The 140,623-nt window shown below is 43.0% G+C and overlaps 4 protein-coding genes across 5 annotated transcripts; 2 read left to right on the forward strand and 2 right to left on the reverse strand.

Moving 5' to 3' along the window:
• Positions 1-1,314: 1,314 nt before the first annotated feature.
• LOC311140833 (AT-rich interactive domain-containing protein 2-like) lies at positions 1,315-28,809 on the forward strand. The gene is made up of 21 exons (XM_084176086.1): positions 1,315-1,837; positions 1,950-2,043; positions 2,905-3,002; positions 12,144-12,277; positions 14,787-15,005; positions 15,424-15,491; positions 15,708-15,777; positions 16,010-16,266; positions 16,456-16,552; positions 16,757-16,966; positions 17,604-17,771; positions 18,594-18,672; positions 19,552-19,686; positions 19,948-20,138; positions 20,338-22,739; positions 25,908-26,068; positions 26,364-26,502; positions 26,585-26,676; positions 26,781-26,904; positions 27,113-27,204; positions 27,349-28,809. The coding sequence occupies exons 1-21, from the start codon at positions 1,746-1,748 to the stop codon at positions 27,458-27,460; spliced, it is 5,034 nt and encodes a 1,677-aa protein (XP_084032212.1). The 5' UTR covers positions 1,315-1,745; the 3' UTR covers positions 27,461-28,809.
• Positions 28,810-29,375: 566 nt separating this feature from the next.
• On the forward strand, positions 29,376-49,502 carry LOC311140834 (uncharacterized protein). 2 transcript variants are annotated; one of them, XM_084176087.1, is made up of 15 exons: positions 29,376-29,588; positions 33,125-33,188; positions 33,324-33,469; positions 33,651-33,734; positions 33,875-33,957; positions 39,339-39,418; positions 39,507-39,544; positions 40,300-40,370; positions 40,604-40,729; positions 40,956-41,056; positions 41,436-43,604; positions 43,814-44,106; positions 44,288-44,446; positions 48,168-48,287; positions 48,527-49,502. In XM_084176087.1, the coding sequence occupies exons 2-15, from the start codon at positions 33,167-33,169 to the stop codon at positions 48,620-48,622; spliced, it is 3,588 nt and encodes a 1,195-aa protein (XP_084032213.1). In that variant the 5' UTR covers positions 29,376-29,588; positions 33,125-33,166; the 3' UTR covers positions 48,623-49,502. The 2 variants fall into 2 exon arrangements, with proteins under 2 accessions (XP_084032213.1, XP_084032214.1); XM_084176088.1 differs by having other exon boundaries at positions 48,177-48,287.
• Positions 49,503-58,230: 8,728 nt separating this feature from the next.
• LOC311139417 (sodium-coupled neutral amino acid symporter 2-like) lies at positions 58,231-68,463 on the reverse strand. Its single transcript, XM_084174292.1, has 15 exons — positions 68,147-68,463; positions 66,810-66,935; positions 66,533-66,614; positions 66,325-66,440; positions 63,064-63,230; positions 62,602-62,677; positions 61,867-61,949; positions 61,450-61,508; positions 60,752-60,922; positions 60,500-60,579; positions 60,222-60,322; positions 59,440-59,564; positions 59,142-59,286; positions 58,935-59,032; positions 58,231-58,776 (listed from the first exon to the last, which is right to left on the reverse strand). The coding sequence occupies exons 2-15, from the start codon at positions 66,932-66,934 to the stop codon at positions 58,672-58,674; spliced, it is 1,533 nt and encodes a 510-aa protein (XP_084030418.1). The 5' UTR covers position 66,935; positions 68,147-68,463; the 3' UTR covers positions 58,231-58,671.
• A 30,794-nt stretch (positions 68,464-99,257) lies between these two features.
• Positions 99,258-118,982, reverse strand: LOC311139416 (sodium-coupled neutral amino acid transporter 4-like). Its single transcript, XM_084174291.1, has 16 exons — positions 118,893-118,982; positions 114,936-115,160; positions 114,400-114,496; positions 114,043-114,158; positions 112,641-112,714; positions 112,407-112,499; positions 112,196-112,277; positions 111,951-112,033; positions 111,674-111,732; positions 110,313-110,564; positions 109,975-110,054; positions 109,754-109,854; positions 109,376-109,500; positions 101,835-101,979; positions 101,478-101,575; positions 99,258-101,099 (listed from the first exon to the last, which is right to left on the reverse strand). Exons 2-16 carry the CDS (start codon positions 115,046-115,048, stop codon positions 100,995-100,997), a joined length of 1,623 nt encoding a protein of 540 aa, XP_084030417.1. The 5' UTR covers positions 115,049-115,160; positions 118,893-118,982; the 3' UTR covers positions 99,258-100,994.
• Positions 118,983-140,623: the final 21,641 nt, after the last annotated feature.

Genomic DNA, 140,623 nt, shown 5'->3' on the forward strand with positions numbered 1-140,623 from the left:
AATATTTGATTCATTCCGATCATAAACGCAAGTATACCAATTCGGTTAGCTCGTAGAGGCGGCTAAACTGTCCTGGATCGAAGACTAGCTAACGTTAGCTGCTGGCTAAATGTGGCTGACCAGCTAGCAGCCACCGTCAACTAGTAAATCCGAAATCGAATGCCTCGATGTTGACTAGCCGCTTATCTCAATGATTGTTGCTATTTATTTAGCTGAATCGTTGATATCGAGTGGGTAACGTTAGCTGCACCCATAGACTTTCTACTCCACAAAATGGGGTCTATTAACGTTTGTCTCCGCCATTTTGTGACAGAAATTTCTCTGAGCACAGGGGTACGTGTAATGGTTGAATGTAGTAACCTCGTCAAGAAGATATCCGCCTGGCAGTTACAGAAAAGGGATCATGAGCAATTTCCATTCATCTCAGGAGACACAAGTCATTTCTGAGTGCTAGGCTATTGGTTCCAACACCGGTGATAACCTGGTAGCCAGTTTCTCTCAGGCAAGGGCTGCAGATACTGGCATAAAGTAACATTACCAGCTATCTCCTATTAAGATATGACATAATATGGCATTATCACTTTGAAATTGTAGCTAGATTTGGTAGAAAGGAGAGTTGCGACTATTGAAACATCCAGGTGATGTCGTTATCACAATATAATCAAGAGAAAGTATTTGTGAACAAACAGTAATGATAGCTACATTATTATAACGTGTCTTCATTTCTACATTGACAGTTTAGAGTACCGCCCTGGGCCCAGCCAATTTCGTTATGAACTGTCACATTATTGATACAAGTGTAAAGCACTGTGGTGTAATGGGATACTGTTATTGGCATTGAGATAATGAATATCATGAACCACTCATTTTGTGGATGAAATTAGAAAACACGGAATTTACTGTGGTGACTTTATGAACTGTAATGATTAGTCTACTTATCTAAGAATATTCTGAGAAAGTCACTTCACCGAACTACAATTTAGATGAAACCATTACACTACTTGGAAATTAATTGCATGTCAGTTGCATCTAATATTGATCAACATATAGCCCATTTTGAGAATAAAATAGGGCTATCACAGCATAGGAAAATGTCTGTGAAAACTCTGAATATTCTATTTTGAATGGTTGTCAACTTGTCATATTAGAATTGTTATAACTTATCCAAAAGCTCCCCTCCCCCAAGAACAGTTGTAATTTTGTTCCGTTTGAAGGGGTCTCGTAAATTTCAGATGAGCCCTAAAAAAGACAACATTGTCTATTGTTCCTGTAAACCGCTTTGGACAGTGTAATACCGTTGTTTCTAGTAGAGGGCGCTGCGTGGCAGTACGAGCTCGAGGCCTCAGATCTTTTTGTCTGGAACTGGATCCCGCTGCCGCTCTACAGTGTGTGCGATTGTTTGGAGCCGCGTCCGTAACACACTGTCAAACCACTCCAAACGAACACATTTGCTACCAAAACTATTCATTTAGCATATTTTACAATGGCAGTTTTAGTTTGCCGTTGAAGTCGGTCGTTATTCTGGCTGAGTGTTTATTACAACTTACTGAATCGGCTTGTTTTCTGTGTGTAGCTGTGCATCAGTCTTTATTAGCGAGCTGGCGCTCTGCTTGCTATTAGCTATTTCTTTAACTTTTTTTTAAACACTCAGCTTCGCGAATGACTGAGCGCCGGCGGAGTATGGGATCCTTGGTGTCTTAGGAAGCGAGTGAGTGGCGTTTTAACCGTTTTTACATGCAAAAACAATGGCAAATTCGACGGGGAAAAATTTACTAGATCAGCGAAGGAAAGGACTGGCTTTCCTGGACGAGCTGCGGCAATTTCACCGAAGCAGAGGGTGAGAATGGGGCGTTTAAATACACCTTTAAAAATCATGTACATATGACTATGGATGCTTACAAACTATTAGTAATACTATTCTCCATGTATTTTATGATTTTTTCCATCAGATCGCCGTTCAAGAAGATTCCTATCGTGGGTGGGAAAGAGTTGGATCTTAATGCTCTCTATATCAGAGTCATTTCGTTAGGTGGATTTGCAAAGGTGAGTGGAACTAAAAGTGCATTTTCGCACTCTCGGTTTTCAGTGAAGTCTTCAGTGAACGGCTAGAGAACTCTCTTTCGGCATCCCGAAGAGCTATTTCATACTAAAACGGCTGTAGGAGAGATAGGATTGCGGTCGGCCTTGTGCTAGTTTGCCATCTATGCAATGTGGTGGCTTGTGTTGTGTATGGTTTGAATTGAAAGTCCGTACGGTAGCTGCACGGCTCGGAGTCTGAGTGCAGTTAGAGCAACTCAAAATTAGCGGGCACGTTTAACATCGATTATCCGCACAGAGCACTGGCTAGGAAGAACTATTCGCCGCCGGGGATAGGTAACATTTTGTGTAACTAGATTTTTTACGATAATTTGGGGGAAGGTAGTTATTCGCATTAGCCATCTTTGGCTCTATGGCTGAAGACAAATGTAGGCCGCACACAGGCCTATTTATTGAAAACTGTAAATGTGAAAAGAATTCCCCAAATAAAGAATGCTCGCCATCATTCCATCATTACTAGTAGCATTGTGTTGAAGCGGGTCATAGTTGTCTCGAGCTTTGGTAGCTACCACATTTAGCCTGCACGCTTGGCTTGCCAGAAAAGTAATGTTAGCCTGATTGCTAACACTAGCTAGTAAGTAAGCCATCCAGTTCAAGCTGTAGCTAGCTGTGAGTTGTTGCTTGCGGTGATAACTAGATGGCTAACAAACATGGAATTAAATACACAGTACTAGCTAGTGACAGTATCTAACATTAACATCTTATTATTAGATGATAATCAGGTTGTTTATCACTATCGAATCCATATTTTATGCATCCTGATATTGTTTAATAAAAAATATATAACATCCGTAATTTGCTTTACAGGTTTCTGACAAGAATCAGTGGTCTGAGTTGGGTGAAGATTTTAACTTTCCAAGGAGTTGTTCAAACGCAGCATTTGTTTTAAAACAGTACTACCTTCGGTAAGTGGCATGGTCTTGCATTAGCTACTACACTCAGACAGCATGTGGCAAATGTTTACAAATTGTGAGAGGCTGGAAGCAGGAATGGACCATGCAACAATCCAGCGTTACTGACGGTTTTAAAGATGTTGAACACGGAAAACAAAAACACTATACTGGACCTTACACTGGCTGCAATGCTTATGCCTCATAACAGTATGCTTTGACCTAACATTTAGTCAACTTTACTGGGTTAATGCAGATCACAATTTGTTTTATTGTATGCTATGTCTTACTACTGGGGATTCTGCCATACATCTTCGCTTTGTAGATTTAAACTATTAGTAAGGGACATGATCTGGGAATGCTTTTTAAATGGGCTAAGTTACTGAATGCTGGCTGGTCATCGATCTGTCATGGATTGTCATTGAATACGCTAGCCGTTGCCATAACTATGCAATCAGCAGCACGTTACCCTAAACACCTTTTGCCCTGGGTGGGCGGCAGGTAGCTTAGTGGGTAAGAGCGTTGTGCCAGTAACTGAAAGGTCGCTGGTTCTAATCCCCGAGTCGACTAGGTGAAAAATCTGTCGATGTGCCCTTAAGCAAGGCACTTAACCCTAATTGCTCCTGTAAGTCGCTCTGGATAAGAGCGTCTGCTAAATGACTAAAATGTAAAAATGTGTAGATGTTTCACCAGCAGCAAGCCCATGGACAGTGTGGAGCTGCTTCTCTGCTCAAGTCTCCTTTTCCCTCCAAAATATTGCCACGGGCACCTGCTTTTAAGAGGATGGATCACATTCACCAGTCTAACCTGGAGGTTGCTTATATGACCCTGCTTTGCGAGTTATTTGAAGCAGCATATCTTTAAAAGTCCTGTTGCCTTAATCACCTTTCTTCACATTTTGGGAATGGTTGAAGGAGCAGTAGGTCAACATAGTCTGCAAGTAACCAATCATGTAGGCATGTCATAAATTCTAAACAAGGTTCATACACTCTACCGAAGTATCATCATACCTGCCTAAAGATATGGCTTATGAATTTGAAAAACTCGTCATAGACCTAAAGATGTTATTGCCTTCCTCTCTTAAGTCATCATGGGATTTTATATAGGCCCTACATGCAGTCAACGATAGGCCAAGCACTGTAATGAAGTGTTTCCAAATGGTGCTGGTTATTCCAGTATTTTTAGCAAAGGATTTCATTCTTGCCATCAAATGAACAATAGTAAAGCTTGATACCCTACAAGTATATTTGAACATTGACTTTCCATGCAAAGAAAACTGCTGATTTGATATTGGGCAGGCAATTTCACCCTATGAGGTGTGGGTGCAGGCCGTTCTAGCCCAGCTGCAACAGCTGATTCTACCAACCAACAAGGCCTAAATGTTCTTCAACCAAGAAACAGGTGTGTTGCTGCTTGGCTGGAACAAAAGCCTGCACCCAGTGAGACTTTTCTCCTTTCAAATTGTCATTTGAAGAGTCATAGGCTAACTTAGGACATAGCCTAATGCAGGGCGCTACAACGCAACCATTTTACTCGCATATGCGCCTAAATATGTTGCTGTGCGACCTGGAATTTTTATTTAGCAGCACCAGTGTGCCTAGAAGAATGAAGGATTCTAGCATTATTACATCAAATATTTGTAGTTGCGCTCCTAAATATCTTTGTGCGCCTGCCTATATTTTCCAACTTAGGTCCACATGTGCTCCTTGTAAAAAAGGTCTGCGTAGAGCCCTGTAATGTAAAACAATATTTGACTGAAACACAGCAATATAAATAGCCTAACTGATAGCACATCAGCAGGTTTGAAGGAGTTGTTGGGAGCTGCCCAGATGCATGATTTAGTTTGCTTCATATTTTCAAACAAATGCACAGGCCTAACCCATTTCAAGCATGCCTTTAACCTGACTGCCTGAAACTTCTCCTGGATTTTACCCCATGACAGCCCACCATGGGATCACATGGTAGTTGTAGACCAATGGTGAAACTATTCCTTGGAAGATTTCTTCATAACTTTTATATAGGATGTTTATTTTACCATAGTCCTGCGTCTTTACCAAACAAATTGAATCGGCCAGGTTAAGACAGCCTTCTACTGTCGGCGCAGACTGGTGTAGCCCAATGCCAGGTCTCTCTTATAAGGGCAAGCAAGCCTGTAATGGTCAAACTTATTAGAACCAAAGAGCCCTCAGGTTTAACTGGGAGATGTAGCTCAATCCCATCTCGTTCTTAAGGGCAAACCCAGAATATTCAGAAATGTATTGGAAGTAGGGAGTCCTTTGTTCGCTTGAAAGTCTTCTTGTACCACTAAAATGAACGTTGCCAAGGGCAAGGCACTTGAAAATAGTAAGTAGTCCTACAACCTGGGAACCTGAGCAATAGACTCAATAGTTGACCTTCGATTATCATTAAAAACAACGGGAATAAAAAAATCTACCTATGAAAGACTTGTCCCAAACATGGAATAAATGAGTTGTTGTAGTGTGACTTGAATTGTGCCTCACAACATGATGGTTCAACAGTCTAGTGGTTGCTTCCCCTTGTATCCGTTTATCTGCATTGGTACATGGGGTAAGCAATAATGATGTTGTGCCTACTGCGCACAGTAAATTAGCTTTTGTCTGTCCATTTCCTTCACCTTAGTTCAGGTGCAGGAGAGGATGTCTCTTAAGACTGAGATGCAGCTTGTGAATAGGCTGTACCCAACATGATGTTGTTAGCACTGTGATGCCCATGACAAAATAAGAGCTGGATTAGAACTACCCCACTGTTTTCTTTTTCTTGCATAAGTGAAGTCCGAGGCAATCAAGTTGTCTCATTCACACAGCATTTGCTGGTGAGATTAGCCTTGGCACGTGAACAAAGGTGAAACGCGGCCACAGCGTTTAGAGATCTAGTGTTACCCGCTGTCCCCTGATAACTGTACGTCTCTCTCTGATGCTAAATAGAGGGTGCTAAAATGATGTAGCAAAACTGATGTATCAGCGAGCTACAGAAAACGCAGGCTGCAAGCGAGGCTGCTGAAACTTTGGAAATGCATGTTATTTCAACAAGATATTGCAGACAAGGTCAACAGTTCCCTGGTGTAACCTAAGCTGTGTATACCATAGTAATTTTTATGACAATTCAGTTTGCTTTCTAAACCAGTATCATATAAATTAGGGCTGTGACGAAACAAGTATTGTGATATTTTTTCCGTGGCAAAAATGAAAACACGAAGCAGACAACTCTTTGGTGTTTTAAAAACCTGCTTTATGTAAAGTATTGTGTGCTATAGCTTGGAAAATACACTGAACAAAAATATAAACGCAACATGTAAAGTGTTGGTCCTATGTTTCATGAGTTGAAATAAAGGATTCCAGAAATGTTCCATATGCACAAAAGCTTATTTATCTCAAATTGTGTGCACAAATTTGTTTACATCCCTGTTCGTGAGCATTTCTCCTTTGCCAAGATAATCCATCCACCTGACAGGTGTGGCATATTAAGAAGCTGATTAAACAGCATGATCATTACACAGGTGCACCTTGTGCTGGGGACAAAAGGCCACTAAAATGTGCAGTTTTGTCACAAAACAAAATGCCACAGATGTCTCAAGTTTTGAGGGAGTGTGCAATTGGCATGCTTACTGCAGGAATGTCCACCAGAGCTGTTGAAATAATTGAATGTTAATTTCTCTACCATAAGCCGCCTCCAACGTCGTTTTAGAGATTTGGCCAGTACGTCCAACCGGCCTCAACCACAGACCACGTGTATGGCGTCGTGTGTGTGTGTGCGAGCGGTTTGCTGATGTCAACTTGTGAACAGAGTGCCCCATGGTGGCGTTGGGGTTATAGTATGGGCAGGCATAAGTTACGGACAACGAACACAATTGCATTTTATCAATGGCAATTTGAATGCACAGAGATACCATGACAAGCTCCTGAGGCCCATTGTCGTGCCATTCATCCGCCGCCATCACCTCAAGTTTCAGCATGATAATGCACAGCCCCATGTCATGAGGATCTGTACACAATTCCTGGAAGCTGAAAATGTCCAAGTTCTTCCATGGCCTGCATACTCACCAGACATGTCACCACCCATTGAGCTTTTTTGGGATGCTCTGGATCGACGTGTATGACAGCGTGTTCCAGTTCCCGCCAATATCCAGCAACTTCGCACAGCCATTGAAGAGTGGGACCACATTCCACAGGGCACAATCAACAGCCTGATCAACTCTATGCGAAGGAGATGTCTCACTGCATGAGGCAAATGGTGGTCACACCGAATACTGACTGGTTTTCTGATCCACGCCCCTACTTACAAAAAAAAAAGGTATCTGTGACTAACAGATTCATAGATTAGGGCCTGATGAATTTATTTCAATTGACTGATTTCCTTATATGAACTGTAACAGTAAAATCTTTGAAGTTGTTGCATGTTTATATATTTGTTAAGTATTTAAAAAAATGTGACTCTGGATGACATGTTTGTTTCCAACTTTTGGTGTGTTTTCCTAAAGAAGTTAAATCCGCTTCGTGTTCTGTTTCCTTGCCACAATTCTAATGAGTATGGTGATACTGGTATCGTCCCGCCTAATATACATATCTGGATTAGCTGTTTTCTATCCTCAGATGTAGGCCTAAAGGTAACAATCCGCTAAAGTTGAATCACGCCATAGTTCCCCACTTAGGTCGAAAGGACAAACTGCTGCGAATGATGGGAAGCAGAAGTTGTTCACTATGAAGAAGGTGCACCCGGGAACCGCTGTCTAAGAACAGCAGCTCTCCCTACTCCAAATCCTATTTCTAATGCCATACTTCTTTCTGGCATACATTACAAGACTTGACAGGCAAGTAGGCCTAACTTTGTGTGTTGGACAAAGGAAACTATAGAAAGTCTTGAATGCAATTTGATTACAGGTGAAGCGCCATGATTATTTGTTTAGGTTTTGTTCTGGTTTTCCGCCACTGTGTGAGGCTACAGCTGGCTCTCCCTCAGCATTCCCCCTTATTTTGTCACTGGTTATCTGCTTGCCAAGCCTTTCTCTTGACTATTTTTGAAATTGTAAAGCCTTGTATCAGCAACAATAGCTAGGAGAGGTTTTGAATCACAGATAAAACAGTCCAGAGGTGGGGATTGGAGATGTTGGGACTAGTGAAAGCTATCCGAGGTAGGCAACCTACTACTACTACTGGCCTAGGATTGGGCATGCAGTCCCAATTTTCTTTGACCGTAGTAAGCTCTCTGCAGATCACACAAATGTTTCAAATTAAATGTTTCTGTTGGATAAAGGGAGAGACTTTATAACTCTGCATCAAGCAAACTACACCTGCGGAAAATGTATTTGGGGGGCTGACAAATTTAACTTACCTGCCATTGTCGTTACGTTAAGCATGATCTTGAGCCCAAAGTGTTTAATTTTTTGGCTAATCACATTATGTTCGCTTTGTTGTTATTTCCACATTTGATTGTAGGTGTTAGTTTTCTTCTCGGTATAGTTTTCCATTGTCTCCCCTAGTCCAGTTTCTTGTCCACAACTAGTACTTGGATTTCACCGCCCCCACTCTCAGTAGTGGTCTGTATATAGTGTTTTCATATATTATTTTATCAGCCATAAAACCAGCCTGTGGATTGACATAGCTTTGGGCTACATAATATGGATTTGTAATGTTGCTCATTGGTCCCTATTGTATGCCCTCATGTTTAAGAAGTTGTCTCTGTCTGCTCAAATGGATCTGTGCAAGCATTGAATTTAAAGCTACAATAATATATATTCACCTGTTATAGAACAGTAGGAATGCCAGTTAGTTTACTCAATCTGATTGTGTGTTTTATATGTGTGCTTGTCCAACAGGGGGCACCTAATTCTCTCTCTCACACACACGCTCACTGAGGCAGACATTATTGAGAGGTTTGCTCTTATGTCCTATCAGCTCTTGTATGATCCGGACGACTTTAAATGACATCACTTCACAAACAAACAGTCACCATTTGCAGTGGTAGATCTATGGCTTCAGTTCCCTACATTTCTGTGTGCCGTTCAGGTTAATTTTTCAAAGTTAATCTTGTTTTTTACATTTTTTGCTGGGGACAAAAATGACAGTTAAGAGCACTGTTCCACCTTAACTGCTTGTTTTTCCCATGCTGATGGTATGACACCTGCGACGACATGATTCTTAAATGTCACCTTGATTAGACACTGATAAAATGAGAAGGCCTCTTAGTTCCGTGATGCTTTTCTGTGCCAGTCTCTGGCTGTTGTCTTGTCAGAATAATGGGAGCGTTTTGCCTGCCATGTATGAAAAGGGAAGTGTAGACATTAGCAGCTGCAACAGACCCCCCCCCCCCCCCCCCCCCCATCCTCCTCTCTCACCACACATCCCGCCTCCCCTTCTGCCCGTGCCCAGACAAATGTGTGATGATGCTGTGCATGGCCGGGGCCTCTCCAAACGGAGAGTTGGTGTATTTATAGTCCAGTGTATCACGCGCCGTGGACGGGGGATTACCTTGGCCGCGGCGAACCAGCAGCAGCACTGGGACTCCGTTCAGAAGGGGCTCTCACTCAGTGACTCACGGCAGCACACACACTCCACGCTTAGCCAGGGCTTTCCATGCTACCACTGGTGAGGTATTTTCTGCTGCCACCACTGCAGCATGTGTGTAAACAAATGTTTAATGTGCATGTGTTGGTCCCTCCCTAGCTAAACATGTGAGGGAAGGCTGCAACACTTGTTAGACATTCTCAACCCAAGTAAGGTTTTGCAAAAAAAAAATATTTATTTTTTATTTTTTGATAGACTAGACTTTTCTGTCTGTGCTGGTGATAAGGTCATATCATCCCCACCTGTGTCACATCCAGTGGTGGAAAAATTACCCAATTGTCATACTTGAGTAAAAGTAAAGATACCTTAATATCTTTGCTAGGTCCTCTGTAGCTCAATTGGTAGAGCATGGCGCTTGTAACGCCAGGGTAGTGGGTTTTATCCCCGGGACCACCCATACGTAAAAATGTATGCACACATGACTGTAAGTCGCTTTGGATAAAAGCGTCTGCTAAATGGCTTGTTGTTGTTATTATTATATTATTATTAGAAAATGACTGAAGTAAAAGTGAAAAGTCACCCAGTAGAATACTACTTGAGTAAAAGGCTACAATTATTTGGTTTTAAATATACTTAAGTATCAAAAAGTATGAATAATTTAAAATTCCTTCTATTAAGCAAACCAGATGGTGAAATTTTCTTGTTTTTAACATTTACGGATAGCCAGGGGCACACTCCAACACTAAGACATCATTTACAAATGAAGCATTTGTGTTTCGTGAGTCCACCAGATCAGACGTAGTAGGTGTGTGAATATAAGTGTGTGTACTTTACACCACTGGTCATTTCCGTGTTGAATATTAAAATATTAATTAAGACTGGTAGTGACACTTGATAAACTAGTTTGCCCTAAGCAATAGGGCACAAAGGATTCATCACTTGTACTCTGCTTAAACACTTGCACTGTCATGCAGATGGTGTAACTCCTGTCTTTTGATTTTGATTTCTGAGTCAGCTAGGTGTAAACATAATTATTTCATCATAACCGATGGTCTCTATGAATAGGAACTTGGATAGGATTTTATCCCCCACTGGCAGTATTTTTCATGTCATGCTTTGTGGTGTAGTCATTCATATTCACTCTGTCGATAGAAGTAGGCGGGAGATATTGGTTGTGTTGTAAGTCCCGTTGTAGTTTGTTCCAGTCTGCAGCAGCCAAGTAGTCAAATTGCTTTGCGACTGGATTTTGAATAGGATGTGGGCACAGACAGCCTGAAAACAATAGTGTTGTCTGTAGGAGGACTTTGAAAATGTTAGGAGTTTGCAGAAGTAGGCTGGTGAGTCTTTATAGGCCAGAGTGTAGCCTACCAGTTTAACTGTTGGATTGCAAGCCTTAACCAAATTCCTCAGAGTGGCTGTCATAAAGAACTTCAGTGGCAAATGATATGGTGGGAATGACCCAGGGGGTCCAGTTTTGTTATCAGGGATTTGGAGGCACAACGGTTAATGGTGAAGCCACAGTCAAAGGATGCAGGATTTATCCTAGCTAGGGAGATTTGAGGATAGGGTGAAACAGGATTATCTGCTATAGAGAGGCCATTCTAGATGAGATTTTGTCTTTTGAGAACTGTTGTGGATGCTGGGATTCATCAAACCAATTGGCTCAATTGGAATGTTATTTGTGTTGAGGGTGCATCCAGTTCAGGTTGGGGCAGAGGTGTTGATAGTATCATCAGCATAAAGATGGATTGAGCTTTGGATACAGTATTGCCAAGATTACTGGACCAAGGGAGGAGCCTCCTTGAGGGACTCCTTTTTGTTTATAATCAAGGTTAAAGTGTGAGTTTTTCATTTTGGGAGTAATCGCTGAAGTAGCCTAGTTGGTCAGAGTCAGAGTTCGATCAACCATCAAATGCTTTAGAGAGGTCAATGAATAATACAGTGCAGGTATGTTTCTTGGCAAGGGAGGTGAAAATATAATGTATAACCTTTGCAGTAATGCAGCACGGATCGAAATTCAGAGAAGATGCTGTTGCTGCTCAGGTAGTTGGTATACTATTTCCTCAATGATCTTGGTGAGGCAGGGCAGACTCGATATAGGCCAGTAACAGTTAGTTATGATCAGTAATGCTACCGCTTTTGAACTGTGGGTGAACAAAGGCAGATATCCAGTCTTTGTGAATAGTAGCAGACCGGATAGGTTGAATAGATGGGTGGATGAGAGGACATGATGGGGGCAGCTAATTTCAGGAAGGACACCTTTCCATTTACATTTTAGTCATTTAGCAGACGCTCTTATCCAGAGCGACTTACAGTTAGTGAGTGCATACATTATTTTATTTTTCATACTGGTCCCCCGTGGGAATCAAACCCACAACCCTGGAGTTGCAAACGCCATGCTCTACCAACTGAGCTACATCCCTGCCGGCCATTCCCTCCCCTACCCTGGAGGACGCTGGGCCAATTGTGCGCCGCCTCCATCAGACTGAGTTTTTATCCCAAAACCTCACACACAGGGGAGGACTTCTTCCTTTAGACACAGGAGTGAAGGAGACTGTGCAGGTGGGAGTAGGAATAGGTGGGGTCATGGGTCAGTCACCCTCTGAGCATTAATTAAGTTGTCTTTTGTCTACAGATATTTAGAAAAGTATGAAAAAGTCCATCACTTCGGCGAAGATGATGACGAGGTGCAGCCTGGGAACCCAAAACCATCTCTTCCAATTGGTGCAATCCCCTGCTCCTACAACTACCAGCAACATACTGTATCAGGTAAGACTTTTCCTCTCTTTTACAAAGTGTCTTCAAACAACCACAAAGAAATACAGAAGTTCGCCCCAAATCTTGTTGGTTGGGCTAGGAGTTGAAATACAATACAGATTCTTGAAGGGATAGCCCCATATTTTGCTTTCGAGCAAGTTCTTAAAGGGACAGTGGTGAATTTCAGGACGGTGGCATATTCCAGGAAACGCAAGTATGTAGAAATGCAAGTATGATAAAAACTGAAAGTTTCTGATTGACACTTTGAGAAGAGGGATTTTATTGGACACGTATCTGTGAGGTAGCGCTGGGTAATTGCTCGTGATGTGGGAAAAAATAGATAGTTACATATTGGGGTATCGTTTTAACAATATCGCAGTGTTATTTTTGAGCTAGTTGGCTGTACCTGCCCCAAAACTCCAGTCTTTTTCCTTGATAGCTTGTTCTCATCTTTTCAGCAATTTTATTTCCTTGACTGATCAAAATGTGTTTTCTCATGGCTCTCTCTTGTCCTTCTGCAGCAGACATATGGTGACCAATATATTTGGAACATCAAATCGCAATAGAATCACAGTATCGGATCGCAATACATTTAGAATCGCAATAGATATTGAATCGGCACCTAAGAATTGTGATAATATTGTATCGTGAGGTCCCTGGCAATTCCCAGCCCTAGTAATTGCCAGGGACCTCACGATACGATATCACAATACTTAGGTGCCGATATGTATTGCAACTATATATGTATCACGATTCTATATGTATTGCAATTCGATATTTCAATTCTATGTTCCAAACATATGCATATACTGTATGTCTGCTGCAGCGGGACAAGAGAAAGCCATGAGAAAATGAGTTTGAGGTTAAAGTGCTCATGTTGTTGGCTCACCATTTAAAAAAAAAAAACATTTTAAAAGAAGATGGAGAAAAAGCTATAGGATGATAAATACCAGAGTTGTGGGGCAGGTACACCCGACTAGCGCTAGCTAACGTTAACAACCAAGCAAAAAATAAATACCTTTAACAATAGTCACAGTAACGATTTGTAAAACTGGCAAAAATAATATTGCGATACTCTACTGTATCACTACTGTGAGGTAAAGCAACCACCCTTTGGCGCGATCTGATCGATTTGATGTAATCTTGATGATAAACTGTGGATTTTTGGATGCTGTGAAAGAAAGAAATAAAAGTACTCTTAGGTCAGAGGACAACCTTGGTGCAAGTTTATCAAGGTGGATATTTCTTCAAGTACATTTCTTCAAGTATCGAGTGTTGGGGCTGTTGAAGAACACCGCTAACTCTGAATTTGAGTCAACTTTACGACTCCAATGGAAAAACATTATGGCTACCTTCAGCATTAAACTTCCTCTCAACAGTCTTGACTGGGAGTCCGAAGTGTCTCTCTCTTTACTCACAGCACACGTTTTTTTAGTCATCTGAGTTTGCATATACTGCAGACTTGTTTGCTTTGTCTTTTCAGACATAGTTTATTGCTCCTCAAAACGTAATCATAGATTAGATCAAGATAGAATTTGGCAGCACTTCTCCAAATGTTGCCATTTAGTTTGTCATAATGGTGCTGCTAGCCTGCTCCTACGGTAAAGCCTGCTCCTTATTTAAGAACTAATGGTAAGTGCTTTTAATACCGTTATACAGTTGCTTGAAGTGGCTATGGGCACAATGTGGGTGCTGCGCATTCATTCCTCTTTCATTTTTGGGTAATGAAAACTCAGAGGAGGATGTTAGCAGGCATTCAAGATCTTAAAATTGATGATGAAAGTAGCCTATATTCAAAGTTTAAAGGAGGAGTTCTAAGATTTGAGCTGTTGAAATGTGTTTCAGAACTGAGACACAATATACTTCATACTTTATTAGGGCTGCCACATTTATACTCTTTGTTTATGCGCGAACATATGGGCCTTTAAACCAGAGCTGTGCCACAAGACCCCCATCAGTAAGAGAGTATCTGAACTGAGGTTGTCGCGTTCCCAGGCATGCAGGCAATTTGCAACAGTGTGTTACCATGGTGCTGTGTGATGGTGCATTACCACCGTGCCCGCTGTGTGTGAAGTCGCTCTAGTTCAGGAGTGCTGTCAGCCACACACACACACACACGTGAAACAGATGCAGAGCTGGCGGCTGTGAGGAGATGGCTATTTATATCCCATTGATTGCACCTTAATCAATTTCTAATAACTGAAATATGCCATACAACCATTGCCATCCCAGCGAAGTTATGCCAAGAGACTGAGGTTTCAGGAAGTTGCACTTGTTAACCCCACCCCTGCATGTGACTTTAATCACTGTTTCCTATCTGTGAAGGCATATTCATTATCAGGCAGGTGTCCCAGTGCATGCAGTTGCAATAATTTTTCTGAGGTCTAAACTAATCAATCATAATTTCTCAAGGTCTTTATCGCAACATTGTAATGTTTTTGTATGTTTTCATCAGGCTTTCTTTACATTCACTTTGAAGTTGAAATTACAACTGGAATTGTGGTTGTTTTTTTGTCCCCAGACTATCTCCGCCAAAGCTATGGACTGTCCATGGAGTTCACGCCCCCATGCGACTACAACAAACTGGTGCTCTCTCTCCTGTCGGGCTTGCCCAATGAAGTGGACTTCGCAATCAACGTTTGCACTCTCCTCTCCAACGAGAGCAAGCATGCTATGCAGCTGGAGAAAGACCCCAAACTCATCACGCTGCTGCTGGCACATGCAGGCGTCTTCGATGACTGTACGTCTGCAACACCTCTAACATTCTTCATTAGTATCCAAATCTAGTTTTGCAGGACATTAATTAGAAATGTATGTGTGTTTTTGTAATTTATTGTCTACCATGGGAACTTGGTGGGGGAACTGTTGAGACAAAGTGGAAATAAGAAGAGAATTGTTGTTTATTCCCTTTCATTTGCCTGTATGAAGACTAGATGAGAGATTACCTTATTTAGAGTCTGAAGAAGGTTGTGTTCAATGAAAAAATCCAGGCTTTAACGCAACAATGTGAACACTGTGCATTCCTTTTCAAGGCACTGAATGTACATAGCCATGGCAGAAGCTTTTTTTTTAGTGAATCCTCAGGTGTGAAAGTACCTTCTGTCTCAGAATGTAAGGGTTGGAATGTTCTCTCTAACGGTACTCTTGTGAATTTGCAGCACTAGGCAGCTTCTCCTCTGTATTTGGGATGGACTGGAAGGAGCAAACCTCCCGGGACTTCATGAAGGTAGATTTGACTGAAAGACTCACTATGTATGTATACTATAGGTTTGCCATTAAAAAAGAAAACGGTTGCCCTCCAGCTGTTCAGGGATCTTCGTGAATACGGTGTGATGTCTGGCCTCGCTGGAGAATATCAGCCTTAACTGCTCTTGTATTTTATAGCAATGCATCTTTTCGGCAGTCAGTATTTCAACAATAATCTGCGAATATGATTCTGCAGTTCTGGAAGGATGTGGTAGAGGATTCTGAAGTCAGGGACCTCATCTGGGACAAGACCAGCCCGACACAAGGTAAGCAGGTTATGATTAAAGACCCATTGCACAATCAATTCTTTTTTTCACAACAATGGGAGAAATGGCACGTCAAATAAATATTACGACAACATTGTGTTGTGGACTTTTTGCGTAATAAAGTATTTGAAGATTTCTCATACAAAAAATAGACTCTTAAAAGGCCATTGCTCTGACATGAAGATGTCCTTGGTGGATCAGACAGTCACTGTTCTCTCTGCTCTTCTCCCAGTGACAGACGGTACGTCGGGGGACGAGCGCTGGGGGGCCATCTTCCACCCTCCACGCAACCTAGGCATCGGCGACATCGAGGGTCAGCGGGTCCTGCAGGTGGGAGTCATCCTCCGCAACCTGTCTTTCGAGGAGGCCAACGTTAAACTGCTGGCTGCTAACCGCACCTGTCTGCGGTTCCTCTTGCTGTGCGCCCACTGCCACTTCGTCTCCCTACGGCAGCTGGGATTGGATACACTCGGCAACGTGGCCGCAGAGGTGAGGTGTTTTTACTGTTATATTTATGTTCTGAATGTTATTATTTTGTGCAGTGTTGAGCTATTTCATTACATGAATTAGTACTATTTAGTATAAAATGGTATAATGTTAGACGAGGCTGTAGCTGTTCCAGAGCATTTGTGTTATTGATGATTACCATGAATGAATATCTGTTTTCTCTCCCAATAGCTTCAGTTAGATCCGGTTGACTTTCGAACAACCCACCTAATGTTTCACACCATCACCAAATGCTTGATGTCAAGGGACAGGTTCCTGAAGATGAGGGGTGCGTGTCAGCCCGTACTGTGTCTTTGTCAGTGTCTGGGTCTTTTGTTAATACAAATGCAATGTCGTGTTTATTTTTATATCACTGGCCTTTTAATGTGAAAGCAACTTCATGTCTTTATGTAACAATGGTAAGCATGAATTGTGATAAAGGTCAAAGTGTAGATTTTCCCAGAGCCTGACCATTTGTTCCTCCTCCCCTCAGCCATGGAGATCCTGGGTAATCTGAGCAAGGCGGAGGACAACGGCGTGCTGATCTGTGAGTACGTGGACCAGGAGTCGTACCGGGAGGTCATCGGCCTGCTGTCGCTGCCTGACCTCATGCTCCTCATGTCCTCCCTGGAGGTCCTCTACCTGCTGGCCCAGCTGGGGGAGATCCCCTGCAGCAAGATCGCCTCTGTGGACAGGAGCATAGGTGAGCTACCAACAACCTAGCCCTAACCAGGGGGAGGGTACCAGTAACCTAGCCCTAACCAGGGGGAGGGTACCAGTAACCTAGCCCTAACCAGGGGGAGGGTACCAGTAACCTAGCCCTAACCAGGGGGAGGGTACCAGTAACCTAGCCCTAACCAGGGGGAGGGTACCAGTAACCTAGCCCTAACCAGGGGGAGGGTACCAGTAACCTAGCCCTAACCAGGGGGAGGGTACCAGTAACCTAGCCCTAACCAGGGGGAGGGTACCAGTAACCTAGCCCTAACCAGGGGGAGGGTACCAGTAACCTAGCCACTAGTCAGGATCGAGGATACATGCAGTAGTATAAACAACCAAGCCAGAATGGAGGGGATGGAGAACCGTCTAACCAAGATAAAGTGTAGGTATAGCATTAACAACTTGGCTAATGGAGTGTTTGAGTACAGTTTGATTATAGTCTCTTAACACGGCACAGCAACCAAGCTGCATGAATTGACAAACAAACTGGTTGCACAAAATATATTAGTCTCTTGGAGGAATAGGAAATTCAATGATTTTCAGAATTGGGAAATCAAAAACAACCGTCATGCAACAATTTAGACATACATTATTAAACTGTGTATTTGTGTCTCCCTGGGCAGATCTGCTGGTGCGGCTGGTGTCAGTGGACCTGCACACGTTTGGTCCGGACGCGCTGACGGCCGTGAGGCTGATGGAGCACCAGGCTGCTGGGCAGAGCCAGGTGGCCGAGGTGCAGCCCCAGCTTGTAGAACAGCTGCCTGCTCCGCTGCAGGGCGCACCCATCCCAGGTGAGCATCTTAACACTTAAACCCTGTCCCCTGATCTTCAAATGCACATTGAAATGAAATTAAGCCAGGTTATATTCGTGTTGTACATTTAAATCAGATTTTAGAGCAAGCAGTGTGAGGGCAATAATTAGCCTTATGGTATACAGGAACATTTCCCTGAGACAATGGCCTGAGATTATAGGCTCAGCTCTGTTTAGCCTTGCTCCTTGTCCGATTGTCGTGTACGTTAGAGACTGATCGAAAGCTGACAGCTCATCAGTATACGCCTCCCATAAGCCTCTGCATCCACACTTGTCTGTAGAGACGTTCCATCCGTTGGTGCTTTAGAACCATGGATGATCAGGCAAAATGGTGTAACCCATGCTGTATGCAATCAATCAGCTAAAGTTGACGTTGGCATGAGGTGCTAGGAATAATTCAAGCTAGGGTAAACATAGCAGTCTGATTGTACAGTACTGTGACTGCGACCTAGTGGGCAAAATGAGGAACAACACACTAAACACACCATGTACGGGAGCACTCTGTCCTGCCGACAGTTCAGTCTCACATTTACATTTACATTTTAGTCATTTAGCAGACGCTCTTATCCAGAGCGACTTACAGTTAGCACATACATTATTTTATCGAACCCACAACCCTGGCGTTGCAAACGCCATGCTCTACCAACTGAGCTACATCCCCTGCCGGCCATTCCCTCCCCTACCCTGGACGACGCTGGGCCAACATCAGAACAAGTGTTTTCAGCATAGAGAATGGCTTTATTCAAAAACGTTTGTAAATTGATGAAATTAGACTCACTAATTCTCTCATCTCTCACTTCAGCAGCAAGAGTCCCTGTCCAGTCCCCCCCTCCTCCACCTGGTATTGTTGAGCTAGATGGGGAGAAGTTTACAGTGCAGTGGTGAGTCTCTCTCTCTCTCTCTCTCTCACTCTCTCACACACACACACCCCCTCTCATAGTCATGCTCTCTCTGTGACACCTCTTAGCTTCTCACAGTTTCTCTGTAAATTGAACGGTAGTTCTCGGTCAAGCAGTCAGCTTGCGGGTCACCATTTGACCCCTGACAGGGGTGGCAGCATCATGCTGTGGGGGTGCTTTGCTGCAGGAGGGACTGGTGCACTTCAAAAAATAGATGGCATCATGAGGAAGGAAAATTATGTGGATATATTGAAGCAACATCTCAAGACATCAGTCAGGAAGTTCAAGCTTGGTCGCAAATGGGTCTTCCAAATGGACAATGACCCCAAGCATACTTCCAAAGTTGTGGCAAAATGGTTAAGGACAACAAAGTCAAGGTATTGGAGTGGCCATCACAAAGCCCTGACCTCAATCTTATAGAAAATGTGTTGGCAGAACTGAAAAGGCGTGTGCGAGCAAGGAGGCCCACAAACCTGACTCAGTTACACCAGCTCTGTCAGGAGGAATGGGCCAAAATTAACCCAACTTATTGTGGAAGGCTACCCGAAACGTTTGACCCAAGTTAAACAATTTAAAGGCAATGCTACCAAATACTAATTGAGTGTATGTAAACTTCTGACCCACTGGGAATGTGATGAAAGAAATAAAAGCTGAAATAAATAATTCTCTCTACTATTATTCTGACATTATACATTCTTCAAATAAAGTGGTGATCCTAACTGACCTAAGACAGGGAATCTTTACTAGGATTAAATGTCAGGAATTGTGAAAAACTGAGTTTAAATGTATTTGGCTAAGGTGTATGTAAACTTCCGACTTCAACTGTATATATACATCCTGAGTTCCCTTTGTCTCCACCAGGCTGAACGCCCACTTCGAGGTGAGCGGCGAGAGCTCCGTGTCACGCTCAGATATGTACTCGGAGTACCTCGCCACCGGCAGCAAGATGGGACGCGCTGGGATCCTGGCCTCCCAAGGCTTCCTCAAATGTCTACGGTTGGTTGGCATAATCCCATGTTAAATCAATCAGTTTCATTGAAAACCTTGATCATTTGGAGAACACACGTAATTTTTAATGTTTTTTGGATTTCCCAATTGTGGTCCTGGAAGCCCACTGTGTATTCGTGTTCTGTTTTCAACCAAGAAATCACCCTATGGACAAGTTACAATATAGTAGTCCACATTCAATGACTTTGAGAAACATGATTGATAAGGTTTTAGAATAAACTGCGCTCACACGTCTCTCTCATTTTGTAGGACCATCTTCCCAAACCACACAGTAAAGCGGCTAGAGGACACCAAGCCCAATGCACAGGCCCACATACACGTGGTGGGGGTGAAACGGAGGACCATCCCACTGCCCATCCAGCTGTACTACCAGCAGCAGGCTAGCCCCACACCAGGGCCCAGGCACGACGTCCCTGTCCACCCACAGGCATCCCCCTCAGGTAAACTACATTTTCGTAGTTAGTGGCATTTAAAATTCAAGTTTCCACTTACCTTGATTGTTATCACAACAAACGTCAGAAGACATAGTTGCTATAAATGTTGTTTTGGAGTATGGTGAGACATTTTGCAGTTGTGCGATTTGGACCTCAGTCAATGATGCTAATGTGTTCTTTGTTGTCTCTCTCTCTCTGTGTTTAGGCTTTGTCCCTGGGCATCCTGGGTTTGCCCGGCCTCCAGTTCCCAGCCTTACTGCTAACCCGGCAGCGCCACAGGTGGCCTACACCATGCAGGATGGTGTACCCCACCCCCAAGCGGCTCAGACTGTTCCTCGGCTCCACCTTCACCCCCAGGCCACACCACAGCAGCACCCCCACCCAGCTCAGCAGGCCCAGCCAGGGGACATCCTCAAGACAGCCATGGTCCAGAGCTCCATCCCCACCTCTGGCCAGGTGGTCCAGAACCACAGCCCCAACATGACCCAACAGCTCCACCATCAACAAGTCATGCAGGCTGCCGGGACACCCGTCACACTGTTCCAACAGGTACAGCAGGGCCACATCTTCACGGCGCGGGTTCAGGGGGTGTCCATGGCCCAGCGGCCGCCCCTGCCGCACACTCCCCCCTCCTCAGTACCCCAGGCCCTCTCCCAGGGCCCCCAGCAGGAGACTGCTGTGTTCTCTGCCCCCCCGCACTACGCCGCCGTGTCGGCCCCCTGCTCCTCGCTGCAGAACTTCCAGGTGGGCGGGGGCCAGGTGTTCACCATCGCCGGCGTGTCCAACGCCCAGGGCTCCCGCGTCACTTTCCAGAACATCGCTCCCAAGCCTGCACCCTCACAGGCCAGCGGACCGCCCACAACCACTCATAACCAGCAGCAGCAGTCCAGCGTGGTCATCGTCAGCCCCAACCCCCAGCAGAACCAGGCTTACGCCCCGGCCATCCATCAGATCGTTCTGGCCAACCCCTCCACCATGCCTGGAGGCCAGGCCATCCAACTGGCAGGACAGCCTCCCGCTCCTTCCAACCCCCCACCCTGCCCTGCCACCACCGCTCCACTGCCCCAGGGCCTGCCCTCTCCTTCCAACACCCAGATCCAAATGCAGGGCTCTGCTTCAGTCAGTCAGATGCTGTCGGTCAAACGGCAACCACAACAATTGAACCCCCAGCAGCAGTTTCACCCCCAGCAGCAGTTTCAGATTCAGCCCCAACCCCTGCCTCAGCAGCAGCCGCCCCCCTTGCCTACCTCCACCGAGTCCAGCCTGATCAAACAGTTATTGCTTCCAAAGCGGCCCTCCACGCCGGGCGGCAAGCTCATCCTTCCCGCGCCCCAGGTGCCTCTCCCTAACAGCACGCAGCGTGCCCCCAGCCCACAAGTGCTCTACCAGGTGGCCTCACAGGGCCAGCCTCAGCCCCAGCAGCTCAATGTACAGCTGGTCCCCAGCCAGCTCCAGTCCCCAGGGGGGCCTCTCCAGACGGTGCAGCTCATCTCCACCAGCAGCCCCGCCACCATCATCCAGGGCCAGGCTCCTGGTGGCCAGGTCACCTTCACTGTGGTGCCCAACACAGGCTTTACCACTTCAGCCTCTGCAGCTGCCGCCCAGGTCAGCCAGGGAGCCGCTGCACCAGGCCTGCCAGTGGTCCAGACAGGCAACACCCTCCACGGCCCACCGCCACCCTTTAGGGGGGACAAGATCATCTGCCAGAAGGAGGAAGAGGCCAAGGACGCCACGGGTCTGCACATCCACGAACGCAAGATCGAGGTGATGGAGAATTCCTCTCTGGCCGATGGGGCTGGCACCAAAACCAGGAACGGGGATCTGGCAGGGGCCGATGCTCCTGGAACCAAGCTGCTTAACGGGAGAAAGTGCATGGACTCCAGTCTACCTCCATACCACTCAGGGAACAGCCAGGGGGCCTGCGTCAATGGACCGGCCAGCGAGAGCTGCCCCACCAATGGGAAGCAGACCTCTGGCCCGGCTAACCCACAGGAGGGCCACGTCGACCCCAAAAAGGCTCTCGTCAATGGAGTCTGTGACTTTGAGAGGGGGGACGCCTCCACTGGTGCCCACTTAAGCAAAAACATTCCAAATCACATCGCTTCCAAACACTTGGGGAACGGGGAGGTGGGTCCTCCTCAGAAACTGCATGGGGCTCCCCAGGAGCCCTCTGTCCCCCAGCAGGATACTGCCAAAGCTGAGCAGGCAGAGCGCCTTGCCAATGGGCCTCAGGCGACAGGCCCCTTCTCTAACGGACCTATGGGGCCGGGGCCTAACTACGCCCTGCCTGCTTTCAGGCAGCAGCTGTTTCCCACTGTTACTGTAAACTCCCAGGGCGCCACGGGGTCAGGGATCCTGCCGGCCAATGGTTTGAGCGACGAGAGCCGTGCGCTCAAGAGGCCGGCGGAGGAGGACAAGGGGGCGTCTGTGATTCCCAGTAAGGTGGGCGTGAGGATCATCACCATCAGCGACCCCAACAAGGCGGGCTGCAGTGCCACCATGGTGGCCGTGCCTGCTGGAGCCGACCCAACCACAGTAGCCAAAGTAGCAATAGAGAATGCCACGCAGCAGAGGAACTGCTCGACCACACAGGCAACCAGCTCTACGGTGAGTTTCACATCTCTCAACAATTTCTTTCTTGTCCCAGTTTTGCAAGCCGTGCCAACTAGTTGGCTAGCAAGCTCATTAGATTGCTGACTTATCTTGAATACTTTATTGGATCATTGACATTCTTGCCCAGCTGGTAAAACCTGTGACTCTGTTTTTCTTCACTAACAGAAAATGCAGGGCTCCACATTAACGCTTGTCCTCTTGTCCGGGACAAGTAAAAACAATGCTCGGACAAGAAGAATATAGATTTCAGTTCGGACAAGAGTAAAAAAAACAATCACATTATCAAACAATTACTCAGATCAGAATTGGATCAGAGGCCAATATTTGAATAATATTCAAATCTATTGAATATTATGTAGATAAATAAAAAAGCCTACATGTCAAAGTGTAGGTGATATGCATATTGGCTACAGCCTCATGTCCAAACCTATGCTGACATGAGGGAGGCACCAGAAAATGTACCCAAACTTTAATGAGACTTTGAATTATATAAAAATAGGCTAAACACAAGTCATGTTTGACAAATATAATGAAGGATCATTAACGTCTGAAGGCTTGATTCTGTCGACATACTCAAGGCACGGTTCGTTCAGATCAAATGGTCACAAGACCGGCCTGTTGCGCACTGCACATCACCCACCTTGAATCTGAGTGTAGGGGTCTGCATTTTGAATCTATTTAAAGGGCAATTCCACCACTTTTCAACCTCATTTATATGTGTGAAAACAGCGCGTTTCTACGATCTGTGGTTACAAAGATGAGAAAAGTCCTTAAATGCTTTTCTGTGACATCACAGGGTAGGATAAAAAAATTTCAAAAACCTGTGATTTCCTAAACCTGCAACACGTTTTTTTAGCCCAAGGGAGGGTATTTTCTTGCTTCCCACATCACTATGAATCTGTGTTTTGAAAATCACTGTTTTTAAAATGAACTTCTTAACTTTCTATTTTATTCTGTAAAACTTAGAAATGCACCATTTTCACATATGTTGACACTGGTATTGTGCTGGAGATGATAAAAATGAGGTTGGTGGAGGATCCATAAACTTAATTGTTTAAAACCTGGACGTTTTGTCATTTTTATGAAGCATGTCTTACCTTGTTTCAAAGTAGCCTAGCCAAAATACGACTATAGAAATGTTGAGGGAATTATTTTATTATGCCATTGAAAGCAGCATTTTTTTCATGTTCTATTGGTTTTTAAATCAACATTATTGTCCAGCAGCCAAAGTCATAATCCTAGTTATAATAGTAACCCATGCTAGTTGATGCATCTTTAGATCTCCCCTTGCTTTATTTCTAACAGATATTTTCATCTGTCACATGAAACCACACGGGCATGCGGGGCACTTTTGAGAACAATGTTTTCCTGCTAATTGCATTTTGGAACATTCGTGCATAGCCTACAGCCATGTGCGCATTGTTGAGCTTAATTTGGTGGGGAATTATTTTATAAAGAGTATTTGGTTGTAATTGTAATGTTGCAATATTTTATAGGCTACCAAGGGTGGCCAACCATCCTCCAGGAGAACCTTAAACGATTTTGAGACAGGCTTGAATATGCAAATAAGCCAATAGGCAGAGTGTAGCCTACATTTCTCTGATTCTCTATGGTAAAAAAGACTAATGCATTTTATTTTGTAAAGTGGATCTGTCAATTATGTAAAAATGGTGTTAAAACAAAAAAATGTGGGGGGGGGGGCGGGGGGACAAGTGTCTTGAGCTTTTGGACAAGTTAAATCGGACCTACTTGTCCAAAGGACAATCGGCAAAAAAAAGTTAATGTCAAGCCCTTAAATGTGTAGTTGTAGGTGGGAGAGTGCTATCTATCACATACAACTACAAGGCTTTTCTGTTGCTGTTATTTTGAGAAATCGACTGCATTGTGATTAGGGGTGTAACGATTCGTTTTAACAACGATTCGATTTGTATCACGATTCGTGGTTGTCGATACGATTCAAGGACGATATAGGTTCATTTAGAACGATACGATTCAGTGACTTGAAATCGATTCAGTAACCTTTTAGCCAAAAATTCAACCAGTGTGACTGAAATAAATACCTGGATACTGGACAGTGCAGGTGAAGTTTCCTAGATTCCTGTTTCTTGTAAGGACCGCAATGGTGGCTTGATAATTTATCGCTCGTCGGCTTCTCCTCTGTCGTCCGCCATGCTATGTTTTGTTGTCTTGGCGCCTTTGCGCTGCTGCTAGCGCGGGGCGATGACGTCACGGATAGGCAGACTGAATCGAGTAATGTTTAAAGCCTTTATCATTAAAAGTGCTAAGAAAAAACATCCATATAAAGTCTGACGTGCTTAAATCCAATGGGTTATTTCCTAGTATCGATACAATCGATTTATTACATTTTAAAACGATGTTAGATTGATATATGTTGTCCAAAAGGCCAACTCGCCGAGCACAGATCGATGTAGTTGGATCATAGGAATATAAATCGATACATCGATGTAGTAGATGGATCGTTACACCCCTAATTGTGATGAGTAGGGTTAGAGGCCATTAATGATTTATACAGACTGACTTCGACAAGACTTGTTTATATTGCACTAATTGGATTGGCAGGTGTGTGATCTTTCATTTCATCCTTTAACAATGCAAGGCTTACAGTTGTTATTTTTGGAAGCAAATGACTTGCATAAAACAAGCTTAACGAAGATGGTCTTTAGGTTGTAGGACCTTGCATTATTTATTCAACCTCTATGTTAATATTTTTACGAGCCTCCTGTAGCTCAGTTGGTAGAGCATGGCGCTTGCAACGCCAGGGTTGTGGGTTCGATTCCCACGGGGGCCAGTATGAAAAAACTCACTAACTGTGATTCGCTCTGTATAAGAGCGTCTGCTAAATGACTAAAATGTATGTTTTTTATTAATTTCTGAAAATAACTCTTAGAAACAAATGGTAGGTTATTCATATTTATTGTTTCATATTTATTGTAAGCAGAGGGTAGGTAGGCTAAAATCTTCAAAGTTTATTAGCTTAATTAACCAATTTATCTTGTTAAACTTTTTTCAAAGGTAAAACAAATACCAAAAAAAAAAAATTTGTGACTTGTTTTTTTATTTGAGAAATAGTCAAACACAATCATACAACACAAAATATCACCTGCTTATTTGGGCTGATAAAGCTTTGCCTCTTTCCCTCAGCCTGGTTTTACGCAGCCTCCGCCCCCAGTGGCTCAGCCTGCACAGGCTGGCAGTACCAGCCCCAACGCCCCCCTTTCTGGGCCACAAGCCGTGGTGGCACCCCCAGAACAGACCAGGAAAGCGGGACAGAACTTCAAGTGTCTGTGGCAATCCTGTAAACGGTGAGTCAATCTCTGTCCGTATCGACTTGACCTACTTAAAGAGAAGTTGTGGGAGGTGTGTCCATATCATGGCTAACTGAGGCTGCGTTTAGACAGGCAGCCCAATTCTGATATTTTTTCCACTAATTGGTCTTTTGACCCATCACATCAGATCTTTTCACATCAGATCTTTTTCAGAGCTGATCTGATTGGTCTGAAAAATATCAGAATTGGGCTGCTTGTCTAAACGCAGCCCGAGTGTGTCTAAGTGGCCTTTTCATTGACTGTCCCGTTGATATCCGTGTTGTTCTTCCAGGTGGTTTGAGACGCCGTCTAGAGTGTTCTACCATGCAGCCACACAGCATGGTGGCAAGGAGCTGTACCCAGGCCAGTGCCTCTGGGAGGGATGTGAACCTTTCCCCCGACAAAGACTGTCCTTCATAACCCATCTACAGGTAAGACTACACCCTCACCTCTAAATCAAGCAGTCCATGTTTGTGGGTTTTGGCTGACAATTATCCTCTTTTCTGTCTGCAGGATAAGCACTGTTCTCGAGATGCCCTATTGGCCGCACTAAAACTGGAGCAGGAACCGACACAGACGCAAGACCCCAATCAGAAAACTTCCAAGTATGTACCCTCTGGTTAGCTTAGCATGTTAGTGCAAATGTCCATTGTGGTGATGCTAGAATGAACTGTATGTGTGGCTGACTGTCTTTTGCATTGTTCCACAGGCCTCAGCCAGTGGCAAGCAGCACTCCAGCACCGCGAGCACAGAAAGCTATTGTCAATCATCCGAGCGCAGCCCTTATGGCCCTACGCAGAGGCTCTCGGAACCTGGTGTTCAGGGACTTCACTGTGAGTATGGCTGAGCTTAGCTGTTTGTTTACACTGAAGGTGTCCGGCTGACATTTTACAGAATTTTATGATTTTATACCAGGAAATAAGATTTAAGATGTTAAACCTTGCAGTGCTTGACTTCCATATTTATCGTCTATTTCCACGTGGAAATATTTTGTTGTCAATGTATCTTGTAACTGATGAACTTCACAACTATTTTCCTTAGGATGAAAAAGAGGGACCAATGACCAAACACATACGACTAACTGCTGCCTTAACGCTAAAGAACATCGCCAAGTATTCAGACTGCGGTCGAAAGTAAGAACATTCACAACCACAGAAGGGTCATCTGTGGACTCGTTTGTTCGGAGTGATGAATAAACATGAATCATAATCAATTAAACAACTGTTTACGGTTTGATGGAGAGTATGTAATGACAGCTTCCTGTCTTGTCTTCTCAGGTTGGTGAAGAGGCATGAGAGCCACCTCTCTGTGCTGGCACTCAGTAACATGGAGGTCTCCACCACGCTCGCCAAATGCCTTTACGAATTGACTCGCTCTCTCCAAGCTTGAGCCCACAAGGACAACCCCACCCCCAAAAATAGGAGAACCATCCTTCAGGGGTGTCCTCATGGCAATGGGACAATGGGGCACACAGGCGGGCTACACCAGACCATGCCCTTCGTTCTCCCTCATCCTCCAACCCCCCTCCCCCACTGTGCTCTAATCCCCCATCTCCTTCACAAAACAAACTGCCACGGGGTCTTCCACCAGCCGCCCAAGAGGGGGAGCTCTTTAGACTGCTGCCCTGAGGGACTCTACTAACGAAACCCCAAATACGAGCACATTTTTGTAATCCTGGGACTGTTTGCAGAGAACTTATTTGAGTAGGAGCGGCAGTATGTTGAGGGGTTTTGCTGTGCTGAGGGAGGGGAGTGGCTGGAGAGGGGGAGGGAGACAGCTGCAGGAGACTGGCTCGATTGTTTTTCTTTAGAACTTGGTAGCGTGGTTTTCTTACTTGAGTCGATTATATTTTCACTTATTTATTATCGAAATGAATACCATTACAATTAATGAAAAGAATCTTGTAAATATTTGTGAATATATATATATAAAGAAAATCCTCTTTCATGCCGATACAGCCACTGGGGAACTTGCTCTGTGGAGTAATAGAAGCATTACTTTGGTAGAATTTAAGTTTTTTTTCTTTTTTTTTTCTTTTTTTAATGATCCCTGGTTACTTGTATCTAATGTGATTCTATACTCAGCAGTGGATGAATGTACTTAAAACCTGTAAATACTTCTGCAAAGGTACTGATGCTGTAAAGTTAAGGGGGGAAAAACAGTTTTTTTGTGGAACTGTGACTTTTTTTGTATTATAATACCTTGTAGAACTCATTTTGCTGGCTGAAAGAGTATGGAATAATATATCTCATGTCATTTTGTAGAAGAAAATAATATTAAAGGTATTCTCACCTCACCCCCCAACATGTATCCACTGTAAACGTTTGTCATTGTACGAGCACAGTGCGCGTACCAATTTTTTTTGTATTTGTAAATTGGTTTAAATACATGGAGTTTTATACAGGTTTTCTCCTGTGTTCTTTGCTTTATGTGCAGGTATGATATTTTCTTCACTACTTTTTTTCTATGTTAATATAGTGTGGAGTTTTATTGTACTATTTTTTCATTCTTAATACCATGCCACATTCCGGCTCACGTCCTCAGACTATCCTCTCTATGGTGTGTTGTGTAACATTTTATGACTGCCTGTTGTAAGCATCCGAGCGGGGCAGCCCACCCATCCTCATTTCTGCGGTGTCAGTAGGATGTGCGATTATACATAGACCTAAGTCTGTTAGAGATTGGCTTTATTTACTTTGGTGACTGTTTATAGTTTTTAAATAAAAGACTGAACATTTTGTCTTTTGTTTTGGGGCTCTTGTTTTGTGGTGTGATGAGACAAAGGGTGCCTCTGTTGCACAATGTTACATGGCTGTGGTCATCCACTTTTTAAATACGCATATTTAATGGTAATGTTTTTCCCTAAATGTGTACATTCTATTCATCAAATTATAATAAAGTTACAGAAAGTTGAGCTGTTTTAGAAAGATCATCCCTCCCAGTGCAAAGTGGATCAATGGTTTTCAATCTGAAGGTTTGTCCACCCAAACTACCTAAATGGGTATGTATGGCTCTGGGTGTAGTTTACCTTTTACTTGAATGTCCTGTTGATGTCATGCCACTAAAATTGTCAGTCCCCTGCTACTGTTTATGAAAGGACAATACTTTTAGCCGCCATGCCAGTTACCGGTATTATTATGTTTGTCTATTTTATATACATTCCGTTAAATTGAAAGGCAAGGAAAATGTCAATGCTTTCTTAAATGTTTTAATTTCATTGGGTACAAAACAGGTTCCGGTTATAAATATGGGACCGGAAATAGTCGAAGGATTTCTTCCCTAGAGTAAAATGTATTGCAGCGACACTGTGCGGTGTTGTTTAAACTTCACAGGTCTCAGACAGACATCGAGACATGTGGCCAAGACGTTCTCAAATGTATAACGAGTTAGCGGTGCAATCTATTCGGCTATATTCCGTTTCTCTTCTAGCCTCGGAGACTAACCAATACACAGAAATAAGTGGGACAGCAAAAAATAAACAACCACGTCAATTTTCTAGCTATTGATTTAGCTTCGGGTAAGTCAACAAATACGTAGCTAGCTAACCAATTTAGCAAGCCTGCAGCCGTTAGCAAGCAACAGTATCGTTAGCTGCTAGCTAGGTAGCTGTTATCGTGTCTAATATAGCGTCTGTACTGTAGGCCAGGCAAGTCGCGTTAGCCAATGAAGTTTAATAATTATGAACTAGCTAGCTATGATCATACTTGTGTTTCTTGTTACTGACCTAAATACAATTACCTTCTTACTAGCCAGCTAGCTAACAGCTGACTAGCCTATGTAAACCAAAAGTAGCTAGCTAGCTGACCTTATCATGAACATCTTGTTACCGTTATCTGAATTGCAAACTAGCCAGCTAACGCTAGATAGTTAACTTAGTTATCAAACTAGTAGAAGGAACAAGTAGCTAGTTAACCAACTAAACATAGAAGTTAGTTGAAGTTTGAGGGGGATTAGTGCACACTACTACTAGAAGAAGTTGAAGGGTCGTGTTACATCACACATGGGCCACATCAAAGTTTAAATTGTTGTTACCTGCTAGCCAAAACGTTAGCTACGTTACTTAACGTTAGCTGTTAACGTCAGCAACCGTAGGGCATTTCATGTTTATTCAATTGGCAACTTACTTGACAGTTACCTGCGTGGTATTTGGTTAGCTAGCTGGACAGAAAAGAAAATGCAAGACCACAACTCGACAAATGTTACTAGATAGTAGGAAGCTAGCTAGCTTACGTTAGTAGTTGGCTAACTAGCTGGCTAGTTAAATAATCCAATGGCATTGGATGATTGAGAACATGGCTAGTTATTTTAGCAACTCACATGGTAGAGTGTTGGCCTTAACGGCCTCAGTGACCAGTATACCCCATTTCATTTTCAACTCTGCGACTGTGTCCTGCATGTATTTTAGCCAGAGCTGACACACTGGTTAAGGCCTTTTGTTGTACCCTTGCCACTGTGGTAAAGCCGTTTGCTCGGGCTTTCACCTGGACAGTGTTGTTTTGCTTCCTGATTCAGAGGTTAAATGCGGAAGACACATTTCAGTTGTACAAACTTTCCCGTTCCTCCACTCACCAAGCAGACGGTGAATTTATCAACTGGCTACGTACACTTTGTGACAGTGTTTAGCAAGCTATCCACTATTCAATTATGCTTGTTTCTTCTATTGGAAGCAGAGACGGAGAGAAATCCTTGCCCAAATCAGCCTTTCATTCAAGTAGTTACTCGCCAGACATGCTGGTTTAGACGAGACCATTTGTTCACAGTTTCTGTGCTTATGCTCAGACAGTTTAAAGTTGTAGTTGTCTTATGTATGGGACAGGCATGGTATACATCGTCCAACGAAATGCTCACTTGCAGGTTCCTTCTCGACAATGCAACAATAAGAAATAGGACAAAATAAGAATACAAACATAAAGTAAATGGCAGTAGAATATATATATATTTTTAGCATAATTATAATACAGGAGTGTACAATGTTTATATGTGTAAATCGCTCTGGATAAGAGCATCTGCTAAATGATGTAAATGTATTGGGGATGGGGGCAAGTGTATAAATTGAGCAGTATAATAAGAGTCTGGTGCCAGCAGTTGTGCTAAGGTGTGGAGAATCACAGCAGGTGGTCATTCCAGTTCAAGTGTTCAGCAGTCTGATGGCTTGTAGATAGAAACTGTCTCTGAGCCTGTTGGTATCAGACCTCATGCTCCGATACTGTCTGCCCGACGTTAAGGGAGAGAACAGCTCGTGGTTGGGGTGTGTGGGGTCCTTAATGCTGCGTGCCTTCCTCAGGCACCGTTTCGAGTAGATATCCTGGATGGGTGAAAGCACCAGTGATGTACTGGGCCGCCTTCACCACCCGCTGGATGGACTTGCGGCTGTAGATGGAGCAATTATTGTACCAGGCCGTGATGCAACCGGTCAGGACGCTCTCGGTGGTGTAGTATTTGGAGAGGACCCGGGGCGGCATGCCACATTTCTTCAACCGCTTTAGGACTTATTGTGACTGACATTTGCTCTACTTAGTTGTCAGTCACGAAGAGCACACTTTGTACTATATGGAAATTGATAGCCTGGATTAGGACCTGCGCCGCTTCCTGTGTGTGACAGGGTCGTACTCTACCGATGTTGTAGAGCATGAATTTGCAGGAGCAAGTCACTGACTGCTTTGATGTTTGCAGACAGAAATACTTGAGTATTAGGCAGGAATATAGTATGTGGGTGTGGTTATTACTATTTGCAGCTCGTCTTCCCAATTGGTTACTGCTATAATATTCTCATTTTTTGTTTCTTCTTCAATAACTATGTATATGTGCCCCCGCACATTCTTGGCATGTACCTTATGTATTTGCTATATATCTAATTAAAGGATGTATAGAATATATTTTTGTGCTATAAGTGGCATTTTGAGCTCTTTTCAAGGCAAGGGTCCCAACTTATGGGTCCTATGACCCATGTTACTCAAGGGAAGTGGTAGCACAATTGGAGGTCATTTAAATGTATTATTTTGAATAGCCTTTGACTTGGGCCTGGTTATGTCTTAAAGTACAGTACGAACAAAATCATTTATAAAGAAAAAGTGTGAAAAAAAGCTAGCATATGGAATTGTTTTAAGATGGGCATACCATGGATCATTTAGCTATTTTATTTTTTATTTTAGGACCCCTTTAGGTATCAAAAAAGATATATAACAAAACAATTTAATACAATATTGAATTTGGCCTTTACTACTATAGCCCATAGAAACGCGTTGAGTAACACATTCATAAAAGACAGTCCAAAAATAAATCATAAGGAATAAGGTTTTGAAGTGTCTGTCCTATATCTAGGAGATATAAGAAGGCTCAGGAAATGTTTTTTTTTTTTTTTGGACGCATAATTAACTAATTTTTGTTGGCACAAAACTACCATTCGTTTGTATGGGTTACCTTCAGATGAGTCCCGTGACACTTCTGGGGGTCGTAGAGCCAAACAGAGAAAACCATTGTGTTCATGAGTCTCCCCTTTCCATAGATAGTTTGTAGGCCGTTCGGACGCTACAGACATTTTCGTGAGAAGACAGATTTTCGGGATGTCTCATGGTCTGACAAACACCGCTATAGCTCGGCCACATTCCACCGCAGGTGCGGAAGGCCGACATAGGCGGATGCGGTGGATTGCTACGCATGCCATGCAAAAAACCTGATATCTCTAGTTTAAACTGACAGATTGTGATGTTAAAACATTTTTGTTTTGTTTTTACTTATATTGACACACAGGTGCGTCAATAGACTTAGGGATTAAGTTGGCCAATGTGTAAATAATGCAACTGTGTAGCTCAGTTGGTAGAGCATGGCGTTTGCAACGCCAGGGTTGTGGGTTCGATTCCCACGGGGGGCCAGTATGAAAAATGTATGCACTCACTGTGTGTCTGCTAAATGACTAAAATGAAATTAAAGTCAATTGACAACTTGGTTACACACAGAGATCTCAAGTTAAGATTAGTGAACACTTTCAATGTAATTAAAAGTGATGGCACTGTGACTGGGTTGTTAACAAAAATCTCTAATTTTTATTTCCAGGGGTCATCTGGTCATTAGGGACAAAGCAACACTGTGCCAAAAATGACGGGTGGATGGGGAAATGGTAAGTAACTGCCAGCCAGTCATCATGAAAAACATATTTCAGTGGGCTTTGGCACAATGGTTTAATTTAAACGTCTCTACCCTCAAGTTTGTGCTTGGATGACAAGTTGTTGTGCCACCTCTCTCTGGTTGTCAGACGGACAGACCCCAGAGGGCGGCACAGAGCCAGAAGAGGCGGAGCGTTGTCCTATCTGCCTGGGCGCCCTGGGCCGCTGTGTCCTGGCCATGCCCGACAGCTGCTGCCATGTATTCTGCCTCAGCTGCCTCCTCAGATGGGCAGAGGTAAGCGCCATGCACTGTTCCGCCTCCTAGACTCATCACCCTCAGTGGCAACAGATAGTGCTGCAACTGGCGAGTCGTTTATTGTGATAAGGCATGGTCTTACTCCCGTTGAGGCTCAGGAGACTATACATGTACCAAAGTGTGTGGACTGATGTGTTTTTTTTTTGTCTATGTTTCTAAGTTGCAGGCAGTTCCATCCTGCCCAGTGGACAGGCAGCCTTTCAATGTTGTCTACAAACGTGATGCTGTGCTGGGATGTGTGACAGTAAGCAGGGGTTTCTCCAGTGGCTTTACCTTCTATATTATAAATGGCATGTCATGAAACTTCACAAGCTACAGTATAGCTTTAGTCACTATGCAGGAATAATTTACGTGCTGTGACTTCAGTTGTGATGTGAATCTCAGGTTCCTGTGAAGAAGAGAATCAGCCAATCAGAGCCAGAGAAGTGTGGCTGCACAGACCCGGAAGCCAGTGGCTGTTTGTTAAAGTGAGTAGAGGTCTTGTGTTAGTGGAAGGGTTGCCCTGCTGCACAGTTAACCTGACAAAGACCCTTAGTGGTCGAAACTTTGTCTTTAATCCTGGGGAGCATTTAAACATTGTGCAGCTTAATGGCAGTCACTTTTCTGTGGTGCATTATTTCCTTTTATTTGTATTTCTTTTTTTACCACATTGGGGGGGTTACAGGTACAATATTAATATTAATTTACACACTTAGTTTATACCACATGTACCCGTAGGCTGCCACTCTAAAATAAAAATAAATAAAACAAATACATACAGAGAAATGATCATATTGATCACACAGGATTTTGTAACAATAAAATTGGTATGTAAAGAAAAATAAACAGAGGTGGGCCTACACTCCCCACCCCCCCCCCCCCAGCCCAACATGCCTCCGTCGAACCCCCCGCACCCACGCTGCCTAGCAACACAGGTTGGGTGTCAGTCCCCCCCATATCTCTATCTGTAGTTATTTGGCGAATTTAGTTGTGAATGATACAAACCATAGAATGTCTTAGAGATCAAAACATGTGGACAGCATGATGCGACTAGGCTATTGACTATTGGAAAAAGTTGCATAAAAAGCTTGCACTCTGTTCCTTGCCTCAGGCTGCACACCCTGTTCTCTCATCAAGTGATCATATTTTCACTATTCTCAATTTAAGTTTGTCTTTACTAATATGTAAAAGCAGCTGAGAAATAAATATAGTAGCATCTGAGATCCTCCTCTTTTTATTGGCAACGATCAACTCTGCTTTCACACGGGATTGCATATAAAGATGTCTGGGCTTATAAGAACACTTATTTCACTTCACGCATCAACCACTCTTTGAGGAGCATGCAGCCTCGCTGCGTGACAGGTGATATTCCACCCAAACTCTGTATGCCACAGGCTCTCCAACCATGTTCCTGCAGCTACCCAGTGCTTAATTTGGGAAACCAAGTGAAATCTGTTTGGGAACATCGATAGTAACATGTCTTCACAACAAAACATATTTGATTAAACTGTTGACAGCCCCTATCTCGGCGTGCTCGAGAAAGGAATGTAGGAGAGAGAGAGGAGATGGAAACGCATGGTGGTGATATATTCTGGCGCTAAAGTTAATGTCAGCCTATTGATTATGAATATATAAAACATGCCCTATTACTAGGCTATTCAAAATCAAATATAAATTCACTATAATTGTAGGCTAACTCTGTAAGCCGCCTGCGCAATCAATGAACCAACAGCATCGACCAAGGCCTTATTATACGTTCTCTCCCAGGCTCATGGATAGAAAGTTTGGAGCGTAGCATAAGATAACCAGTCCATCCAGTATGCATAATAATACAGTCCACACTCAAAGGCGATTACTCAAATTTGTTTAATTTTGGAGTCTAGACCAATTATGTACTGAAGGCATCTTAAATCTATGTTTTATCAAATACGTTTTTCTGCCGTGTGTAATGTGCGGTAGGCTATTATGCGTATGGGTGTTCTACATGCAACGTCTTAAATGCTTTGAATTTATCATCACCTTAGAAAGCGCTTTCCATTTAGCATTTTACATTTTAGTCATTTAGCAGATGCTCTTATCCAGAGCGACTTACAATTAGTGAGTGCATACATTTTTCATACTTGCCCCCCTTGGATTAGACTAAATTTTACATATTAGTAAAGTTGTTTGACTTTGAAACAACATACAAAACAACCATGTTTTCCACTCAGTTAACCAGTTTTTGATCATCAGTGAGACTCAACGGTCACGTCGAATTTGACAGTGGTCATTACTTATGACTAACAAAAGTTGTTTATATATTATAGAGATTAATTATTTTTGGGAACCCAGATAATTTATTTATAAATCCCGTCATTGGCATAGCTGACCTAAATGGTAAATATAGAAAAAAGGAGTTGCTTGGTAATGTGTATGTCTTTCAAATCTTGAAATGATCTCAAACCATTACTGTCTATGATATCGGCAAGGGTAGTAATTACATATTTGGACCATTGGGGGGATGCAAAAGGCCGCCCTCCAGATCACAAGGCAGTATGAAAAATGTATGCACTCACTAAAACTGTAAGTCGCTCTGGATAAGAGCGTCTGCTAAATTACTAAAAATGTAATTATTGTGAAATAATGGGGTATGGGCATGCCATTTTGATTCCCAGTTACATTGTTTTTAAATTTTGCGCCAAAAAGAAATTGTGTGAGCAATAACAGGACCAAAGCGTAGTTTACATTGTTTAAGGGATATATCCGTGAAGACCACATCTTCCAGGGCAATAGGAGACACCATATTTCTCTCTATACTCAGCCAGGGGGCAGAATAATCATGTCTAAACCAATTTAGGATGGGGTGAAATGCTAGTGCCTGGAAATGCAATTTAAAGTTTGGTACAGATAGTCCTCCTACATCTTTCCCTCTATGTAAGTTTGTTAATTTTAACCAGGATCGCTTACCTTGTCATATGAATTTTGAAACCGTACCATGAATTTTATCCCAATAGCCAAAAGGGGAGACGTGGGAAGCATTGAACTACAGAAATTCAGCCGTGGTAATATATTCATTTTGACAATATAATTCTGCTGGTTAAAGCAACTGTGATGTTAGTCCATCTACTGAGGTTGGATTGAATTGATTTGAGCATTCTGTTAAAGTTTCTGGCAATGGTTTTATCTAAGGAAGGAAATATATCAGTTAACATTTCCCATTCTGATATCATTTTTAATTGTGGTTTATTCAACCCAGATGCAAATGCAGTTGCATTATTTTTTATAAAACCTTTGGTGGCATTCCATAGAATCGGCAGAATTATGATTGATCATTATTAATGAAAGAAATGTTTTATATTTTTTATTTGTTTTTGAAATGTTAACCCCTTTCTCCCCACGTTTGCGATATCCAATTGGTAGTTAGTCTTGTCCCGTCGCTGCAACTCCCGTACGGACTCGGGAGATGTGAAGGTCGAGAACCATGCGTCCTCCGAAACACAACCTCCCAAGCCGCACTGCTCGCTTAACCCGGAAGCCAGCCGCACCTATGTGTCGGAGGAAACACCGTACAGCTGGCGACCGAAGTCAGCGTGCATGCGCCCGGCCCGCCACGAGTCGCTAGAGCGCGATGGGACAAGTACATCCCAGCTGGCCAAACCCTCCCCTAACCCGGATGATGCTGTGCCAATTGTGCGCCGCCTCATGGGTCTCCCGGTTGCGGCCGGCTGCGACACAGCCCGGGATCGAACCCGGATCTGTAGTGACACCTCTAGCACTACGAGGCAGTGCCTTAGACCGCTGCCCCACTCGGGAGGCCTTATTAATGAATTTAATTCCATTTCAAATGAATCACTGAATGTAGAATTTTGTAATGATGAAATTATGATACCCCATCTTGTGGCTCTTTTTAGGATATTCGTAGATTTGTAGTTGGCAGTAGTAAACGTGATGATCATACAAACTCATATGTCGAATTTCGATTTTCTTAATTTTAGAAAATAAAGGTGTAGATAGTAAGAGAAAATCGAGTACTCTGTTTGAGTAGAAAGTGTACTCTTTTGCTTTAGGAATATGTGCTCGCCGGGCATTAATGAGGTTATAATCAGAGAGTATATGTTGGAGAGCCTTGGTTGCGTGTGGATTGTAGTTGGTCTTTATTAGATTTGTCCCACATTCATGTCTGTCCCAATAACTAGTTTGAATTCAGTTAATTCAAACAATAAGCAGTTCAGATAATACAAAAAGTTGGGATCAAATGAATTTGGAGCATACACGTTAATAAAGGCAATTTTCTTTCCGTTATGGATGCATTTGAAGGAAAGTGATTCTGCCTTTTTGGTCTTCAACTTAACCAAGATGGTGATTTTGAGTTTCTTATGTATCATTATGATTACACCTTTAGGGCTGATGAAAAATCAGCCAGTTTGTACAAATGGTTCTGTATTCTATCTGCATCCTTTTGGAGCAGGTGTATTTCTTGGAGCATTGCTATATCAATATGGTTTCTTGCTAGGATATCAAGACAGCTGTAACATTTGATTAGTTGAGTAGGTATCCACTTTGGAAGTGAGCAGTGCAAGATATTAATTTACCGGTTTTAATTGCAAGTCGAGGGCAGAGGTAATTTCCTCAAACAATTTCTCGCATAGTAGCAGCCAACTCTTTCTGTTGTCGGGTGTTGAGAGCCGCCATGTTCCCACTGGCGAAGTGTGAATGGACAGATTATGCTAGCTGCTGGAGCGAAATAGACCTGCTAGTTGTTTCCCCACCTTAATATGGTGTTATGTTGACAGTTGGTTTCTTGCTAGGATATCAAGACAGTTCGGACATTTGATTTAGTTGAGTAGGTATCCACTTTAAAATACACTCCGTGGCCAGTTTATTACGTACACCCATCTAGTACAGGGTCAGACCCCCCTTTTCCTCCATAACAGCCTGAATTCTTCGGGGAATGGAAACGTTGCTCAATTGGTATCAAGGGACTTAACATGTGCCAGGAAAACATTTCCCACAAGTTGTGCGTTCTGAGATGTCGTTCTTCAAACAACTGTTGTACTGCGCCGTTAATTGTCTGTTTGTGGCCGGCATGTTAGCTTGCACTATTCTTGCCATTCTCCTTCGACCCCTCATCAACAAGCTGCTTTTGCCCACAGGACTTGCCACTGACTGGATTATTTTTGTTTGTTGCACCACTTTTTGTAAACCCTAGACCAGGGTTCCCCAACTGGCAGCCCGTGGGTCGTTGTGCCCCCCAAGTTTTCTGAGCAAAAAAACAAAAAAAAACTCCTGGAAATCAGTTCCAATTTATTTGAATTTTGAAAATCTGTTCCCAAGTATTCCCACACATAAGAGGGACATGATCGTATACAAATGTAAACAAGGTTTGAACTGATTACGTTTTAGTCAAATATTATATTGGTTTGGGATTCTTGCAGTCAATTTGCAGTCTACAAATTAATTGTAATTATGTTACGGCCCCGCGACCATCCATTCAAGAAAATAATTGGCCCACAGCTGAATCAAGTTGATGATCCCTGCCATAGACACTGTCGTGCGTCAAAATCCCAGGAGGCTGTCCATTTCTGAGATACTGGGACCGGCACGCCTGGCACCGACGATCATACCACGCTCAAAGTTGCTTAGGTCACTTGTTTTGCCCATTTGAATGTTTAATCGAACAGTAACTGAATGCTTTGATACCTGTCTGCCTGCTTTATATAGCAAGCCACGGCCCTGTCTGTAGGAGCTAACCATTTTCATGAACGGGGTGGTGTACCTAATACACTGGCCAATGGGTGTAAAGTCTTATCGTAAAGTTATTTCGCAAAATAAATTCACAATTCAATGCATGCCACCTTTTTATGACAAATTATATATATATTTTTTAAAGAAATAAACAAGGAGGAAGATGGAGGAGACCGAAGACAGAGAGGACATCAGAAGCCAAAGTCAAAGGCCTTATTCGGAAATGTATGTGCTTATTCTCACATAAATCATCTTTCCTTAATTTGTTGGCATTTTATTCATGAGTTGTAACAAGATAAATGGTGTTCCCCAGGCAGCGATGATGAGCCCTCTGTGTTGAGCAAGAAGAAGGTTAGTAGTTTCAGACCACTTGTAGAGGCATCTATTTCATAATAAATCATATGTATGGTTCATGCAAGATTTTATGGGTTTAGAGTCCAACTGTGCAGATATGTAATGCATGCGATGCAACTAAGAAACAATTGTGTTTTAGCATGCTAGATTCACATTAGATTCACAAACACTACATACGCACACACACGCATACCGACACAACACAAACACACATACATACACATTACACACGCACATTCACACACTTTTACACTCATCATTTGCTGCTGCTACTCTGTTCTTTATTTTACTCTTATTATTATCTATCCTGATTCCTAGTCACTACCCTGCCTTCATGTACATATCTACCTCAAATACCTTGTACCTCTGCACATTGATTACTGGTACTCCCTGTATATAGCTCCATTCATGTTTATTTTATTGTATTCCTCTTGTGTTACTATTTTATTTTTAAACTGCATTTTTGGGAAGGGCTCGAAAGCAAAGCAAGCATTTCACGGTAAAATCTACACCAGTTGCATTCGGCGCATGTGACATAACATTTGATTAAATGTGTTATTGATGGTTAGAAATATGTTCAGCAGATCTAGCCTTTCCCATGTTCGTATTTGCTCAGCCAAGAGTTTTCAATAATACTCTGGCATAGAATAAGTAGCATCAATGTGGCCCCCTGTCCTCATAGGCCCAATGGGTGCTTGTCTGGGATTTTCAACAGCCAAGCCTCCTTTTGAAAGGTTTTCTCTCTTTTCCAGGTGAGAGGACCTCTGTGCTCTTGGTCTCCGGCCCAGACAGGCACAGCAATGGGGACTATAACACAGTGCATGTGAGTAGGCCACTTCGTTAACATTTTGATTTTCCAGCTCACCGAGCAGAGACACAGTAACTACTTCTTATGGTACTTAACAATTTGTTGGAAACGCTGTTATAATCATCTTTATCATAACAAAGTTGAAATAGATGGAGACTCTTTCTCTCTGAAGTTTGTTTTTGACTTAAAAAAAGACAACCAATGAAAGATGTCCTTTTGTGTGTGTGTGTCCTTTGTCTACTCTGCAGTGCAGAACCCATTTGGGTGCCCGAGGAGGAGCCGTCTGAGGATGACTGTAAACAGTATCGCCGCAAAACACAGGACTGCCCATTTCTGCCTGTTGCTGTACCCGTTCCTGCCAGTGGCAACTCGAGGTGAGTTGGTCCGCACACAATTAATGTATATAGATGGAGTGTGTATATATTGTAGGTAGAGGTTGTAGGATGAGTTAAAGACCCTGTGCAAGGTGATCGTTTTCTCAATAGAAACAGTGAATTTAAGTGTGTTTTAGTGAGTAGTGATTTTGAGTCCATTTTTGAGAGTATGAGTGAAATTGGTCAACGCAATTTGTGTAGATCTGATCTGATATTTCCCTCCCAGGCAGTTCTTCCATCCCTCTGAGTGGAGTAGCAGCCCCTTTCCTCTGAGACCCCTCTCACCTTTCTCTACTGCTGCTTCACCTCTTGGCTCGGGGCATTTTGGTGAGTCCTACTTTGAAATGCTTATCAACCATTTAGTGAGTCTGTTCAAAGGAACCCTCTCTGATTTTTTTTCTTCTTCTTTCTCTCCCAAAACCCGGTATAAATGTTAACTTGAATCACTGAGTTTGAATGAGGTCACGCAAAGTGACTTTAAGCTGCTTAGCTACACTAAGCTACATTGTGGGAGTAAGCTACTTTTTTGGAATAATTTCCATCATGTGTCTGGGTTGTGCAGTACCCTGGCATCAGGAGTTACGTTTTGTGAAGGCACCAAAACCAAAACCTTTAATCCATAGGTTATGCCTAATTTTATGCTACGTTGGACCATTGTTAAGTTTCTCACAATACTTTTAATATTCATGATTATGTCTCATAATAGTCTTTCAGGGAAGAGTTTGCGCAGTCACCTGCCCCAAAGGAGGGGAGAAGAAGGGCACCCGTGGAACTGGCTCCAAAGGCCCCTCCAAACAGACAGAGGCCCTGACGACTAGGCGCTCTGGCCGCCACAGCAGGGCTGAGGAACAAGCTCCTACACAAGACCCTGCATCTTCGCAGTCCCACTCTTCAGATTCCGACACTTCCACAAACCCACCTACGAAAGCGGGCAAAAGCACTGCAGCCGCTGGTAAGAGGAAGGGCAAACGGGCAGCTCAGCGAAAGCCCAGCGCCAAGAAGAAAGCCCCAGCCAGAAAAAAGGCCTCCAAAGTCGTCCTCAGTAGCCCATCAGGAAGTGAGGAAGCCAAAGAGGAGGAGGAGGAAGAGGAGGAGGAGGAATTAGAACAGCAGAGGAAAGAGGTAGAGGAAGGTGAGCAGCTCTCAGACACTGCAGTGAGCCCACAGGCTGTGCAGCGCAGCTCCAGCCCTACCGAGGAGGAAGCCAGTCCAGAACCTTCTGCTTGTGATGCCCTGAAGGACACTGAGGACCAGCCATGCAAAGATGAAGATGATCTTTCTGAGGAAGAGAAACTGGGGAAGGAGGAAGAGGAGGATGTTGAGGAAGAGGACCAGAAGTCACCGTCGTCAGATGTAGAGCTGAATACCCCTGGGCTCCAGGACCAAATAGACCAAATAGAAGACCCAGAGAAAAGCAACTCACCCTCCTCTTCCAACTCACCAGAGAGACCATTGGAGAGCCCCCAGTCTGGGCAGTCAGGACAACTTGGGGAGGAAGATGCTGACACCATGGAAGCCACTGCTGATCCAACAGAAGTGAAATCTGATGATGAAGCCTCAGTGGAGGAAGAGAAAGCAGAGGCCTCTCCCTGCCCTATTGCAGAGCCTGAATGTTGCTCTGGCTCTACTCGCTGTGACTCTCCAGATGGGAATGCGTCCCAGAAAGTTCAAGGCACCTCAGAATCAAAGGTGTCTGAGGAGGACAAGCTGCATGATCAAAAGGATGTCACAAATGAGAAATCAGCAGCCAGCAGCAAAGAGGACGATCTGTCTGAGGATGACACAGAAGCTATACCGATGGACTGTGATTCACCCAGCAGTGAGCGCAGCACCAACCTGGCCTCTGATCCACCAAAGGAGACTGAAAGTACAGCTCACGAGTCCACAAGCCAGGCCCCTGAAGACGAGAGGAATGGTAGCAGGCAGGAGCGGGAGAGCTCGGTCGGAGAGGAAAAGGTAGAGGAAAGGAAGAATGGCAGGCAGCGGAAGTCGCGCTTCCACTCTGCCGCCACCACTTGGTCTCCCAAGAGGGAGTCGAAGCAGGACTCGTCAAGGAGGTCGCGCTCCAGATCTCGGGAGCGCAACAGGGAGCGTCAGGCCTCTGGCAGCCCCCCCTCCAGACGCAGCAGGGAACGGGAAGCCCCCAGGACGGACCGTAGCCGTGACCGTAGCCGTGAGAGGAAAAACAGGAAGCGCTCTAAGAGCCGTTCCAGATCTAGTTCTCGCTCCAGGTCCAGAAACAGGTCCTACCGAAGAGGGTCGTCCCCGGAGCGCCCTGACTCAGGGGGACAGTCACCACGGAAGAGGGATCGCTGGACTGGAGATGGATGGAGGGCTGGGCCGGGTAGTGACTCCTCTCGAAGGAATTTCCCAGAGAGGCCGGCCAGAGACTCGGGCCGCTCTGAAAATGGTGGCTTTGCAGAGGTTTCCCCCAGCAGGGAAAATCCTGACTGGGTTATGGAGAAGGCGCGTGCTGATACAGAGGCCAAGGTGACAAGCGGCCCTCGCTGGGAAGATAAAGGCTGGGGCGCAGATCGTGGACGAGGCACAGGACGAGGCCGGGGTGCCTACGGAACCTCCAATCAACAGGGGGAGCAGGCAGAAAACCGCTGGCAGCCCAGAAACGCATTCTCGGGGACCTCAAACAATTCAGGGAGCGACGCGTACAGCCGATTCAACGAGAACCGGGGCGGCCGCAGGAAGGAGCCTGAGATGGGCGAATCGATGATGGACCGCTCCGGCTGGTCATCAGCTTCCAGCTGGGCTGTGCGGAGGACACTCCCGGCAGACGTGCAGAACTATTACTCCAGGAGAGATCGAGGGGGAGGTGCAGGCTCTGGCAGCTGGAGCAGGCAGGAGGAGACGTCAACAGCAGGTCAGAACCCTTCTTTAGATTGTGTTTCATGGAGTGTATGCACTCATTACTGTTACTAGTTTCGCTGTGCATATTGAAATTGTATTGTTGATGTTTGTTGCGCAGTTGATGTGGATCCCACTTCTGCCACCAATGTACAACTTAATAAAAGCCCAGGATGTACTTCAGGTAATCTGATATTATTCTTTATTTGTTTTTGTCTATTTCAGATCCACCTCAGAGTGAGCCCAATGCCCATGGAGAAGCTCCACCCGCCCTGAACGTCATGCCTCCGCAACTGAACGTCCTGCATTACCCAATGGGCCCACGAGGCCCACCTGTCAGCCTGCAACCACCCCCCTTCGGGATGCCTCCTCAGGTCCCCATGCACCTCCACTCCTCAGTGCCTCTCCTGCAGGTCCCTGTGACAGCTGCCCAGGGCCTCCCACCACCGCCTCCACCACCACCTCCCATGCAGCAGGGCAGCATGACGGCCATACAGGCAGATAGCCGCACAACACAGGTAAGGACAGGAGTATTTTACATCCTTTGTCAAAATATAATCTTCTGGACCCAATCAATCTGTTTGAGTATTTTTACTTCTCTCATACTTAATTCAATCAACTGTAGATAGTGTATTTCCGGATAGCACTTTCAGAAATGTGTTGTATTTGCATAGTAGTGTGTCCCGGTCTCTTTCCCAGATGATGAGCAGCATGGCCGTCCATGGCAAAGCCCCCTTCATGCCCACCACGACCAAAGTAGGTGGCGCCACCACAGCCCAGGCCTACAGCATGGCCATGCCATCCTCCACCACCCAGCACAGCAGGGCTGCCCACCCAGACAGCTCCAAGAAAGAAAAGGTAATGTCACCGCCACTAATAACAGCCACAGCACTAGGCATTGTTCAAATCAAATCAAATGTTATTTGTCACATACACGTGTTAAGCAGATGTTATTACGGGTGTAGCGAAATGCTTGTGCTTCTAGCTCTGACAGTGCAGGAATATCTAACAAGTAATATCTAACAATTTCACAACATATACCTAATACAAACAAAACTAAGTAAGGAATGGAATTAAGAATATATACATATATGGACAAGCAATGACAGAGCAGCAGGGACTAAGATACAGTAGAATATTATAGAATACAGTATATACATATGAGATGAGTAATGCAAGATATGTAAACATTTAAGTGACTAGTGTTCCATTTCTTAAAGTGGCCAGTGATTTCAATAGGCAGCAGCAGCCTCTAATGTGCTAGTGATGGCTATTTAACAGTATGATGGCCTTGAGATAGAAGCTGTTTTTCAGTCTCTCAGTCCCAGCTTTGATGCACCTGTACTGACCTCGCCTTCTGGATGATAGCAGGGTGAACAGGCAGTGGCTCGGGTGGTTGATGTCCTTGATTATCTTTTTGACCTTCCTGTGACATCGGGTGCTGTAGGTGTCCTGGAGGGTGGGTAGTTTGCCCCTGGTAATGTGTTCGGCAGACCGCACACCACCCTCTGGAGAGCCCTGCGGTTGCGGGCGGTGCAGTTGCGGTACCTGGCGGTGAAACAGCCCGACAGGATGCTCTCAATTGTGCATCTGTAAAGGTTTGTGAGGGTTTTAGGTGCCAAGCCAAATGTCTTAAGCCTCCTGAGGTTGAAGAGGCTCTGTTGCGCCTTCTTCACCACACTGTCTGCGTGGGTGGACCATTTCAGTTTGTCAGTGATGTGTACGCCAAGGAACTTGAAGCTTTCCACCTTCACCACTGCGGCCTGTCGATGTGGATAGGGGGGTGCACCCTCTGCTGTTTCCTGAAGTCCATGATCATCTCCTTTGTTTTGTTGACGTTGAGTGAGAGGTTTTTTTCCTGGCACCTTACTCCCAGAGCTCTCACCTCCTCCCTGTAGGCTGTCTCGTCATTGTTGGTAATCAAGCCTACTACTGTTGTGTCGTCTGCAAACTTGATGATTGAGTTGGAGGAATGCTTGGCCACGCAGTCATGGGTGAACAGGGAGTACAGGAGGGGGCTGAGCACGCACCCTTGAGGGGCCCCAGTGTTGAGGATCAGCAAAGTGGAGATGTTGTTTCCTACCTTCACCACCTGGGGGTGGCCCGTCAGGAAGTCCAGGATCCAGTTGCACAGGGCAGGGTTCAGACCCAGGGCCTCGAGCTTAATGATGAGCTTGGTGGGTACTATGGTGTTGAATGCTGAGCTATAATCAATTAACAGCATTCTTACATAGGTATTCATCTTGTCCAGATGGGGCAGTGTGATGGTGTTTGCATCGTCTGTGGATCTACAGTGGGGGAAAAAAGTATTTAGTCAGCCACCAATTGTGCAAGTTCTCCCACTTAAAAATATGAGAGAGGCCTGTAATTTTCATCATAGGTACACGTCAACTATGACAGACAAATTGAGATTTTTTTTCTCCAGAAAATCACATTGTAGGATTTTTTATGAATTTATTTGCAAATTATGGTGGAAAATAAGTATTTGGTCACCTACAAACAAGCAAGATTTCTGGCTCTCACAGACCTGTAACTTCATCTTTAAGAGGCTCCTCTGTCCTCCACTCGTTACCTGTATTAATGGCACCTGTTTGAACTTGTTATCAGTATAAAAGACACCTGTCCACAACCTCAAACAGTCACACTCCAAACTCCACTATGGCCAAGACCAAAGAGCTGTCAAAGGACACCAGAAACAAAATTGTAGACCTGCACCAGGCTGGGAAGACTGAATCTGCAATAGGTAAGCAGCTTGGTTTGAAGAAATCAACTGTGGGAGCAATTATTAGGAAATGGAAGACATACAAGACCACTGATAATCTCCCTCGATCTGGGGCTCCACGCAAGATCTCACCCCGTGGGGTCAAAATGATCACAAGAACGGTGAGCAAAAATCCCAGAACCACACGGGGGGACCTAGTGAATGACCTGCAGAGAGCTGGGACCAAAGTAACAAAGCCTACCATCAGTAACACACTACGCCGCCAGGGACTCAAATCCTGCAGTGCCAGACGTGTCCCCCTGCTTAAGCCAGTAAATATCCAGGCCCGTCTGAAGTTTGCTAGAGTGCATTTGGATGATCCAGAAGAGGATTGGGAGAATGTCATATGGTCAGATGAAAGCAAAATATAACTTTTTGGTAAAAACTCAACTCGTCGTGTTTGGAGGACAAAGAATGCTGAGTTGCATCCAAAGAACACCATACCTACTGTGAAGCATGGGGGTGGAAACATCATGCTTTGGGGCTGTATTTCTGCAAAGGGACCAGGACGACTGATCCGTGTAAAGGAAAGAATGAATGGGGCCATGTATCGTGAGATTTTGAGTGAAAACCTCCTTCCATCAGCAAGGGCATTGAAGATGAAACGTGGCTTGGTCTTTCAGCATGACAATGATCCCAAACACACCGCCCGGGCAACGAAGGAGTGGCTTCGTAAGAAGCATTTCAAGGTCCTGGAGTGGCCTAGCCAGTCTCCAGATCTCAACCCCATAGAAAATCTTTGGAGGGAGTTGAAAGTCCGTGTTGCCCAGCGACAGCCCCAAAACATCACTGCTCTAGAGGAGATCTGCATGGAGGAATGGGCCAAAATACCAGCAACAGTGTGTGAAAACCTTGTGAAGACTTACAGAAAACGTTTGACCTGTGTCATTGCCAACAAAGGGTATATAACAAAGTATTGAGAAACTTTTGTTATTGACCAAATACTTATTTTCCACCATAATTTGCAAATAAATTCATTAAAAATCCTACAATGTGATTTTCTGGAGAGAAAAAATCTCATTTCGTCTGTCATAGTTGACGTGTACCTATGATGAAAATTACAGGCCTCTCTCGTATTTTTAAGTAGGAGAACTTGCACAATTGGTAGCTGACTAACTACTTTTTTTCCCCACTGTATTTGGGCGGTAAGCATATTGAAGTTCGTCTAGGGTGACAGGTACGGTAGAGGTGATATGATCCTTGAATAGTCTCAAAGCACTTCATGATGACAGAGGTGAGTGCTAGTGGGCGATAGTCATTTAGTTAAGTTACCTTTTGCTTTCTTGGGTACAGGAACAATGGTGGCCATCTTGAAGCATGTGGGGACAGCAGACTGGGAAAGGGAGAGATTGAATATATCCGTAAACACACCAGCCAGCTGGTCTGCGCATGCTCTGAGGACGCGGCTAGGGATGCCGTTTGGGTCGGCAGCCTTGCGGGGGTTAACATGCTTAAATGTCTTACTGACGTCGGCCACGGAGGAGGAGGAGAGCCCACAGTCCTTGGTATTGGGCCGTGTCGGTGGCACTGTGTTATCCTCAAAGCGGGCAAGGAAGGTGTTTAGCTTGTCCGGAAGCAAGACGTCGTGGCTGGTTTTCCTTTTGTAGTCCGTGATTGTCTGTAGACCCTGCCACATACGTCTCGTGTCTGAACCGTTGAATGTTCTCAATATTCTCAAGTGGCTTCCTATACTTTCTGTTTTGTATATACTGTGGAGAGCTGCTTTGCTAGTAAATGATTTGTGTTTCATTCTGACAGAGAATGAATAATCATTTTATTAGATTAGAACTAGATTTCTTAACTTGATATCTGCTTTAGAAACAACAGATCCATGAGAGAGCAGTCAATGAAGTGAAAGCAGCCATGAAACCCTACTACCAAAACAAGGACATCACCAAGGACGAGTACAAAGAGATTGTACGCAAAGCAGTTGAAAAAGTGAGTGGTTAAAAACCTCCAGTAACATTTTGACATTGGTATTTCAACTTAGCTTTTAGGAGTATTAAAACTACTTAGCTTTTAGGAGTATTAAAACTACTTAGCTTTTAGGAGTACATTTAGATTTTAGGAGTATTAAACATAAGATCAATAACCCAGCAGAACGCAAAATAGGGAGTCCAACAAATCAAAACGGTCTGTTATATATTTTGATTTGCTAAGTCCATTTTATATTTCAGGTCTGCCACAGCAAGAGTGGAGAGGTGAACTCTGGGAAAGTGGCAAACTTGGTGAAGGCCTACGTGGACAAATACAAACACGCTCGCAAGAAATGAACCCTGACATCCGCTGAGGGGGAAATAGTCTCAGCCCATCTGCTTAAGTGCAATTTCTACCAGCTGTAACACAGCCTCCCGGCTGACAAAGACTGGAGCCCGACTTTTGATATCTCTTACCTTACATGAAGATTTTTCTATAGATTTCATATTTTATTTAGAAATAATCAAATCGGAAACTGTAGTGTGAGAAGACCGTTATTTCAAGTCGATCTTGTGGCTTGGGAACTACTATGAGATAGATGCCCAGAGTAGCTGGAGCAGTAAGGTTAGCACCTGTTCTCTGGTGAGATGGACATGGAGCTATGGCTAGGACAGAGGAGAGCACCCTCTCATGGAGCCAGCTGGTATGATGAATTTCTCCCACTCGCCACCGGGGACCTCCTAATTACTTCTTTGTTCAAAAAATATTGTCATTGTTTCTCATTTGTTTTTGTTTTATAAATATTATATTATGATAATTCTGGAGAAAGCCTAGGTAAATGTGCATTGCCTTTATGACTCTCTAGGCTGCGTTCACACAGGCAGCCCAATTCTGATATTTTTCCAGTAATTGGTCTTTTGATCAATCGGGTCAGGTCTGGAAAAGATCTGATTGGTCAAAACACCAATTAGTGGAAAAAATATCAGAATTGGTCTGCTTGTGTAAACAGAGCCTTAGTCGTTACTGCTCAAAGCTTGTGGACTGGATATGTGTAATTGTATCAGGGACCTCATTGTTGAGAGTTGGAGATCAGTTGTCCAATCCGCAGTGAATGTGTAGTGTAAGGTATGGGTCTGGCAGATCAGGTGAAAATGGCCATGTCCCTTACTTGATAAATGTGCTGCGTGAACATTGTGTGAAATACCCAGAGAGCAATGAAATAAATGAGCTGCTTCATGTCTGGCTATGTGTGTGTCTTTGTGGTTGATCATTGAAAAGGTAGTGACCCCATCCATCAATTTCACCCTCAGAATTTATATTTTTTAAAGGTCCAACGCAGCTGTTTTTATCTCTATATCAAATCATTTCTGGGTAACAATTAAGTACCTTACTGTGATTGTTTTCAATTAAAATTGTAACAAATATACAAAAATATATTCTTGGCCAAGAGCAATTTCTCAATCAAGAATTTAGCTAGGACTGTCTGGGAGAGGTCTGAGTGGGAGGGGAAAACAGAAGGTAGCTGTTATTGGCAGAGGTTTTGAACCACCCTTGGTCTATTAACACATTTACTGTCACCAGGCAGGCCAAAACTACATTCCACCAAAACAGACTGAAATTTCAGGTGCTTTTCAAACAGCTCTTACACTAAAAGGGCATTATCATTTTCACAATTTCACAGGACAGACATATTTTGTTATGATCATGAAGACACACTTGCCAGTGTTTCTCAAAGGGAGTCGAATGTTTGTAAACCTGCAAATGTGCTTCACTATTTTCACCAGCAGGGCGAGCCTTTGTCAAATCCATCGTCAGGTTTTTTTTTTAATCAACCCACCATTTCATAGAAAAGATTTGAACACAGTAAACATATGACGGTGCACAGTGGCAATCAGGGCCGGTTCCAGACATAAACGGTCGCTTAGGTCGGGGTCTCAACTAGTAAAAATTGTAGAATACACCAGGTGCAATTTCAGAATTTGGTTGTGTTTTCTCTTATGTCAGTCACTAACCAGGTTTCCATCCAACCTTTTTGTTGGATGGAACAAGTTAAGTACATGTCGGATAAAAAATGTCATGACAGGCCTGCATGATGGAAACAGAAAATGTTTCGGTAAACTTTCCAAATATCGACAAAACAAAATACGCTAGACAAGGTGGGATCTTTTTGTTGGTAAAATGAATTATGCGAAAAATGTCGGAAACGCTTTTATGCGCAAATATTGATAGGCCTAATAACCATCATCTCGAAGTAAATTTGGAGTAACGCGATTACATGTTGTGTGGTCCTCCCACTAGGACTCATCGTGAAAGCAACCAATTCATCAGGTTACAGATTAAATCAATTATGAACTTCACAGGGTGGTGAAAGTGCAAGGTGATGAGCTTGATGCTCCTCTCCAGTATTGAGGGATTTATTCTTGTGACATGATAATCGATCGATTCTTGGCTTCCGTTTGACAAATAAAAAAAAGTATTAATTTATTATTTGTCCATAATAATAATAATATCATGTAGGCTATATGGGTGATTCTACGGAAATCTTGGATTTTGAAGAGCCAACATTTATTTTAATTATTTATTTTAATTTTAAATCAACATTTACTCAGTAATAGTTAACCCTTTACCATTATAAATCAACATAAATGCCAACTTTAATGTATTTTAATATTTTTAATACATTACATAAAAAAATGCAAGTGCTGCCTTTGTCACTGGTGTTACCTATATTTTAGATGACAATTCAGGCTTTCCTGGATGTAATTTCACAATTTAATTTGCATATATAATAAAAGACAGAAAAGGTTCATGCTAATATTAAGAAATTGTTTTGATTAGTAAAAAAGTACTTTAAACCGGTATGTGTGAAGTTCTGTGTGACATTTTTATATTTCTACCAAGTGTTTTGTGTTGTAACATCAGAAATAATTGAGGTTGAGTCATCAAAATTGGATGATCATATCCTTAAAATGCTTACTAATGAATGCTGCAGCAGTTGGGTAGATACAAATAAACATTCTATGAAAATGGGGAACTGATGCCAGAACACCAATATGCCATGCAGTAACACCAGTGACACAATGTGAAACCAATGACATAACATACGATTATTTCATACAAATTTGAGCCATTTAGTCATATGTTTTATTACAAATAATTGTAGAACGTGTTGATTTCATATGCACAATAAAATGAAGGTTATAGTTCAAATATTAAGACCAAAAGATGAAGCCTATTGACTAAAATGTCTTTCCTAACACAACATTGTCATACAAACATAAAACTTGTCTATTAGAACAATAGAAACACAACATTGAATGTAAACTAAGACTACGTTTTTCCAAAAGCACTGATATAAACATATTGTATGCAGTAAAACATTCATGGAATAGACCTATTTCCTGTACTAACTTTTCCCGTACTAATTATTTCCCACACTTTTAATTGAGATGTTTGTCTTTAGAAAGGTTTGTGAACTATGATGAACAACCATACCCTGGCATTATACTGGAGGTCGAAGAACATAACATCAAAGTTAAGTGCATGCACAGGAAAGGAGTCAACAAGTTCTTCTGGCCAAGCCCAAGAGATGATATCAACTGGTATGGGGATGACCAGATTGTGTCTGATGCCAAAGCCGCTGCCAGTGAACAAAAGATCAGCTCAGATTGGCCACAGTATCTGGAAGTACTTGGAGGAGCACCTGAACATGTGAAAGTGGCAGATGTGAACTGGCTACCAAAGAAGAAGCCGTCAGTGGCTAGAAAGCAATGGAGACTGGCTCGGAGATGATAACAGATGGACGTGACACATTAACATCTATATGTTTGTCTTTGCCATGTTAATGTGTCACGTCCATCTGTTATCATCTCCGAGCCAGTCTCCATTGCTTTCTAGCCACTGACGGCTTCTTCTTTGGTAGCCAGTTCACATCTGCCACTTTCACACATTCAGGTGCTCCTCCAAGTACTTCCAGATCCTCCAAGTACTTCCAGATTCTATGTGGCAGCAACATAGAATACATTAGTGTGGACCGTCACCTGCTTGTATGAACCCCCGAAGTGAACTGACTATCTCTGAAGCATACTTGCATGTGAAGTTTTCACTAAAAGCTATATGGATCAGGCAGTCATTGGTCAGGTTCTCTCTCAAGGTCCGGTAGCTGTGGTACTGCCATCGGATGTTGAACAGCTGTTTCCTACATTTAAAGAGCCTATACTGGAACTGGTCACCAGCTCTTCCTCGGTTATAGCTATATCCTTCTTCACAGTGATTAAGCTACTTTTCTCTTGTTCTTCATTTGCTCTGTTGTGCTCTATCTTCTCCAGACACCACTGGGTGAGCGACACATCTTCGTTGGATTGCTGTCTAGCCGGTGGTGCAATGGAGTGTTCACGTTCTTGGCATTCGCCATAGGCGCATGCCTTTGGATTGTTGCAAACTGTGCTCTCTGCAATCTCCTCCAGGTTGCTGGACTGTGAAAGACCAAGTTTGTGCATTTTATCTGCCATAAACTGCAAGTTCTCAGGAGTCTTGCACTGGCAAATTTCCCGGTCTCTCTCCTGCGGTGTCACCACCCAAAAGGGTATTTCCCTGCAGAAGAAGCGGTCAACACTCTCTCTCCTGCTCTCAACATCTCTCTTTGTTTTTCTGTCTGACCCGACATTGCTTTCGCTACTGTCTTTTTCCTCTTTCTGTGAGATCATTCACTTTCTTTCTTTTTTGACTCTCTAAATCCTTTAAATATGTAGGCTACACTGTGGTCTGGGTCAGCATCCCTGCGCTGTCTGTAGAGTCTTTGCTTTTCAGCAGCACTTACTTTTTATTTGCTATATCTATCAAAAGGAAAGCCATACAAATTACAATATTGAAACAGTATAAAACCTTACGTTGATATAAAAAGTTAGCAGTGTTATTGATTGTCACTGGTGTTACTGTCATGTCACTGGTGTTACCAGCAGGAACAGTAACACCAGTGATGTAACACCAGTGACGAATCTGCTGACAAGATGGCATATCTAAAATGGGGGCCACAGTAGCTCAAACCACACTTCTTAAATTGTAAATAAATCACTTAGTAATGTGATTGGATCAATTATTTAAATCATATTTCCTTTCCCCATACTATAAACTGTATAACACCAGTGACGGGTTTTAAAGCTTCGCATTAAATTTACCAAATTAATCATCAAATTGCTAACATATGAAGAGAGAGTGCAGACTCAACATGTGCTCTTCAAAACAGCCCTGCCTCCAATTAACCTTTGACCACGAAGAAGTTGGCAAGGATGTTGCATTGTTTCAAAGTAGTGTTTTCTTAATTAAGGGTAACACCAGTGACATGAAATTGAGGGACAGCTATTTCCTGTAAATTATTTATAATATTTAGTTGATATTTTCGTTTTTTAAGTAATTCCCTAAACAGCTTGAATACTTTAATTTGTATTATGACATTTAAAGTTGGAGAAATAAATATATTTTGACTCAAAATATGTCACTAAACCATGACTCCTGGCTCGAGGGACAAGACATTTTCATGGTGCTGACCGTGTTCTACGATAATATGAAAAATATAATTTGCAATATAACTGTCTTACATATGTTTATTAACAATAAAACATTTCAATTAAAACATATATTTTGTGTCATTATCTGATTTTTTTGGCGTTTTTCCATGGTGGTTAAGGCGGGGGACAGGAAAGCCACCATTTCCGTAGAATAACCCATATGTGCGCTCTAGCTAACATCGCGCAGATAGCGTTGTAAGTTGAAAATGCGATGGAAACCCATTTAACTTGTATTTTTTATTCGGTACATGGGAATTTAACCACAAAAGGTATTTTAATGTGCAATACATCATCACACACAGCCTTTTATCTACAGCAAGTCAATTTCATGGAAACATCTCTGGTAGGAAAATGCACATATTGTTTTCATGCACATTTTTGAATGTTCGCATGAAACTCTGTCACCAATTGGATGGAAACCCAGCTACTGACAGTCACTCAATTAGCCATGTCAGCTAACAATTTTTTGATTGGTAGTTAGTCAGCTGTCTAAACTTGTAGTAATGATGGCTGAATACCTACTAGGCCCAGGGGGCCCTGACCTCCAGGGAGCCCCCATTGATTTTGTTACTCATTCTCACTCAGATATCATATTAACGTGGCATAAGTCATTAATAAATTGGTAGAATTGCAGGAAATTAGCTGTAAAACTGATTTTATTTTCTCTACGCCCCATGGCAAAATGTGTAGAATTAAATGTTTCTCTCCACCGTCACGAGGGGGGCCATTAAAATGTTTTGCCTTGAGGTGGGGGGCCCCTCAACCAACTCTGGCTTAGGGCCCCCAAAATATACCACAGGGGGGAGTGATGGGTTTGATCATATGGCCTTGTGGTAGGCTTTGTAGTGTTATTATGCACTTTCAAGGTAAATGACCCCACTTGACTGTCACACAGTGATTTAGTTTCATTTTCAGAAATCACTTCAATAGCTAGATTTCCATCCATTTGACAGATTTTCATGCGAATATTCTAAAATATGCATAAATATGCACATTTTACCACCGTAGTGTGTTTCCACCAAACGGATTCATTGCGGATAAAAAACAGTGCATGATGACATAGTGCATACAAAATGTACTTTTTCACTTAAGTTTTCATGTACCGAATAAAAATCGAATGTTCAATGTGTTTCCATCGCATTTTCATCTCTACCAATAGTTTTTACACAAAAACTGTTGCGTTAAATAGAACATGTGACTAGTCTGGTCTTGGCACGTGCACTTTAGCTAAACAGCTCGCAGATTCTGTGCGGGTAGGCTCTGCAGGTAGGTTGGTCTACAATACATGACGAGATTATTAGAGATAAGGGCGAGAATATTTGTCTTTGTCAAACTGCAGTCAAGCATCGATCATCATGTCACCAGAACAACACCCACGATATTTATTGGAAAGGAGCGTCAAGCTCATACTGGTCCGTGCACTTTCACCACCCTGTGAAGTTCATCATAACTTATTTCATAGTGGGAGGACCACACACCATGTCATTGCGTGACTCCAAGTTTATTTCAATATTTGTATTTGTATTTTATTATGGATAACCATTAGCTGAAGCAGCAATATTAAGGCAATTTACATAGTTAAAACATTACACTTCACAACACATTAATACACACTACTAAAACATATCTACAATACAAAATCCATATGTAGTGTGTGTAAAGTGGCTGTTAGCATGTGTGTGTGTATGCGTGTGTCTGTGCCTGTGTGTGTGGCTCTTCACAGTCCGTGCTGTTCCATAAGGTGTAGTTTAATCTGTTTTTTAAAATCTGATTTTACTGCTTGCATGAGTTTTCTTGATGTGGAATAGAGTTCCATGTAGTCATGGCTCTATGTAGCACTGTTTGTTTCCCATAGCCTGTTCTGTACTCAGGGACTGTGAAGAGACCTCTAGTGGCATGTCTTGTGGGGTATGCATGGGTGTCTCAGCTGTGTGCTGGTCATTTAAACAGACAGCTCAGTGCATTCAACATGTCAATACTTCTCACAAATACAAGTGATGAAGTCAATCTCTCCACTACTTTGAGCCAGGAGAGATTGACATGCATATTATTAATGTTAGCTCTCCGTGCACATTTAAGGGCCAGCCGTGCTGCTCTATTCTGGGCCAATTGTAATTTGCCTGTGGCACTTGGCCATATGACTGGACAGTAGTCCAGGTGCGACAAAACTAGGGCCCGTAGGACTTGTTTTGTTAATAGTGATGTCAAGAAAGCAGAGCAGCGCTTTAATACGGACAGACCTCTTCCCATCTCAGCTACCGTTGCTTCAATATGTTTTGACCATGACAGTTTAGCATCCTGGGTTACACCTCAACTTTCCACCGCAGTTTTTCCGCATAATTAATTTTAGAGACACAAAAAGATACCACCATGTCGAACGAACAAATGATCTCTCAGCATTTATAAAATTGTATCGAAACTTCCTGTTTCCATCACAGCTGTCGTGATTTTTTAAAAATACGGTATGACTTTACTCGCATAAAAGCTGTGGATGAAAACGTGGTTAATGAGGCCATTTGCATGGTTCGGACCATTGAGTTGCGCTTTTATTTATTTCAGCAAGGCAGAGTAAAGATGTATCTTATACATCTTTGGCTGTTCAAATACAATCACCAGCACTACATTATCATCACGTCTAGAATAAGGTTGTGTCCTCCTGTCACCTCATATTCATCATTTGATCTCATATTGCTGGAGTAATACTTCACTGTGCAAACACTCTTGGACTTATGATTCTGGACGATGTATCTCATTCATGCCAACATTTGAAAAATGCATAATTTCCCACCACAATATTTAGATATTCTCTCCTGAAATGTGTAAGTCGCTCTGGATAAGAGCGTCTGCTAAATGACGTAAATGTAAATGTATTTTTGTGCAGTTTATTAATAAAAAATGAGGGGATTCCAGTTCTTTGTCTCAGGAGTTGCCATCACTTTCCCGGCATATGGTGGGCTCCCTGCAAAAACACACCAAAATCAGCTGGTCTGCTAAATATAACTGACACAATAAAGACTCAACAATGTGTGGGATTTATACTTTATTTGGACAATAATTACATGATGTACATAGTGTTTCATTGAAACAAGAGTGTAACACTGGTGGGCGATGCCCTCTTTGCTCCTGAGGTCAAGAGATGGCTCACATACTCTCTAACCAAGATGTGCGTAAATGATGTGAGTACAGTACATCAGGGTCACAAATAGAACAAGTGTGAAGTGTGTTACACAAAGATCACTGCCACTATGTTTTGGTCGGTTCCACTTTAAACATGGTCTTTCCGAATTACAGCAAGTAGAAGAGGGATAACTCTCTCACTATGGTTTCAGAAATGAAAGTGAACAGCTCCATACTTAATCATAGGGGGGTAAATTGATAAAGACCAAATTCACCAGCTATTTTTACAGCTCTGATAATTTTTGTGTGAAATGCCAATGAAAGGTTAAACAAAACATAGCGTATATACAGTAGTTCAACTCATAGATATATATACATATATTTACAATATATAAATATAGTAAAATAGATAAAATTACATTGATTTCATGTTCTTCCATAAATAATCGCAGGACAATAACAGTTTGGATGATGTGTGAGGTTAACATTGGAAGCAGTGTGCCGCCTGCCTTGTGTTTGTGACGAGGTGACAAGCCGACATTACACTATCCTTATCAATCATTTAGTGATTTTTTTGTAACTACGGTAACGTTTAATAAGGAGAAGCTGCCAACCGTTAGAAAAACACTGACATTTTGACAGATACACGACATTCCTCCGCCTTCCCTCAGTTCTGCATGGAAGCCATTATGTAACGTTGACATGACGTTTGGTTATGTGCGGTCTCAAAACCGTCAGAAAACATCAACTCTTTTTGCAAGGTAAACAGGTACATTACAACCACGCATGTGGTCAAATTCAAGATATTCTTCCGTAAAGAAAAAAAAGTGTAATGTCCCCCCCTTAGCGGCCGGGGGATTTGACAGGGAGCATGCCCCATCTACAAGCAGTAGTGTCATCGCTGTGTTAGATTTGAACAAGGTATTCAATACATTATAATGCGTAATACATTTCTTTAAGACTCAACTCTCCTAACAGATCTTTTGCTGCTTCCAGTGTGGGGTTTTGAGAAGGCAGGTTTCGTTGATTCATACTAAGCATTTTACAAGTTAAGCCGACACCATTAGCTAGGTCACACAGCCTTGGTACAAATACTGATAAGCGGTCTAGTAGTCTGTGAACAGACAATTTCCTCACGAGTGTGCCGAACATTAAGTGCTTTTCAATATATAAACACATATTACAAATACCTTTTTTGGCAAAGTTTTAAAAAATAAGAAGTTGAACGCTAAATTATTCACCTCGAGTAGAGTCTGCTGCCACTTTCTTTGCCTCTAATGAGTTCTGGAATTCCAGGATGTCCGCGGTTGCGTGCGGACCTGGTTGAGAAAAGTTGTCGCCGTGCCCAAAAAGCTGAGATCACACGCAGTACCTGAATATGAGCTGCATTGGAACTCTACAACTACACCATCCCTGTTTGAGTTTAAACTGTACCAGAACTACAAAAAAAAGGGAAAACGTCCAAAACGGGGAACAAAACAAACAAAGCACAACGAAAGGAAAAAATTAAATCACCACCTGTGTGGCTTAACTGCATACTGTACAAAGTTCAGTACATTCTCATTGGAATGGTATAGTCTCTTGCTCAGAGTTCAAGCCGAGCATTGTTGTGTGTGGGGGGGGGGGGGGGGCTTTTCTTCTTCTTGGGTAGCAGTCTTAGCGGTCAGATGTTTAGCGGCTGAGCTGCGGATGATGTAGCGCCCCCTGGTGGATAAGGTGTCCTAGTGTCCGTTGGAGGCTTGTGAGGCGTTGTTGATCCAGTCAAGGGTGATGAGGGTCAAGCTGCCGATCATGACGAAGAAGCCACTGCACAGGAAGATGGATGCCTGGAGAGAGGGGGAGGACGAGATGGTCAGACTTAGCACAACAAACACAACAAGGCTTTCTATCTCCACTCTACGATTGATGCTCCTTGCCAGGAGTCACAGGCCACAACACCCACAGACAATTGAATGGACCAAAAAGGAGCGGGATGGTTCCTTACCCCGATTTTCTGCACAGACTTCATGGACTCCTTCTTGACCAGTTTGATATAGAAGGCCGAGGGCAGGATGAAAATCAACATGGCTGCCGCAGATGCACCTGAGAAGGAAGATGACAGGCTCAGTGGGGATGTTCACCTCTTTTCTTTGCCTATTACAATTTCTAGATCCTGTGAACTGCACCTGACCAACTGAACACATTCACTCACCGATGAAGCCGAAGATGTCTCTGATGGTGGGGACGAAGATGACCAGACAGTTTGTGCTGGCCAGCAGAACTATGGTGATGATGGTGTGGCGGATCCAGCTGAACTCCTTGGAAGCACACAGCAGCTGGTTGACCGACGTGCGGATCTACGAAGAAACAGACAGAGACGGGGGACCAAGGTCAACATGGTGGCAGTGCCGAACTTGACAATGCTCACAAGTTTTGGATGGATGGATAGAAGGACAGCTGGATGGACAGCCTGCCTGCCAGCCAGCCAGATAGATAGATGTGGGGCTTACGGGAAACAGCACCACAGGGACAGTCAGGGTGACAGCTGTCAGCACGGCCAGACGAACGATGAGTAGGATCACGTCAGACTTGTAGACCTTGGAGTAGGTGTGCAGCAGTTCGGGCTCCACATGCACTGTAAAGCCAATACAATATGGTCATTTAATTTATGCTTGTTTCCTTCTCACTTATAAAGCCACATATTCAATTAATTTCCCTTAGCCTGATGAGTCCACACTTTTCAGATATCCAGACACAGGGCCCCTACGGTCAACCTTCACTCAACCAACACGCCAAGGCCTTAGCCAAACAGGCTACCTGACCTAGAATGATACCCTGGCTTTCACAACTGCTGGGTCTATGTCATTTTGCTGTATTATTGCTATTGGTTCAGAAATGTCTTTGGAACCTGCCTGTTACATGTCCAGCCAAATCAAACTGCGATTTAGAGTTCAATTGGAATAAAGCCAAGATTATTCAAGGTTGTGCGTAACTTCATCCATTTTCGTCATGTCATGTCGTCCTTGCTAACTAGGGCCATTGCATAGCCATACTTTTAGGGAAGTCTGGAACATGGCTGGACACCTGCTGCGATGTCCTTGCCATAACAAATATGCAGGATCATTGGTGTACTGAACAGCTGATTGTGTGTCTTGTTTTCTCATGGGGGACAGTACTTGCGTAACAACTGGTAGTATAAGCCCTAAACCGACTGTTTCCAGCTCAAACTAGTTTGGTTTCCGACTGTTAAAAAAAGGATGAATATGTTTCTAAGGGGGGCAGAGTTGCTCACCGTTGAAGGTCAGATATCCGAAGAGAGCAGCCAGCAGGTACATGATGAACATGGACAGGAAAGACACGTTGGCCACACGCTGCATCTTTCTACGGGAACGACTGGGAAAGAACAGGAAGAAGAGGAGGTTTAGACAACACAGAACCACTGTTATTTTCTCTCCTTTTCTTCACAGGTACTACAGCGATAAACTGTGTGTGTGTGTGTGTGTGTGATTGTGCACTTGTGTGTGTAAAGCCTTGACAACGTGGCAGCTGTGTAAACAGTGATAGACTCACTCTTTAAGCTCCTCGTACATGGGCAGGACGGCGGGGTGGCAGACAAAGGCGAAAGTCAGGATGGGAACAGCATACACAGTCTGAAGGAGAGAGTTAGACAAGACAGTTAGACGTTTGACACATGCACACACACAACAAAAAAACATTAGACCGCACAAAAAAACATACAGGTACAAAAGCACTTGGACATCAATTAAGTATTTCTCTTTCTATTTATCGATTTACCACTCAACATATCTGTCCATTTCTCACCTGAGAGTTGAAGACAAAGTATTTGGGTGTGCAGACGTCCTCGTTGTAGCTGACGGCGGTGGTGTTGAGGTAGCCCTCCATGGTGTTCAGGACCTTGCTAACCGTCTCGTTCAGTATCACGTCCATGTTAGGGATGTAAGGGCACGGGATCTGGAACTTCTTATAGATCACCTGTAAAAGAAACCAAGCCCATTTAAACTCCCATACAAAAGGTACAGAGTATTGGCTACATACATTGCTAACTGCCAATATTATAACTACCACAGATTAAAACTCATTACTTTTAGAAAGCAATAGAGGGGATAGGTGTAATTTGAAATGCTTGCTCATGGTCCAGCTAGCTAGAGCAGGTCAGAATTGCAAACCAATGTGTCACAGTTATACAGGTGTACTATCATAATTTGACCAGTTTCTCACAGCAGGAAAATAGTCCTGCAGCGACAGGAAATGTGAATTATTGTATGGATTATAATTAATGGAAATGTTGTTGATACATTTTAGTTAGGTGGAAATTACAAACTTTAGAATACTTTTTAAACCTTGAAAACACTACAATTAGTTTTTCCTTCTGTGCAGGAACATTATCTGTGACAACAGAGTGATACAATTAAGATATCATATCTGTAGGTGAGCCATTCACTACAATAACATGAACAGTAAAGACCACAACAGCAGAATGGTGGAGGATGTTGACTCACCACAATCAGGAAGAACACCATGCAAAGCAGGGAGAAACCACTGGTGTAACCAAGGTAACCTGAAGTAAGGTAACAGAGAGAGAAAAAACTATTGAGCACTTCATATACTGTGGAAATGTAATTTAGTAAATATACTAACAACTGTGTAATATCCCTGTTATAACATATACATTTATATTAAAACGGTATTACAATGAATAAGAATGTACTCTTCTAAGGCAATATATTAACTTTATCAGTCAAAAAGGAATCTAATGTAAACAAACAGTTCCGGCTTCTCCTATACACATACGTTGCCACAGTGCGTCACCATTCCCTGCCCTTTCCCAACATTTTACACAAGTGCTGCATTTTACAACACACGTAAACACACACAAACACACAAAGTAAAGTGCCACACTCTGTATTGTGTCTTACCGAGGTTCCTGAGAAGTGAGAGAGGCAGGATGATGACAACTGACACCAAGATCACCAGATAGTCCCCGTTTGCATACCACTCTCTGGAACGCACAGGAGAGACAAGAACACACGTCATACACTGTACACACATATCACCACACATTTTCATTTAATAACACACAGGTACACACACACTTACACACATTCATATCCCAACATGTATCTAGCTTTTGTGAAAAAATATTACCTATGTCAAAACTATTGTAGCTTTCGTTTCTCGTTTGACTGTTGTTTTGAATGTTGTAAAATACAAACATGGCAGAATGTCTGCAATGCACACAGAAATAGCAGCCTGCAGTTAGGGTGGTCTAGCTACATGTTGGCAACACTACATGAATGTTTGATGGGCCAGTTGGTTGGTCTGCATGAGCTCATCCAGAGGGCTGTCTCGGTACGGCACTGGCTCTAAAAGGACCCTTTGAATGGCCGCCGAGAACACACCGTCCCTCCTCCCTCCTCTCTCTCTCTTCCGAGAGGGACAAAGAGGCCTCTTCACATCTTCCCAGTGCAGCACTCAAAAACAACCCGCCGCCATTTTGAATGATACCAGAGTCATTACTTCACCTCGAGGGTCGACCGCTCAAAAACAACCATGGGCCATTTGTCAAACCGAACTATAACAGCTGACTAAAAGACACACACACACACACATACACCAACGCACAAACAGAATCTAGAGACAAAGCTACTTACCCGTTGTTAGCTCCCATGAAGGCTTGGATAACGATCGGCAGCTCATACTTCACAATGTAGAGGTAGCTGGACATGGCTGCAAAGGTAAAAGCAAGTCAAAATTAGTCAAAGTCATAATGTGAATCAGCGACTTCACATCAAAATGTGCCTGTATTTTGTTCCAAAACAGACATCTCTGAGCCAGAAATGGTTCTAATAGCACTAACTAAGGATGAATAGGCCTATTGGTTTGCAGAAGGGGATGTTTGTTCCATTGGAAAGTCTAGTACCCTTGCAAATATTTATTCTAAACATTTACAGAACCAGGGGGGCTGCTCTTCCTTTTCTATGTGTGACATCACTGTCATTTAGACTTTGGACTTTATTTTTTCCACATAGTCAACTCCTAGTGGATCAATGAGACTGTCCGCCCGAATTTGATCTGTCTTCCTGAATGACCATTGATGTGTCTTTAGTTCTCACCTCCGATGTTCTGCATGGTGATGGAGATGGATGCAGCCAGTTTCCCGGGCATGCCGAAGGCCTTGTAACCCAACTGTTCATAGACCAGCGACCCTCCTTCATTGGCTGTCTTTAGAAGCAAGTGCACAGAGTACAGGGAGAAGATGGACACAGCCACCAGGAGAATTCTGTGGAGAGAAGAGGAACATTGTATCATGAGTAAGATATGGAACCAGGCAAAGGACTGCTATTGCCTGCAAGACTCGTAAGGACTATTATCGACTGGCATTAACCACACTGACACCCTGTAACACGGTTGACTACTGACGATAAGTGCACATTGGATAAGTGCAAGCTTTGTTTCCGTGCGGTGCATTTCACCAGTCCCAATTCATACACATTATTTTGACTGCCTCTCCCGATGGTTCCATCTGAACGTGGAGACAAACCACACCAAAGGTCAACGCAGGGCTTAAATTCACATGGAAAATGTGTTCTGACCATCAATCAATCAATCAATCAAATGTATTTATAAAGCCCTTTTTACATCAGCAGATGTCACAAAGTGCTAGGACACATCTCACGTTGACCATGTTGAGGCTGGGGAAGTGACATGCAAGCCACCTACTCTACTGTACTGTAGCACCCAAACACAGGGATCAATAGGTTCTGTCTGTGAGCTGATCTGCAAAGACCTTGTCATGGGGACAGTTTTGATGCAACACAGCTATGCACAATCCAGATACAGGGATGTGATTGGACAATGGGCTCCAGGTTAGGATATTCCATCTATCCTCTTAGCAGCCAAGCCGTGCAGAGCCAACACTGTCTCACTGTAATAATAGTAGCAATTGTGCCACTGTGAAAAATGATCTCTAAGCGATATGAGCTATGGTCACGTTATGAAGGCCTTGTGCAAATCATTTCACTCACACACACAACACACAGTGGTATAGAGACGATTACTCGACTATATCCGAGCACTGCTCTGTCGACTCCGCTACTTGTCACCGTTTACACTTCTGCCCATAATAGTTTAGTCTACATCTTATCACTTCAAATGCACTTCACTGATCACCAAATATACCTTGGATGGCCTTAAGGTAATTGTTTTCACTCTGTAAATACTGAATCTACCCAACAGTGAAGTGTTTGCAAGTCCCATGGTGTGGAAACCTTTTGCAAACAAAGATTTTAAAAAACGGAGGCCTTTGTGGAAATACACAAAAGCTATGATACCCTGAAGAAGGTATGTTGGTGGAAATGCATAAGCCAAATCAATAAAGGGTTTTGCATTGAGTGCCTTGTTTTTTTCCCAGTATGGTTCATATATTTTACAGAATTTCTCCTATTTCACAATGATACACAAATAATCAGAGGTATTATATTCATAATTCATATTCATAAGCTGTTGGAGCAAGTGGCCATTCAGACTGGCTACCCACTGGGCACAGACGTCATTTCAACATCTAGTTTTGATTTACATTTGGTTGAGTTGTCAACTAACGTGAATTCAATGTGAAGTCAACAACAACAAAATCACCATGTCATTGGATTTAGGATGAAATGGCGTGGAAAACACGTTGACTCAACCAGTTTTTGCCCAGTGGGTTACCGAGCTTTCCCTCCAGTCCACTCTGAGTGGTGCTCACAGAGTGTCATGGCGAGAAGAAGAAGAGTCTACTGGAATGGCGGGGGGTATTAGCCACCGCTTTTGGCTCCATTCATGATCTCATGTGAGATCCGTTTCCTGTACCTTAATGTAACTCTGGCCCCAATGCAGAAAGATTAGCGCTGCTAAGCGGCTTCCCCCCGGCTTTGTGTGACTGGCCCACATGAAAGGACCCAATGCTAATGCACCACCCCACCCAACCGCTCACACTCGTACGCCCACTGTTTGTAAACACTGGCCTGCGTGGCTACTAGCTATCGTGCACTGCCCAGCGGTAATAGAAGCTTTGATCTCTGTAGCCTGCCTTCCTCTCACTCTCTTCAGGGTTATCCAATGCCCTGCCCTAGACAAGGAAACGTCTCCAGTAGACTGTCGATACATGCTGTATGTATCTATGCCTCACGTTGGTAGATATTGAGATGTTTGACCTTGTTGTGCACTACCTGGTGGTATATCACACCGCTAAGTTTAGAATGTGCTGTTTTGCCTTGGATATGAGTGAGTGCATTCAGACTCAGAGCCATAGAATTCCACAAACTATCTTCCACACCGGCAACATACATTGATATTCTATATTGCATTCTATTCAATGTGATTGTCACTTACATTTTAGTTATTTAGCAGATTCTCTTATCCAAAGTGACTTACAGGAGCAATTAGGGTTAAGTGCCTTGCTCAAGGGCACATTGGCAGATTTTTCACCTAGTCGGCTCAGGGATTCGAACCAGAGAACTTTGGGTTACTGGCTCAACGCTCTTAACCGCTAGGCTACCTGCCTATCCTAATTCCTACTACCTACTTCCCCAGATTAATACCCCTGAGCCCCATTTCAATTGTGGATGTGTATTTTGAATCCAATTATTTATATACACACTAGTTGACTGACAGGGGGCGCTGTTTTGAAGCCACTGCGTCTTCATCTTGGCACTCCCCCCACCACTGTAAAAAATATTTTAGAAGCTATAGAAATGCATTTATTAATGTATACATTTGTTTTTGCCACATTTATTATTTTACAGACACCTAAATGCATAATTGAAATTATATTATGTGAGCTAAACATAAAAATTTGAAATTAAAAAAATTATATATAATGTTTTTCCTTAAAGTATAATTTTTTGAAAGTACTAATGGTACCGTCCCCACTACAACAACAAAATACTTAAATAAATGTAATTTTGTCCTTGAAACATTTCATTGAAATACTGTAGAATTCCATTCATTCCTATGGAGGACTGCTCCTTCTGTGGAGTACCAATATGGCCGGCCAGTGGCTTCAAAGCCTCTCAAGAACCAGTACACCAGCAATCCAGGGATAAACATCATTGGTGTTAACCACTTTAAAACAGACACCACTAGCTCTTCCTCACACCTTGCAAGCTGCGGACATTGCCATTGGATGACACAGTGTGAACATTCTGATTGAACCCGCAGTGCAGTTTTTCTTAATTCAATAAAATATATTTAGAAAGCCCTTTTTACATCAGCAGCTGTCACTAAGTGCTTATACAGAAAACATGCCTAACACCCCAAACAGCAAGCAATGCAGATGTAGAAATAATCTGCAGTTGATTTAATTGAAGCCCAGGTCTGACTAGAACAGTACTCACACAAAGAGTGCAATGCCAGTGTTGGCCATGGCATAGGAGAGACCAAGGATGCCACTGCCCATAATAGCATTGCCCAGGTTGAAGACTGACATCCCAAAAGAGGCGGTGCCTGGATGCTGTTGAGAATAAAGTCAAATACCCAGTTAGAAAACCCCCTCAAATATAAGCTCCAAATTGGTAGCCTATATGTTATCATGACAGCACTTACATAATCTGTTTCATACTTCTTCTTGTCCAGGTGGTAGTCTGGAAGGAAGTTTTGACTCTCTGCATCCATATCGGGATATTGACTGGAAATCAAACACGCATAAAACATTTATTTAATGGATTAATCTCATTCCAATTCAGCCTTTAAAACTTTGTTTAAAACAAACATAATACACATTCTACAAAAATAAGCAAGTTGATGACATTGCTGCTGTTAGAAACACAGGCATAGGTCTACTGCAGAGCATCTTCAGACCCAGTAGGCTGCAGTGCCTCACCTGTCAATCGGAGCCTTCTTGTTTGGACAGGAACTGTATTCATGACTATTGGAACTGACACTGCTATCCTCATCAGGGGAAATGTTGAAGCGGCTCATCTCGGTCTTTGCAGTGGCCTGTTTCATGCTGTAAAATAAACAAACGGAAAACCTTGAATCAATTTGTGTTTATTTGTGAACTTCTTCCCTGCGCCATCCCCACTGTCTTTTTTTTCTAGGACCGTGAGTTCTACCAGGGACGTTGAATAATCGATATTGGACAGGGAGAGACTAGGCTGCTCAATGCGCTGCAGCTACCTCATAAATCTGAAGTCATGTGACCAGACGAAGGGGGGTTGACTCATCCGAAGAGCCAGTGGAAAAATACCAGCCGCCCGGCATCCGCTCTATCCACATCAGCGCAGCGTCACATATCCAATATGAATGACAAAAGCATTGCGCAAGCCTTTTCATCCCCAATTTCAACGTTAAATAAGAAGAATTGGCATAATAATGGGCCGATATATGTAATTAACAAATCCCGTTTATTCAAACAGAACGTGAGATCATGTTATTAGTTGAGGGTTTTAAATTATAGCGCACAGACTAATCCAAAACATTTTAGGCATGGGACTGTTAAATAATTAGATTTTGGGCTCCATTTAATAAGATTTCTTCCAGACTGACTGATGGAAACAAAGGCACGTGCTTGTCTATTACGGGCATGGCACCATTTTGCGCAGAGCTGTAATCTTATATCTGTTTTAGATATCCTCAGCTGTAGCTTACAGTCATTCATTTGGGTTGCATCATTACTTGGGCATTGATGTCTTTTATTTACAAATATCCCGAATAACGGAAAAGACTCAACCATCAAATACATTACATTATTTTCTTGTTTACCTCCCCGACATTCCTCTGTAAAGAATGTAGCCCACTAGCGTACAGCATCAGTGCTATTTATTTATTTCCTTGTGAGTGGCCCATTGCGCTGTGTAGCCTAGGCCTATAGCATAGCATCATAAAGATGATAAAGAATATAGAAATAAAAAAGCTATAACCTAATAAATCTTATCTTTGCGCCTAATTGATATTGGCTAATTGACTAGGGAAATAAACTGCAAGAGATTAAATACATCGGCCCGCCATTTCAATACACAATATATAAGCTAATTATTTCACCTATTTTCCAATAGAATAGACTTCATTATTAACAATACAGAATACATTTAATTTACTAGGCCTATAGAATTGTAAATTACCGTACAATCTATAGCTAGAGAATTACAAGATAATTAGCCTACACCCGGTACTATTTCCTGGTAGACAGTAAAAGATGAGGCGCAGACAGAATCTTACCTTTGAGCAGACGAATAAAATCCCTATGAAAAAGTGGAGATCCTTAGCTATTTTAATTTGAAACAATTCCTTCACCGTTGATTGTCTCCAATATTTTACTAGAAAGTATTTATCCTTGAGGTTTTAAATTCCCAATTATCAGTAACAATAAATGTACTTCAGATACAATTAAATTGTCCCAATTAAATAGGAAAATAACTTACAATGCGGATACAATTGTATAATAATAGATTAAAAGCTCAATTTTAAGATGTTATATAAATCAATTTGCCAATGATATTATACGCAACTTCAATTTACGTTGTTCTAAACGAGGTGGGGTTTGTCTGCACCGTTATATATATCCAGCATTGCATCAGCCCGAGGAGGAAGGGGAGTGGCTTTTTGCCTTGGCGACTGGCATAGAATTTACACACGCCAGAATGAATGACGCGGTTTGTGTACAAACACACTGTCCAGTAAAGGGGGTGGTTCAGAATGCCCTTCAAAATGTGCATTCGGCTATCTTGATTTCCGCTCATGGAAAAGTTTAAGTCAAAATCAGATCATGTGTTTGGATCACTGTGTCCTGATTTCCGCTCATGGAAAAGTTTAAGTCAAAATCAGATCATGTATTTGGATCACTGTGTCCTCGTTTTTTTTTTTCTATGTGTTTCACAGAGAAGACAATAAATAGCCTAGCCAATAGGCTATACTTTAAACTGTAGCCCATAACGTTAGTAGTCTAGGCCTACATTCCTTTGGATTAAAGATCCCGGACATGCAATTGAATAGACGATGAACTGAGGAGAAAGCACAAGATTGGGTGTCAGTAGAATTTAAAATGCGACTCAAGCTTCAAAGAAGACCTCCCAGTATCAAGAAGATTAACGTACGCAAACGAATCATGTGAGGACGGTTCAGGTGAGCGCGCCAGGAATCCGTTTCATCCCAATCCCCTTGTCATGAAGTGACTCCCTCACATCGGCTTTAGGTTCACACTCTCGCTTCTTTGCGGGTCTAAGCAACGCGTTGGTTCTCTCACCAATGCTGTTAAAGTCTCACCAATGCAGTTAAAGTCATGTTTACACACTCTTTCTAAACAAACTAAGCTGCCCCCTACTTCACACACAGGCTCTGTCTCTCTGTTATGGTTCTCTGTGTCACGCACACACGCACACACAACTGCTTCTTCATTGTAGCCCATACATGTTAGGCTATTACACATGTATTAGGCTATCACTTTATTATTGTCCATAGCAGGGTCAGTGTTTCTCAGTATGGTACACATTTGTAGATTGATTCAACTGGAGTGTCTGACATTGAGGTGAAATCACACAGTTTCGTAACAGAGAGGGGTTCATAACCCCTTTTCCATTTATTATGCAATCATATCAGCAGCAGTCTTTATGTCAAGCCTTCTGGACCGCATCCACAAATGTAGATTCATGGTCTTTACTTTGGCTTCGTGAACTTGTGACACAAGTACAAATGAACCCATGGCACTGTTAGAAAATAAGGATCTCTGAGAACGAGTTTGCAGATTAACAATGTTAATGTTGTTTGGTGGTATGAGACCAGTTTGACCTCAGTGGTTAGGGTTAGTGGCTGGTTCAGGAGATATTACTGTAAAAGGCCCACTAGTCCTACCTACAACGTCCACTATTTGTGCCAGGTTCATTTCTATGTGATAGCAGAATGGTATACAATGTAAACCATATGTGTAGGTATGAACAGCATCCCAGCCTTTAGACCAAAACGTAGCAACACAGATGTACACACTACACACACACACACATGATTCCCCTCTCAGTCACACATGAGTTTGTTTGTGTATAGGTCTGTGGGAGCCATTGTTTGGAGCTTTAGAGTGACCCTGCAGAACTAAGACGGATCAGGAAAGTGGAGCAGGGCCTGGATTTGTGCCGATTCCTCAGCCTCGCCATGGTCCCACGCTACATTAACACATAATTTACCCTGACTCGTCCAGACACAGGCCGTGGGCTAGGCGTGGAGATGATCTTAAATTAACTTTTGACTGATACACAAGAGTGTGAAGTCTAAATGTTGTCAATGTCTGTCTATGGATTTGGATGGAATGCATCCAAGCATTCTACACATGTGAGGATATATTTATATAGGACACTGTGGTATAAACTATCGTTTGGTTTGTCACCTGTGTACCCTGTTACTGTCCCAAATACCTGTATGAGTAGCTTAAAGCATTTCTACCTCCTTAAAATGCTGCTGTGCATTCTAGTTCAGTGGTGTGTTTCTAAATATATAGCCTACTGTCAGCTGATTGGCTGCATTTTATTTATCACCATTTCCTGTTTACTTTCTCGGAAAGGAAGTGACCAACTTGAAAGAAAAGGAACAAAAAGGCATAGCAAAGGAGATCCACTTTAAGATTGTGCCTCTTTGTCTCTGTAAGGCTACTATCACTGCAAGAATAACATCCAGTATCTAATGTATATATTTTTATATACAGTGAGGGAAAAAAGTATTTGATCCCCTGCTGATTTTGTACGTTTGCCCACTGACAAAGACATGATCAGTCTATAATTTTAATGGTAGGTTTATTAGAACAGTGAGAGACAGAAAAACGCATGTCAAAAATGTTATAAATTGATTTGCATTTTAATTAGGGAAATAAGTATTTGACCCCCTCTCAATCAGAAAGATTTCTGGCTCCCAGGTGTCTTTTATACAGGTAACGAGATGAGATTATGAGCACACTCTTAAAAGGAGTGCTCCTAATCTCAGTTTGTTACCTGTATAAAAGACACCTGTCCACAGAAGCAATCAATCAATCAGAACAAAGAGCTCTCCAAAAATGTCAGGGACAAGATTGTAGACCTACACAAGGCTGGAATGGGCTACAAGACCATCGCCAAGCAGCTTGGTGAGAAGGTGACAACAGTTGGTGCGATTATTCGCAAATGGAAGAAACACAAAATAACTGTCAATCTCCCTCGGCCTGGGGCTCCATGCAAGATCTCACCTCGTGGAGTTGCAATGATCATGAGAACGGTGAGGAATCAGCCCAGAACTACACGAGAGGATCTTGTCAATGATCTCAAGGCAGCTGGGACCATAATCACCAATAAAACAATTGGTAACACACTACGCCGTGAAGGACTGAAATCCTGCAGCGCCCGCAAGGTCCCCCTGCTCAAGAAAGCACATATACAGGCCCGTCTGAAGTTTGCCAATGAACATCTGAATGATTCATAGGTGAAAGTGTTGTGGTCAGATGAGACCAAAATGGAGCTCTTTGGCATCAACTCAACTCGCCGTGTTTGGAGGAGGAGGAATGCTGTCTATGACCCCAAGAACACCATCCCCACCGTCAAACATGGAGGTGGAAACATTATGCTTTGGGGGTGTTTTTCTGCTAAGGGGACAGGACAACTTCACCGCATCAAAGGGACGATGGACGGGGCCATGTACTGTCAAATATTGGGTGAGAACCTCCTTCCCTCAGCCAGGGCATTGAAAATGGGTCGTGGATGGGTATTCCAGCATGACAATGACCCAAAACACATGGCCAAGGCAGCAAAGGAGTGGCTCAAGAAGAAGCACATTAAGGTCCTGGAGTGGCCTAGCCAGTCTCCAGACCTTAATCCCATTGAAAATCTGTGGAGGGAGCTGAAGGTTCGAGTTGCCAAACGTCAGCCTCAAAACCTTAATGACTTGGAGAAGATCTGCAAAGAGGAGTGGGACAAAATCCCTCCTGAGATGTGTGCAAACCTGGTGGCCAACTACAAGAAACGTCTGACCTCTGTGATTGCCAACAAGGGTTTTGCCACAAGTCATGTTTTGCAGAGGGGTTAAATACTTATTTCCCTCATTAAAATGCAAATCAATTTATAACATTTTTGACATGTGTTTTTCTGGATTTTGTTGTTGTTATTCTGTCTCTTACTGTTCAAATAAACCTACCATTAAAATTATAGACTGATCATGTCTTTGTCAGTGGGCAAACGTACAAAATCAGCAGGGGATCAAATACTTTTTTCCCTCACTGTATATATATTTTTATAAAATGGATTCATTTGAATTATTACATGTTAATATCATATAAATGAAACCACAACTGTTAAACGTATTTTGCATGTATAGTAAATATAGTATATTACTGTAAGAGATGCTTTTGGTTTCATTTAATCTTTCAGTGGTTATAAAATCGTAAATATACCCACTATAGGGTTCACTCCGTTTGCAACCGGTTCAGGGAACAGAACTGTAAACCGGAAAAGAAATACATTTTTCAAGGAACATAAACGGAACCTGGAATGAAAGTGATCCATACTGTTCAGGAACATAACCTTTATTTTAAAAGCATGGGAAGCAGTTAATAACATTATTTTACGTTCCAGGCATTTTTTTCTAGTCCCAGAACTAAATGTAACAAAGTGCCTATGCAAAGCCCTCACTCTGTCACTCAGAAACATATTTGTGTCTGCCTGCAAGCTGAACATCTTTGCCTGTGCATGTTTAGGCTACCTGCCCCTCCCCCAGGCTACTGTACTGACATTACAAGCTTGATTCAGAAGATAGGGAGAGTGATTTTTTATTAGCTAGAGAAGAATGGATTTACTTTTTCAATGCTAGTTAAGGATACTATAGGCCTAATTATCACGTTTCACATTGGATTTATTAACTACAAAAACGTAAGACGTGTTTTTAATTATGGTGCTGCTCTGCACACACAAGCTTGTTAGCTCAAAGGACATTCAAAGTTACTCCATAGAAGCCGCTCCTCCTAGGATTAATTCTGTGGACCTAATTCAAATAATGCATGTCATAACAAGATGCCTGGCGCTTCAAGCCTCCTCCTCAACCCTCTCTTACTCTCTCCCCACCTGCAAAATTTCAGTTGCATCTTGCGCCATAAGTTAGGCTAAACTTGTCTGGCCATCACGCATGTAAACAACTAGCTTGCTTGCTCTTGTCACACTGATTTGTGAAGTAATTGAATGAGCTAAATGTAAAAAGAAAACTGTTGCTTTAACAGGTTGAAAAAGGAACAGAAAGGAACAATATAAACCATTACTTTTTTTAGGTTTGAACCGGTTCTGAACTTTGTTTTTGCTGGTCGGAACAGTAGAACGAAACAAAAATGGTGGTTCTGTTCAGGAAAATTGGAAAATCATTTTGGTTCCAACCACTGGTTTGCACAGAGCAAAATGGAATATCATTTATGTGCCACTTGTTGCAATGTGTTTGTTACCCACATGGCAGCCAGTAGGAGTAGAACAGTCTCGAACCGGTCACCCCTCTACCCCCATGTCCAGGCCAAAGATAATTTCCCCATTGTCTTGGCAGAGGGCCCATTTCATTATTATGTAATCCATTTATCCACAAGGATACTAGATAAATAGTTATTCTCAATGCATCCGACTCATTCATGACATACCCCTTCCCCCCTCTCTACACATGTACACACACACTCACTGGCTTCGAAGTCCGATCGCTAACCTTGACACATAGCCCGCTAGCACGAGAGCCCCCTCCTTCTCCGTTTCATAAAGACTTTTCATTTTCCCAGGGTTTAAATGAAGGATTTTCCTACTCCAAGCCTTTATCCACCTTCCCAAAACTCAGATTCTGAGAAGGTTCCATCTAAGTAGGACATATTTCAATTTGGATGCCTTTTGCAAGTAAATTAAAGACGATAAAATCTGCCTGTCAAGTAAAGGGCATTTGTTGTTCTTGTTGGCGTCCAGAGGCAGTTTCAGGAGATTTACTGAACTTTTTGGGGGGTCACCATATTTATGGGGTATCTGAGGACACTACCACATAGTTGGTAGAGCGACTGAGAGCAGCTGAGGTTCCATTACACTGCACAACGGTTCAAAGTGTCTCATTTTTGTGTCTTTTACTTTTGGTTTCGTACACCAGCTTCAAACAGCTGAAATTACAATCTTGTTTTCCATTTCCATTTCCATTTTCGTCATTTAGCAGACGCTCTTATCCAGAGCGACTTACAAATTGGTGCATTCACCTTATGATAGCCAGTGGGACAACCACTTTACAATATATCAATATATATATATATATATATACTTTTTTTTTTGTGTGGGGGGGGTAGAAGGATTACATTTATCCTATCCCAGGTATTCCTTAAAGAGGTGGGGTTTCAAGTGTCTCCGGAAGGTGGTGAGTGACTCCGCTGTCCTGGCGTCGTGAGGGAGCTTGTTCCACCATTGGGGTGCCAGAACAGCGAACAGTTTTGACTGGGCTGAGCGGGAACTGTGCTTCCGCAGAGGTAGGGGGGGCAGCAGGCCAGAGGTGGATGAACACAATGCCCTCGTTTGGGTGTAGGGACTGATCAGAGCCTGAAGGTACAGAGGTGCCGTTCCCCTCACAGCTCCGTAGGCAAGCACCATGGTCTTGTAGCAGATGCGGGCTTCAACTGGAAGCCAGTGGAGTGTGTGGAGGAGCGGGGTGACATGAGAGAACTTGGGAAGGTTGAACACCAAACGGGCTGCAGCGTTCTGGATGAGTTGTAGGGGTTAAATGGCACAGGCAGGGAGCCCAGCCAACAGCGAGTTGCAGTAATCCAGACGGGAGATGACAAGTGCCTGGATTAGGACCTGTGCCGCTTCCTGTGTAAGGTATAGTCGTACTCTGGGAATGTTGTAGAGCATGAACCTACAGGATCGGGTCACCGCTTTGATGTTAGCGGAGAACGACAGGGTGTTGTCCAGGGTCACGCCAAGGTTCTTTGCACTCAGGGAGGAGGACACAACAGAGTTGTCAACCGTGATGGCGAGATCATGGAGCGGGCAGTCCTTCCCCGGGAGGAAGAGCAGCTCCGTCTTGCCGAGGTTCAGCTTGAGGTGGTGATCCGTCATCCACACTGATATGTCTGCCAGACATGCAGAGATGCGATTCGCCACCTGGTTATCAGAAGGGAGAAAGGAGAAGATTAATTGTGTGTCGCCTGCGTAGCAATGAAAGGAGAAAACATGTGAGGATATGACAGAGCCAAGTGACTTGGTGTATAGAGAGAATAGGAGAGGGCCTAGAACTGAGCCCTGGGGGACACCAGTGGTGAGAGCACGTGGTGCGGAGACAGATTCTCGCCACGCCACCTGGTAGGAGCGACCTGTGAGGTAGGACACAATCCAAGAGTGAGCCGTGCCGGAGATGCCCAACTCAGAGAGGGTGGAGAGGAGGATCTGATGGTTCACAGTATCAAAGGCAGCAGATAGGCCTAGAAGGATGAGAGCAGAGGAGAGAGAGTTAGCTTTAGCAGTGTGGAGAGCCTCCGTGACACAGAGAAGAGCAGTCTCAGTTTGTCTGTTGTCGTGTTCCATCACCACCTGGCCCTAGTCCAGGGGTTTCTCTGGAAGAAACGCTGCTTTAGTCAGTCCTGTCGTGACTGAGGCGCAGCAGACTGAGCCCATTTAAGGACAATGGCAACAATAGTCTCATGATCTGGGCATTTAGACCACTCAACTCACAGACACTCCTGCCCTTTAAAGGCCCACCACAGTGGAAAGTACACTTTTCTAAAATTATGTCTTGAGCTTAGCCATGATGTTGCACAATAGTCTGGAAATAATAATTTTAATGGATATAAGTTTGCTTTTGTCTTCAAGGTGCCTTCAAAAGCAATAGGTCCTGTGTCATATCAAATGAAATGATATTGCTTTTCTAAAAATAAAGCTTACAACATACAGTACATGCCAAGTAAGTGACTCATAAACATTTGTGATTTGAGTTCTGTAAAACATCTTTAACTGAAAGATGAGACAAAATGACTCAAAAGTGAACTCTGAGTTAAAATCTGAAGCAAGATTTCAAGGTTTATCATTATTGTCACGACTTCCTCAGAAGCTGCCTCCTCTCCTTGTTCGGGCAGGCTTCGCCGTTCGTCGTCACTGGCCTTCTAGCCACTGCCGCTCCTCATCTCATCATTCCATTTGTTTTGTCTTGTTTATTACACACACCTGGTTCATATCCCCTCATCAGTACCTGTATAAGTGTTCCGTCTGCCCCCTTGTCTTTGTGTGTGATTGTTTATTGTGGAGGTTAGATTAGCTCGGTGGAGCTCCTAGTATTTTGTATCGCCGGGATATTTCCCCCTGTGTCTTGTTGTTTCCTAGTGCGCCTGTTTTACGCCCTGGAATTTTTTACGCATTGCTGCGTACCGCTGTGTCTTCGGAATAAACCCTTTTATTCTGTGATTTACCCTCCTGCGCCTGACTCCTTCAAAATCACTCACCACAATTATGTATCTACTAATCAATCTATGTAACGTAATTTTTCCTTTCAAATCAAAACAACTATTATTGTTGACTTAAAATGAGTTACAATTGATTTTTAATTATCTTTGTTTATTTTATTTTATGGGATTGTATTCCTTTACTACAACAGACATAGCATTGACCTAATTTGCAGGTGACCGAAGCAATGCTTTCCAAAACATGTACATTTTACGTATGAGGTGAGGTTGGGCATTTAGTACTGTATGGACTACCAAGAATGAAGTTAATCATGTCCTTTAGCCCATGTGTTTAGAGGGGAAAAAATAGGGTAGTGAGTGCCATTCCACATTGGAGACACAAAGGGCTAGTAGCCATCAGACTGAAAGGCAAACATGTCGCCAAAGAGGAAGTGAGTTTTGTTTTGGTATCCCACACACACACACACACACACACACACACACACACACACACACACACACACACACACACACACACACACACACACGCACACACACACACACACACACACACACACACACACACACACAGAGAAACACACACACACGCACCAGTTGATCCTGATCAGACATGATGTCTGTGCCAGCCTGGAGACACTGCGTAAACATTGCCTACATCAACACCATCACAAAGAGTTGAAAACCAAAGCATGAGGGGACCCACAACACCAAGACTACTGTACTTTCTGTCCGAATGGTATTTTTCCATGTCATGTGGGATGACGGCTAAAATGACGGCAGAATCATTTGACGCAGTGGAAAAGTTTTATTTTACAGAATGGACCATCAACTGGTTTTCGATACCTAACAGCAATACAGTAAAGAGTTTTAAAAACAATGTGCAGTATATTAATAATGTTAAGGTCTGTACATTAGGTCATGGACATTATAGAACACAGGATTTTGACTTTTTGACTATTGACTCCAGGGCTAGCATCCTCTATTCAATATTAATTTCCATCCTGCCCAATTTCTATGCTAATAGCTGTCATTTGCTGCCACCCATCTTATCTTTCCCAGCATGTGACCTTATGTGATTTGAAAAGTTATAATTATGCAGGCTAAAGTGCTTTTTTCTGATGTCATTTCAGTTCAGCCATATTCCTGCTTAGCAGTTGAGTTGATGGCCTTCTGGTTACTACAGTATCATTTACGTTTGTGGACTGACATGGTTTGCAACATGGTATTGACCCTCACGTGGACATAGAGTAGGTTTTCGTCACAGTCTGCAAAGTCTACATGAATAATTAAATTCAGCCTCCCATAGCATCTTTTTTATATGAAAGCATTACCTTGGTAATCCTCTTAGTGGTGGGAAAGTGGTTTAGAGGTGCATTCTTTATGACAGTAGCACCAATGGGGGAGATCACTTCCCCGAGGGGCCTGGTTACGGGGTAGGCCACTCCGAAACTTTCCATGAAGATTTCCTGGGATGGGATCGCCCGCCTGCATCGCAGTGAACCCGTTGACATCTCTGCACTTAGACAGTGTGGGATGTGATGGGATGGATGGGTGGACGGAGGGGGCGAGGGGAGGTGGGGGCCGGGGTGGTGGGGGGTGGTTTGGGTTCAATCCGGACGGGAAACTCAGGGAAATGGTGTTGCCGCGGGAATGCAGTGCTGTTTGAGCTGAGAGGATTAAGGAGATCAGGAGCAGGAACAGTGGCCAGACACACACACATACACTTACACGTACACACGCGCACACACACACGTACACACACACTAATCAGTTAGTCGCAACATTATCTGCAGCCCACACTGGGACACGATGTCCTTAGGTGGGGAAATACAGACACACAAAGAGACAGATTTACGATTAGTAGTGGTGTAGTGGCTGTATACACACTTTTTTTCAGTGGGTATTGCGTATTACTTCTTAATCCCCACTGATGCGTATCAAAGTAGTATAGTGAAAGTATACGGCGTATTAATTATGTAGTACAATAGCGAAATCATGCACAAAGTAGCCTACACAATTGCAAAGTATGTGAAATATAGGCTATTCACATGCACGCTGCACACATAGCTAGTTTTAGCGGAATATCAGGCAGCAAGAGCACATAGCTCTCAACTGGTTATTGTCACATGGAGCAGCTCACAGAATTGAAAGACATTGGTAGCCGGTTATGGACTTCGAACTTCACATTTCGGAAGTTTTTCTATTAAAAAGTGGAAATGTGAGAGTGAAAACATGAAAAAACGATAGGAAGATTTTTGGAAAATGTTGGGCAAAATTAGAGTATATCCACTTCTCCAGGCACCACTACACCACTGACGATGAGACTCAATAACAGATAGACAAGACAGACAGACAGAGACAGGCGTACAATGAGACTCAATGAGAGACAGACAGACAGGCTTACAATGAGACTCAATGAGAGACAGACAGACAGGCTTACAATGAGACTCAATGAGAGACAGACAGACAGGCGTACAATGAGACTCAATGAGAGACTGTTAAGATAATTTATTAATTAACTATTTCAGTGTCTCTGTGCGTCTCCCAAAAGGTTGTAAGGCTTTTGGATCAAGAAACGGACAGAGCTTGCAATAGTCAGAGATCTTTATTCATTGAGAATTCTGCCACAAAATGGTCGTACAATATATTTATACGCACACGTCATACCAAAATCCCACCCCTCTGTAGGCGGGCTGTAGTTTTCCACTTTAAAACTGCTCTCCTGACCATCAGTTCACACACACACACACACACACACATACACACACACACACACACACACACACACACACACAAACACACACATTTTCTTATCATAGTCTCTCTCCTCCCTAAATTGGGAGGCCTCTTTATCTTGGTTTCTCAGTTGCCTGTAGACAGTTCTCCTTGTCCTTTGTTGTCTGGCCTAACTCTTACTCACATTGCTAAATAGTAGTACAATGTCATAATATTTACTGGTCCTACACTCACACATTACCAGGTAGTAGATTCTCACACAGTTTCGGAGTGTAATAATTAGTCACTACTAAGAAAGTACTAATCATACTTAAAACAAGAACATTTCACAACTATAATTAAGGGTGGAACATTTAGTCATTACTTTGAACCTGTATATATTTTAATTTCTATATCAGAGACAGACAGACAGTCTTACAATGAGACTCAATGAGAGACAGACAGACAGGCTTACAATGAGACTCAATAAGAGACAGACAGACAGGCTTAAGATGACACTAGAAAGACAGGCTTAAGATGACACTAGAAAGATAGTCTTAAGATGAGACTCAATTAGACCACTAACACATTGGACTAAATCTTTGTAAGTGTTAGAGAAAGTACTCACAGACTTACAAAGATCCAAAAGCATACACTGAGGTAATTAGACACACAAGTGATACACTCAACAAGTTGTAGAGCATGAAATAAACTTCAACTGAGACACTGAGACAAAGCTGTGAAGAAGACATGCAGACTAGACCTACTTACAGATAAGTGCACTGTTTTCTCTCTGCCACAGCAACGGCAGTCAAAGTTCCTATCTTCCAGTCGCTGTTGCGTGATTTTCGTCTCTTTGGTCAACGGCATTGTTCACTGTGCACCATGCCGGTAGTGCTGTGAAATACCATCCCCATTACCATTTCCTGTGGAGGACAGTAGGTTAAGGGGACAGATATGAGGTGGGCATTATGACACAGCTTCCTGTCTGACATAGCTTCAGCATTGGAGAAGACAAGTAATTATGTTCTCAGGAAGAACTGTAAGAGGTGTTTTCAAGTGTCTTCTGGGAAGGGGAATGAAATGTGGTGTTGTGATGTTGATCAAGCACATTTTCCACTGTGGCTGAAATGGTAGCTGAAACAGTTGTATTGCTACAACTAGTACACCACTAGTTCCTCATTGCAAATGGTTACTGCTATTTTCTTCATCAGTCAGACAGTGCTTAGCCACATCAACACAAAATTGGTCTGAGGTTAGGTTCATATAACTTCTGAACATATTCCTATCCACAACACTTCCTGTTCTCTCATTGTTTACATGTCATTTTTGTTGAATAACTCTTTTATTTTATTTGAGCAGTAAAATCCTTTAGTGTGGACAAGCTTTTCTTGGAAAGTATGTCTTGACAAGCCAACATGGGTTAGTTGTGTGAGTGTGTGACTAGAGGTGAACATTGGCATGACGGATTCATTTCCTGTCTATGTGCTACCGATGCTCTTCGACCTAACTGTCTCTTTGATTTAAGGTGCCATTTTGCTTCCAAGATATGAACAGAAAACATTTTAAATGTTGCTTTGTAGTTTGCACTACAGTTCTAATCATGATAAATGTTAAAGTAATGGGTGAAGGATCGAGACAAAAAAGACAATTTAAAGTTTTATTGTTGAGAAACGTGACAAATATATGGCCCATAATAATCATAGTAATGTGAATTGCACCCCAAAAATATGATCATCAACTTCCTACATAGAACACGGAGGCAGATTCATGACAGGATGCTGGTAGCATATCCGTCTTAAATCTAAAATGACCTACTTACAGAGTGGTGTGAATGTATTGTAGATTATATTTGCTAACAAGGTAGACTGTTTGAACCTCCTAGTTTCTTCAGGTTGACCCATATTAGACATGTTCCCATCTTTGTTGTTTCTTCTTCTCCTTGGTTTCTGACCTTCATGGTTTTCAAGAGGAGATTCTGGGAACTTTACTCAGGAGGCCATCACCCTAGGAGCCCCTGACACACACAGACACCCCACCCCGCCTCCCTTCCAGACGCCAGGTGGGACCTAAACCTACTTTGAGCCATATTTAAACTCTAGTAAACTCTAATATATAATATAAGCTAAGTTATCAGCTTCTTTTTTCCATTCCATTGTAGAAAGACTAATGAGCACGATACAGTAAAATTCAATGCAGAAATGTAATTGACAAAAGGGCTCAGGAGTTTAAAAAAATTGGATTGTGGCTTACCATAGCTAGCATCTTTGAACTTCTACAGTGGACCATACTTTGATAAGAGTTCTATTTGGAATTTGATGATTGTTTCTTTACTTGTGGGTTCATTCTAAAACTGCACTTCTAATGCTGTTCATCAGACCAGTTTGCCAGATCATTTATTTGATTACAGTCATAAATGATTGTTGAGTCCTATCGATTCCAGCAGCATACCAGGATAGACAGCTGTACCAGCAGCTGTACCAGCAGACTTGGTAGTGATACTGTAGCTATTAGCTCAAAATGGTGGATACCATACGTGGCTATTCATGTCCTGCCTTGAGGAAGACTAGGAAAGTCAGAACAAAGTCTGGAAGAACCAAAGAGAACGGATTGCACTCACCATCAAGTGCTTCAAAAACCAAGATGAGCCAAGAGAACAGGGTTGACTTGAGTTGTGTGAACCTCTGGAGGGGTGAGAAAGTAGAGGTGGGTTACCAGGTGGTAAGGGGCCCGTCAGCACAGTTATGTAAGGGCCTGGAGAGGCCGTGGAATCTGATAGGGGTCAGGGACCCATGAAAACCTGGAGTTCCTCTCCTCTCAGTCTCTTCTTCCTCAGACCCCACGGCCGCCTGGCTCTCTGACTGTCTGTTTCTGTGTCTGACATTGATTATATAAGTCTATGGTGTCCGTTCACCGACCCACTGAGAGAGATCATATGAGATACTGAAACACACTGCCAATGATCTCTACCGCTGTGCAGGGGGTAGAAACAGTTTATTTGTATAGTCTCATTATTACATAGGCACGCCCATTCACTCAGGTTCTTGGTATGTGCTGTAGGGAAATAGGAACTTGTTCACACGCAAACTTAGCTGTCATTATAAGTGATTGGATCGTTTTTCTCAGGACAACGTCTTGATTGTATGGTCTTCATCAGGTAAAGAGCATCAGGAACACAGTCAGAATGTGTTACAGTATGACCTAGCAACTATAGGGACCCTACTTGCAGTTCTCCCTCCCAAAAAAGCGACAAATGTAGCTACTTTGAAAGATGGGATTCAGTTACTTAAATTACAGTAGAGGGTAAAGATGAAAAGTCAAGTATATCTTTCCACTTTTCTCTTTTGGTGCCATTCCTTAGAGGTTGGCACAGTTGACTGTAATCGGTAGCATCTGGGCTGATACGAGTGACGCTCGAGACCACAAAACAACACAGGTTACCCTCATGTTATGACCACACGGTTCCGCCCACAGCCTTATATAGAGATGGCCCTGGTTCCGCAGTCATCTGGTGGCTTTACTGCTACTTTCCTGGAAAATCCATGTGGCAGCACCAAACGGTGCATATCTTGAGACGGAGCATAGTGCAATCAATCCTCCCTATTGGTATTAACCCCCCCCCCCCCCCTTCAGCCTTCATTACCATATTTAACCTATCTGGCTAAACACAGTAGCTATCATCATTATGTCAAGGAAAAACGTGCAACAACCTAATCACTGGTCTAGAATCAGCTATGATTGACACATAATCGTTATAAAGAAGGAGAGAATGTGTGCCCAAAAATGTCTGTTTATTTAGCAGTGTAGATGCCTCTCATTGTATGTCTTTAGTCTGATTTATGTCCTGCACAGTCATTTCCCTCTGGCGCCCTCAGGTTTACACCTGGAGAGAACATCAATGGCCACTGTATCGCAACTCCGGATGACTCTGCATTTTCTTTTTGAAAACATTGCTGTTGCATAGCTCCCAAAAAACAAACAGTGCCACCAAATAACAAGTGAACAGCTTTTGAAGTTCACACGAAAGATACGGGTAGATAATGAGCACTTTTCATATAAAGTTTGTCAACTCACAGCCGCCATCCTGATACCAATCCAATCATTGATTTTTTTTCCATTTCCACATCATACCTCAGACAATGTAGCTATTGATAAAGTAAGTCTAAAGAGTAGAGTGATTTCCGTTAGAAATGACCCATTGTGGTCCCGTGTGGCTCAGTTGGTAGAGTATGGCATTTTCAACACCAGGGTTGTGGGTTGGATTCCCATGGGGGACCAGTACGAAAATGTATGCACTGTAAGAGCGTCTGCTAAATGACTAATATGTAAATTGTCTTCCGGTAGGTGGTGACACTGCTATCCAGCGCTAGTCTGTCAGACAATGGGAATTACCTAAATAGATACTTCCTTTTGGGACAGTGCTCTTTCTCTCCTAGGAGCTGGAAGGATCATAGAAATACAATCTATTTCTATGGTATGAGTTGGTCACAGGATGTACTGTCAAAGACCATTGTCCTGCCACATCATAACAACAAAGTGTACTGTACATAGTGGTCTGAAAAGTGTATCAAAGAACATTCTATGCCCAAGGGTCTCTTTCAAGCCTACAGCATGCCCTTTGGACTGAACCATCGATTTAGGTGTGAGCAATCTGTGGTACGAGATGGCTTATCACTTTGTTTGGAATGTCGTTGGGGAATGCTCACGTTATTTCAGGGCCATAACACCAGCGACTCAGAATTGATCAAAGCTGTGTATCTTATCAACAGGAAGCAATAACCGGGATTCCACAATAAAACCCATGTTACATCATTTACAGTGGCTTTCAAAGACTGAACGTGCCATGATGAATCTATTTCCTGTTTGTGACAAAAAGGGGCACATGTACAGGCACCACTTGAAGAATGCTCCTGTGGTGGTACTTAGTGGAGATAAACTTCAGAATTCGAGGTGCGTCCAATCCTTAGGACATCCAGTCCATCAGCATATTTATTAAGTCCATCATCAGCACATGAAGACTTTCTGTCCTGGTCCTGGTAATTCTGTCCTGGTACATTTACATTTACATAATTTAGCAGACGCTCTTATCCAGAGCGACTTACAATGATAGCCAGTGGGGGGGGGGGGGGTAGAAGGATTACTTTTATACTATTCCAGGTATTCCTTAAAGAGGTAGGGTTTCAAGTGTCTCCGGAAGGTGGTCAGTGACTCCGCTGTCCTGGCGTCGTGGGGGAGCTTGTTCCACCATTGGGGTGCCAGAGCAGCAAATAGCTTTGACTGGGCTGAGCGGGAACTGTGCTTCCGTAGAGGTAGGGGGGCTAGCAGGCCAGAGGTGGATGAACGTAGTGCCCTCGTTTGGGTGTAGGGTCTGATCAGAGCCTGAAGGTAAGGAGGTGCCGTTCCCCTCACAGCTCCGTAGGCAAGCTCCATGGTCTTGTAGTAGATGCGAGCCTCAACTGGAAGACAGTGGAGTGTGCGGAGGAGCGGGGTGACATGAGAGAACTTGGGAAGGTTGAACACCAGACGGGCTGCAGCGTTCTGGATAAGTTGTAGGGGTTTAATGGCACAGGCAGGGAGCCCAGCCAACAGCGAGTTGCAGTAATCCAGATGGGAGATGACAAGTGCCTGGATTAGGACCTGTGCCGCTTTCTGTGTAAGGTAGAGTCGTACTCTGCGAATGTTGTAGAGCATGAACCTGCAGGATCGGGTCACTGCTTTGATGTTAGCGGAGAATGACAGGGTGTTGATCAGGGTCACGCCAAGGTTCTTTGCACTCTGGGAGGAGGACACAATGGAGTTGTCAACCGTGATGGCGAGATCATGGAGCGGGCAGTCCTTCCCCGTGAGGAATAGCAGCTCCGTCTTGCCGAGGTTCAGCTTGAGGTGGTGATCCGACATCCACACTGATATGTCTGCCAGACATGCAGAGATGTGATTCGCCACCTGGTTATCAGAAGGGGGAAAGGAGAAAATTAATTGTGTGTCGTCTACATAGCAATGATAGGAGAGACCATGTGAGGATATGACAGAGCCAAGTGACTTGGTGTATAGAGAGAATAGGAGAGGGCCTAGAACTGAGCCCTGGGGGACACCAGTGGTGAGAGCACGTGGTGCAGAGACAGATTCTCGCCACGCCACCTGGTAGGAGCGACCTGTCAGGTAGGACGCAATCCAAGAGTGAGCAGCGCCGGAGATGCCCAACTCAGAGAGGGTGGAGAGGAGGATCTGATGGTTCACAGTATCAAAGGCAGCAGATAGGTCTAGAAGGATAAGGGCAGAGGAGAGAGAGTTAGCTTTAGCAGTGCGGAGAGCCATCAACTGGTATGCTAACATTTCAGACAGACTAACTGCCTAAGTACAATATGTGTCAAGAATGTGGCATTGAATTGGCCAACTAGCCTAGTTTCCAAGGCCATTGCCCAAACCTGCTTCATTCACAGTTCCATTTTAGTGTCACACCCAGATCTGTTTCACCTGTCTTCTGCTTGTCTCCACCCCCCACCAGGTGTCTCCCATTTGTTCCCATTATCCCCTGTGTATTTATACCGGTGTTTTCTGTCTACCTGTTGCCAGTTCGTCTTGTCTCGTCAAACCTACCAGCGTGGTGTTCCGTACTCCTGTTTTTTCCTAGTCCCTGTTTTCTAGTCCTCCTGGTTCCGACTATTTCTGCCTGCCCTGACACTGAGCCCGCCTGCTATACCATTCTGCCTGCCCTGACACTGAGCCCACCTGCTATACCATTCAGCCTGCCCTGACACTGAGCCTGCCTGCTATACCATTCAGCCTGCCCTGACACTGAGCCCGCCTGCTATACTATTCAGCCTGCCCTGACACTGAGCCCACCTGCTATACCATTCAGCCTGCCCTGACACTGAGCCCGCCTGCTATACCATTCAGCCTGCCCTGACACTGAGCCCGCCTGCTATACCATTCAGCCTGCCCTGACACTGAGCCCGCCTGCTATACCATTCAGCCTGCCCTGACACTGAGCCCGCCTGCTATACTATTCAGCCTGCCCTGACACAGCCCGCCTGCTATACCATTCAGCCTGCCCTGACACTGAGCCCGCCTGCTATACCATTCAGCCTGCCCTGACACTGAGCCCACCTGCTATACCATTCAGCCTGCCCTGACACTGAGCCCACCTGCTATACCATTCAGCCTGCCCTGACACTGAGCCCACCTGCTATACCATTCAGCCTGCCCTGACACTGAGCCCACCTGCTATACCATTCAGCCTGCCCTGACACTGAGCCCACCTGCTATACCATTCAGCCTGCCCTGACACTGAGCCCACCTGCTATACCATTCAGCCTGCCCTGACACTGAGCCCACCTGCTATACCATTCAGCCTGCCCTGACACTGAGCCTGCCTGCTATACCATTCAGCCTGCCCTGACACTGAGCCCGCCTGCTATACCATTCAGCCTGCCCTGACCTTGAGCCTGCCTGCCGCCCTGTACCTTTCGGACTCAGACCTGGTTTACGAACTTCTGCCTGTCCTCGACCTGCCTCTTGCCTGCCCCTTGCATTTTAATAAATATCAGAGACTCTAACCATCTGCCTCCTGTGTCTGCATCTGGGTGTCATCCTGTGTCGTTATATTTAGTTTAATTTAGAAACAAGGAAAGCAAGCCGGTTTGTTTGCCTTGACCTCCTGAGTCTGATGCATGTGCGACTCATTTAGCAACAGTCAAAAATGTAAACATTGGAGGCAATGTCATCACATTACATTTTCATACACAAATAATACTTGATTTCTACATATCTGTAGCCTATAGTCATGGAAGTGCTCTTAGGGTTGTTTAGCCCAGTGATGGGAAAATGCCTATGGGCTCTCATAGCTTCAGAAAAGACAATGGCTTTTTTTTTGCCTTAACCTGTGTCTCTGTGATTGGACCACCTGTCAATCACATGTTGACCAGGTAACAAGGGTTCCTGAGAGGTCAGAATCATGGTCATTCTGAGTGGAGGGTATTTTTTTGGGTGGCGGTCAAAGGTTGCTCTCTCACACCAAGCGGCCGCTTCTCTCACCGTGTCACCATTTACAGGGTCTTGACCACCACTTGTGTGTGACACAGCACCTTCCAGTAAAGGACGTAGGAGCAGTAAACCATTCAACCCCACCAAAACAGATCAAACGGGGTATACTGAAATAGGCTATAAGTAACTAAAATAGCTGATCATAACAACTGATATCTCTAAACGCTAATGATAACATTTCAACTGTTATCTCTAAAATAGCTGATCATCACTGTTATCTCTAAAATAGCTGATAATGACTGATATCTCTAAAATAGATGATCATCACTGATATCTCCAAAATAGCTGATCATCACTGATATCTCCAAAATAGCTGATCAAAACATTTCAGCAGTTATCTCTAACAGAACTAGAGAGGTGAGACGTCATCACAACAGTTGTCCAAACTCAAACAAATAATCGTTGTCACACAACCCTACATCCGATGTTCAACCTTTGTGTAAACATTAACAGAAGTGGGAGAAATTGAACTGCCCCAGTTAGTCTGTGATTGTGTACATCAGTGCAAACTGTAGCAACACGCATCGCAACGGAACACGTTTTGCAACGGAAACTAGCGATTTTATTGGACAAGTTTAGGTTAGTCCCTCCCTGATGCGGTCTGTTTTCTTCCGCTTGGCGCCTAGTGAAAACGACCCAGACGTTTCCCTAACGACCCAGACGTTCCTAATGCAGGCTACACGAGGGTAGCAGAACTATGTGATCTGACCGAGGTCATCTCAAACATGGACACTGGATTATTAAAGGAGACAGTTTTCCTGGAATTCTCCCCACCGTGTAGGACAGTTAATCCTCATAAAAGAGTGATCTGAGGGAGGGAGGGGGAGGAGTGAGAAGAAATGAAGGTAGAGAGAGGGAGAGAAACTTTACGGGGTAAAGAAAATAAATAGGCACATAGGGTAAGAATGTCTAAAGTTAAAGTGGTAGAGGAGGAAGAGAGGGAGGGAGAGGGACATTGGGAAAGAGGATAGAGAAATTGGATGAGAGGGAGATGGAGGGATGAGGTATAAGAAATATAGTTGCGGTCAAATATATGGGCACCCTTGCACAATTCACTATATACAGTGGGGAGAACAAGTATTTGCTACACTGCCGATTTTGCAGGTTTTCCTACTTACAAAGCATGTAGAGGTCTGTAATTTTTTATCATAGGTACACTTCAACTGTGAGAGACGGAATCTAAAACAAAAATCCAGAAAATCACATTGTATGATTTTTAAGTAATTCATTTGCATTTTATTGCATGACATAAGTATTTGATCACCTACCAACCAGTAAGAATTCCAGCTCTCACGGACCTGTTAGTTTTTCTTTAAGAAGCCCTCCTGTTCTCCACTCATTGCCTTTATTAACTGCACCTGTTTGAACTCGTTACCTGTATAAAAGACACCTGTCCACACACTCAATCAAACAGACTCCAACCTCTCCACAATGGCCAGAGAGCTGTGTAAGGACATCAGGGATAAAATTGAAGACCTGCACAAGGCTGGGATGGGCTACAGGACAATAGGCAAGCAGCTTGGTGAGAAGGCAACAACTGTTGGCGCAATTATTAGAAAATTGAAGAAGTTCAAGATGACGGTCAATCACCCTCGGTCTGGGGCTCCATGCAAGATCTCACCTCGTGGGGCATCAATGATCATGAGGAAGGTGAGGGATCAGCCCAGAACTACACGGCAGGACCTGGTCAATGACCTGAAGAGAGCTGGGACCACAGTCTCAAAGAAAACCATTAGTAACACACTATGCTGTCATGGATTAAAATCCTGCAGCGCACGCAAGGTCCCCCTGCTCAAGCCAGCGCATGTCCAGGCCCGTCTGAAGTTTGCCAATGACCATCTGGATGATCCAGAGGAGGAATGGGGGAAGGTCATGTGGTCTGATGAGACTAAAATAGAGCTTTTTGGTCTAAATTCCACTCGCCGTGTTTGGAGGAAGAAGAAGGATGAGTACAACCCCAAGAACACCATCCCAACCGTGAAACATGGAGGTGGAAACATCATTCTTTGGGGATGCTTTTCTGCAAAGGGGACAGGACAACTGCACCGTATTGAGGGGAGGATGGATGGGGCCATGTATCGCGAGATATTGGCCAACAACCTCCTTCCCTCAGTAAGAGCATTGAAGATGGGTCGTGGCTGGGTCTTCCAGCATGACAACGACCCGAAACACACAGCCAGGGCAATTAAGGAGTGGCTCCGTAAGAAGCATCTCAAGGTCCTGGAGTGGCCTAGCCAGTCTCCAGACCTGAACCCAATAGAAAATATTTGGAGGGAGCTGAAAGTCCGTATTGCCCAGCGACAGCCCCGAAACCTGAATCCCTGCTGCAGTGTGTGCAAACCTGGTCAGGAAACGTATGATCTCTGTAATTGCAAACAAAGGTTTCTGTACCAAATATTAAGTTCTGCTTTTCTGATGTATCAAATACTTATGTCATGCAATAAAATGCAAATTAATTACTTAAAAATCATGCAATGTGATTTTCTGGATTTTTGTTTTAGATTCCGTCTCTCACAGTTGAAGTGTACCTATGATAAAAATTACAGACCTCTACATGCTTTGTAAGTAGCAAAACCTGCAAAATCGGCAGTGTATCAAATACTTGTTCTCCCCACTGTAAATAGAGGAGGGGGGGTTAAAGATGGGACGGGAGGGGTTAAAGAGAGGAGGGGAGGGGTTAAAGAGAGAAGTGGAGGGGTTAAAGAGAAGAGGTGAGGGGTTAAAGAGAGGAGGGAAGGGGTTAAAGAGAGGAGGGGAGGGGTTAAAGAGAGAAGTGGAGGGGTTAAAGAGAGGAGGGGAGGGGTTAAAGAGAGAAGTGGAGGGGTTAAAGAGAGGAGGGGAGGGGTTAAAGAGAGAAGTGGAGGGGTTAAAGAGAGGAGGGGAGGAGTTAAAGAGAGGAGGGGAGGGGTTAAAGAGAGGAGGGGAGGGGTTAAAGAGAGGAGGGGAGGGGTTAAAGAGAGGAGGGGAGGGGTTAAAGAGAGGAGGGAAGGGGTTAAAGAGAGGAGGGGAGGGGTTAAAGAGAGGAGGGGAGGGGTTAAAGAGAGGAGGGGAGGGGTTAAAGAGAGAAGTGGAGGGGTTAAAGAGAGGAGGGGAGGGGTTAAAGAGAGGAGGGAAGGGGTTAAAGAGAGGAGGGGAGGGGTTAAAGAGAGAAGTGGAGGGGTTAAAGAGAGGAGGGAAGGGGTTAAAGAGAGAAGGGGGGGGGGTTAAAAAGAGGAGGGGAGGGATTAAAGAGAAGAGGGGAGGGGTTAAAGAGAGAAGTGGAGGAGTTAAAGAGAGGAGGGGTTAAAGAGGAGGGGAGGGGTTAAAGAGAGGAGGAAGATGTGGAGGATGTGAGAGAGAAAAGGAGAGGGTAGCCAAGCCTTTATTTACCTAGTCATGGCAGTCATACCACTGTGTACCATAACAAACTGATCCAGGTTAAATTGTTAAGAGTGCACACAAAGTATAGAGTTGCCTGTGAACACAGTAGCTATTAAGTAAACACAGCCTTGGTAACAGCCAAAGTTCTCCAACTTTGCAGGGATAATGGTATGGAGATAACGTGACACCCAAAATCCAAAGTCTAGAAAGAAGAAATCCTCCAAAATAGGCACAATTCAATCCAGTAGCGTTGAATGTCAAAATGTTTTATCCTACCAAGTCTGTATGAAGTAATCCAAATAATTAGGCTTTAGTCCACAAGAACTTTGATGAAAAAATAAACAAGACTACTATTTAAGTGAATATGGGTGTGGTCAGTGGCCGGGAGGGGCACAATTAAGTAATGCTAAGTAATAATGGAAACTTGTAGTTACATGGATTGTATGGGACCATAACAGCCATGCAATATAACTATAGGTTACATAGGGCAAACTATCTAAATTGCCTGGCATACATATGAAGTAAAAGGTCAGTCTTGTAACAGTACGTACTGTTTGAGATGATGAGTTTTAATGTCATGTTGTCTATATGGTGAAAAGACAACGCAACTAAACTGAGCTCCAAAAGTATTGAATGAATCGTGAATAATGATGAGTGAGAAAGTTACAAATGTCATACCCCCCCAAAAATTCTAACCTCCCCTGTTATTGTAATGGTGAGAGGTTAGCATATCTTGGGGGTATGATATTTGTGCGTCTGTAACTTTCACACTCATCATTATTCATGATTCATTCAGGACTATCTGTAATCATGGTAGCATCCACATTAATGTAGAAGTGTTTAGTAACATTATATTCTTATTTACAATAAAAGTGACTCCAAGACACAATACATTATTTACCATTCATTTCTATTTGGCACAAAATAATCTGAAACACAACCAAAACAAACAGCAAATGCATCCACCAAGTTGGTAGAGTCAAAAGCGTGATGTAATAATGGAGTGCTAGGAATATGGGACCAAATAGGAAACTTTTGACTACTTTAATATACTGTACATGTAACTGCATGTATCCCAATACTTTTGGTCCCCTAAAATGGGGGGGGACTATGATCCAAAAAGTGCTGTAATTTCTAAACGGGTTCACCCGATATGGATGAGAATACCCTCAAATTAAAGCTGACAGTCTACACTGTAGTTAACCTCATAGTCATTGTATCATTTCAAATCCAAAGTGCTGGAGTGCAGAGCCAAAACAACAAACAGTGTGTCACTGTCCCAATACTTCTGGAGCTCACTGTATGTGACTCACATGTACACAGCCTCAAATAGCATCTGCATGTGTCTTAGCTGTATACAGTGAGCTCCAAAAGTATTGGGAATTTTGAATTCCAACACACCATGACTCAGTTTCCGGGATATATGTCAGTTTGCTGGCTACAATCAATTCCTATTGATTCTTGGTCAGGAGATATTAATGTATGTGCTGTGGGTTAATGGGAAATGGAATCAGCAGGCATAGAGGAGTTTATCCTCAATGGTAACACTTCACCTCATCACTTCTTGGTAAGGCCTGCCATAACAATGACATAACAGATGCCCTAAGCAGTCATGACAGCTGATGTCAGCTCATGGCAACTAATTTAACTCAGTTGTGACACAAACTGTTATTTTGCTAAGTGAGTTGGTCACCCTTACAGATAGCCAATTAGCTGACCTCTGCCATTGTGTTAAAGATGCAGTCCGGAATCTTAAGCACAACAGATTCGTAACATATTGTCCGAATGTAACATATCATATGAATTTGCAGGATGAAACATATCATACAAAATGGATGACGTAGTACATAACTGGATGACATAGTACACAACTGGATGAAATAGTACATAACTGGATGACATAGTACACAACTGGATGAAATAGTACATAACTGGATGACGTAGTACACAACTGGATGAAATAGTACACAACTGGATGACGTAGTACACAACTGGATGACAGTACATAACTGGATGACGTAGTACACAACTGGATGACAGTACACAACTGGATGACGTAGTACACAACTGGATGACAGTACACAACTGGATGACGTAGTACATAACTGGATGACAGTACACAACTGGATGACGTAGTACATAACTGGATGACAGTACACAACTGGATGATGTAGTACATAACTGGATGACATAGTACACAACTGGATGACGTAGTACATAACTGGATGACATAGTACACAACTGGATGACGTAGTACACAACTGGATGACGTAGTACACAACTGGATGACGTAGTACACAACTGGATGACGTAGTACACAACTGGATGACGTAGTACACAACTGGATGAAATAGTACATAACTGGATGACATAGTACACAACTGGATGAAATAGTACATAACTGGATGACGTAGTACACAACTGGATGAAATAGTACACAACTGGATGACGTAGTACACAACTGGATGACAGTACATAACTGGATGACGTAGTACACAACTGGATGACAGTACACAACTGGATGACGTAGTACACAACTGGATGACAGTACACAACTGGATGACGTAGTACATAACTGGATGACAGTACACAACTGGATGACGTAGTACATAACTGGATGACAGTACACAACTGGATGATGTAGTACATAACTGGATGACATAGTACACAACTGGATGACGTAGTACATAACTGGATGACATAGTACACAACTGGATGACGTAGTACACAACTGGATGACGTAGTACACAACTGGATGACGTAGTACACAACTGGATGACGTAGTACACAACTGGATGACGTAGTACACAACTGGATGACGTAGTACATAACTGGATGACAGTACACAACTGGATGACGTAGTACATAACTGGATGACAGTACACAACTGGATGGCGTAGTACACAACTGGATGACAGTACACAACTGGATGACGTAGTACACAACTGGATGACGTAGTACATAACTGGATGACAGTACACAACTGGATGACGGTACACAACTGGATGACGTAGTACACAACTGGATGACGTAGTACACAACTGGATGACATAGTACACAACTGGATGACATAGTACACAACTGGATGACGTAGTACACAACTGGATGACGTAGTACATATCTGTTTGACGTAGTACACATCTGGATGACTTAGTACATATCTGGATGACTTAGTAGCCCACAAAACAGGGACCCGTTTTGGCTCGTGAGCACGACTTTCAAAACTACTGCCTGAAATTATACAAAAGTTCTGGAGCATCACTTTAAGTAATCTGTCATAAGCGTTCATGACTGCTTATAATGCCTATTATGTCACTACTATGTCAGTGCTCAGCAAGCCTTACGATAGAGGATTCTGTATTTACCTCTTCAACAAACACACTATTGTGGTACAGCATATTTACACAGATTTACTGTATATTGAATTCTCTAGACCATAGCCGTATATCAACATAAATTACATTGGCCTAGACCTTTTTGTTTTGAAATGAAATCTCTGAGACGTCTCATTGGATGAATTACTGTATCACAGTGTCATAGAAGGACACAGAGAAGGAAGGTCAGAGTATCACTGGAACTCCAAGGGAAATGAGGTGAGAATGTGTCCTTGGTGGGGCAGGGTGAGGATAAAGAGATAGAGGGAGAAAGAGAGAGAGAGGGGAATAGAGGCAGGGGATGATCTAGAGGCAGAGGCATTATGTAACCAGATCCACAGTGAACCATGCAGAGGAGTATGACCTGCATCCTGAGTGAGGCTGCGAGCTGGTACTCACACACAGAGACACACACCTGACAAATGTAAGAATACAAGAAAGCAGAATTCAATTTTTTACTGTTATATTTTACTGCAAAATGTAGTGGTATGAAAATGTATGCACTCACTAACTGTAAGTCGCTCTGGATAAGAGCGTCTGCTAAATGACTCAAACGTAAATGTAAAATGAATGGCTTCATAGCCTAATTTCTTGGAATTTACTGATGGTATTTCCCCAAATGTCATAACATAAATAAAATAACATTTATAACATTCATAATTAACCATGAACTGAATGCACCTGAGCTACTGTACGCCGGTACAGTTGGAATAGCCTCTTCATTCAAATGAAACACATTCTGCTCCACATCATTTTGAAGGCTGATTCCTGCGCTTAGATGTTTTTGGTGGAGGGTAAAGAACAACACCTCCTAGCTCCCACCTGACCACTAGTGTGTGACCTGTCCTGGAACATGGCAAGCGGGTGCTAGATGTCAGGGCTGGATGTTAAATAGACAGGATAGAGGTATATTTCTGGACAGGCCAGACTGCACTGTGTCATTACGCCAGCAACATTGCTCCCAAATCAAGAGTTATTCTGCCCTGTGAGTCGGTCACAGGCGTCGTCACCACCTTACATAACACCAGCCGTGGGCAGGGAGAGAGGGGAGTTGGTGAGGAGATACAACCCCAAGCAAGTGCACACACAAGCACGTACACACACGTCCATTAGACATATTGCATATTTGATGCTGCGCTTGAAAGAGGATAATTAAATAACATCTATGCTATAGCTGTAGAAGAGAAGGAATGAAATTAAATAAAAATGTTATAAGTTGAGGTTAAATCAAATGTAAATTAATTAGACCTCGTTGTTAAATGTTGAAAAAACAACAATAACCATATTTCACATACTTACAAAGAGTTATGGTATGGTACTTTACTGATTATACTAAACTAGTCAAAGCATTTATAAGATGCATTACTCAAAAATCAAGTTGTGTTTTCAGTAGCTAGTAATCAGAGCAAAATATAATTTTGCACTTTTAGTTTATTCTGGATACTACTGGTAGTTATATTCTATGGTGGAAATCTCTTCAAATGTAACGTATAGACAAAATAGTTGCTAATTAGTTAATGAAATATAATATAGACATTTAGCAGACTATTTTACTCAAAGAGGATTTACAGTTATCACACATTTACATTCAACTCCATATATGTCACAGAAAGGAGTTATGAGATATAAATTATGTCAAATGAGCACTTCACTACTTTAACAAGTACAGTGGGGAAAAAAAGTATGTGATGAATTTATTTGCAAATTATGGTGGAAAATAAGTATTTGGTCAATAACAAAAGTTTCTCAATACTTTGTTATATACCCTTTGTTGGCAATGACACAGGTCAAACGTTTTCTGTAAGTCTTCACAAGGTTTTCACACACTGTTGCTGGTATTTTGGCCCATTCCTCCATGCAGATCTCCTCTAGAGCAGTGATGTTTTGGGGCTGTCGCTGGGCAACACGGACTTTCAACTCCCTCCAAAGATTTTCTATGGGGTTGAGATCTGGAGACTGGCTAGGCCACTCCAGGACCTTGAAATGCTTCTTACGAAGCCACTCCTTCGTTGCCCGGGCGGTGTGTATGGGATCATTGTCATGCTGAAGGACCCAGCCACGTTTCATCTTCAATGCCCTTGCTGATGGAAGGAGGTTTTCACTCAAAATCACACGATACATGGCCCCATTCATTCTTTCCTTTACATGGATCAGTCGTCCTGGTCCCTTTGCAGAAAAACAGCCCCAAAGCATGATGTTTCCACCCCCATGCTTCATAGTAGGTATGGTGTTCTTTGGATGCAACTCAGCATTCTTTGTCCTCCAAACACGACGAGTTGAGTTTTTACCAAAAAGTTATATTTTGGTTTCATCTGACCATATGACATTCTCCCAATCCTCTTCTGGATCATCCAAATGCACTCTAGCAAACTTCAGACGGGCCTGGACATGTACTGGCTTAAGCAGGGGGACACGTCTGGCACTGCAGGATTTGAGTCCCTGGCGGCGTAGTGTGTTACTGATGGTAGGCTTTGTTACTTTGGTCCCAGCTCTCTGCAGGTCATTCACTAGGTCCCCCCGTGTGGTTCTGGGATTTTTGCTCACCGTTCTTGTGATCATTTTGACCCCACGGGTTGAGATCTTGCGTGGAGCCCCAGATCGAGGGAGATTATCAGTGGTCTTGTATGTCTTCCATTTCCTAATAATTGCTCCCACATTTGATTTCTTCAAACCAAGCTGCTTACCTATTGCAGATTCAGTCTTCCCAGCCTGGTGCAGGTCTACAATTTTTTTTCTGGTGTCCTTTGACAGCTCTTTGGTCTTGGCCATAGTGGAGTTTGGAGTGTGACTGTTTGAGGTTGTGGACAGGTGTCTTTTATACTGATAACAAGTTCAAACAGGTGCCATTAATACAGGTAACGAGTGGAGGACAGAGGAGCCTCTTAAAGAAGAAGTTACAGGTCTGTGAGAGCCAGAAATCTTGCTTGTTTGTAGGTGACCAAATACTTATTTTCCACCATCATTTGCAAATAAATTAATTAAAAATCCTATAATGTGATTTTCTGGAGAAAATAATTCTCAATTTGTCTGTCATAGTTGACGTGTACCTTTGATGAAAATTACAGGCCTCTCTCATCTTTTTAAGTGGGAGAACTTGCACAATTGGTGGCTGACTAAATACTTTTTTCCCCACTGTAAATGTCCTGTACTTGTGGGAAATGCATCTTTCACACAGATCCTTCTCCTCTGTTAGTAACCGACTGAGCATCAACCCTAAGTCGTCCATGAAACCCAAGTGTAGCCCACTGAGCTTAAGTCTAGGCACAACTCCTTGTTTTCCCCTCATTTCAACAGCAGAGAGATGCAGCCAAGTTTATTTCACATTTTTATTGTTCATGATATTGAAACAGCTTCACTGATACAAAAATCCCCTTTGTTCAGGCAAATATACAATTTGAATGTTAGTTGATCCACAGGAAGCAGACACTGAACGGCAGGACACTGGTGCTGAGCCAGTGCTTCTTTCAGGCCAGGTTACAGATAAGGCAGATGCTTTTGGGGTAACACATTACTTAAACCCTCTGGCATGAAGACTACTTTACGTTGTCAAACGCATGACATGCAGTTTGCATGCCAGTGTTTGGTCATTTAACGTATATTAAAGTCAGCTGTCATGACTACAGCATGTCATGTTTATGTCATGCTATGACAGTCTAAAGTATGCTTCATAACAGAGGGTGAGGACATTGTACCTGAGTGATATTGAGGGCATAGCGTTGAAAGATACCCTCCCCGACCCCCTTCTTGAGTGTCTGAGACCCAAACATCTGTGCTCTCCGCTCTGGTCCTTCATTGGAAAAAAAATTGCCCCTTTTGAACGTTAAAAAACAAATGAGAAAATCACTACACGTTGTTAAAATCATGATGTATGTCCCAAGGTCTTACATCTGGTGCTGTGTGTTAGGGGTGACAGTGGTAACCCTAAAGTCTGCTCCCTAGATTAACTGAAGTTTGCAATTATTAAGGCAAAGGTTGGTTTCTGCATTCTCACACAATAGTAAGGTTTTTGTCATGAAATGTATCTTGACATACAGTAACTGAGGTTCAGGAGGAATTTCAGCAAAGACACAGCAGCCCCTATAGATGTGGACCGCATCTAAAATGTGACGGTTGGGTGGTTCTTACTAAAAGCATGTGACTTGAATGACATTTAATTTTTGACAGCACACCCACCCGCATGGCAAGAACAAGTACTTCAGCTCAACATAGGCAATATCTACCTAAGTCTCGCAGGACATCAACACTACTTGGACCCTGCAGGCCACTGTAGGACTGAGGCATCAGACAATATTACCAACAAACCATTCATTAATTCAAGGTCTAGGTACTCCAGATATGTAACTATGAAGAAATATAAAGGGAGAAGAGATTTTCTACAAATGTACAAGCTTCCATAAAAGAAAGAAATATCATCATACAGCAAAATCTGAAACATTGAATACTAAAATAACTGTCAGATTGTAGAAGACTTCTGGTAAAATCCCTTACAACCCCCACACAAATAATTCAGTGAGTGTACCATATAATACGATTATTTACAAAGCATATACAAGTTGTCAAAAAAGACCATGTTTGTAATCCAAAACATGCACATAATATACCATTTCATTTGAAATATCAATTTGGTTCATGCATATGTAGATCCACAAAGGATCTGTAAATGTTGTCCATTTTGGCTGGATCCATTCGGAACGCGTATCTGCTTTAATACCTTAGAGAACAGGTATTCTATGCTTTGAATGCAAACTACTAATATAACCATCTACTCTACCCAGGGCAACACAAGTAGAACAGGCAGAAACCAACCAATTATTTTTCAGCAAGGCATAATTTGCACAGAATTTTCGGAATAAATTTATCGTGGTAATAAACACATACTGTTTATGTTAACTCTACTATCAGCACGAATTTGACGTAACAAATCACTGGTAGAAACTTAAAATAACAAGCCCTGTAAGCAACAGTGGATGCATTTCATTTCTCTAATCTTCTCCACCTTTAACATTATGACCAATATGGAACTTAAAGGGGCAATCAGGAGTTGAAATAATAAAATAAACAATCTGAAGAATGGGGTTGGAGAAATGTAACCTCTCTTAAATCCATAGACAAAGATATGGATGCAAGGACTGACCATTAATGATGTCAAAATTATGGTTGTAACCATGTTTCGAGGCTATATAGTGTTTGTTTACATTTACATTGTTTACAAACATTGGAGTAAAACAAGTGTATATTTTAGGTTCTGATGGGGTATGACAGTTAAACTAAGCTCATGAGGCAATTATAAGTTATATTCTTCAAGAATCAATGGGTACAAATCATTAATTTATAAGTCCAAAAATTTATGTAGCAACTGCAGATTGCCCCTTTAAGGTGTGAACTGCAAACACAGATAAAACAACTTATCTTGTGTCTCAGAAACAGTACAGCCTGGAGGTCCAATCCATTGCTTATTTTATTCACTTTTTTTCTTCTTCCACAATTGAATTTTGTCACAAGATATCGTTTTACACACTGGGATAGAAGAAAAACATTCTCATGGGTTATAGGATCGCTGTGCCAAGTCAAATAGCTAAATAACCTGTGTGGTATACTGCCGGTAGACCTTCTTTAACTCTCATAGAGTTCTATTGATGTTCCTCTTCACTGAAACTAGCTTTCACTAGTTGTATTTCATAGCACAGTTTACTTCACATGAAGTTTAGGAAGAGATGGAGTTACTAGTTGAAAATGATCTCAAGTCAACAACATGAGCTCATCTCCTGGTAATGTTCGCTGCAATTGACCCAAGGGCTCTGTAGCGTGACACATTGGACAAGAGTGAACTAGAAGGCAAAGGAAGAAAGAAGTAAACTGTCATTCAGTAGACCAGCAGACCATTGGCCAAGTACTGGTACATTCAAAACTCGGCAACATTCAAATCTCTCGACAATAATACTGAATGTAGTCTCTTGTTTGAAGCACAGTCTACACGGCTGTTTCAAAATGTCTGACAGTGTGTGTTGATCATCATGTTAAGTGTTGATTGGGAGAATGGACATGGCTGAAAATGTTGACTTGGTGTATGTCAATGTGTATGCTTGCTAACGTCTAATCTCATGATTGCTGTCAAGGCATGTTTTGAAAGCAACACACTGGCCACTGAGAAATATGTGTGTGCACATCAACTTTGGTGATGTGATTGATTGTAAGAGTATAAAATAAAATAGAAACTCAACGAAGACCTACTTTACCAAACCTAGTTTACAAATATCTTTCAGAACAACTTTTTCCAATCTCTAGCTGGGAAAAAGATACTACAGCTGTCATATGTACGGTTACGTCGACTTTGCTTACTCCCCCTAGGTGTACAAAAATATATTTTGACAGTAAGCAAAAGAGCTCCAATTAGTGTAGATTGTGTGCTGTGTGTGTGTGTTTTGTGTGTACTTGTGTGTCTGCCTGTGTTAAAAATACATTAAAACTTGAAACATATGCTAAAAGTGCTCTCTGTCTGTTTTTGAACCCTGTCTGTCTGTCTGTCTGTCTGTCTGTCTGTCTGTCTGTCTCTGTCTGTCTGTGTCTGTGTGTGTGTGTGTGTGTGTGTGCGCAGAGCCCATGGCCCTGTAGCCACGCCTGCAGTCACAACCAGCGCCAATAGTGGCAGCTCTCAGATCAGCTCTCGTTCTCTTTGGGTTCTCTTGACAGTTTAATGGTTGAGGTCCCTGCTCGTATTTCTCCTTTCCACAGAGTAGGGATGATGGGTTATCTAGACCACTACGGCAGGGCGCGCAGCAACAGCCACAGCGTCTGCCGTCTTTTCTCCCGTTTCTGACCGTCCTCCTTGATTACTTTGTGTCCTTTCGGTGAGTCCCTGTTGTGGAGGATTCTTTACAACTACACCATCCAACAACAACAACAACAACAACAACAACAACAAATAAAGAAAAAGAATAAGGACCTTAAAATATTCTGTGTCAGTCGTAGAACGTAGTCCCCTCCAGTAATACTTAGTGGAAAGGGGTGGGGGTTGAGAAAAGCAAACCGTCCCTTTACAGTACGCTGATGTACTCAGTCTGTGGGTGACCTTACCCCCAAGGCCCAGTCAGGGGAGGGGGGTTGAGGTGAGAGGGGGTGGAGGTAAGGGGGGTCCTCTGGGAGCGTCCAGTCTCGGTGGGGCTGGGGACGGGGGTGCTTAGTGACCACCGCCGGAGCCGGGAGGGTTGTGGATCCAGTCCATCACGATAAGCGACAGGCTGCTGAACATGAAGATGATGCCCACCACCAGGAAAATGGCCGCCTAAGATACATTAGGAAAAAGAACAACGACACTGTGAGAGGAGGTTGTGTGAAGTGTGCATATTTTGTACGTTTAGTGCAATCCTTTTTTGGCAAGAATCTCAGGTGAGCCTCTGGGAAACCCTGTTTTAGGGGACTGCTGTAAATCTGTAAACCAGGGTTGTTGTCTAAGTGCTGGGGGGTTGTTCTAATAACAGCTATGGTGTCTCTGTATGGGCATGTTGGGAGCCTCAAGTGATGGGTGCTAATTTCGGCAGGCTATTTCATGTGTGTGTCATATGTTGCGTGTGTCACAGTCACTGTTCTGTCTGTGAGTCACCATATCTGATTTGGAGTGTATGTGTGTGTGTTTGTGTACCACTGTTTCCTGCACACTTACTGAGATCTTCTGCAGGGAGCGCATCGGCACAGACTTTACCAGCCGTAGATAGAAGGCAGCAGGCAGGATGAAGATGAGCATGGTGGCTGCAGAGGAGCCTGGGAAACAGGAAGAAGACCATCAGTCATTTAGCCTTTTCTGTCTAAACAAATGTCCTCACTTAGACAGTACTAGCCTCAGGGTGTGCAGGATTTTGACCCAGCCAAGCACTAACACACCTCATTCAACGAAATACCTCCACATCAAGACATCAATAAGTTTAATCAGTGTTAGTGCTTGGTGCGACCAAAAGCCTGCACACCCCGTAGCGCTCCAGGAATGGGTTGGGGACCACTGCTGTGGTGGAGGAGGACTCACCGATGAAGCCGAAGATGTCTCTGATGGTGGGGACGAAGATGACCAGCAGGTTGTTGAACACGAGGATGAATGCGGCGATGAGCATGTGACGCACCCAGCTGAACTCCCGTTGGCTGAACAGCATCGTGTTGATGGAGGAACGGATCTGCAACACAACGCAAACCTCTTTATAACGTCTGATCGGCTCAGAAAACACACAACTGCTACATACTCAGAATCAGTTGACACTTAGGATACCACTTGTAAAGTGTTTTTTAATGTATTGATTAATACAGCACTTTTTTGTCATTATTTCTCTTACGCACACGCACACACACAAACAAATACACACACACAGTCAAATTCAAGGGCGAGTAGGTATTATTGTCAGTCATGTCTGCAAACCAGTCTAAGCCCACAGGCCAATTCCTACAGTTGGCTGCTGACTGAAGTGTGTCAACTGCAGCAGGTGAGATTCTAAGTATGCAGCCAGGCAGAGTTGCATGGAAGGAGGCCACCAGCTAAGAGGCTGAGAGCTGCACAGCTCAAGGCATTGAGTTAAAGACTTCACTGGGTGAGAGGTCACGGGTATCAGGTGAAAAGGAATCGCTACAGGCCAGCCGGCCACAGAGGGAAAGGTTGAGGAGGCGGGGTTTAAAGCGCCATTCAAACAGCAGAGGATTAACTTCGGGAGAGCCTCCTGCAACAGCACCCTGGGATTGCATCAGCCGAGGGCCAGAGAAGGCGGGACCGAAGGCAGCAGGGGAGAGGCATGCCCTGCCTCCAGGCAACGCTTGTCACTTAACAGTTTCCCTAATTTTCCCCTTTATTGAAATCCTCTCATTTGCTCTTTTCACTAATGATCCCGTTCCTACGTATCCATTTAAAGAGCAGAAATACGAGATGCTTGGCTGGTTCATGTTTCAGTCTAAATACTTGTTTGGTGAGGGATGATGGCGTGCTGCTGTCTTGAGTTGTGGATTTCGAGCCAAAATGTCCGACACTGACACCTTGCTGAAAGAATGTATGAAGGAGTGGCAGCGATTAACACCCTTATTATTTTGAGGGAGTGGCAGTAACTATGCTAGGCAAAATCCCCCCCCCCCCCCCATTGATAATAAACCATCCCCTCTCCCAGCAGCCATTGCATAATTGGGCCGGTGAAAACCTGGTGCCTGGGCGTGACATTTCTACCCACCTGGCCGCCAAGGCTCTGAACTATTCAGCGCCCAACAGAGATCCTGCGCAGGGCCTTTGGATTGCACCATGCAATATTTCACTGCATCTCCCTCCCTCCACCAGCTATGACAGCTCCCACTGGGGTGAGATATGTGGCAAAGCGCCACCGCTGCTAAGGTACCTGGGTCTACCAGGCCAGCCAAAAGCTAGCAACATGGCCCAAAACCAGGGAGCCAACTGGGCTCCAACCAAGTGAAAGATTCTGCAACCTTTTCAGCTACAGCTAGATATAGGGCCTGGAATTACTACGCCTTGGTTTGCTCCTGCTTTTTTCATAGGGGAGGAAGACATTAAAAAGGGTAGAGCAAAAAGCTACATTCAAGATTAAAATAAACAATCACACCATAAGGTCAGAAGTAAGATAGAGAGGTTTTAACTTGAGATTTTTTAAATCCTCAAATGACTGGCCATCAGAAATAAAACCCATTTTAATCCCTTTTCCACCATATTCAACAAGCCTATTCAACCACTGTCAAAGACAGGTGACAGGGTTCACTTTGTAAAGCCAGTCAAATTATCCAGAAAATACTGTATCACAGCAATAATAGGGGCTGGTATATAATTAACTTACTAACTATAAGCTTATTTTCCATGAAGTCACTGTGAAAAGACAGCATGCACAGCAGGTTACTTTTGGTCACAGCCAACAGGGCACTGTGCATGTGCACCACAGGGTTTGCCTTCTCTGACCTGCCCTCTAGTGGAAAACTCAGCAGCAACCTAACAACTCCATCATAAGAGTACAAGCACTAACAGGCCAATGTAGCCATCATAGCTGACTGCAACACAAACAGAATCACTTCTTATTACAGAGCCGTTAGCACCAGCAAATAACAAGGTTAATAGTTAGAAGCCCTTATTTCATAACATGCGTTTGGTCCCGCTGCTTTATTTACATCATTGGAGATACGATCAAGAAAAGGCCAAACGCCTTGAAATGAGGCCAGAGAATATCACAATATAACAGATCATATCACACCAACATTCAAAAACAATGTTGTAGGTAAATTAAAATAACTCATGAAAACAGGAATCATTATACTTAAGAACATTTTAAGTGACTTCTTAAACAGAAAAATGAACAGTTGACTTGAGGTAATCTGGTAGTTTGTGTTCCAGTTATTGAGGAGCCATGAAACAAAAAGAGCATGGAGCATGGGTACTAGGCAAGTCCGCCTACCACATCTAAATACTGTTTCATTAAAACCTGCTGGTTCGTGACCAAGTATCTCTACTGTTGACATTAGGGTCTTTACTGTTTGAGCCCACCCTTCCACCTCTCCTCCCCTCGTCCCTCCTACACAACCCCAGCCCTCCCGCCTGTACTCAAGGACATAGTGCTTGAGAGACAAAGCAAACGTTCATCTGGGTGCTGAAGGACTCTCTGCAAAATGAAGGGCAAAGGACTCTCAAGGGGAGGTCTCAAATGTCACGTCTCGTGATTCAGAGGGCTGGACACCTGGCAACGTGATGCCAGCGTGACTAGTTACTTTCATTTCACCTCCATAAAACTATCTCCTCAAGCTTGTGCGGTGAACTGAACTCACTGCGCTGTAAATGCTGAGGTGCACGTGATGCTTTGTTGAAGCCTGAGCAGCAGTCAAGGGGGGGAAATCAATGGTTTGATGCTGCTGGGTTATCTAGGCCTAGACTCATGTGTTTGGAAAAGATGATGTCATGCATATGCTATGCCCCCCACAGTTTTTCAGGCGTAACAGACCAGTAGCTAATGGCTACAGCGAACACGGCAGCAGACATTGTGACATGATTGTGTCCAAACATGTATTCGACATGCTGTACTTGCTTTATGTTCACATCGCCTCCCTTAGTTTCTGTGCTTGACTACGGCCTGCTCAAGGCGCCTTTCTGCTATGGGAGGGGCTTTACAGACACACATTTACTTTTACATTTTTGTCATTTAGCAGATCCAGAGATTTAGCTCTTATCCAGAGCGACTTACAGTTAGTGAATGCATACGTTTTTTTCATTTTTTTTCCGTAGACAGGGGCACAAGTGGACAGGAGCACAAAATGTGTAACGTGTTACAGACATGTTCTCTTGGGGTCCTGGGGGTGTTCCTCTGTCTTGTCCTTCTGAGCTGGTGCCCTCTGATCCAGAGCGGTTAAATGCATCAGTTGAATGCATTTAGTTGTAGAACTGACTAGGTACCCCCCTTTCCCTTTCCCTAATGGATGACATACACCAAACGTATGTGGACACCCCTTCAAATTAGTGGATTCAGTTATTTCAGCCACACCCGTTGCTGACAAGTGTATAAAATCAAGCACACTGCCATGCAATCTCCATAGACAAACAGTGGCAGTAGAATGACCCGTACTGAAGAGCTCAGTGACTTTCAACGTGGCACCGTCATAGGATGCCACCTTTCCAACAAGTCAGTTCATCAAATTTGTGCCCTGCTAGAGCTGTCAACTGTAAGTGCTGTTATTGTTAAGTAGAAACGTCTAGGAGCAACAACGGCTCAGCCGAGAAGTGGTAGGCCACACAAGCTCACAGAACGGGACAGCCGAGTGCTGAAGCGCGTAAAAATTGCATGTCCTCGGTTGTAACACTCACTACCGAGTTCCTAACTGCCTCTGGAAGCAACGCCAGCACAAGAACTGTTCGTCGGGAAATGGGTTTCCATGGCCGAGCAGCCGCACACAAGCCTAAGATCACCATGCGCAATGCCAAGCGTCGGCTGGAGTGGTGTAAAGCACGCCGCCATTGGACTCTGGAGCAGTGGAAACGCGTTCTCTAGAGTGATGAATCAGGCTTCATCATCTGGCAATCCGACGGACGAATCTGGGTTTGGCGGATGCCAGGAGAACGCTACCTACCCGAATGCATAGTGCCAACTGTAAAGTTTGGTGGAGGATGAATAATGGTCTGGGGCTGTTTTACATGGTTCGGGCTAGGCCCCTTAGTTCCATTGAAGGGAAATCTTAATGCTACAGCATACAATGACATTCTAGACGATTCTGTGTTTCCAACTTTGTGGCAACAGTTTGTGGAAGGCCCTTTCCTGTTTCAGTATGACAATGCCCCGTGCACAAAGTGAGGTCAATACAGAAATGGTTTGTCTAGATTGGTGTGGAAGAACTTGACTGGCCTGCACACAGCCCTGACCACAACCCCATCGAACACCTTTGGGATGAATTGGGAAGCCGACTGCGAGCCAGGCCTAATCGCCCAACATCAGTGCCCGATCTCACTAATGCTCTCGTGGCAGAACGTCCCCGCAGCAATGTCCCAACATCTAGTGGAAAGCCTTCCCAGAAGAGTGGAGGCTGCTATAGCAGCAGAGGGGGGACCAACCATATTAATGCCTATGATTTTGGAATGAGATGTTCGACGAGCAGGTGTCCACATACTTTTAAATAAATAAATAATAATATGCCATTTAGCAGACGCTTTTATCCAAAGCGACTTACAGTCATGTGTGCATACATTTTTTACGTATGGGTGGTCCCGGGGATCGAACCCACTACCCTGGCGTTACAAGCGCCATGCTCTACCAATTGAGCTACAGAGGACCACACCACTTTTGGTCATGTAGTGTATGTCGCGCAGCTGAGAGTCGTGTAGAGACGAAGGGATTTGGTTCAGTCAGTCGTCCTGATAAGCCCTTCCCAGCTAGTTTATGCTGGCTACCTGGTAACAGTAGCAGCATGGTGCTAGTTAAAACTTGTAAAAGAAAGTGATGATAATCTCGATGGGCGAGAGAGAAATAACTTGTAGTATTAGTCACCATCTGGACCTGGTCACCCTCTACAATTTCTTCCATCCCACTTGATTTTATTCCGAGTAGGATAGAAGCCTAGACGAAAAATAATGTAATGTTTGTAGTAACCATCTGGATGTCACAGTGATACAGTCTACTGCCCAATGGGGAGAGATTGCGCTGCAAGCAGGCAACACAACAACACGGGGTACAGTGTTCTTCACTCCCGCTTGCCGCAGTAAGGAAGGGGTAGCTAGATAGTGTAGCCAATATCAGGCCAGGGTGACAGCTGAAGGACATTTATTGTAGTAATTGTCACAAAAAATGTCCAACTACGGCATTAACGTCTAACGCTACATAAAAACAAAAACAACTCATAAAAACTAAATGATTTCAACTTCGGCAGACAAATTTCAAATTCTCGCTGAAGTTTCTAGCCACAAGCATAAACTAGCTAGCTGTGAAGGTCTCATTGGGAGACTGACTGAACCGAATCCGTTCGTCTCCACTCGACTCTCGGTGCGCAAGAAACGTAATCAATTTGGGCACTAGTCCCTATAGCCTCTCCCTTCTGGCACTGCATTTTGGTGTCAGCTGCAGTTGTCAGTGAGTGCATTGTCCCTCCCTCCCTCTATCTATCTATCTTTCTCTCTCCCTCCCTCTCTCTGAGGGGGAGGTCGAGGTGAGGGTTTTTCCACTGTCTGCTCAGGGCTTATCTCCTGTAAACTTCCACTGGGATTGTGAGATTCACTCGCACATTCCCATGACCAAAGAAGCATTCACCCCCACAGTGAGAGAGCTGGTGAGTGTGTGTATTTCTCTGTGTGTGTGTGTGTGTGTGTGTGTGTGTGTGTGTGTGTGAGAGTATCAGTATAGCCCACAGACAAGGTGTGTGTGTGTGTGTACCGCTCCAGCCCACAGACAAAACTGCAACACCCCCCACCTCTCTTTATCTCTCCAAGCAGGGCTGACCAGAGCCATGGGGCTGACAGTTCTTCCCTGCCCTCTGCTGGTGTCTCAGTGTAACAACACCACCAACACATACTCCATTACCCTTCCATCCTAAAACTGTCTCTCCCATCGCAAGAACCCATCTCCCAACTCCTGCAAGCTACAGTGCCTGTAAGTAAACAGTGGGTCAACTAAGTCCTTTGAGAGGATCCATTATAATGGGCACTGCTAAGTGCTAATGCATGGTTTATTGTAGGCTACAATGGAGGTCCATGACACCTCTAAGCCCTCAGCCCTTTATGGGCTCCTGTGCCAGGCTAGGGCCAAGACAAATATAGCCCACGGCCATATAGGGGGGTCAGGTATGGCCATGTGAGGCCAACGCATTCAGTGACTCACACACACACCACAGGCAGGCAGACAGGCAGGCAGGCCGCATGAACAGGAGGTCACATAATAACCGGTGGAACAGAAACACAGTATCAGACCTGAACTGACGCTACAAACCAAGGCTAAACTGTACAAACCGAGGCTAAACTGTAAAAACCGAGGCTAAACTGTAAAAACCGAGGCTAAACTGTAAAAACCAAGGCTAAACTGTACAAACCAAGGCTAAACTGTACAAACCAAGGCTAAACTGTACAAACCGAAGCTAAACTGTAAAAACCAAGGCTAAACTGTAAAAACAAGGCTAAACTGTAAAAACAAGGCTAAACTGCAGCTTACACTTTAACAAAATAAGGACGGTAGTAATTGACATTATGGTATATATTTGCTAGGACAGCATGTGGTAACAATATGCTACTGAGAGCTGACTGGGTAATGAGAGACAGAGGAGTTGTGAACATTACACTGTGTTCCTTGGCAGCCAGGCTAAAGAGCTTGTGATGAACAAGACAACTATTTTATCACTGCTTTTTCACATTTGCATTGACATTTTAGTCATTTAGCAGACGTTCTTATCAAGAGCGACTTTTTTGTGCTTTCACATGCTGTGCCTGTACATGTATGTGTCTTCCAGAAGGAAGAGACAGAATATGTATGACATCATTTGGGGAGCAGTGTAGGGGTGCAATTGTTTCAAAGCTGTGTATGTGTGTGCGTGTTAATTTGTGTTTGTGCTTATGCTTGTGTTTGTGTGTCTAAAGTATGACCGAGAGTATGATTGGGGGAGGGAAAGAGTTATCTTGTAAGGAATCTTACGGCAGACAAACAGAGCTTTGAAAACCTGGGCTGGTTCTCATTTGGGACCTGGGGAGTTGGATTGACGGGATTGCTGAAAGTCCAATAATGAGTCAGCTAACATCACAGCAGAACAGTATGTGCTTTACCAAGTTCAGCAAGAAAACCAGCCGTGTCAACATCACCAACTCACTCAGCCAATATAGAAAGAGACCCTGTTGTTGGTATTAAAATAATTAATGAATGCTTAGCTCATTTGGATAAAATGACCTAGGTGTTGAGCAGCGTGTGAATGTGTGCAGTGTGCCAGCATAAATTATAGGCGTGAGAATGTGTGCATTTGTTTTGTGTATGTAGGTGTGTGTGAGTCTGTGTGCATGGATGCGTGTGTGAGTCTCTGTGTGTGTCTGTGTGTGTGTGTGTAAATGCATGCGTGTGTGTTTGAGCAGATGCTCGTTGTACTTACAGGGAACAGGACAATGGGGACAGTCAGGGTGACAGCGGTCAGGACAGCCAGACGGACCAGCAGGAGCATGGTGTCAAACTTATACACCTTGGTGAAGGTGTGGAGCAACTCCGCCTCCACGTTTTCTGTGTTTGGGAGAAAGAAGGAATACAAGCTGTCAGAGACACACCAATACAAAGGCCTCAACTTGGTGTGAAAGAGAGGTATGGTAAACAAACACACCCACCTCAATGGTTATGATAGCTTACTAGTGTTTTAATACATACTACTGGCTCTTTTTCAAACATTTCACTCATAAAGTTAACATATAACGGCAATAAAAGCAGAAACGAAGTAATACAATTGCTGCAAATGTATCTTATTGTGTGTGTATCTTACCGTAGAAAGTGAGGTAGCCGAACAGCGCTGAGAGCATGTACATGACCAGCATGGCCAAGATGGACAGGTTGGACACGTTCTGCATCTTTCTCCGGGAGCGACTGGGGGAAGACGCAAGTTGAGATGTGAGTTGAAGGAGAAAATGCACTGCAGCAATTTATATGAGCGTTTGTGAGCGTCTATGCAAATGTGTCTTTTGTAATTCACTTGGATGCACTCACTCTTTGAGTTCACTGTAGATGGGTAGAATTTCAGGGTGACACACAAAGGAGAAGGCCAGGATGGGAACAGTGTAAGCGGTCTGAAATGACAGAAGAGACAGTGGATGAAACACAGGCCCAGATACACACTCACAGAAGCTAACAATGTTTGGTTTGATTTCATGTACGTTAAGAATTGGGTTCTTCTAAACCTTGATTAATCCAGTTTCTGGGAATGTTTTTCAGAGGATATTGTTTCCAAAACGCAGAATTATGACATGAAGCATCCTGACTCACCACACATACACACATGTACACCCCCCACCCACATACAGTACATCCACACCTCACCAACTCACCTGAGAGTTGAACACAAAGTACTTGGGCGTGCACATCTCCTCCACGTCGTCTGGGTGTGGTTCGAAGCGGACCCCTGAGGTGTGGTGGTTGTCCAGGTAGGGGGCGGGGGACATGTCAGCTCTGGAGAAGTGCATGAGGACGGTGCCGTTGTGCAGTGCGTAGGGCCCCAGGGCTGTTCCATTCATACTGTGGTTGGTATGATGGTACATGAAGGGCATCGGGCAGGGGAGGTTGTACTTCTTATAGATCAGCTGAGGGGTAAACAGGGGGGAGAGGGGTGAGATAGGGACAGAGGGGTGAGATGGGGACAGAGGTGTAAAGAGGGGGGAGAGGAGTGAGATGGGGACAGCGGGGTGAGATGGGGACAGAGGGGTGAGATGGGGACAGAGGTGTAAAGAGGGGGGAGAGGGGTGAGATAGGGACAGAGGGGTGAGATGGGGACAGAGGTGTAAAGAGGGGGGAGAGGGGTGAGATAGGGACAGAGGGGTGAGATGGGGACAGAGGTGTAAAGAGGGGGGAGAGGAGTGAGATGGGGACAGCGGGGTGAGATGGGGACAGAGGGGTGAGATGGGACGATTAGCAAACATAGAAATGCATTATATTACATAGGCAGCATTCCATTATATTGCAGAGCAATGAGTTCCTTCCATCCTATAATCTTTCATTCCGTCTTCAAAGAAACAGACGCTGAACGCTAAACTATGTACTTTCAGGGTTACTAACTACATAGGATATCTCTCTGATAGCTACTATGGTATAAACCCTGTGTAAAGCTAGCATAGATCTATTTCATGAATGATGATACAGACTGTATCAGTGTTTAATATGATACACCACTAGAGAGCAAGTGGGCCAAAGTGGAGTTTAAGATATCAAAAGAAGGCTATTGATAAACTCATCTCTAATTTCATGTACGTTAACTAACCAGCTGAAAGCCACAGCAGGCATATTCTAAATGTTACTAGGAGCTACCATGGCATGCAAATCGCCCACAATGCCTGTGACAGCAAAACCAGCACTGGCATAATACCCTACAAACTGTCAGGATGACATTTAAGGAGGAGAAAGTAGGTACAATCAAGATGCCGTGCGCTAAGAATACAAAAGCAACGTAGGCGAAATGTACTATTTTGGCAACAAGTATTTTCTGTCTGCATTGAAACTTGACTGGACAGAAAAAGAACATCAGAGATCATAAAAAGCAGGAGTTGTTGCCATATTGACAGAAGGTGAAATGTAGCCGTCTTATCTCAAACTGTATATAATAACATTTATCAGCACCATCACTCGTCATTGATCAGTCATTCAGCGGGCTAAAAATGCTAAACTAGCGGAGCAAGAGGAGGCAGGTTGAACTTACCACTCCCAGGAAAAACACCATGCAGGATAGGGAGAAGCCACTGGTGTAGCCAAGGTAGCCTAGCGACAAGAGAGAGAATTAGAGAGAAACTCATTTACAATCACGCAAACACTCACACACATTATGTAAACAAAGTACACAAAGACTAACTCGGAAACACACACACTCGTTCCCGCACACCCTCACATGCCCACACACACACACACACACACACACACACACACACACACACACACACACACACACACACACACACACACACACACACACCACTTACCCAGGTTTTTGAGTATACAGAGAGGCAGGATGATACCGATGGATACAAACACAACCAGGTAGTTTCCGTTCATGTACCATTCACTGTACACAACGCAGAGAGAACAGGTCTCACACACAGAGCATCAATCCATCCATCTATAAATACACCAACCAAACTGTGTAGTGTGTTGTGCCATCTGTGTCAAATGAACTACAAATAACTGATTTGATGAAATAGTTAACCAATGACAGACAGACACTTACCCAGAGCTCTCCTCCAGTCCCATGAAGGCACGGATCACTTCTGGCAGCTCATACTTTACAATGAAGAGGTAGCTGGACATGGCTGTGCGCAAACAAACACAAAAAACAGAGAGATATTACCACACTGAAACCAACTAGCATGTCCACAGCATGAACATATCAAAATAGAATCATAACACTACAATGAATGCAACATTAGCTTTTCACTTACCACCAATATTTTGAAGGGTTATCGATCCAAATGCAGCCATTTTCCCCGGCCAGCCAAAAGCTCGCTCTCCCAACTTTTCATAGATGAGAGAACCTGTTAGAACGACAATGTGGTGATGATTGATATTCAAATATACAGAGAAAAAGTAGCAGGAAAGTGAGGCCAGACAGACAGACAGACAGAGACTAATGACAGACAATCACATATGTTCATGAGTTACAAAATGACACCCACCTCCTTCTTTTGCAGTCACTAGCAGCAAGTGAACGGAGTACAACGACAAGATGGCCACACCCAAGAGAAGGATTCTACGTTGGACAGAAACCAGTCAGACATTAGCATTTGGCTCTACCATACAGAAATCTTACACAAATCACAATGAACAACACTTGGAAGGGAATCAACTGGGTTACAAAACACCCTACATAATAACTTTCACTAGTTTCCCCCCCTAGTCACTCTCACTCTGTTTTCCCCATTACCTATTTAGAGAGGTAAACTTAGCTTTAGAACCTTAGTCGTATTTCACTTGAGGGGGGTCCGGATGCTTTCTCTGGCAAGCATTTATTGCCCATTTGAGAAGACCAGGTTCCAATGCCTAAAGCACATGTCAAAGACACTATCATGCCATGTCAATATATAAGTGCCAGCTCAGACAAGAGTGGTAGACCAATGCGTGCCACTGCCTAGAGACCAGACTACACTCTAGGCTCTTATATAAGTCAATAAAGTAACTTGTGAGTTATTCCGGGAGGGGATGTATGGGTTTCCCGCATCGGCTGAACATGAGCAGCCTTAAATCTATCACCTTATGCTTAAAGAGGTCACAAGGGGCCTTAGTCACCAAGGAGCCTCTAACCCAATCATCCAGCCTTCAATGGGCTCCAACATATCAAACTAACTGAATTAAAGATGTTGTTTTTGAATTGAGAGTTGTTCCTCTACCCCTCCCTGTACTATTGTTGGCCAGAGATAGGCAAGTAGGTGAATGACTGTATCAAATGGGTGTTATGTGATACCACCTTCCAGAATGTCAGGGAAGCCCAGAATAGATGGTGGGGAAGTAAAATGTCACAACTGATGAGGGGGACTGACTTTAGGGGACTCACTGTAAACTCCTTAGGACCGGAAACAAACCGGCTGTGCCACTATAATCATCAAGTGGGTTCCTAATCTACTTCCTTGTCTCCTGTCCTTCAATCACTTTCAGGGATATGGCGAAAATGATAATGTTTTTGCTTTGTGAAAGTACTGTCACTAAATCATTTCTTGGTAAAGCCCAACCATATACAGCTGAAACAGGACTGAAATAAAGCATAACCATCCTGTTTTGGACATTTGAGAAACCTGGTTTGCATGCATGCTGCAGATGGCATGTCACAAAAAGGTCCTGACTTCCGAGCCAGAGTTAGTGTCTGTGTCTGCCTATTCCCGAATACATACCCCACCACTCACCCTGTTGTCAAACCCCACTTGCTATATCAAGGACTCTAAAGCAGTCCTATCAGTAATACTATACAATGCAGACAGAATACTTTACTTTATTAACTGGTGCTTTAATCACTTGACTGTGGCAGAAACCAAACACTGACCCCATTCCACATTGTCTCTATGGCAGAAGTTGGCACACACTTACACAAAAAGCACAATGCCAGTGTTGGCCATGGCGTAGGAGAGACCCAAAATGCCGCTGCCCATGATTGCATTACTCAGGTTGAAGACCGACATACCAAAGGAGGTATGTCCAGGGTGCTGAGAGAGAGAAAGTTAGAGAGCGGGTAAGAGAGAGATTACCATGAGTTCAACTGATCGTAAACAAGAACATTTAACACACACATATGCGTCACACACGCGTAACTATCAGTTCCTACGAAAGGGTTCCTCGGAAGGAAGGATTCAATAAAAGCAGATAGCTTTTGAGGAAAAAGTCGTTGCAAGAACAAGAGCAAACATGCATGTGTTGTCATCGATAGTTTATCATCAGTCTTCTTACGTATTCTTCTTGATACTCCTCGTACTTCTTCTTCTTCATAATCCCATTAGTGAGAAACTTGTGGCTCTCTGCATCTCCATCCTCATCCAGGAAGTGACTGCAGATGTACAATCATTGAATCAATCTCTAGTTTAAAATACTTCTTTATGACTAGTTTACGACAGCTATGTTATTACTTTATGAGTGGTTATAGGGTCAGTTAGGCTAGTTCAAGCTTCTATTGGGCTTTTGTAAATTATTTATTTGGTGATTGAAGCAATGAGATTACAGTGTAGCTAATCTGTTGGTGGTTTACAGTGACGCTATGAGCTGAGAGATTCTCCTGACCAGTGTATTGAAAAGCATTGTGTACATTAGACAATGATAGGTAGGAGACAAGAAATTGATGATAAAGAACATAATTTATTTACAGGGGAATCACCTACAATTCGGCAAAGAACACATTCTTGTCGCAACAACTAAGGCAATGCGCTTTCCTTCCAGTTTCTTCTGTAGAAAGTCTCAGATAAAAGAATGAATACAGTATTGAACCACACCTGTTGATGGTGGCCTTCTCTGAGTCGATGGGCTCTGTGAAGCGGTCGTCCAAACTGTCTGTGCTGTCATCGTCTGCCTCCGTGCAGACTTTCTTCAGCTCCACGCGGTCCATGGTTACGGCTGTAGTGGTGCGGGGCTGGGGAAGGGGTCACGGTCCAAAGCAGAGCAGTTGTACTCGGTAGGTTGGCGTGCTGTATCTCAGCCTTACACTATAGGGCAAATACCTGCAGAAAACAGCAAAGGGAGAGATAGGAAAGTATATTCAGAGCTGCTGATGTGGCGGGAAGCCCTTATAACCAGCAAACATACAACCAATCATTCAGTGTTGTCTCAACTAGCCATCATTTCTTTGTAATTACACTTTGACTAGCCCCCTATAGTGACAAGATCCCTAATAAGATACAAAGTAGCACATGTCCAGTCAAAAAGGTCATGGCCACAAGTATGCTCTGATTTGACTGTGTAACAATCTGTCAACAATGAGCTAGTTACTGTTAATGTTATGAAGATACATTCAATGAGTCTTATCTGACTGGCCAGAACTCTAGGGCCTTGACAAAGGACACTTCAAGGGGAAGACAAGGTGTCATTCTACACATACCATTCTGTGTCACATTCCCCTGAACCTGCAGCACCATTTTAATCTCCCCATTCGATACATGATGGTAGCTCACGCACTTCAGTGTGCTTTAACTATGGCGTCTTTCATAAACAATATCACTGTTCCTGTCACGCATTGGAATCTTGACGTTCCGTGCTGATTGGTTTTGGATACCTTTTGTACTCTGCTGTACACTGAGAGTTAACAAAATGGCCTCCAACTGTATCAAGTTGAAAGGGATTTTGTAGTCGATGTAGATAAGTAATTGTAGTATTTTTTCGCTTGACAGACTGTAAAATCCCATATCAATTGTGACCTCAATTTTATATTTCTCCTATTTTTTGAGAATAGCACACATTATTTTCCCTAAAATAACCTCTAAGTAACCCTTTCAGACACACATCCATGTTCTATTGTTGCAGTGCAAGTCTCAACATTATGTCAAAAACACGTCTGAATCCTAAATACAGGTCAAAGAGGTTGGCTAATGGGGCCATGAGGCATGCAAGTTTTCAACCAATGTTCCTAACCTCTGGGAGAGCAAGCTACAAAGGCCTGTCTGTATTGCTGTCCACGTTTAACCCAATTCAATTGAACGCACCGAATGCACTGAAGTGGTGGGCCAGCAGGGGGCATGTGTTCTTATTTCCATTCTATTGAACATTTGATTGCCGCTATTACGTAACAACAAGATGAGGCACTGGGCAGCACACACAGAGTTCTGCTAAATTATTTTAACAGCCAATTACCCACAGTGCTGTTCTTCCCATACAAAGGCTTCTTTGACAGGAATGGGTAAAAACAGCCAAGCAGCCAGGGCCCTTGTCCAGCCAGGTTCCCAAAAGTCACACCCTGCTCCCTCCCGTCCTACCGACCAAGACCCCAGGAGAAACACAACGTAATACACATCAAAACCAAAGTAACAAACATGGTTGTCCGACGCTGTGACAAAGCCATAAACAATCAGTTATGGAATACAACCCGAATCCAAGTCCATTAATTTACATTTCAGTGCTGCCAATCAAAAAACAAGCATTGTAAAAACTCTTCAAAAGGAAGTTTTAGTACTAGAAAATACATTTAAACTCATGCTATTTCAACTCTTGCCCCAGGCATTGAAAGGCGTTGATGAAACTGGGCCAAGTATAAAATCCATCATCCTCACATGATCGTCAAAGCACGCCACGTTAACAGTCAAGAAGCCATTACATAAGTAAGTCTATGCACAGTAGGTCCTCCATGTTATACCCAGTCAAGACAGAGATCCATGGCCTACCTTTAACGCCATTCTGTGGAGAAGCTATAAACAGACATGCCTGAACCTGTTTCTTACCACACACCTCTTTTGTTGTGACTGCTGTCACCTACCCTGTACGGAAACATATCGCCAAGCCAATCATTAGCTGTTTGTGAAGCATGTCTCTACATACTTAGTTTTACCTAGCATGTCTACTCTACACAATTCTGGTTTGATCACATTCTTGTACCTGCTGTGCCTGTGCCAGTTGCATTCCTGGAACTACTGTGTGTCCTAGTACATTTCCTATGTTATGTCTACTCTAGATAGATAGATTGCCTGGTAAGTCTATATCTTCGTATTGGTAGATATTGGTATCTTTGTGTTCGAAAGTGTGCATGCATACAAACACAATCAATCATTGTCCCAACTGTACACCTCCACAGTGTGCTACCCTTCTGCAAATAAGAAGGAACCTGCTCAGCCAGACTTCACCCAGGCAGCTAAGCACTCCACTGCTCCCCATGCATTGTGTTATGTTATGACTAAGCTGCCTATAATCATAGCCCCAGCAAAATCATTGAACCTTTGCTTTTCATGCACATCTGAAATGTATGCTTTACTGTCACGTGTGTCAGTGTAATGCGGTGGATTGAAGTCAGGCGCAGGACACAGAACTCAATGAAACGTACTTTACTGAATAAGTAAAGAATCCAAAATACAAAACACCTCCACACAGGGAGGAACAAACCCGCTCACCAACGACACACAAAACGAAAAACAAACACGCACAAAACACATTGGGAGCCACCGGGTTAAATAGGGAAGGAGTAATCACATAATGGGCAACAGGTGTGTAACAATCAGATAACAGGTGCAACATAGAACATAGATCGGCAGTAGCTAGTATTCCGGTGACGACGAACGCCGAAGCCTGCCCGAGCAAGGAGGAGGGGCAGCCTCGGCAGAATCCATGACATTTACCCACTGTAGTTAAAACCACTGCTACTTTAGCATATGATTGTTTGAAACACATTTTATATTGGATAACAACAACTGAGTGAATGTGATTTAAAGTTGTCAAAGTGTGTTTGTCAATGTGTCTGTTTGTGCATTTGATGTTTGATAAAACAGATGTGATAAATGCACGCAAGTACAGACGTAGGATCTTAATTTGAGCCAGTTTGCTACAGCAGGAAAATAATCCTGCAGCAACAGGAAATGTGAATTATTACATGGATTATAATTAATGGACATTTTGTGTAGGGGTTTATACTTTTTTCGTTAAGGCAAATCAAATATGACATTTTAAAGTGGAAATTACAAACTTTAGAAGCCTTTTTAAAGTTTGCATGTCCTGCTGTGAAGGAAAATTCCTGCAACAACAGGATGATCAAATTAAGATATGGCATCTGTATGCCAAATCGGGTATTGCATTATCAAATACAATATTTGACACCAAGCCTTGTACACTGTGCAAATAAAGAACCTTCTTGAAAATGCCTAACGCCTAAATCTAATATAGTGTGCTTGCATACAACAAGGCTACAACACTTTTAATAGAACATGTAGAACTGTGACACAACAAACACTGATCAAAACTTGACATTTCTCTAATCCAATTTGCCAACAGCGTGACATCAATCATCTGAATGGGAAAAACATGAACTTCATTAGTTTTATTTGTCCAGAAGTAGCAGAAAAGAAGTATGTGCAACTTACATAACACTCAACTCCAAGTTTAAGGACACAACAAAAGTACAGTGTCTAACTCAAACTACCACTCAAATTAGTCCCACTTCAACAATGCCTTGGTTCTCTCAACAACCCAACATAACATCTAATAAACCCACAAACTAATTCTCAAAGGAAACCAACTGAATTTCAACCAATGAAATACCTAGCACAATCTCAAAGCACAAGACCAACTAATTTAGCTAGGTGCATTACAGTTTCTCAAGAAAACGGTGGAATATTCTACACTTTTCTCTACAATATTTTTTTTTTTTCTCAGCAGTTACAACTTAGTGCCTATTTGAATCATAAACTTAGACCAAGGTAACTCAAGTTCCCTACATAAGAAGCAGATAAATCATGTGGAAAATGAGACATACTCACTCCTTCAGAGATGACAGAGTGGGGTTCCGACGTGGGGTTTTCTGTTTGTTTAGGGGGAGAATGAGGACAGTACTAGTGAGCAGCCAGGAGAGGCATGAGCTGCTGCTTTTTGTAACCCAGGTGAGAGGAAGGCTTTTAAAGAGCAGGGGAAGGACCCACCCTGGCCAATCATGTCAGGAGCCTGAAGCCAACAACCCCCACCCCACCCCTACGTCAATGAAAGAGGAGCAAGAGAGAGAGGGAGAAAGACAGAAAGAGAGAGCGAGGGAGCAGAAGAGAGGGAGGAGTTAGAGAGAGAGATAGAGAGAGAGAAAGAGAGAGGGACAGCACGCAGACGTCCTGAAAGCTCGGCCAAGATTGCACAGTGAGCGTTGTTGCATCAACTGCTGTTTGTTCTGTGATAGCCCGCCGAGCACACACCCCGGGTGGTCATCCCTGGGAGCAAACGGTACCGTCCTCATGCTGCGGTCACTGTCCTACCCTGTCCTGTCCTGCCCTCAACCACACACCCCTCCCTTCCCACTACTCCTACCCCCTACTACCATGGGTTTACTCAGCGTACTGTTAAGCGTTCAGAGCCTGCTAGAGACAACTGGCATCCACCGGGGAGGCTGTGACACTGTCCGCCAATCAGAGGCCGCAGCTGAGTGTGTAGCTCTGAGCGCAAGGTCACACTCTGGATGGATGGAGTCTTAACAGTCCAACTTTGTAATCCCCCTCACACACACGTACACACACACACACATTATACACAGAGAAACTTCAAATCACACACACTAAATGCTTCTATTGAGTCCACAACCAACCTTCACATTTTCTGAACTAAAATAAAGAATACTGAAAGTATTGTCTGGTCCACACATGTTACAGCAGAGGCAGAGCAGTACGTTCACACAACATCACTCAAACATACAGAACAATTAACATCTCCACAGAATAACCTAAATATCATGTAGTATATTCGCATGTAGTATTTGTAATTAGTTACACGTTAAGAGACAAAACAAGAGACAAAACAAACCAATTTTGCAAGTAAGTTATCTCAACCATTCAAAGACTGAGTCAGTCAGGAGGATCCAAAGCTGGATGACAATTCAACAAGGGTTAATGATGTAGCATTAACTCCATCTATACCTCAATCATCACTCACGGAAAATGATCTGCTTCTAAGCACCAATAGACCGAAAACACAAACAGAAATACTCCTCTATGCTACCATTGGCAATGCATCACCACTATGGCAAATGACATGGAAAATATCCGGCCTATTCAGACAATTTATAAAAAGAAGCTCAGATATTCGAATCAGAGCTCAACCAGAATAAAAAATTTACGACAAAGTAAGAGAAATTAATACAGGGAGAATGAAATGAAAAGGTTAATTCTAGTGAAATTCCTACTGACCACGCCTGACATCTTCACAGACTTCCTTCTGGCTACGGGGGCATTCCTTAAATGGAGACACACTTCCGAAGTGCAAGGGGTTTACACCAAACAGTCTCATGTCTCTGAACCAATCAGGTGCGGTTCTAGACCTGTCCAGGTCACATAGGAGAAGCGACTGACTGGAACAAGCCTGCTCCAGCCACAACTCAAACACACAGAGACGTGCTTTAGTCATTACAACACAGCACAAATGTTAAACTACTCAACACAAAAGTATTGACATCAACGTTATTAAGACAATAACTACTGCATTGGCTGAAGCAAAGCTCAACATTATAGAAGCCAGTGAAACCTTCTAACCAAAAATAGTTTTATCATGGCATTTTTCATGTTACTTATTATCATCTCTCACACACAAGAAGATGCATATTTATTCGACCTCACATGGATTGACCACGGAAATAACAACAGCTTAGCCCTCTGACCAGTTGCACTCCTTACCCCAGCTATTTCCCCATGTCAAGAAATCCCCATCTTCAAACACACTGGATATAAATGAAACCTTCCTGTAATTATTGTTCCAGTAAAAATGTTTTATTGACATTGAGGAATGTACAGAATACTTTGCATTGGGCTCTTCTGTATATTAGAGGCCACCTTCAATCAACTCAATATTCATACAGTAACAGATGTCATGTACATGACTGTAAGTCGCTTTGGATAAAAGCGTCTGCTAAATGGCATATTATTATTATTATTATTATTATTATATTATGTCCTATTCTGAAAATCTCAAGCATCTACCTGGAGGAATATACAGTACCAAGCATTGCTGGCATTCTCATAGCACCATTGTGGATAACGGGCTATAAATAAGAGGCAATGTTTTCCTGCTGTATAGCATTAGTTTAATCTACATGGGCTGAACTTTCTATGGTATTTTTTACAGTAATTTGAATGCAACTTCCTCTCCTTCTGTGTCTCTGTGAAGACCAAGAGCTAGATTCTTGCATTAACTGCATTACTGGAAGTACTTCAACTGTGGTCCCCCCAAAACCCACTGGATTGAAGGCAAATACTCCCCCTCCAACTTATTAACTTTTTACGAGGGGTCTCTGACGTCGACAGAGTAGGATCTGGCCTGTAGATGCCCTATAGTGGGGTTATTTCTGCAGCAGGATACCCACAGGTTTTGTCAACAGCAGCTGGTAAACAGGGGTTGTCAATTACAGGTCAAGGGGCCTCCTGACCTCTCTTATCTTCCTAAACAAAAACACCAAACCAGTCCACTGGCACCAGCAGGTAACTGGAACAGCTGAAACACCATATCACCACAATACTAAAATACCAAAAAAATACTACAGGCATCTGTAATAGGGTGAATACAGGGTCCTGTCCCAAGAAAGACGCACGCACACCCACAAACTGTAGACACTACTTGCCAGCGCCGTCGTCGAACTAGCCTCATACCAGCAGCCTCCACAGCTCTCTAACCAACTACCAAAATAAGTCGGTACCTCAGACGTCATGTGACTTGCTGCAAATATCTCCGGTAGGCGGTGAATGATTGACCAGATGACATGACATATCACCAGGACTGTAATGGAAAGTGCCGCTTTTGTTTTGTCAAACAAACCAACATCTCTTTCCGTCCAACATCAACATTGCTGGAAGAATGTCTGGGCCCTTACTTCATAACAGTTTAGAATGTGTTGAGAGACCACAGCTTTTTGATCTTTGCTATGTAACTCTATGCTGGTGAACCATTAGAGGTCCTTAGCCTATGTGTACTATCAGGTGTGTAGCACTGGCATTCAAAAGCAAAGAGGATATAACACAATGCTCGTTCTGGTAATCCCTCGAATGCTGAAAGGTCAATAAGGAACGAATACAGTGCAAGAGATACACAAGCCCTTCCACACACTAATTACGAGTGTCAAATAAAATAAAATTGTATTTGTCCCATGTGCTGAATACAACAGGTGTAGACCTTACCGTGAAATGCTTACTTACAAGCTCTTAACCAACAATGCAGTTTTAAGAAAAATAAAAGTTAAGAAAATATTTACTAAATAAATTAAAATAAAAAATGAAAAAATAACAATAACGAGGCTATATACAGGGGGTACCGGTACCACTCAATGTGTGGGGGTACAGGTTAGTTGAGGTAATTTAGGTAATTTGCACATGTAGGTAGGGGTAAAGTGACTATGCATAGATAATTAACAGCGAGTAGCAGCAGTGTTAAAAAAAAGGGGGGTCAATACAAATAGGGTACAACATGACGTTGAAAAAGACTCAGGTTACAATGATCGGCTGACCACCTCAGGGTAGTTTAGGGAGAAAGTCAAGGGTATCCTGCATGTGGGACTACCCCGAAATTCACCGAGTGGAGTTACATCCGTGAAGCTTCTTTAATGGCATTGTCGAAGGGGTGCAACCAGCCAAAAGCGTATTTTGATGTACAAGTACACCTCCTGGACAGGACGCTAGTCTATCGCATGGCCTAACTATCAAGCAGCGCCAAGCACTGTCAAGCATCTGTTCCCATTTTTACAGTCTTTGGTATGACTCGGCCGGGGATACATTGATATCCCCACAATGTTTAGTAATTACTATAACCATTACCTATTAAAATGAAAGTGCCCTAACCACCCTGTCAGTCAAGCTGATGACCACAGATCAACTATTTAGACGTTGTCTGCACATGCAAGTTAATTATGAGTGGCATGTACCTCTCTTTCTCTCTCACAGATGTGACACATTCTACATGTCCACTCTCCGAGGCTCCCTGCCACAATTTCAGCTCCACCATAAATGCCTGGGTGTTATGGGCATGTGCAGAGCCCAGTTCAAGATGGGCTCGACTCATGTAGCCTACTTGGAGATGCATCCGATCCACTGCTTATCTACACTAGCTAGTTACTATTGTTGGCTGTGTGAGTCCTTGTATCCAACTGCACAACTAGTAAAGCTTTGAATGTCGGCCACTGATCAGTTTTAAACCCAATGTTGAATTTAGGTGTTCCTTCTCCCCATTCAACTCGCGAGAATGGTTTCTGAACGTCGGAAACTCCAATTTGCAAATGCAGCATTTAGCTATTGACATAGAAAGGTTGCTTCGTAACACTGCTGCTATTCCACTGTCTGGTATCAGTAAATACCCAGCGGTAATATTCTCTATTCTCAGCTCTCTCTCCATCCAAAAACTTGCAAGGTGTTTGGTTAGGCCTTTGCCAATATCATCTAACAAGTAGGTGTGTTCGCTAGCATTCCCACAGGTCAGAGCATGTGAGCTGGCGTCTATAAATAGTGCATTTTTAGCCTTGATGTCCACGTTTGCCAACAGTGCTGAGGTTTCGCTTCTACACTCTTAAAAAGGGTTATTGAGCTCAAAAGGTGGCTTTAAGAACCAAGTTAGCATTGAGAGCACAAGTTATCTTAAAGAACACATGTTAGCATCGAGAGTGCAAGGTTGCCTCAAGAACACAAGTTAACATTGAGAGCACAGGTTATCCTTGAGAACACAAGTTAGCATTGAGAACACAGGTTAGCCTTGAGAACACAGGGTTGGGTTCATCTATGGGATTTGACTGAGAGCATAGCTGGACTGGAGTGGGAGAAATGATCTGATAGAGGCTGAGATACTCCCATCAGGCCAAAGTCCACATAGTAACAGAACTAAATATAAGCCATTCCTCAGAACCTCACATCTCTACACCAGCTGTGACATGACTGCCGTGCCTTTACCACTTCATGCAACACTTATTCCTGAATCTATCAAAGCAATACAGTGCTGTAGAAGTGCACAATGCAAACTGTTCAAGAGAACATCTGGTTTAGTCTAAAAGATCTTGGCATCCCATGTGAAAGTATCAATATCGTTGAAGTTCAATCTCACAGTGAAATCTGCTAAGCATGAAACACACTGAGAATCTGACTGCCGTAGGAGGCTGATCCTTCTCTTGCTAGAACAAAAGATGTACCTTCTGTGTACTTCTAGAATTGCAATGGTCGGCAGTGGCCAACAACTTGACTTTGAGACAATCAGAGAGCACAAACCTCCACGTGGTGGAGCCGACAGGAGTGACAAGAAAAAGGAAAAAAAGAGCGCTAATCCACCCTTTTAATCAGAAATGTTCTAACTAAAACAATAAAGCTCCATAAAAAATGTAAAAATCTAGCGCAAGTCTTTACATCTTTTACATCTAGCTAAGGAGGTTTGTGCTTGAAGAAGGATTTTTTTTGTTAAGTTTGATAATGTGCACTAGCTTTAGTTAGCAAGCTAGATGGCTAACGTTAGCTTGCTAAGCGAGCAAGGAAGTCACACACACTTCATATGAAACGAATGGGGTGGTAAGTGCAGCACAATAAACACAACACTAACCAAGCTAGCTACCAAGCCACTGTAGCTAGTAACATTATAATTAAAATCACAATGGATTTGTTTCCATGAAGCAGCTGCCTGTAGCTGTTGAGAGTCAATGCAGTAGCTTTACTTTACCTAGCTAGCACAACACAACACCGCTAGCTAGCGAATCATGCTAACGTTAGCCAGCTAGCTAAAACTGTATATATGGGCTGTACGTGATTATGGAGAGTGAATTAAAAAATGTTTTGTCATCTTGCTAGCTAATTATCTATCTGTGGCCATCTGGCTAGTATCAACAAGGGTTTTCTACAACAATAGCAACATTAGCGCATCTAGCTAGCTAACATCGACTAGACAATAAAGCAACACACACGGATATGCATTGCCAAACAACGCTACTGCCACCTTCTGGTTTGGTGTATTTTAACAAGACTGAGTGGCTGACGACTTCAAGGTCTTTGCTGTCTGAACACAAAAGAGACTGACTGCCAACACTCTGTTCAGAGGCACTAAGTACTGTCGGCAGGCAAACGTTTGACAATCCTATCAGTGTGCCTGAGCTATTAGGTACTTCAGAATTGGAGTTTGGCTTCGTCAAATAAAATATTAGCCATCAATGTCACAAAGGTACTGTATGAGTTACAGTCACAAGCATGTACTGTACTAAGCATAGGAGGTTGGTTGCGCATTAATTGGGGAGGACGGGCTCATGGTAATGGCTGGAGCAGAATAAGTGGAACAGTATGAAATACATCAAACACATGGTCTCCATGTGATTGATGCCATTCCATTTCCTCCGTTCCAGCCATTATTATGAGCCGTCCTCCCCTCAGCAGCCTCCACTGGTACTAAGATACTAGGAATGCAAACAAACATTAGCACGAATGGGTACATGCGGCTATGTACATACGTACGACTCAGTGACCTTGTACATATTTCTTTGCTCAAGCCTTAGCATCAATACAGGCATTTGTCATGCTGTACATACCTTTGTCAAAAAAGAATGAATGTACATACTCATGACGATCTTGTGAAGGGTGCGGTGATACGTATTGGTGTGGTCAGTACAAGAGCCTGATATATGAGGCCCTGCTATTACTAAGGTATAATCAAATACAACAATGTGTGACCAGGTTTGTGGTGAAGAGGACCAGCCGAAGCATGGTCCATGCGTGTTTGAGCTGGACCTCCGCATTAAGATCTACAGTTGAAGTTGAAAGTTTACATACACCTTAGCCAAATACATTTAAACTCAGTTTTTCACAATTCCTGACATTTAATCCTGGTAAAAATTCCCTGTCTTAGGTCAGTTAGGATCACCACTTTATTTTAAGAATGTGAAATGTCAGAATAATTGAGGTGACATTCCTCCTGACAGAGCTGGTGTAACTGAGTCAGGTTTGTAGGCCTCCTTTCTCGCACACGCTTTTTCAGTTCTGCCCACACATTTTCTATAGGATGAGGTCAGGGCTTTGTGATGGCCACTCCAATACCTTGACTTTGTTGTGCTTAAGCCATTTTGCCACAACTTTGGAAGTATGCTTGGGGTCATTGTCCATTTGGAAGACCCATTTGCGACCAAGCTTTAACTACCTGACTGATGTCTTGAGATGTTGCTTCAATATATCCACATAATTTTCCTTCCTCATGATGTCATCTACTTTGTGAAGTGCACCAGTCCCTCCTGCAGCAAAGCACCCCCACAGCATGATGCTGCCACCACCGTGCTTCACGGATGGGATGGTGTTCTTCGGCTTGCAAGCTCCCCCTTTTTCCTCCAAACATAACGATGGTCATTATGGCCAAACAGTTCTATTTTTGTTTCATCAGACCAGAGGACATTTCTCCAAAAAGTACTATCTTTGTCCCCATGTGCAGTTGCAAAGTGTAGTCTGGCTTTTTTATGGCGGTTTTGGAGCAGTGGCTTCTTCCTTGCTGAGTGGCCTTTCAGGTTATGTCGATATAGGACTCGTTTTACTGTGGATATAGATACTTCTGTACCTGTTTCCTCCAGCATCTTCACAAGGTCCTTTGCTGTTGTTCTGGGATTGATTTGCACTTTTCGAACCAAAGTACGTTCATCTCTAGGAGACTTTGTGTCATGCACAAAGTAGATGTCCTAATCGACTTGCCAAAACTATAGTTTGTTAACAAGACATTTGCGGAGTGGTTGAAAAACAAGTTTTAATGACTCCAACCTAAGTGTATGTAAACTTCCGACTTCAACTGTATTTTGTTGGCCTGATGTGGTTCAGGCTGTAGTTGTTGTTGCTTCCTGGTACTGTATATGGTCTGTCCTAATCTTGTTTGTGAACACTCTCCCAAGGTCCCCCATGTTCTGATGGTCTTATCAGTCCATATTGATCTACCCATGGCTTTTGTTGGCTGATGACGAAGTTGCTCTGCTTGACGTAGAACCACATCTGAGTGGCCTTGAATTTGCTAGGGGAGGAGGGTGCTCCCGGGGCCAGGTGAGTCCCTGCATGTCATTAGCCGCTTGCTCATAATTGCGAAGTTTTCGAGCCAGTGCGTACCTGAGCTATTTGAAACCGAGACTCATCGAGCGATTGCTTCCTGTAAAACCTGCAAGGAAGACTCACAAACCAACATAAATTGGAGAGTGGCAAATTCTTCCATGCTAGTTATTTACAGGAAGTAATCACTTGTTGAGTCTCTCTGTTTCAAACCCATTGGCGAGATTATGGGCGAGCGGCTATTGGGCAAACTCTAAAAACCCTGAGTGGACTCATGTGGTTGGCAGCGCCCAGCTTTAGTCTGGGACAGTATGGTCATTTTGAGATATGCCAGGTTCCTCCAGGGAAGAGGTGCACTATCAGCAAACATGTTTGCCTTTCACTGCTTTATGCCATTTTGAGAACTTGCCAAACAAAACAGAGGCAGTGGGATAACGTTGGGAGAGACATTTACGTAATTTTGCAGACGCTGTTGTCCAGAGTGACTTACATTTTGCACTATTGGAAATATCTGTTTTGACGCTACGTAATTTTCATTGAGTGGTCTTATCACTGTGCTACCTGAGTAAACCAAAGTCTTACATAAGATGACATGATCTCATACGATCCTCTATGTTGACTATCATCTAACCCTTTCGCCTTTGAATTTGATGCAATTCATCCCTAACGCTAGCCTATATTGTACACGGTGTAGTGGTAAGAAAAAAGGTGGGTAAACTTTGATCGCCAGTCGTGGTGAAAAAGTAAAGCTTCCTGTTCTTTCAATGCATTTTTCTGCAAAAGGTGGATAAACTATGTTTACCCTCCACTACACCACTGATGATTTTGATGCTACCAAAGGTAACACATTCCCAATTGAATTCTGTGGAATGATTTGCAAAAGTTTGGCTAAATGCACGTGGCAGGACTTGGGTTGCATTACCTAATAGCATCGGGCACTAAATCAGCCACACAGTTGGGTCATGTAAGAACTGTGAGATATGAGACAGCTTTATGTCTGCATTAATTATGTACCTTACCTGCTCTTAATGTCCTGCATATAAAGGTATAGATGGTATAGAGATTTTACTGTCAGCCTGCCTGAGGGCCATGAGCAAACTGGTTATGCATTAAGATGTGGTATTACATAATGTGATTTATCAATGCAGGTTAGTCTCATAGAGATCAGATACATTTTCAAGAGACCTGGTTCAAAGCCATTTCACAAAAATGAGAGCTAGTCTAAGAAATATTTCTTACCAAGACATTATTGCTGATGCAGGGCATATTTAAGTTCCATCTTCTTATTATTCAAACTATTTAGTTATTGCATTATGCAACAGCAGTGGTAAAAAATAGCCAGCCCTCACATTGTATGCCCTTCTCAGATTTCAAAAGGACATAGTGACAGTGTTTTGGAAAATCACCCCGAAATCCTTTGATTCCTTTCCGGAATAATAGTGGATTAGTGTTAATAGAAGCTGCCAAGCACCACACACCTCAAACCCGACTTTGCAACCGGCTTAAGGGTAAATTTGCTCTGTTCCAGAGAAGAGCCACACAGTCCCAACTGCATCAGCCGTCATTGCTCGAACACGAGCAGCTCTGGGCTTTTTGACCTACATCTGTTCTGTGACTCAAGCCCATGCATCACACACCTCATACTGACGAATGAAATCAGCATGCCCATTTCTCTATCCCCACTGACAGGTGTGTGCAGAGAAAAAGTGCCAGGGCCTGCCCCTGCATTTAAACACACCTTCACACTGCTGACATGAAAGTCTTTGACATAGAATTAACCCATTTTCTATTAGACAGTAAACAATCAATCAAAGGTCTACAGTGTTCTCTGTAATAGCCTAGCCTTCTGTCTGTCACAAAATGGTTACATCAGTAGATTAACTGTGAAATCAAGATTTTATCAAATGTGAAAAGCATTTCTCACATTTGCAAGTAACTTCCAATCTTTGTCTGTATAATTTGTGTTACCATTTGTGAGAATAAATAAAAAACACCACAAACTTTTAAACTTTAATACTCCTTTTGACAGGTGTCAAAAGAGGCTTCACAGAGCGACAGAGATAGTTTATCCATATTACAAACTGACCTTATTTTATGGATACCTAGAAAATTGTCTGTGGACACACAGTCAGCAACCCAAGATGTGGGTTGGATTTTACCAAGCAACAATTTAGTAATTGCATTGTAAAGTTCAAAACAATGGGAACTGTATGACCCCTTTTGGCATGCTCTACAGTGGGGAGAATAAGTATTTGATACAATGCCGATTTTGCAGGTTTTCCTACATACAAAGCATGTAGAGGTCTGTAATTTTTATCATAGGTACACTTCAACTGTGAGAGACGGAATCTAAAACAAAAATCCAGAAAATCACATTGTATGATTTTTAAGTAAATAGTTTGCATTTTATTGCATGACATACGTTTTTGATACATCAGAAAAGCAGAACTTAATATTTGGTACAGAAACCTTTGTTTGCAATTACAGAGATCATACGTTTCCTGTAGATCTTGACCAGGTTTGCACACACTGCAGCAGGGATTTTGGCCCACTCCTCCATACAGACCTTCTCCAGATCCTTCAGGTTTCGGGGCTGTCGCTGGGCAATACGGACTTACAGCTCCCTCCAAAGATTTTCTATTGGGTTCAGGTCTGGAGACTGGCTAGGCCACTCCAGGACCTTGAGATGCTTCTTAAGGAGCCACTCCTTAGTTGCCCTGGCTGTGTGTTTCGGGTCGTTGTCATGCTGGAAGACCCAGCCACGACCCATCTTCAATGCTCTTACTGAAGGAAGGAGGTTGTTGGCCAAGATCTCGCGATACATGGCCCCATCCATCCTCCCCTCAGTACGGTGCAGTCGTCCTGTCCCCTTTGCAGAAAAGCATCCCCGAAGAATGATGTTTCCACCTCCATGCTTCACGGTTGGGATGGTGTTCTTGGGGTTGTACTCATCCTTCTTCTTCCTCCAAACACGGCGAGTGGAGTTTAGACCAAAAAGCTATATTTTTGTCTCATCAGACCACATGACCTTCTCCCATTCCTCCTCTGGATCATCCAGATGGTCATTGGCAAACTTCAGACGGGCCTGGACATGCGCTGGCTTGAGCAGGGGGACCTTGTGTGCGCTGCAGGATTTTAATCCATGACGGTGTAGTGTGTTACTAATGGTTTTCTTTGAGACTGTGGTCCCAGCTCTCTTCAGGTCATTGACCAGGTCCTGCCGTGTAGTTCTGGGCTGATCCCTCACCTTCCTCATGATCATTGATGCCCCACGAGGTGAGATCTTGCATGGAGCCCCAGACCGAGGGTGATTGACCATCATCTTGATCTTCTTCCATTTTCTAATAATTGCGCCAAGAGTTGTTGCCTTCTCACCAAGCTGCTTGCCTATTGTCCTGTAGCCCATCCCAGCCTTGTGCAGGTCTACAATTGTATCCCTGATGTCCTTACACAGCTCTCTGGTCTTGGCCATTGTGGAGAGGTTGGAGTCTGTTTGATTGAGTGTGTGGACAGATGTCTTTTATACAGGTAACGAGTTCAAACAGGTGCAGTTAATGCAGGTAATGAGTGGAGAACAGGAGGGCTTCTTAAAGAAAAACTAACAGGTCTGTGAGAGCCGGAATTCTTACTGGTTGGTAGGTGATCAAATACTTATGTCATGCAATAAAATGCTAACTATTTACTTAAAAATCATGCAATGTGATTTTCTGGATTTTTGTTTTAGATTCTGTCTCTCACAGTTGAAGTGTACCTATGATAAAAATTACAGACCTCTACATGCTTTGTAAGTAGGAAAACCTGCTAAATCGGTAGTGTATCAAATACTTGTTCTCCCCACTGTATATAACAGACCTGTATTATCACTGTGATACATTCGGAAGTTGGACATTTTGTTGTTTCAACTTCATGTCTGTAACTTCCTGAACCTTCACGCCATTAAAACATTTCACTAAACTGTGAATTTATGCTCCAATACTAGCCTATACAGTGGGGGGAAAAAGTATTTAGTCAGCCACCAATTGTGCAAGTTCTCCCACTTAAAAAGATGAGAGAGGCCTGTAATCTTCATCATAGGTACACGTCAACTATGACAGACAAAATGAGAAAAAAAAATCCAGAAAATCACATTGTAGGATTTTTAATGAATTTATTTGCAAATTATGGTGGAAAATAAGTATTTGGTCAATAACAAAAGTTACTCAATACTTTGTTATATACCCTTTGTTGGCAATGACACAGGTCAAACGTTTTCTGTAAGTCTTCACACACTGTTGCTGGTATTTTGGCCCATTCCTCCATGCAGATCTCCTCTAGAGCAGTGATGTTTTGGGGCTGTCGCTGGGCAACACGGACTTTCAACTCCCTCCAAAGATTTTCTATGGGGTTGAGATCTGGAGACTGGCTAGGCCACTCCAGGACCTTGAAATGCTTCTTACGAAGCCACTCCTTCATTGCCCGGGCGGTGTGTTTGGGATCATTGTCATGCTGAAAAGACCCAGCCACGTTTCATCTTCAATGCCCTTGCTGATGGAAGGAGGTTTTCACTCAAAATCTCACGATACATGGCCCCATTCATTCTTTCCTTTACACAGATCAGTCGTCCTTGTCCCTTTGCAGAAAAACAGCCCCAAAGCATGATGTTTCCACCCCCATGCTTCACAGTAGGTATGGTGTTCTTTGGATGCAACTCAGCATTCTTTGTCCTCCAAACACAACAAGTTGAGTTTTTACCAAAAAGTTATATTTTGGTTTCATCTGACCATATGACATTCTCCCAATCCTCTTCTGGATCATCCAAATGCACTCTAGCAAACTTCAGACGGGCCTGGACATGTACTGTCTTAAGCAGGGGGACACGTCTGGCACTGCAGGATTTGAGTCCCTGGCGGCGTAGTGTGTTACTGATGGTAGGCTTTGTTACTTTGGTCCCAGCTCTCTGCAGGTCATTCACTAGGTCCCCCCGTGTGGTTCTGGGATTTTTGCTCACCGTTCTTGTGATCATTTTGACCCCACGGGGTGAGATCTTGCGTGGAGCCCCAGATCGAGGGAGATTATCAGTGGTCTTGTATGTCTTCCATTTCCTAATAATTGCTCCCACAGTTGATTTCTTCAAACCAAGCTGCTTACCTATTGCAGATTCAGTCTTCCCAGCCTGGTGCAGGTCTACAATTTTGTTTCTGGTTCCTTTGACAGCTCTTTGGTCTTGGCCATAGTGGAGTTTGGAGTGTGACTGTTTGAGGTTGTGGACAGGTGTCTTTTATACTAATAACAAGTTCAAACAGGTGCCATTAATACAGGTAACGAGTGGAGGACAGGGGAGCCTCTTAAAGAAGAAGTTACAGGTCTGTGAGAGCCAGAAATCTTGCTTGTTTGTAGGTGACCAAATACTTATTTTCCACCATAATTTGCAAATAAATTCATAAAAAATCCTACAATGTGATTTTCTGGATTTTTCTTTCTCAATTTGTCTGTCATAGTTGACGTGTACCTATGATGAAAATGACAGGCCTCTCTCATCTTTTTAAGTGGGAGAACTTGCACAATTGTTGGCTGACTAAATACTTTTTTCCCCCACTGTACCTGTGTTGCACTTGTAAACATCAGAATGTGTTGCACTTGTAAACATCAGAATGTGTCTACACATGTGCGAAACATTACCATTTAGGGACAAACTCAAAACCAATATTACTTAAAATAATCCCATCTCACAGTAGTCTAAAAAGTACGTTATTGGTGGCAAAGGTTTTCACCAGAAAACATATATAAATCTTTCCCTGAATCACTTACTTTCTTTCTACTTCACGATATGGCATGCCTGAGCCTCTGTTATGGTAGGCTCACTGGGCTAATGATGTAGGCTACGACCTTCCGTCAATGCTGGTACAGAGAGGAGTGTTTTTGAACAACGGATTTGAGAACCCTATGCACTTTTACAATATATCTAGGTTTACATCTTCAAATAGCAAAGTAGCAAATAAAGAAGTGAAATAAAATCTTAATATTTTCAGAACCTATCCCTATCAACGACATAAAGATATAGAAAAAGCCTAAGGGTTAAAATGACAACCCTTGAGGAATCTTCCAGAAATACCCTCCTCCCCAATCAACGAAAGAAGGCGGAATCAGTCTGTAGGCTCCAAAATACCTCGATTTCTCATTTATTTCTACATGTTCAGATATTTCCACTATATTTATAATTGTAAAATTATTAAAACACACCCTTAGAGAAATTATTATTCAAAATAACTATTAAACCTATGTAAACTTTATAACTCCGACAAAGTGTCTTTGTGAAGGTTATCAAATGGTTAAAAATAATAATTTCCAAGTTCCTTTGTAGTATGCAAAATGCACACGCCGGGCAGTTCCAAACATTGGAAGAAACTGCATTGTTTGTTCTCCAAAACCCATCAAAATAATTACTGCATTTGGCTAGTAAGTGGATTACACATGTAATATCACTTACTGGCGTTATACGAATGATTAACGGTCTACAATATAAGATGGGCCCTTCATGTAGGCTACACGACACATGTTGTTTGCGCGAAACACATTATTCTTTAACATTCAGGCTACACCCAACACAGCAAACATAGCCCAGGGATGATGACTTTTGATCAAATATCATGGCTAATACCTAAGAACGTGTTTTAAATATTTCATAGCTAATTTAAACGACACATTTATTGGCATAACAGATTACTTGAGAGATTAAACCGCAATTTTCAGTCTTGGTTAATTAATCTTGTAGATGTTTTGTCAATAATTTCAACATTAACCATTAGCTTTCCGGTGCGAATTGAAATGGGATACAATGTTTCAAAATACCGACGTTGACAAAAAACCATGCAATACCTACACAACTATGGGAGAACATATACAGTCTAAATATTGGGAAAAAAGCTTAAATGGGGACCTACCTACCTAAATTGTAATTGTTCAGGACTTCAGGGGTGGAGGACGAGTAAGCGTAGTGAAGACCAGCAAGGGAGACCCTTCCCATTTAACAACCGAGGGACACAGTGGAAATTTCCACCATGTGATGGCAACTCTTCAAGCATCATGTTTCACTACCAAGACACCCTCTGACTGAACGCAACCAATTGGCTGTATCTCGCAGTAGTCGATAGGCACTGGCAGAACATGAACGTTATATGTTGTATGATGTACAATGACAGTGGCCGACTAAAATATGTAAAAACTTAGGCAATATGAAGAGCACCATTGATTTTGGAGCGCCTTCACGTTGGTGTGATTTCTTTGTTGACATTCCACATTGTGTTTGTAGAGTAGACACGCAAGGAGAAGGAGCGGGGACTGTTGCCTTTGCTTGCGCGTGTTGCACAAGGTTTCCAAAAACCTTCACTTGTGGATGCATTTTCATTCATTTCAAGTTCATTTCAGTTAGATAACTGATTTAAAAAAGTAATTACTTATATGAAATAATTGAACATTGCAACAATAACCTACAGTGTTTTTCTAAAAATGTATTGTCTACCTAATCCTACAACTCAAGAGTATTAGGGAAAGTTTTTAACAGTTTAGGGCAGGCTATCCTGAAAATTCTGACAATGAGTTTAATATAGATGACCATTTCATAACAATTGCCATCTACAGTCAGTCACCATCATTTTAGATAAAATATTGATATAGGACAAGTAGCCTAATTTTGTTCACTCCACTTTATAACAGCTTATGGATGGTTTATGCAGTGTAATATATACAGCCACAAAGATCTCATAAAGGCATGGTGCTCTCTTTTTATATTTTCTAGCTACAGAAGTAGCCTAACAACCTACTACAGATGTAGGATCATAGTTTGATCACCTTGTTGTATGATAACTTTTCTTGTAGTGTATTTGAGGTTTAAAAAGGCTTCTGACGTCTGTAATTTCCACTTTGAAATTTCAGACTTGATTTTCCCTACGAAAAATGTATTAACCCCTACAAAGATGTCCATTAATTATAATCCACATAATAATTCACATTTCCTGTTGCTGCAGGATTATTTTCCTGCTGTAGCAAACAGGCTCAAATTAAGATTCTACATCTGTATGCAATTGTCTGTGTTTTTACATAATTGTTACAAGATAATAACACCCTATATAGTGACCTCATAGTTGGTGAGTTGAACAGAACATTTTCTATACAGTAGCATGTCAGATGCGAGGACGCCAATGGAGCCAATGTAATCAAATAACTGAGTGAACTGTTTAATTGGATACATAAAATAAGCTCTGCAACTGGCTATACTTTGCTTGTCTCAGCAGCTTATAAAATCAGCTTTAACATTCTCAAAGCTATGAGTCAGCAACCAACCAATAGAGCAAGCCTGCTAAGCATACAAAAAAACAATATAATACATTACCAAAAAGAAGAAAATCACAATTTATGCACTGAAGGTGATATTGACACAAATTACTTTTCTGCAATTAACAACGGATTTAAAACTTTGGCATGCCAAAAAGGTTTAATCAATAACTCCAAATCCAAAGGGACATATTCAACCACACTTGGTTTCCTGATAAGTCAAAAACAACTTCCTGTTCAGCGACTAGGCACTCATAGTAATCACAAATTAGTACGTAGAATTATTTTCATTTTGCACTATAGATATTGTTTTCAAGTGAAAAATAGTCATCTTCTGGACTTGCCCTGAATACTGGGCTGATTAAACGAGGCCTGGCTATTGACATGGTCAATATGACCTTATTACCTTGCACACCATTTTTTGAGGTTCAGGGTTCAAGGTTGAGTCCACTATGTACACTATTTAGACTATGCGTTCACTGTGACGGCCATACGTTATAAAGTGGTTCATGTGGGGCCATATTGATCAATGGCAGGACTTTGACATGTCCACACGTTTTGGGAGCAAAGTCTCATGATTACTCTGCCTGACCCTAAAAACACATATTTGAATGTCACTAGTCAGGTCAGTGAAGTCAGTCAGTTTCTGCTTTTTACTTGTGAGGATGAGATGCTATTCTGGCATTATCATTTGTGTTCTAGGTTGAAAAGCATGGCTTCTAGAGACCTTGTTTTATATGACATTAATTTAATATTTTATCCATTCTGTCTGTATGACTGAGTATACGACTGAGTATTTGATTTTATTTATTTTATTTAACTTTTATTTAACAAAGAAAAGCCCATTGAGATCCAGAGTCTCTTTTTCAAGGGAGACCTGGCCAAGAAGGCAGCAACACTGTTTCTTGGCCAGGTCTAAAACTGCACTGTTGGAGCTAGGAACACAAGCATTTCGCTACACCCGCAATAACATCTGCTAAATATGTGTATGTGACCAATACAATTTGATATGATTTGATAAATCAATACATTACAGAATTAAAACATACAACAGCATGCACTATCATACACCAATTGCTTGCCTTAAAACCATGCTGCCTGTTAATTGGACTTACAGAATAGCTCTCCTGTTTCCTTGCAGGGCTTGGTCTGTAGATAAGGGTGTTTGGAACAGCTCAAACTGCACTACACATTATATCAACAGTAGGATTTGTGGCAGTTACTTACTAGATCCACTAATCACTAAACTTAGTTCAGAGTGGATGGAATAAGGGGACTCTGAAGTCAATGTGCAAAAAGCTCAAATCCAGTTACAGATATTCAGGTGATAGAAGATGCTAGAAGATAGTGTGAATATTAATATAGTGTATATAGGTCAATCAAATGCTTTAAGTAGCTGGTGCTAACATTCATGTTCATTATGCTTCCAAACAGGTACTACTCCTTTAAAGGCACACCTTCACAACACTGTTGTGACAGTGAAGGGCAAACATCAACTCAGCCCTGCCAAATTCAAGACCTTGGAAACCACCATGGCAAACTCAACACATTGTCACAACATGTTACATAAGCTGACATATTATATTATTTATGGTTAACAGAGGAAGAACAATGATTTCAAGCACCACCCTCCTTTTAAAGCTTCCAGTCTGTTATTCTAACTCAATCAGCATGACATGTGATCTCCAGCCTTGTCCTCGTCAAAACTCTCACCTGTGTTAACGAGAGAATCACTGACATGATGGCAGCTGGTCCTTTTTTTGGCAGGGCTGAAATGCAGTGGAAATGTTTTTTGGGGATTAAGTTCATTTTCATGGCAAAGAGGGAATTTGCAATTAATTGCAATTCATCTGATCACTCTTCATGACATTCTGGAGTATATGCAAATGTGTCACGCCCTGACTCTGGGGACTCCTGTTTGTTGAGTCAGGGTGTGTTTATTCTATGTTGTGATGTTCTATGTTATAGGTTCTATCATGTATAGATCTATGTTGGCCGGTGTGGTTCCCAATCAGAGGCAGCTGTCGCTCGTTGTCTCTGATTGGGGGCATACTTAGGCAGCCTATTGGCACTAGTGGGTTGTGGGATCTTGTTCCGTGTTGTGTTGTGTTGTGTTGTGTTGTGTTGTGTTGTGTTGTGTTGTGTTGTGTTGTGTTGTGTTGTGTTGTGTTGTGTTGTGTTGTGTTGTGTTGTGTTGTGTTGTGTTGTGTTGTGTTGTGTTGTGTTGTGTTGTGTTGTGTTGTGTTGTGTTGTGTTGTGTTGTGTTGTGTTGTGTTGTGTTGTGTTGTGTTGTGTTGTGTTGTGTTGTGTTGTGTTGTGTTGTGTTGTGTTGTGTTGTGTTGTGTTGTGTTGTGTTGTGTTGTGTTGTGTTGTGTTGTGTTGTGTTGTGTTGTGTTGTGTTGTGTTGTGTTGTGTTGTGTTGTGTTGTGTTGTGTTGTGTTGTGCTGTGTTGTGCTGTGCTGTGCTGTGCTGTGCTGTGCTGTGCTGTGCTGTGCTGTGCTGTGCTGTGCTGTGCGTTTCATTTGTTATTTTGTCGTTGTGTTTGATATTTAATAAACATGTACGCATATCACGCTGCGCCTTGGTCCGTCCCGTCTGTAAACGAACGTGACAAAATTGCCATCATCAAAACTGAGGCAGCAGACTTGAAAATTAGTATTTGTGTCATTCTCAAAACTTTGGACCACGACTGTACATAACCCATATGTACAGTATGCCGTTTTGGTCCCAAACTTCATGTTGATATATCACAGACATCAATTGTCAACATACAGTACAGATGTATGATCTTAATTTGAGCCATGTGCTACAGCAGGAACATAACCCTGCAGCAACAGGAAATGTTAATTATTATGTGGATTATAATTCGTGGACATTTTTGTAGGGGTTGATACATTTTTTGTAAGGGAAAATCAAGCCTTTATAAACCTCAAATACACTACAGGTTTTAGATTTCCTGTTAAGATCCTCCATCTATACAGCAGGTCATTCTGAAAACCTGCAAACTCCTACTGACCCTACAGTACATCAGTATATGGTGACTGTATGTTACTCTAATGTTTCCCTATTAGGACTCTGATTCTGGATCTGCTATGATTAATGGCTAAATTATTTCTAAACAATTTAATTGAAACCCATGGAGAGGCTGGCTTCTGTCGTGCATTATCTGAGATCAGCAGTCTCACGCTCTGGTTTAGAGAGCGATACCTACTAAAGCGCTCACAGGAGGAGGGCCAGTGCCTACCAGCTGACAGTGATTAAAGACTCCTACACTGTGATGAAGTTTGCAATTAAGACATGTAGGTCTGATCTAGGGAACCATTTGAGGATAGGAGTCAGGTGATACCAGAGAAGACAAGGCATGGGTGCCTCTATTCCCTTTTAAATAAGTCTCTTCCCTTTTGTATATTTTGCCATGATACCAATCATTTCTGATAAACACACTAGTTAAATATGTATTGCCAGTAATTCACCACGTTCTGCTTTATGATAAAGGAGGAATAAACAGTATCTGGGGCGGGTGTGATATAACAAAAAGGAACAGCCTGTTTAAAAGGGGAGGATGATATAGCACATTCCCAGAATGATGACTTCTATGTGGGATTGAGTAATGATGCCTGATGGTAATATCACGGGCACACATTGTGCACACACTCCTCAGGTTCCTGCGTCAAAGTGGCTGAGGCGGTGGGTATTTCACAGAGGTGGGAAACTTGGCTCGCAGAGGTGAGTGACCCAGTTAGTTGAAATAGACTGGCTTCTGATTTGGGGAGGGGGCACAGACAGGGGTCTGGGTAGATGTGGGGGTACAACCAGGAGTGACAGGTGTGACTGAGGTCACAGTCCCCAGAGTGACCTCATGCATGGCATTGCATGGTATGATGCTCACGCCACCTTCCCATACTCTATTCTCCTACTCAAAACAAAGCTTTCAAAACGAGACCACCCCCACTCCCTATGCCCCCCCCCCCCCCAAAAATAAAATAACTCTCAACAATTTTTTCTCATGATGAATCGGAAATTGCCATTGAATTTCCCTTGTAGTAATAATGGTGGATTGGATTTAAATACTATTTTAGCAGGTGCTCAAAAAGCTTTAGAGAGAGGAGGGGGGGGAAGGGAAGACTTAGTAAAACTTGGAATAAAAACTGGTATGGTGTATAAGGTACAACGATCTGTGCAGTGTGACTGTTTTTCACATTTGAGTTATTTGGCAGACGCTCTAGGACTTCCAGGAGCAATTATATTTCACATAGTCTGCTCAGGGATTCGAACCAGCAACCTTTCGGTTACTGGACCAGCCTCTTAACCGCTAGGCTACCACCCAGCCCACAGTTAGTGCAACCTGTAATAGTAGAATGGTAATTTGGACCATTGTAAGATGTTCGATTTAGTGAGTTCTAATAACGGCTTAAAGTGATAGTTCTCACTTTTGACATTTTAGCTTATTTTTGACTTCCCTGGGGCGTTATCATTTCCTCCAACCCGTTTTTAAATTCGTTTGCTGGTTATTTAGCAACGTACAACATCTCCTGGCTAGCATTTTTGGACAATGCCATTTTTGGACAATGCCATTTTTTGAGAATGCCATTTAGTTGCTGCATTGTTTAATGTACTTATAGCCAGACATTTTGCCAGATAAACAATAGTAAACCATCTGCATTATGGAAAGACTCTATCACCTTTTTATACCAACAAATCCCAAAATTGCTCTTGGGGATAAAGCAACCAATTTATAGCAAAATAAAAAAAAAACTTACCCTGGTCTTTCTCTGTGAAATGTGAAAGGTTTTCAACATAGCATGTATTGTTCAGACATGGGTGAGTCTTTAGCTTGCAGGTATAGATCTATAAATACCAAGAGAGCTTATGCAACAAGTACTATATGTTTTGATCTGTTAGCCAAATGGGAGTCACTCCATTGAAACAGGTCTAATGTTTATACAAGTTCTGTTGTTATTTTAGCCTTGACAGTGTTTAAAGGTGCAATATGCAGAAATTGCTATGCCATTTCCTGGTTGCTAAAATTCTAATAGTTCGCCTAATTTCAGTTTATGTGACAAAAAAACAAGAAAGTATAGAGCCTTCAAACTCAACACTGGACCTCGAAGCCACTACATCTTTTCATTTTCCCCCTCTAATCAGGGACTGATTAAGACCTGGGACACCAGGTGGGTGCAATTCATTAT

The sequence above is a fragment of the Coregonus lavaretus genome, assembly GCF_964263955.1.
Source record: "Coregonus lavaretus genome assembly, chromosome: 13".
NCBI lineage: Eukaryota > Metazoa > Chordata > Actinopteri > Salmoniformes > Salmonidae > Coregonus > Coregonus lavaretus.

Bases quoted from the DNA above. Each gene is read 5' to 3' on its own strand.
- LOC311139417 (XM_084174292.1), bottom strand. From the start codon at position 66,934: ATGAAACAGGCCACTGCAAAGACCGAGATGAGCCGCTTCAACATTTCC. The intron at 66,441-66,532 runs GTAAGTGCTGTC...TATTCTCAACAG, and splicing joins AGAAGTATGAAACAGATTAT to CATCCAGGCACCGCCTCTTT. The intron at 59,033-59,141 runs GTGAGTGAATGT...CTTCCTTCTCAG, and splicing joins AGACATCTTCGGCTTCATCG to GTGCATCTGCGGCAGCCATG.
- LOC311140834 (XM_084176087.1), top strand. From the start codon at position 33,167: ATGACGGGTGGATGGGGAAATG. The intron at 41,057-41,435 runs GTGAGTCCTACT...GTCTCATAATAG, and splicing joins TCTTGGCTCGGGGCATTTTG to TCTTTCAGGGAAGAGTTTGC. The intron at 44,107-44,287 runs GTAAGGACAGGA...TCTCTTTCCCAG, and splicing joins CAGATAGCCGCACAACACAG to ATGATGAGCAGCATGGCCGT.
- LOC311140833 (XM_084176086.1), top strand. From the start codon at position 1,746: ATGGCAAATTCGACGGGGAAAAATTTACTAGATCAGCGAAGGAAAGGA. The intron at 12,278-14,786 runs GTAAGACTTTTC...TTTTGTCCCCAG, and splicing joins CCAGCAACATACTGTATCAG to ACTATCTCCGCCAAAGCTAT. The intron at 17,772-18,593 runs GTGAGCATCTTA...CTCTCACTTCAG, and splicing joins GCAGGGCGCACCCATCCCAG to CAGCAAGAGTCCCTGTCCAG.
- LOC311139416 (XM_084174291.1), bottom strand. From the start codon at position 115,048: ATGGACCGCGTGGAGCTGAAGAAAGTCTGCACGGAGGCAGACGATGAC. The intron at 112,715-114,042 runs GTAAGTGTGTGC...TGTCCAACGTAG, and splicing joins ACTGGCATTGTGCTTTTTGT to AATCCTTCTCTTGGGTGTGG. The intron at 112,278-112,406 runs GTAAGTGAAAAG...GTTTGCGCACAG, and splicing joins AACCCTTCAAAATATTGGTG to CCATGTCCAGCTACCTCTTC.